The sequence below is a fragment of the Castor canadensis genome, chromosome 5 (genome assembly GCF_047511655.1).
Source record: "Castor canadensis chromosome 5, mCasCan1.hap1v2, whole genome shotgun sequence".
NCBI classification, from domain to species: domain Eukaryota; kingdom Metazoa; phylum Chordata; class Mammalia; order Rodentia; family Castoridae; genus Castor; species Castor canadensis.
In genome coordinates, this window is record NC_133390.1 from 29,035,158 (window position 1) to 29,179,336 (window position 144,179).

A 144,179-nucleotide genomic window follows, 5' to 3' on the forward strand; every position below is an offset into this window, starting at 1 on the left:
TGCTACAGAAATTTTTGTAGGTATAGGAGATAGTTTATTTCATGTTGATCATGACTGATTAGGTATAAAGAAACTTAGTCCCTAGTTGGGGCATCATTTAACTTTGTAGCATTCACTCTGATGATCAGGCAGAATAGAATCACCATCAATCACTTCAGCGAGTCTCAGGACAAACTACTTATCTGTGCTCACTGAATTTTCCTGGGTTAAGGGACAGAAACAAATGCTACACTTTAAAATATATTTCTTGAGCTTTCTACTGTAAAATATAATTTCAATGATTTGTATATTAATGCTCATTTTCACCAAAATCAAAACCAGTGTATCAACTGACTTTTTAAATGGTGTATAAATTAATGAGAAACACTCTCATTTCTTATGTAACTAACTTCACTAGTATGGGTGGAAATAGAGGTAAACTATGGACAATATAAAGGTCCTGAGATTTTACCAGACCACAGCAGCCACAACTGCTATTCCTTTAGTACTTTATGGTATTTTAGCTCAGTGTATGGGTCACTTCAACATATTCTAAGGTGTATTTAGCACTTACATATTTTTGACTAACTTCAAGTTTACATGACGTTTTTCCTGTTTTCCCACTGCCTGATACATTATTAAATTAGTGTATGAGAATGTGCAATAGTCTAATTTTGTTCTCAGATTCAAAGCTTCTTCTAGCATTTAAAGTACAATGTGTGTGCACATACATACGAATAGATTTTGAGAATGGAGGTTTAAAATTAGAAAATAAAACCCTGTGAGGCAAATAATTTCAATGATTTTTAATTCAACTATTGGGAAATTCAAGCATTGGGAAAACTGATAAAGTTACATAGACGTGTGACAGATACTAACAGTAAAATTACACACATTAACAATAAAGGTTAAGTTTCTAGTCTCTGATTGGTTCAAGTTGGGGGACTTGTTAAAGCTGGTATTGAGGAAATTTCTTGTCTGTGATGGAAGGAGTTTCAATGATGTTTTGTAATTCTGACATTTTAATACATATAATACTATTTCAGCATAATTTCTTTACATATATGCTGTTGATCTGAACTGGTGCTAAATATCATACATTAATGAAATATCATTTCATTTACTTGTTTACTATTAAGATATATATCTGTTAATTATAGCCTGCCAAACTGACTAGATATAAATCCTGACACTATGAACTAGTTTTCATTATAAGTGAGAAATAAAGTGACAACCTGACTTAAGTCATCTAGAAAGGGAATGATCGAAAAAGTAGGCCTGTGATGATTATCTTCCCTTTGGTATCACTATCATATATCTTTGTTTTATGAAATAAACCTGAAGGAGAGTAAGGCTCAGAAACAATATATTTAAGCATAAAAGATAATGTTAGTAACAAAGGGAACTAAAGCTTGTTTTTACCTACTCATTAGGAATAACATGCAACTCTTAAATATTTCTATTAGCTTCTTTCAGCAATTCATTGCTAAACTTCTAATCCCAGACTAGTTGAAGCATAGGTGACAATCTAAGGAGAGCATGGTGCCTTATCCTTAAGTATTTAATAGCTACTTTAATTAACAGTTTACTTTCACCCTCAGTAATAAAATTAAGTGACACAAAGTATATTTCTTGTTGACAATGGATCAAAAATGTCACGACAAATTAAAAAAGTAGTACATTACATTATTTTTAAAAGCTTTTACCAGTCAAGGCAAAAAGGAAAGAGTAAATCAGTAAGACATGTTTTTATGTATTTCAAAAAAGACAAGACAGCCAAGAAATTTGTCATTTGGTACAACATAATATTGTTTTGTTTGTTTTTTGTAAAGAGAACTAAACCCAGAGTGGATAAATTTTATTTGAAGGTAACACTAGTATCTTTTTTTCTTCTTACATTTCTGGAATTTTTGGTTATATTCGTTTCCCCTATCATTTTCTGTACTACTATCACTATCACTGTTTTGCTTTTGTCTCTTCCGTGTATTCATCTGATAAAGGTCAGAGTCACCTGGTTGTTGGTGAGTCCATTCATACGAACTGGGTCCAGCCTCCAAACCTGGGACATGATTTAGTGAGGAAGACCCAGCCGCGATGCTCGGGAGGGGAGCAGTCATCTCATAGTATGGGAGCTGTAGCACTGGATTTTGTACATACCACTGCTGTGACAAAAAGATATTCATCTACCAATACACATGCAAATGTTAAGCAGCAAAGTCAACAGTTTACATGCACAAACAGTCAAATGGAAGCCAAACTGCATTTTGGTATAAGACAATGCTTTTTCATGATAGGGGTGTGGGAGTTTCCTTGAATGGTTACATAATTAACATACAGGTTCAAGATAATGCTTGGGGCTTACTACAATATAGATTAGCACTGCCCAAAAGAAACTTAATGTGAACCACAAATATACTTGTAAATCTTCTAGTAGCCACAGTATAGAAGTAAAAAGAAAAAAGAAACAGGTAAAATTAAATGATACATGTAAATGTACCAATATAACCAAAATATTATCATTTTAATATGTTACCAATATGAAATTGTTAATGAGATATTTTACTTTTATTTTCCTATTAAGTTTTCAAAACTAAAGTTGCATTTTATACTCACAGTACATCCTACTTGGATGCTAAATTGTAAATACTTGATCTGAATTTAGATTACATAAAATTTACTGCTGAAAAATAACATATCCAAACTGTTTCAAACATATAGAAAAAGTTCCCAATGACCAAATCAAGTATTGATTTTAAAATTTAATAAAAACTAGTTGAAATTAAAATCTTTTTAGGTGTGCGTGTAGCTAATGGTTCCATGTTGTACAGCACAGTCATCATGATTAAGTTAGAGAGATGCTTCTGTTTTGAAAAACATATTAACACTAGGCCTGACATGGTGGCATATGCTTGTAATCCCAGCCACTCAGAAGGCAGAGATAGGAGGATTGTGACGCAAGGCAGTGCCAGATCAAAAGTGCTAAAAATAGCAAAAACATAAAAAGACTGGGAACTTGGCTTAAGTGGTAGAGTATCTTCCTTGCAAGCACTAGGCCCTAAGTTCAAACCCCAATACTGCCAGAAGACAAACAAACAACTCACCCCCCTAAAATGAACAAAGCCAAGTCTGTTCTAATTTCTAACTCTTCAAAGCAGAATGGAGCCTAACAGTGATAACATGAACTAGCTCCCTAACTCATCCCCACTCTATCGAAGACAGAAAGTGCTAGAAGACTTTGACAGTGTTTGATAAGAACTGGTTGTTGATTAATATTTATCTATAGTTAAGGAAGGGTTTTGTCCAAAAATTGGAGCATCATTTTATAGAAAACTTTGTTTACTAAATAAAAACTGTTATTTGAAAACTTCAGTGTCCATACATGTTAGGTACATGCAAAAAAAAACAGTCTGTGAATTAGAAGACCTGTATTAATCCCTCATCTGTCACTAATAGGTCTATAATCTTGGGTTTGATGATGAATATCATTAAACTTCCATTTCCTTACCAAAAAAATGAAGGGTTAAAAGGAAAAAGTATTCTAAAAATAAATGCATAATTCAGATTTCTAGTCTAGAACCAATTTTTGAGAGTCTTTGGAATGTATTTTACTGATTGAGAATCTTCATATAGTTTTTTCTTTAATTAAAAGAGATATTTATTTACTTTTTTTTTTCCACAGGCAGGGTCTCACTATATAGCCAAGTTGGCTTTGTACTTGCAATCTTCATTCCTCAGCCTCTTGAGTTCTGGGATTACAGGTGGGTGCTACCATGCCCAGCAACAAGTTTTTAAAAATCCATTTCAAAAGGCTGGGCAGGATGATACATGGATGTAATTCCAGCTATTCAAAGGTAGAGACTGGGAGGATCATGGTTCAAGGCCAGCCCAGGCAAGAAATCAGCACAACCCATTTCAACATGTAAACTGGGCATGTGCCTATAAACTCACAGCTACTTGAAGACATAGGTAGGAAGATCTCTGTCTGAGGCTTGCCCTGGGCAAAAATAAGAGACCCTATCCAAAAACCAACTAAAGCAAAAAAGGTCTGGGGTATATCTCAAGGGGTAGAGTGCCTGGTTAGCAAGGACAAGGTCCTGAATTCAAACTTCAATAGTGCCAAAAACAAATCCATTTCCAAGAACAATCTATGTGTGCTCAATGACATTACCTAAAAATACTTCACACTAAGAAATATTTAAAAGAACACCTTTCAAAATTGTGATTTAAATGAGAACTTGGTACTCAAATTTCACTGGGACAACTGTGTCATTACCACCATCCATCTAGCCCACTCCTGCTGAAGTATGATTATGGGATCTAAGATGACCTTAGGAGCAGAACAATGTTGGGGTAGCTCCATATTCATGCTAGGTTTAGGTCTGAGGAACAACTGTTATTAATAGTTTTCACCATTTTGTAGTTTGTGTACATATACCAAACCAAATGCATATCCAACTTACCATATTCTGAAAGAAAAAATATTCTTGAGGTAAAGAAGTATTATTGATTGGAAAAAAATGCACGGGAAAGGAAGATCTTCCCACCATTTCTTCATTCCTTGGGAGAAATAAAAGAAGTATGAAAATGTTAAAGTTTCTAGATACAAATGTCATTTTATCTTAAAAAAATGATAGCTTTACATAATTAGAAAAAAAGAGCTTCTCTGATAGCATTAAGACTAATTAGGCATACAAAAATATTCAGTTATTATTCTGATAATGCAGCAACATAGCAATATATTAATTACTTAATTATAAATAACTGAAATCTTAATATTTAGAGTCACATTTGGATTTCTGGTAAGAATGTGTTAATCATATTATATTTGTATAATGTCAAACCCAGATGAACCAGAAAGCTCTTTCTCTGGCCAAATGTATATATTCCCCCATGTTTTTGAGAGACAAGGAAGATTAGCTCTAGGACCTTTTCATCTGAATGGACACCCTTGCTCAAATCTTAGAGTGTGCATCACCACACTACAGCAGGAAAGGCTGATACAGCAGAGAGAGAAACAGGGCCTGTGAATATCAGTATAACCAGAACTCAGTTATATTTGTATCTTATCCTAAGTAGGCTAACCTATCCAATTATCTTTGCTCTTGCTTTTCAATGTGTCTTTCAAACTGTGTTTTAAATCAATTTGGTTTTGGAGTCTTTCTATTCTATGACCTCTGGGATAACCTGCCAGATAGTCTTCTTGGAAGTTATTGCATCAAGAAATCAGGCTACACAGAATTCTAGAATATTTCAAAATCAACATAGAGAGGTTGTAAAAAATAGTAAATAATCAAATGGCCTAATTTCAGAAAGATTAGTTTCAAGGCCAGCACTTTATCATCCTTATGACCTTGATAACTGGTCTGCTTTTGCATCTGCATTTACTAAAATATAAAATATGGATAACAGTATTTTACGATCCATCACAGCAAGACCTTATATTTTTAAGTGATTTATTAGGCATAAAAGCACAAAGGCAACTATAAAGAATACCACAAATGTAAATCTCTACCACTTGTTACTGAAAATATTAAGATTGAATTTTAATGAAATTATTTTCTGTCAATTTTCATGGATTTAGGAAATGAACTAAATTTTATCCTATGTCTAAATAATAAGGTTTTTCAATAGCCCAAAATACGTTAAAACTCTTGCTGGCTCATATTTAGCTACAATCTATATTTAATACATGTTATAAAGAATATGTTTACCTGTTTTACCTTTTGGAAAAATATATTTTTAATTACCTGTAGCTGTGTGAATTTATCTTAACACAGCTCTCAAAACTTTGGCTAGCTGGTTCAGAGGAGCGAGAACTCCCTTTAAAAGAAACAGAATAGATTAATTTATGGTATAATTATTTGGAGTTCTAACATTGAACCATAAAATAATCCAACATCTTAAAAACTGGGTGTGGTAGTGAAAACCTGTGATACTAGTATGTAAGAGGCTGAGGCAGGAGGATCAAGAGTTCAAGGCCAGTCTGGGCTATACAGTGAGACCCTGTCTCAAAAAACAAAAAAATCTAAACAAAAACAGAACCAAGAAACAAAACCCAGAATTCTTTAGGACATAGCATTGACTTAAAATTCCAAAGTAATGTAAGACACATGCACTTCTATCTTATCTCTTAAGTCACATTTATAGATTTCTTACATTATCATAAATGAATAATCAAATGTTGTCCCAAAGCAATGATCATGCTTAAGAATGACAATAACTTGGAACTGCATAACATACATGTTTTATTCTACATGACACTAAATTTAAAAAGGAAAAAAATCATTGTTGTTTGCTTACAGTATATAAGGCAGAAGTTCTCTAAACTGCCTCTAAAAGCCAATTCAACCTTACACAGGATGAGTGAGAACATAATATGCCTCGCTGAACCAGTTAAGCAGGCAGTGCCAAACAGCAATACAACTATACGTTAAAATAAATGAAGTGAAAAGCAAAAAGAACTATTTCTTTGCAAGAAGACATTGCTTTTGTTATTCTTACTTGTTTTTAGTAGAGCAAGGGAAATTTAAAAAGCCAAAAAATAAAGAAGTGATACATCAAGGAGCTTAAACCACTTATGGGAGGCAACATGAAGATTGCAAGACTTACCCCAGTGGCTTCTATCAGTCCCCTGAAACACCAAAGCGCTGGTGCAATAGTCTATCATCCTCTGGACATCTCATTATAGGTTACTAGTTTCTGACACGTTGCAGGAGAAGGCATCTGAGGCCACTCATGCTACGAAGCCTTCTACTAAGGTCACTCCACATCTACATTTGTCTAGTTTGCTCTTACAGGGACTTAATCCAGTCCCTGGAAATATGTTCAAAGTGGCTTCCCCAGAAAGACTAATTTGAAAGGGCTTATCTTCCAAAAGTAAGTATTTGATACCATACATGAATAGTGGTTAGAATAGCCAACACCCTTCTATATAAAACTTAGAGCTATGCTTTCTTAGTTCATGTGGATTTACTCAATTTATGAGTTAATAGTGACCATCACAGCTATTTCTGGACCAACTCTAAAACAGAACATTTTAAATTTTAAAACAAAGAAATGCTATAGGTTTCACAATGTAATTGGGAAGACTACTTAATTATATATATATTTTTTGAGAAAATTTAACAGCAACAAGATACTTTGTCTTATACTACATGGAAAACAAGATGCTTACATCTCTGAGACTGACAGCAAGCAGGAAACACACTTTGAAGATTCACCAGTTAGAGAGCAGGACTTACCAAATCGATACTGCACATTAATTGGTCTTCCATATAAACGAATTCCATTCAGCAAAGCTATGGCATAAGATACTGATTCTGGGTGCTTAAAGCAAACAAATCCAAAAGACTTCGGCTTTCCTTCTCTGTCTTTGCATATAGTCACTTTGGTTAGTGGCCCAGCCTACAAGAAACTTAAAAATTATTTTCTCATAAATCCAAAGATTTTTTTAAACTCAGATAAATCAAGTAAATTCAGCTCTGAGTAAAATGAAAATCTGTTAGAAATAGCTTTATAGCTCTGCTAATAATGTATCATCCTAAAAAACATCATCATTCCTCAATACTGTCTTTGTATTTTCTGATTTATCAAAGCAACATTCATGGGAAAGAAAATTTTAATAGTTTCAAATATTGTTTTTAGGTTTTACAGACTAATTTAAAGAGCATTTGACTCTAAGACTAAAATTCTACTTTGTCTTCAAATACACTTGTAGTAGTCAACTAAAAACCAAATTAAGGTGGGGCGCCAGTGGCTCATGCCTGTAATCCTAGCTACTCAGAAGGCAGACTATCAGGAGTATCACAGTTCAAAGCCAGCCCGGGCAAATAGTGCACGAGACCCTATCTTGATGAACCCTTCACAAACATAGGGCTCAAGGTGAAGGCCCTGAGTTCAAGTCCCAGTACTGCAGGAAAAAAAAAAACTGCAATGACAAGTTCAATATTAGTTAAGTCATTGTTTAAAAAAAAAGGGCAATATAGGCTAGGTATGATGTTCCACACCTGTAATTCTCACACTTTGGAGGCAGAGGCAGGAACATCACAAGTTTCAGACCAATCTGGGCTATACAGTGAGACCCTGTCTCAAAAAAATTAACCAGCACCATAATATTAGTTGGACTGGGGGCTTACCTAATAAGTGCAAGACCCTGAGTTAAAAAAAAAAAAAAAGGTCTTTTTAAGAGAAACTAAATTTATCAAGTATTTTGATCTAGTAACACCAGTTGGTAAATATTCCCAAGGGAAAAATGCTTTTATATGTTTAAGACCTTTAATTATTGTGGGTGCATTATTTATAAGTGTGAAAAATGAGAAAGTCTAAATTGCAGATATTATGCTGTTATATTATTAAAAATGGAATAAAATACCCCAAATAAAAATTTTTAGATTATAGATTGAAAACCTCTGATAAGGAATGGAAAATACAAAGCAAAGTCAAATATTGTAGAGAAATGTTAATCACAACTCAGAAATTACCTCACCTCCATGATCTCCATTATAGGAGATGACCACACAGTCTTACTACAAAGAACTGATTTAGTGGTGAATGGTGCATGCTTTAATGATTATTTTTCTCTGTAGAGTTGAATAAATATATAAATTGTTCTTTTATTAATTTATAGAAAAATACTAATTACCATCCTCAAAATGGTGCAGTATCTTGGGATTCAGTCCTTCTCTTTGCACCTGTGTCCTCCCAGGGAAGAGCTCATCTTGCCTTTGCCATCAAGGAGATCCTCACCAATCAGCCTCTTTCTCCCACTCAAATTACTTTCACAGAGATAGCTTCCTAGAAACCACTTTGTGGCTATGCATCAAACTCAACATAGTTGTAGCTGAATTCATTGTTTTTCCCCCTAAATCTCTACTCTAATATTTCTTAATTAAAAGTACCATAATAAGTCTGATTTTCCCATTTTAAGAGATTTTCAGAAATTGGAAACTACTTTAAAGGATAACATAGTAATAAAAATAAAAGCAATTTTCTAGTTTAACAATTCTTACTTTTCCACTATTGATATTAATCATATGGAAGTATAAAGGAACAAAACATGCTTAAATAATTTCAAATTAATAAGTAAATTTAGATATGCCAAAGAATTTTAAATATAAAATGTAGCAAGAAGATTTACTCATAGCAGAGATCACATTTTATAGTCTTTTAAAACCAGAATGAAACATGTTTGTGTTATGTTCTGGGTTTTGACCACAATGCTCCACCAAAAAAAATCTTAGCTCTGATAAAGTTTCAGCAATGTAGCAGAATTCAAAATCAATGCAAAAGAATCAGTAGCTTTTATATGCGAGTAACAAACATATTGAAGAAAGAAATCATGAAAACAATGCTGTTCATAATAGCCTAAAAAACTACCTAGGAATAAATCTAATCAGAATAGTGAAAGAATGCTGTAACAAAAACTATTAGGACACTGAAGTCAGAAATTGAAGAGAGTTCTGGCATGGTGGTACATGCCTGAAATCTCAGTTACTTGGGAGACAGGAATAGGACGATCACAGTTTGAACCCAGCTCTGGTCAAAAGTTAGGGAGATCCTATCTCAAAAAATAAGCTGAACATGTTGACACACACCTGTAATCCCAGCTACTGAGGAAGGGGAAGTAGGAAATCATGGTCCAAGGATGGTAGAGATAGGAGGATCATGGTCCATGGGTGGCCCAGGTAAAAACTGGAGACCCTACATGAAAAATTAACTAAAAGCAAAAGGACCTGGGGCATGGCTCAAGTGGTAGAGTATCTGCCCATGGTGAGGCTCTGACTTCAATTCCCAGTATTAAATAATAATAATAATAATTATTATATTAATAAACTAAAGAAGACATTTGAGGATGGAAAGTCCTTCTATATTCATGCATCGGCAGAATTAAAACTGTGAAAATGGTTATTTTACTAAAGGCTATCTACAGATTCAATGTATTCCCTCCAAAATTCCAAAGACATTCTTTGCAGAAATAGAAAAAAATACAAAAAATCATATGGAAGATGATTCTGAAAAGTAAAAGCAATCATTAGTAAAAATAGCAATGATAGATCACAACATTGACTTCTAATTACAGAAACAAAAACAATATGGCACGGACAAATAAACAGACATGCACACAGAATAGAGGACCCAGAAATAAACCTGCAAGCTACAGCCCTCTGATTCTCCACAAAGGTCTGAAAAACATTCATTGGAGAAAAGGCAGCCTCTTTAACAAATGGAGATGGGAAAACTGGATATTCACATGTAGAAGAATGAAACTAGATTCGCATCTCTGTTTACAGAAAAATTAATTTAAAATGGATCAAAGACCAAATGTAATACCTGAAACTGAAACCACTAAAGGGAAAAACACATCAAAATCTAGGCACAGGCAATGACTTACTTAATAGGACTTCAGTAGTTGAGGAAATAAGAGCAAGAACTGACAAATGGGATTGCATGAAATTAAAAATCTCAGTACAGCAAAGAAACAAATTACCAGAGTGAAGAGACAACCTGAAGAGTGTGAGAAAATTTTTGTAAAATATTCATCTGACAATGGATTAATATCTGGGATGTAAAAAGAGTTCCAAAAATCACACACACACCCAAAGAACAAATAAACCAATTAATAAGTGGGCAAATAAACTGAGAACAGAGAGTTCCCAAAAGAAATACAAATGGCAAACTGTTCAACACCCTTAGCCATAAAATAAAAGCAAATACAAACTACAGAGTCAGCATCTCATTCTGATCAAAATAGCTATTAACGAAGAAACAAACAATAAATGCTAGTAAAGGTGCAAAGAAAAATGAACCCTTACACACTGTTAGTGGGAATGTAAATTAGTGTAGCTAGTATGGAAGTCAGCATGGAAGTTCCTGAAATAACTAAAAATATATCTATCATATGATTGTGCTGTATCTCACCTGGGTATATAACCAAAAGAATGTAAGTCAGTATACAAAAGAGATAATTGCATCTCATGTTCGTGTGGCAGTTTTCACAGTAGCCTAGTAATCAGCCTACGTGCCCATCAAGGGAAAAATGGATAAAGGAATCATGGTATATTTACACAATGGAGTATTATTCAACCATAAAGAAGAATGAGATTGTTATTTTCAGGAAAATGGATGGAAATGGATATTTTCATGTTAAATGAAATGGGCCAGAATCAGAAAGAAATACCAAATATTTTCTTTCATATACAGAAGCTAGATCTAAAAACAGACAAACAAACAAATACACAAACATAAAAGGAGGACATCTGGGGGAGACCAGTCAGGGTGATAATAGAGGGTGATGGGGGCAAACATGACCCAAGTACATAGTATACATGTATGAAAATGTCATAATGAAACCATTATTTTGTAAAAATAAAAAATATTCTTAAAAAAATACCACACTTTAACAAATTCTTCCTGGCCAAAAATAAAAATACATGCTTGTTGCCTGACCTATTCAGTAAGACATATTTTAATTAGATAGAAAAAGAAATTTAAAAAACTGAGAAGGTGACATATATTGCCTTATGAATTCACACAGTAGATATACACTCAGTCCATACTGGCTAGAAATTACCTGTGTGTATGGGGTATTGCAATTTCACCAACATCTCACTTCAGCCTCCTTTTTAGAGGCTCAACATGAAAGAAGCCTTCTGGAGCAAAATAACTGTTTACTTTTTTTCTTCTTTTCCATTTTAAAGAATGTTAAGTTTCAAATCATTTTGTGCAAAAAACAAAACCAGAAAAGATTAGAACTTTTCTTCTAAAAGCATCCTTTAAAAAGATAGCAAATTAAAAAGATGAGCATAAGTGTCTTAAAATTAACATTTTTCAAATCATAAAAAGTTTTATGTCTAGGAGAAGAAACTGCTGGTGGAGAAAACCTCTCTACCAAACTGTGAGTATATAAAAGTAACAGGAGAATACTGTTATATTTAGAGACAAAGGTCTTCTAAAAATACTTAAAAATTCCTTTAGCCTCTGGTAACACTTAACAGTATGGAAATTATCTCCATTGGAAGGTTCCCTCATTTTAATAGGTGGAAATCACTGTTGAGTTCTCTTGAGGCTGGCATTATTCCTAATAGCAATGGTAGTACTACTAGTAGCAGCTGCAACAAACAGTAAGTGTAGCTGTTTTACTAGGTTAGCTCATATTCCTCACAATCACATCATAGTATGGACACTTTCACTCCCATTTGACACTTGAGGACAGTGAGGCACTTAGATTTTCATTTACTGGTCCTAAGTCACATTGCTGACTACAGAGGTCACACTTTCAACCAATTTCTATCCTATGCACCCCTTTGTTCCATAGGTTATTCTAAATCATAATTGAAAAATTCTCCTTTTAGAAAGCCCAAGGGGTGGCTCTCAAACTTGTATACCCCACAACTGACTTCATATTTGCCTGACAATTCTCAATCATTAAGCCGTCAGATGAGTGACTGAATAAAGATTATCACTCTGGCAAGTGAGACTAGGTGGACACAACAGGTGAGTGGGTTTACAATATACTGGAGACTTAATCCTGGAAGTACCAGGTCTCAAAAAAAAAAAAGTTTCAGAAGGTCTCTTGGTATGAAATAAAGGGCCTTGGCCAGGGAATTTAATTGCTGCAGTCGTGGAAAACGGACTGCCCCATGATCACAAATCCCACTTATCACACCGGAATAAAAATGCTCTGGAGGTAATGAATGAATGATGCACACGGACATGTTTAGTTTCGCTCACTGGGCTGATTCCCTGGGGAAGACAGCGGCAGGGCTCGGTTCTGGGTCCGGTCCCATGGGGCATTTCCGAGGCCCAGGCAGCCTCGGGGACCCTGACTCAGGGCTGCAGTCTTGTGGGGGCGGGGAGGAGACCCAGTCACTGCCCAACACCCCGGGACTCTGCAGTGGGAACAGTAGGACATTACGTCACTTCCTCCCCCAGCTGCTGGGGCGACAGGTGAGCCCAGGTGAAGCCACATCAAAACCCAGGCCCTGGAGGGCGGGCGGGAAGGGGCCGGCGCCTGCGGTCCAGGTGCGCCCGCCTCTCCGGGGGCGCCTCCGCCGTCCGCCGCTCTTTCCCCGAGGATGGTACCTGAAGGAACAGCTCGTAAAGAATCTCCTCCCGCACCCGGGCCTCTAAATTTCCTACAAACACCGTCCTGTCGGCCTCGTCCTGTGCAGGGAACATCCCTCCTCAAATCTTCGCCCAAGGATGGAGGAGGCACCAAACCTCGCCCCTCCGCCCGGCTTTCCTGCGCCGCGCTGGCGAGGGAGGCGGGGCCGGCGACGGGAGCGCGCGCGCCGGCGGCGGGGCCACGCCCATCGCGTCCCCGCGGGGCCCCGCCCACCACGCTGACGCCCCGCCCCCATCGGCCCGGGAGGGTGGGTGAGAGGAGAGAGTAGGGCTCCAGGGACGTTCCAGTTTTCTTATGGGGATGCCCTCTATATTCTCAGGCACAATATTCACTGATTTTGGATTTATGCAACCAACATTTTCAATAAAACACTATAGAGATGATGTAAGGTTTAGTAGCTTCACTACAGAGGCTTCTAGGCCAATGAGAAAAATATTGGTCTCCAAAGAATAAATCACTAAGGTTTTAAAATCAGATTATTCCTAAGATAACTTTTGAAAGAACGAATGCATGCACGACTGGTGATACAATAGAGAACTAAAATTAAAGTTTATTTGCCAGGAAACGGTCACAATAGAAGTCTTTGAAAACGACAACAGAAATTTTAGGTGGGCCCTAAAAGGCAGCTGAACTTGGATCTTGGGAAATTACACAGGACCCTGCAATTCCTGTAAAATCCTGCAATAGTGAGGACTCGGGTGGGTCTTTAGCTTCGTGTCGTGGTGGGAAATCTCTTGAAGAAGGTATACCTTTGTAAAGGGTGATGGGCCAGAAAAATCATCTTTTCCAAGGAAAAGGACACATTTTAGGAAATCCTAATTTCTCATTTAGCTCTGATAATGCTGAGTTTTTTGTCCTTGGAAAAACAACTTCTTTTAGGAATTCTGGGTGTTTCTTAAGGAATGGACTAAATATAGTTACTTTGTTCAATAGTGCTTCTTGTTAGGCACTCCGTCTTTAGCCCTGGGAAACAAAGATAAATATAAAAATCGTCCCTGTGAGAAAAGCAGACTTCCTATATACACAAATACTAACGTCAGCTGACATTTCATGATTCTCAGTCCTGTCTCTGTCTTTTCCTCTTCCTTTCCGGTCTTCAGTATAATTGTAGTAGGGTAGGAGGACCTCGAGGAAACAAGTACATTGTAAGCAAATACCAAATGTATGTTGATCAAATGAATGAATACCTGCAGGTGTCTGTTACGCAAAGATCGCTTTACATATTTGTGTATTTACCTCAAAATTCTTATTCAATCCAAGGTATTTCTTCTTTTTGCCGTATTAGGGATTGAGCTCAGGGCCTCATTCATAGTAGGGATAGCTTGTAAGGATAGCATACACCAAGCTCTTTTGTTTGTATTTTTGTTCTTCAGATTGGGTCTTGCTAACTTTGTCTGGGCGGGCCTTGAACTTGTGATCCTCCTGTCTATTCTTCCAAGCAACCAAGGTTGTAGGTGTATGCCACCATACTTGACCCAACATGTCTTCTCTTTTACTTCCCTTCGCCCACGACTAATCTGGGAGTCATATTTTTAAGTTTCATTGTAAAAAGTATATATATATATATAATATATATAATACATATGTTATATATATAACTGATCATGCTATGAACCCTTGTATTTACTAATAATTAATGATCATATTATTAATCATATTATATTCTTATATTGATGTTTACCATTCTTTGTCTGAAAACGTAAATGACTTTGGTGCTCTTATCATGCTCTCTTCTCTTTCGTCCATAAGTTTGTAGTGCTTATACTTCTAGAGTATTTATTGAATGTTACAACCTCTGAAATTCAGCACATGCAGTTAGCTTGTTCATAATTTGATTTCTGTAGGTCATTTTCCTAATGTAAGTATATTGATTTCCTAACCCATATGAATGCTTCATGGTAATAGAACTATCTAAAAAATAATTCACTCTATGGAGTGTTTACTGAGTTATTAGTCACATATAAGGGTTTTGCCATTTTTCAGCCTGCCCCTTGAGCTCCCTACAATGATAATGGAGGGTTTCTACACCTATCTATCTTCATTATTAATCCACAGTATATGCATTATTAGACTAATCCTTCATTCTTAGATAATGTATATTTTTCATTTTTGGCTATTTTTAAAATGCTGAAGTGAATGTCGTTGTTCTTGTGTCTTTGTGCATATGTGGTCCATTATCACATGGTATAGCAAAGTACCTTGGATGTTTAATTTCTGAGTCAAAGAGTAAGAGTATTAAGTAATTTTGTCCTAAATTGAACTAAATTAAATACAATTTCTACCAAAATCAATTCTGGTAAACAATGACTCTCATCACACATTATTCAACTATAATAATCTTTAAAGTGCTCAGAAGCCTGACTGATGCAGAGAGTTTCTTCAGCCTTACAGGATCAAAATTACCATCAACATCACTTATACCTTTGTGCTATTGTTTATTGCTATTTGTATATGGGTTTTCAAGCTTCTTACAATCATTTTTATTTCTAAGTTGGACTAGATAAGTACACAAATGTCTTGCTAAAGTACTGGCATTTTGTATAATATTCTGTCACCTCCTGATATTTCCTATTTAATGCAATAAGCATCAATAAACCCAGTGTTCTCGTATTGACGATAAGTAAACTACATGATAATGAAGAAACGTAATGTTGTTTTGAAACTCTGCTAGGTACTGTACTATCTGAAATGCCAAGTTCTTAAGAACTCTTTAGAGTGATAAAAATAATATGTAAGAGTTATATTACAGTGCCATCTTAAAAGCACACAAAAGAAGAAAAATTATATGTTCAACAACACAACTTTTGATTTATTAAGTATGAATTTGTTAAAAATATGCTTTAAATGTGTGACCTATTAGCTTGTTTCTGCCTTCTGAAATGATGAACTTTATTTACATCTCTATTATGGAGTATAGTTACTATAGCCAAATGCTGTGGAAAGGCCTAGATTTTTTAGTGGTAACAAAAAGAAATCTATTGGTGGTGCCCTTCAAAAATAAGTCTTCACATAAACTCTCAGGGAGCAAACCAGTCAAATTAGTGATGAAATCTCATCAGCAGTTACATTTTCATGATTGTAAAACGAGTGTCTTTTTGTCTGTGCCCTTCTGACACATATCTCCAGACCTCAGATTAGTTTCTGCTAATCTATGATGTAAACTAAACAGTCTGTTTTTACTGTACTCTCAGAACTTTATAGAGACATGAAGTTTCTAAAAACAAATTTAGTTTTTGTACTTGTAATCTGTGTGCTTAGAACGTCTTAATTTTCTTTGTTGCTAATGTCCATTACTGGGAGGAAAATAAGAGAAGAATTAAGTAAGCATGTAAAGAGAAAATCTATAATAATTTAAAAATGGTGTTACATTACAAACAAAAGTAGTTTTATCTTCATTTTCCAATTTTAACATCATGAGACAGACTAGACTTTAAACTTTTAAAATATCCTCTGTGTTTTGTATGTAAAATGCCATACATATTAAAAGATTGTATTTTATACTGGACAGTTTCATGGGTATGGATTTCACATATTGATTTTATGGTGCATGAAGATAACTTAGTTTGTAATCAAAATGAACATAAAACACAACTTTTTTCTGACTCTTTCCATTTCTGGCATTTTCTAACAACACATTTTTTGTTCTAGGCTTTCCAAAAACATATTCTTCCAGACCACTTCTGAAATCCTGAGGCTAAAAGGAATAAAGAAACATATAATTAGCTTTTTCATTCCCTTAAATTCAACTTGTGCAGCTGAACATTTGTTCCTGACTTATTACAGAGTTGTTGACTTAAAAATCCTTCTCACGAGCCAAATGGGAGAAAACAAACTACCCTACTTATTTCAACAGAGGGAGGAGCAAAAATCATTTTTACAGTAAAACCTGCCGGACTGTGACAGTCCTATCAGAGAGAAACCTTAATGAATTACTGACTTTTTTTTTTTTGGTGAAAAAGTGCTGCTTTTACCGTTGTTGATTCCAAATGAGAATACACATTTTTCTGTGTTTGATGTTCTGGGTAAAATCTGGTAAGATACTTATTAATAATTTGTTTTTCAAAAATTGCATGTAAAATAATAGTGTCCTCTGTATTCTGAGATAAAGAGTGTTAAGATATCATAGTATGAGGAAATATACTGTGATTATACGTACTAATTAGAGCAAACCAGATTACTGTTAAGGTTTTGTGTATGCATGCATGTGTATATACTTATGTTTGTATATGGTAAATACAAGTTCTACAGTTTACTTATTTTTAAGGTAATTTGTGGCTAGAAAGTCTTTTAAAAGATGATGGGTAAAGGAGGTGAATGTGGTTGATGTGCTTTCTATACATGTATGAATGTGGAGCCTTGAAACCTGTTGAAGTCATTTTAAGAAGAGGAATGGGCTAGGAGGGAAAATAATGGAAGGGATGACCCAAACCGGGATATGATATATATAGATATGATGATTAGTATATAAGTAACATATACTAATAAAATGTTTACTTAAAAAGGTGTAAGTAGGAAATAAATAGAAACAAGATAAAGAATAAGTATCAGAGAAATTACTCAGTGTTTGAAAATCATGATGATACACATTTTGCTTCAATTTCTTTGTTCAAATTGCCTTAGTTTTGAGGAAAAATCATGAATAGGTAAATTATCAACTGCAAATCAAACAAACAATAGACTACAACTTTTTTTCTCATTTCACATAATAAAAAACAAAGCTGTTTTATAAGGAAGAACTATATTCTCCTGTCTTTTGACTTACAGCAATAATGCCTACTCATTTTGGTAATATCATCTGCTACTTTATAGTACATTAAAGTAGAACTAGTTGTTCTGCTGTAAAGTAGAACCATTATTGGTTATGGTAGAACAAGTAGCTCTATCAATGGTAATCAAAACAGTTAGCAAATTCAGAATTCAAGATTACTTTTATGTAGGGAAGTTGTAAAAACAGTTTACTTTCTTTAGCTTTTGAAGATCTTCCTAAAAAATTTTTTAATGTGAACACAACAACTTAAAATATTCACTAAAAATAAGCATGTCTTATAATTTCTATTGGATATTTAAGCTAATGATAACTTCTGGAAATGTTTTTATCTTATGTTCATATATAGAATCTAGTTGATAATAATTTGCAATTTATTTTTTTTACATTTTTGGAAGTTTTTAAATAGGAATTTTATATTCATATATTAGCACCTTGATTTGAAATCCAGAAAAAATTGAAGTCCTCACCCTTACCTATATGTCAGCTAATATCATACCACTTTATGATTTTCATATCATTGTTTATACTGTAAATTTTTGACAGGCTTTATGAAATTATTGTTTTAACTAGAGTTAGCTAGTTGCTTAAGTCTTCAATTATGAAAACTCAGATACTGCTACGTATGTTTCTGTCTCTGTTGGCAGTTTAATTCAAGTACAATAATGACTAAACTAGAAGAATTTTTAGATATTAACAACACCAAATAGAATGAAAAGAAATTAAAGATTTTGTTGATTCTCCAAATCATTTAAACTCGTGTAGACTCTTAATGATTTCCCTCATATCTCCACTTAATTAGGAAATTCTGTTTTATTTTCAGTTGAAACTTTTTATGTTTCATTCAACTTGTACATCCTCTTCCTGCTTCTATTGGAGATTCTGATATATACCACTCATATGGCAGGTCTCAATTTGTCAATTGAAAACCATTGATTTTTGTCTACCTTCTAACAAAGGAAAGAACTAGGCATAGTGGTACATGCCTGTAGTCTCAGCTATATGGGAGCCACAGATGAGAAAATCACATTTTGAAATCAGACCAGGGTAAAAAAGTTAGTAGGACCTTATATCAAAGAACAAGTCAAACAGGGTGCTTTATGCCTATAATATCAGTTATGTGGAAAGTGGAGGTAGGAAGATTATAGTCTGAGGTCAGACTCAGGCAAAAAATGAAAACCTACTTGAAAAACAAACTAAATTAAAAAAGGACGAGGGAGGTTGCTCAAGTGGTACAGAACTTGCCTAGCAAGTGCAATACCTTGAGTTCAAATCCCATTACCACCAAAAACTAAAAATAAAAAACTAGACAAAAAGGAAAAATATTCTGAAAAACTGGACTAGTCAAGTGTTTTTAAAAATTATAAATAGAATATAGTAGAAGTGGAGACATGGCTCAACAAACTGTGTATAATATGTCTCATACATCTACTAAAATAAAATGCACATTTATTCTTAGTGCAATTTTTAACTCATAGAACTTGCTTAAATTACACTTTTTGTTGTTGCTTTTTTCTTGTAACAGGTCAGCAAATGTTTCTATAAAGGGCCAGAGAGTAAATATTTTCTGTTTTATGGGTTGTGTAGTCTGTTGCATCTATTTATCTCTGTACCTAGAGTATGAAATCAGCCACACACTATGTATAAATGAATGAGTGTGGCTGTGTGGTCACAAAACTTTATTTGTGAACACCAATATTTGAATTAGTGGTAGTTTTCACATCTCACAAAGTATTACCACTTTGACTTTTTAATATCATTTATAAATGTAGATATTACTTTTTAGGTTTCTGAGCAGATTTATCTCATAGGACACAGTTTCCTAGCTTCTGTGTTTCAGTACACTAGCAGAAATGTTAAAGACATATTAATTCGGCTTTCTCATTTCACAGTTGGGAAAAGTGAAATATAGAAAATTGGATACACTTTTTCAAACATCAAAGAACTTGCATTATATACTATACTATACCTAGGGATCTTGTTAAAATGTAAATTCTTATTCATAGGCTGGAGATGAATCCCAAATTCTTCAATTATAATGCATTATCAGTTGATACCTGTGGATTCATGAACCACACTTTGAGTAGCAAGGGTATAGAAACTCATGCAATCTTAAAAACCTGCTTGTAAGGCTGAGATCTTTCCCAAACCCATGGGATTCTGTGTCTACTTCCTCAAAAAACTCATTACATTTCCCTAAATTGTACTAATATCTTTCTAGTATGGCCAGTTATTTATTTCTGTTGACTTACTAAAAGGTACCTAAGAAATAAGTTTATTTTATCATACCAAAGTCTCAAATAACAGAGTGATGTGAAAGAAAATAGGATTTGCAATTATAACACTCTGATTCATTTCCTAGTGGATTGTTATCTGGGCCAAGTTACTTACTCTCCATGAACCTCAGTTTCTCTATTTCTAAGTGGAAATAACAGTGCTATTTCACTGTCTCAAGAAGCTCAAAGGAGGTAGCATAAGGTGCTATCTGGTCAATGTAAAGCAATGTCAATCAGGTTAAAATCCATGTGCTGTTTTTCTTTCATTTTTTTAGATAATGTCCAGGTGTAGGTCTTTTCCATGCATTATTCATGGACATCAGTTCCTATAAAAAATGCAGATTACCTCCCAACTCAGAATCCCTTGAATTGTCCTACAAAACTACATTCTGAACAAATTTTCCCTATCATTTTTTCTACCCATATGTAAGCCCATGTTTAGGAATTCCTGGTTTAAACACTTGTCAGACACCTACTTTATTTTGCTTGTGTAGTCAGATTTATTGTAAACAACTCTCCAAATATTTTTGTGATTGACTATCTTGATCTCTTACTCTATGTTAAGGCAGCATATATTCTCTAAATGTGCTTTAATTGCTACAGAACTAGAGAGATAAAAATATTTTTGTCAGTAATTATGCCTTCTGCCATAGCTTCCCAAGATTTTAGAGTTCTACCTATAGTTTTCTATCTTTAGTTCTACCTATAGTTTTTAACTCTGTCTGTGACCAAATGGACGGACCTCTGTCTTGGTGGCAAGCATGTCAGTTGTTTTGTTTCTGCTCGCAGGAGTTTCTTTATTATTATTATTACACACAAGTGAAAAACTGAGACAATGAACTTCTGATAGGGCCTCATTTATGATTCTCAAACGTTTATGTAATAACTTGTGCCATAAGTATGCTGCTCATGCCTTTTGTGCTTCACCCTGAAATGTCCTGTTGTTTTGTACTATTTCATGACCATAGGTCACTTAATATCTGTAAACTTCATGTATTTTATGAGGGAAGGGATAGGAAATATAAAACAGCACAGGGCTTGATATGGAGTGATTCCTAAATAATTAAAAGTTGTTTTTCTTACTGCTGATGTTATTATTGTTAACAGGTCCATTCTGTTTTTAGAAATGAGGAGAGTTTCATGTAGACTTTTTTGGGATGGCAGTGAAGTTTAAAGAGATTATCAGAGGAAGATGGATTAAGTTTGTCTAGGTTGGGTATGAGGATCTATAGCCTCCTATGGCAAGGTCTTAACCCTGCATTCTTGGCTTCATCAAAACTGAAAGTTACAAGACAGCCTAACATCATGTCTGAGCACTTCACCAATCGTGAAAATGGTTTGCAATAAAAAGAATATTGTAGTAGCTGAGACCATTTGTCTCAACACCTTCTGTTTAAAGATGAGACCATTACGTTAAGTGAAATAAACTGGCATAGAAAGACAAATGCTGCAAGATCGCACTCACACATGACAGATACAAATTATGGTGGAGGTCAGCCAATGGGTCCAAAGTTACAATTACAAAGGGAGAATAAACTCTATTACATATAAATGTGTCAATATCTAACAATAACGTATTGTGCATTTCAAGATAGAAAGAAGAGATCTTGACTCTTACTATACAAAGAAGTAATGAATGTTTGAGGGAATGGATATGATTTTACAGTTTATACAATGTATACATGATTGGAACATTACACTGTACCACATACAATGTGTAATTATGATTTGTCAATTATAAAAAAAGAAGGTAGTAAAATAATTTTTAAATGAGGAAAATGAGACTCAGAGATGGGACATGAAAGAACTTTCTTAGTCATAAGGGAAGCTTGAGAGGGGCAAGAGGCACTTGGGTCTGTCCACGATGCAGGACTGTTTGGATTTTCCAGTTCTCATTTTCACAGCCATGGAAACTGTAACAGAATATAGTGCAAAGAAAACAGCTGCTGCTGAATAAATAAATAATAGTTACTTAATCTCATTTCCAGAACTTCAATTTGTTCATTTTTCAAACAGGATCGAAAAAGCAATATTTTTCCTCTTCTGATATATTCACGTTTCTGCTACTAACATTACTTTTTTGCTATTTTCATTTTAATTATATGGAGTCAATTTAAAGTATTTTCTTTATTATGCATCTAATAAATGAATATTTTAGAAAACTAAGAAAATATTCCAATACAAAACAGATAGAACACACAAACACCATAAGCAGAGAAAAAATGACTAATGTCACACCTTTGGAACTTACAAAGTTATGAGTCTACATCCTACTAGATCTGTTACAAGAAATGTGTATTTATGCATATCTACAAACAAATGTATATGTTTTAGCATATTATAGGTACACAAACACACACTCCATATCATACATAAATTAGGTCTCTATATGGGCTACAGATAGGTATATATTATCTATAGGGTTTATCTTATGTTTTCATTATCTTGATTTTTTTTATTATTCATTTATTCACATGTGCATACATTGTTTGGGTCATTTCTCCCTCCTGCCCCCGCCCCCACCCTCTACCCCCTTCCCCTCTCCCTTCCAGGCAGAACCATTTCTGCACTTTTCTCCAGTTTTATTGAAGAGTAGAAATAAGCAATAATAGGAAAGACATAGCATTTTTGCTAGTTGAGATAAGGACAGCTATACAGAGAGAGTCCTAGCATTGCTTTCATGTACAAATGTGTTACAACCCAGGAATTTTACATAGTAAATATTTTCTAATGTTATTCCTAATTTTTCAAAATTTGATTTCCTTAATGCTAGAAAGTACTCATTTTATGGATTCATCATAATCTTTCTTTCCGGTCTCATTCTCATACATTTAATCAATTCCAAAATACTGTGTTCACTATTAAAATATTAGAAGATACATTTGTTAGTGTTAATAATCAATGGGTATGATGATAAAAATAATATAGTAATATTTTAATTCACATTTATTGATTTTTAAGATGATTAAGCAGATTTTAATGTTTATGAGTTATTTATTTGAAAATACCTGTTTATATTCTTCATTTGGTGTTCAATTGTGGTATCCTTTCTTTTATCCCCTATTTTATAGCTCTTCATATATGAATATATTATCTTTTTTCTATCTTAAATTGCAAATATTTCCATAGTATATATATATATATTTTTTTTTAACTTTGAGCTAGTATATAGTGTTTGATACAGAAAATTTAAATTTATTTGTTACAAAATCTGTCAGTCTCATATCTTTTGGTTTTGTTTATTCCTTCTTTATGCTAAAAAGTAATTTCTCGATCTGTGATCATGTACATATTAACTATGTTCTTCTAGTCCACATAATTTTACTTTTATATGGAATAATTAATATAACTAGAATCAAATAATTGTCTTAACATTGTTTATTTAAAAATCCCTTAGCTTTGACTGTTTTTCATGTTGCATGACACAAAAAAGAATAACGGCTGCGTTCTTGTGATTATATCATGTTTCTTTTTTAATCTTATTGCTAATTTATAATGTTAAAAAACTAATTGATAGGCTTGGGGCATGGCTCAAGTGGTAGTTGCCTGCCTAGCAAGCACAACGCCCTGGGTTCAAACCCTATTGCCACCAAGAAAAAAAATCATAATATGGCAGAAGATATCTTTATATTTATACTTTCTTAGTTTCAATAGAAATATAGTATAAGTGGTTTCACATTAATACAAGTATTCTAGCATGAAGAGGACAGGATTTTATCAATTTGATAAACTATACTGCTATTTTAGCTTATATAAAATATTATAATTTAAATTGTTTCCTCTTGACCATGTTTCATGCTCTGCATTTTGTGAGTATATTATTTGGGAATTTTGATTTTAGATTGTTTCATGATTTACAATGATCTAGAACTCATGTATCTCTCTGTGACTATGTGTACATGTATGTGTTTGTCCTGTTTTTATATTTGATATTAGGATTATTCTAGCTTCTTTCTTTCTTTCCATCCTTCCTTTCTTCCTTCCTTCCTTCCTTCCTTCCTTCCTTCCTTCCTTCCTTCCTTCCCTCTTTCTTTCTTTCATCATTTTTACATTTGCTTACATGTATATACATTGTTTGGGCCACCTCCCCACTCCTTCCCACCACCTCCCTGCTTCAGGGCAGAACCTGTTCCTCCCTCTTGTTCTCTGATTTTGTTGAAGAGAAAACATAAGAGATAATAAGAAAGACATAGAGTTTTTGCTAGTTTGAGATAAAGACAGCTATATGAAGAGATTCCTAGTGTTGCTTCCATGCACTTGTGTATTGCAACCCACATTGGTTCATCTCTGCCAGACTTCTTCACTACTTCCTAGTCGCCTTCACTACTTCCTAATCACCTTCCCATAGTGGCCTCTGCTAGTTTAAGATTACTATATTCTCTGCTGTACATTGAGCACATCAACCACATTCAAGTTTTAGGTTTCCTTCCCTTTCCCTATTCCTCTCCTGCATGTTCTTCTCTTAGTGTGTGACCCATGTCCAATTATATTACTACATTTGTTTTAGATCTATGGCCATAAAGGAAATGCAAATCAAAACCACACTAAGATTCCATCTCGCCCCTGTTAGAATGACTAGCATGAAGAACACCACCAACAACAAATATTGGTGAGCATGCAGGGGCAAAAAGGAACCATCATACACTGGTAGGGATGTAAGCTACTACAAGCAATTTGGAAAACAATATGGAGGCATCTCAAGAAACTAAACCTTGATCTGCTATATGATCCAGCAATACCACTCCTAGGGGTATACCTGAAGGAATGCGACTCAGGTTATCACAAAGGCATCTGCACACCCATGTTTATTGCAGCACAATGGAATTACACTCAGCCACAAAGAAGAATGAAATTTTGTCATTCACAAGTAAATGGATGGAACTGGAGATCATCTTAAGTGAGGTTAGCCAGGCTCAGAAGCCCAAAAATCACATATTCTCCCTCATATGTGGATTATTCTATCTTTTAAAAGTTATTTAACACTGGGCATGATGTTGTGTGCCTTTAACAATCAGCACTCGAGAGGCTGAGCTGAAAGCTCACTTGAGTCAAGGAGTTCAAGACCTGCTTGGACAACACAGTGAGACCTTATCTTAAAATAGCAAAATGATATAAAGCTTCATATGTTTTGTATTATTTGCAAAATATTAGACCATTAGTATGCTATAAATTAAAAAAAATACCTTTATAAAAGTATTGTCTAAATACAATAATACTTTGTGCACTTTGATGAGTTTTGAAAAAAGTTATATACTACATCTTATGTGACTTATAAAACCACATTAAGTAACCACATAGAACCATGTTAATCACCCATAATAATTAATTCCCGAGCCCCAAATCACCTCTTTACAATTAATTACCTTACCACCTCTGATTTCATATAATCTAGGCCTCTTTTCTGGCATTTGATTATACTTTCTAGAATTTCATATGAGTGAAATTTCTAGTTTTGTTTCTAAAGTCTCTGCTTAGCAAAATGTTTTCTTGTGATTCATCACAATTGTTCATGTATGAACATTTTATTTCTGGGTATTATATAGATAACCACAATTTGTTTACTCAGACATTTCTTGATCGTTGTATGGGTTCTTTCAAATTCAGAATCTTTTAAAAAAATACTGCTATAAACTTGAAAAAGTTGTAATGAGGACATGTTTTCATTTCTAAATGGTTAACACCTAAATGATATAAGTACACATTTAATATTGTGAGAAACTATCAACTTGTTTTCTTCCAGCAACGTACAATGGTTTCAGTTGATTTACAGCCTCAGTAACATTTGTTTTTTATTGTTTTTAATTTTAGCCATTTAGTGGGTGTATAATAGTACATAGTTTTGATTTCAACTTATGTTTTTTGGGTGACTAATGATGTTGAGAAGTTTCGCTTCACAAACATTATACCAATTGTTTGTGAAATGTCTTCAGTTCTATTATCAAGTTTGACAAATTGTTTTGTCTTTTTATTACATGTATTCCACACATGCATCTTACATACACATATGCACATAGTTTGAACACAAGTACTTTTCAGATAAGCATACCACAAGCCTGTATATTCAATGGACACATGCTATTTGAGGACCAGACGTGTTTCATTATGATAAAATATAATCACTTTTTTCGTTTTTGTTTCATGTTTACTGTGACTTATCTGAGAAATACTAGATAAGTATCTTAAAATTGTTTATATTTTCTAAATCTTCCCCTCTACCATTCTGCCATTCGAATTCCAGTTGCCTCTTTGTCTCCAATTTGGCAAGATCACCATGACTGGCTTCACCCTTCCTGAACTGTATTCTAGATACAACCTCCAAGCTGAAAGGTTGTATTAGATTGTATGTAGGGTTCAAAATACCATTTCCTCCTCTTCAGAGGGAAATGCTTCTTGTACAACATCTAAACTTTTTTTTGGTATATTTTATTTAGTGTTATAGTTGTTTACAGAAGTAAGGCAAGTCTGGGATATTCATCATGGCAAGAATTGGATTCTGTAAATTTTGTTTTTGTTTTTATTGTGATAAAACATACATAAAATTTTACCATTTTAGTCATTTAAGCGCACAGTTTGATTCCCTTCTCATTTCCATTCGTAGATATTATACAGAAATTTTTAATGGCATTAAGTACCTTGATATTTTCAAAAAACTGTCACCAACAGAACCTTCTTACCTTCCCAAACTGAAATTTTGTACTCATTAATGAGTTTCCTATTCTCTCTTTTCCCCTAGTCCCTGGAAACCACCATTCTACTTTATGTATCCACTTTTGGTCTAGGTAGATTGCATATGTAGAATCATACAATGTTTGTCCTTTTGTGGCTGACTTATCTTCATTTAGCATAAAATAGTCAATATATTCTATGTTGTGGCATGTGTCAGAATTTCCTTCCTTTTCAATGCTGAATAATATTTAATTATGTAGATGAGATTTTGTTTATCCATTCATTATACTTGGGTTGCTTTCATCCTCCAGCCATTGTAAATACTACTGCTATGAACATAGGTGTACAAATATGTATTTGAACTCTTGCCTTCAATTCTTTTGGGTGTGTATTCACAAATCGAATTGCTAGATCGTGTGGTGATCCTATCTTAAGTTTTTGAGGAACCATTATAGTGTTTTCCACAGAACTGCACCCCTGTACATCCCCGTGAAGGATGCACAAAAGTTCTCAGTTTCTGTATATTCTCATTAAAAGACATTAATTTCTGATTTTTTTAAAAAACATAGTAACAATCTTAAGGAGTTGGAAGTGGTGTTTCACTATGATTTTAATTTACATTTTCTTAATGAGTAGTGATGTTGAGCACATCTTCATGAGCTTATTGGTGATTTATATATTCTTATTGGTACATTTATTTCAGTCCTTTGCCCACTTTAAAAAAAATTAGGTTGCTTGATTTTTAGTTGTTAAGTTATAAAAGTTCTTTATTTATTGTGGATATTAATCCCTAATCAGAGATATGATTTGTCAATATTTTCCCCATTGTTTGAGTTGCCTTCTCACTTGGTTGATAATGTTCTCTGATGCACAAATGTTTTAAATTTAATGAAGTCCAATTTATCTATATTTTACTTTTGTAATGTTCAAAAAATCATAGCTAAATCCAATAAAATAAAGCTTTTCATTTCTGCTTCCTTCTGAGTTTTAATTGTTTCCGTTCCATAGTTTATTTCTGTCTCCTGAAACAGGTTTTTGCTTAAAGTTCATTTGTTTGATAGTAGTGTTAGTATTTACGCTGTCGTTTGCATTACCATTTTTTATCTTTAAACTTTCAGCCTATACATCTCTTTAGATCCAAAATGAGTTGCTTATAGATAACATGTGGTTAGACCGTGTTTTTTATCCACTCTGCCAATCTGACTTTTGATTGTGGGTTAAAATGATACTAACTTAACTTCAATTGCATAACAAATCTTTTTCTTTACAGCTCCACTCTGCCTTTATGTTAGAGGGATAAAAAATAACATATTTATATATTATGTGCCCTGTAACATAGTGTTATAATTATTTTATGCATTTATATGCATTGGAAGATATAAAAGTTATAAACCAAAATTGCAATAATGTTGTTTTCTATATTAGTAAGGGAGTTGTTTTTACCAGAGAACTTTATAATTTCATATGATTTCAAGTTACTAATTAGTGTACTTTTGTTTTAAGCTGGAAGACTCTTGCTAGTTTTCATACAGGGGAAGAGGGTTGGCAATGAATTTTATCTTTTGTTTAAGGATGTTTTAATTTCTCCCTTATATTGGAAGGATAATTTTGCAAGGACTCCTGTATATTCAGAATATTATTTTTCTTTTTACTCCTAAAATCTAGCAGTATTGAATTAATTTGGTCTTCATTAAGAGTCTGACAATACATTAGTTTAAACTTTTTGTGTTATGTGATAACTTTCATTTTATTCTCTTTACTTTCTAATAATATTACCAATGAAATCAATCACAAAACATTTCAAGTAATGCAAAAATAAAGTTTAAACCATTAGTGGCATTTGAACTGAAGCCATTATTGCTTCCACTTCTGGATCCATATGGGGAATTGGTTGAGAAGCACTGTTCTTTTAGGTTGGATTCACCAGTATGCCTGGCCCTTGGTGGGCTGTCAGTCAGCTGGGCTGAAAAGTGACTAGCACAGCTTAACTTCTTTAAATCTGTATCTCCTATTCTATTAGGTCAAGCCATGAACGTTTTCATGGTGATGACAGATGTGCAGGAGACCTAGTCCCCAGCTACAAAACCATTTCAAGCCTGTGCTTGTTTCAAATCTCCTGAAGTCCTATTTGCCAAAGCAAGCCCTATTTTTGTGCCCATGTTAAAGAGTGGGGCAAGTCATCCCCCTCAAGATGGGAGAATCTCAGAGTTATAGGCAGGTAACAAGGACTCAGGATAAGGTAATGATTTAGGGCCATCATTCCAGTATAACACACAACTTGCATTCCTTTTATTTTATTTTGTTAAAGAATACACTTACCTCTCCATTTTGATGACTTTCTATTTCTATTTAAAATACCTTACTATTAATTTTTTTTAACAAAAGCTGAAAGTCTTTGTTTTTGATAACCAGGGTTTTTACAATTATGAAATATTTATATAAAATATATTTTTATCTATTGTAGTTTTGTCATCTTTCTTTGTTTTCTACTTTCTACATTCCCATTTTCAATTTAGTTATCATATACATATGATATATATATGACATATATATATATCTATGTAAATATATGTTAGACTTTTATGGTTTCTTACTGTGTAAAAATTTATGTGTATTCTTTTACATTGTTTAGCAGTTTCAATATTGTTTTAAACCTCCAATATTTGTATTTGGAGTTAAAAGATTGAAATCTTTTGAATCCTTCAATTGAAGGTGTTTTGCATCATGCTTCCTTATTGTATACTTTTAAGTTATATTCCTCTTATTAATATTAGTTGGACATAGAAGAATGACTTTTGCTGTTGCCTGTTTTACCCAGTTTTATGACATTTAAGCTAGAATTTATATTTAACTTATTTCCACAACCACTTTCAATCTTTTTTGTTTTGTTTTGTTTTGTTTGCAGTACTAGAGTTTGAACTGAGGGCTAATACCTTGAGCCACTCCACCAGCCCTTTTTTTGTGTGTGTGTGTTAGGTATTTTCGAGATAGGATCTCACAAACTATTTGCCTTGGTTGGCTTTGAACCATAATCTTCCTCATCTCTGCCTCCTTAGTAGTTAAAATTACAGGTGTGAGCCACTGGCACCCAGATAACTTTCAATCTTTTTATACTGTGAGTTTATATGGATCTTATCTCAAAAATCTAACATTTTATTTTAAGAATCACAATGTCAGGAAATGTGCCACATCATTTGTGACTAGTGTGTTTCAGGAAAAGTATAAGTTATTAGGCTTCAAACTTTTCCCTTTACTCATTATACTTTTATCTGCCTGATGTGCTATCTTATCAGAAAAATATGAAGTCACCATTGTTTCATTCCTATGTAACCTGGATTTTCTGCCTTGATATTTTTAGGATATTTTAATCTTTCATCGAAATCCAAACCAGTTTCTAAGAAGTCTGTTGGTGAGTCTGATCAACTCATTTTCTGTACATTGTGCCAAGCCAGTTCAGTTTGCAAACTCTGCTATGAAATCATTTCCTTAATTACTGTAAGTTGCTACCTTCTCCTTTCCCCCACAAGTTACAATGCCCCCAAGGAAAGCAATTATTCTTAATTTGAATAATCAGTTTGGCCTCTATGTTTCCCTTCCTAATTTAAAATCTTTTTTCTTCATTTCTTATGATGAGTTCTCCATGTTTGTCTGTCAGTGCTTACAGTGTGTATGTTTATTCTGCAATTGCATTTTTACTTTTTCTGAATTGGAGCATTTCATCATTTTGTTCTTCATCTGGTCTGGTCAATTTTCCTACTTAAATTTTTTCTTAATTGCTTCCTGCTTCTGGTTTTGAAATAAGATTTTTCTTTCATTCTAATGATGTTGCTATAGAGTGTTCTGCTGCTTCTTCTATATCTTATAATAGATAATAGATTTCTCTGCTGGTGTTTTTAGTATGATTTCTTTCCCTTATTTTTATCACAGAGGTCCTACTGTTAATTTCTTATTACTCATTCTAGGGTCAGGTAAAATCTACTTAGGCTTGGAATGGACCAGCAATTTGGATTTATTAATTATATTTGGGCCTTGTCCACAGTCCAGTTGATAAGATAAGGTGGATGTATGTGATTTCTCACAAAATCTGCAGTGTAGCAAGCATTCATAGCTTCCATGATTCAAAGTATTCCTCTTCCTCACTTTGTTCTCTAGTACTTAGATTAGAAGCAGTATCAAGGTTTTAAGTCTTCCAAGTATATCTTAGTTATTAACCTAGGGATAGGATGCAGTTCTACTTCATTGCCTTCCTCTTTTTTCTTCTTCTAAGTAATTACAACAATATTGCAAATATATGCTTTCAAATTAGAACTATTAAAATGATGTATATTGTATCCAGTATTAAAATAATATTTTAGCTCATTTTTGTGTTTTTCTTATGACAAATTTTTAAAAGTAGAATTACTGAAAGGAAATATACTAACACTTTTGTGAGTTTTAATATGAATTGACAATTTTTATCAGAAATATTCATTCCAAATTAAAATTTCAAAAGCAGTATAAGCATATGCTCTCATAAAAATCATTTGGAAAAATAATTTGAGATTATATGGTTATTATGAAAAAGTACAGGTCTGACAAACTATGAAAATAAAACAAATTGCCTAATGTTACACTGCCTAGCAATGAATATTGCTATTAATATTTCTTAGTTATTGCATTTTCTGCCCTAGAATTTGCTAGGATAGATAGGTGGATGGATGGATATATTGATAAATAGATAGATGGATATGGATTTTAGGATAGATAGTAGATGATGATGATGGATAGAATGCAAACATGGACCTAAATATTATAATGATAAGATTTAAGGTATTTTACTTTTTGTGCCATTATACACATTAATATTTTATAACCTGACTCTTACAAGGAAATAAAGGACAAGGAAATTTTAAGATTATGTGTATGTCATACACACACTACATAAATAATTGAAAACAATGTTTCATTTTATACTCTCAGCATTCATGTATGTGAATATTATATTTATCCTTATTAGTTTTATTAAAAGGATTTTTCTTCTATTTTATTTGAGACAAAGGCTTGCTATATAGCCTAGGCTGACCTTGAACTCACAGTCCCTCTGCTTCAGCCTCCTGAGTGCTGAGAATACAGGTTTTCACTAGAAGGATTTTTTTACTTTTTTAATTTGATAGGGAAAAATGATAACTTATTGTTTGATTTGTATGCCTTTGAGAAATGATGACTTAAATATGTATTTCTAATGCTTACCATATATAAATGTTTATTATCCAATAAGAATGCTTTTGTAAAAATTCATTACCAATTATTTCCTTCTGTTGGTCTGCTTACTACTTTGTTTAAATAATATTAATGATTTCAGTCATACACATTGCCATTTCTATTTTGTATAGACACAACAGTTCTTAATTTTTAACCAATCACATTTATTTACATTTTTAATAAATTTTTTATCTCTTCTCATTCAGAAAATCCTTTTGCCTAATCAATATATTGCTTTAAACGTTGTTCAGTGAATTATGAGAAATTGGTATTGAAATGAAATCCTGTCAACTGCTGAGTTCAATTCTGTTCTTTTAATAGCAACAAGAATTTAATATTGTCCAAGTGCTCACTTAACTGACTTTTTCTTTTAATTTCAGAGAATAAAAGACCATGCCTTGAATTCTCCAACCTAAATATAAAAGATTCCTTAAGAGATTTGTTTGTTCCCAAAGTAAAGACAATTCTGATGATGTACACAAGGAATAACCTAAACTGTGCTCAACCACTGTTTGAGCACAATAACTCACTTAATATTAATTTCAACACACAAAAGAAAACAGTCTGGATTATTCATGGATATAGACCAATGGGTGCTACCCCATCATGGCTTCCAAAGTTTCTGAGGATTTTGTTGAATGAAGAAGATATGAACGTAATTATAGTAGACTGGAACTATGGCGCTACAACTTTTATTTACAATAGGGCAGTTAAAAACACCAAAAAGGTTGCTGAGAGTTTGAGCAGGTCCATTCTAAATATTTTGGTAAGTGTGGAAATTTTATTAATTATACATGCTATACAATATACAGTGTATCATGTAGTACCACAAAATGGTAGTAAAATTAATACTTTTTTCAATAAGCATTTAGACTTACTTCTTTGATATATTAATTTGTTCAGCCATATTTTCTTTGTCTGCTACAAAGGATAATAACTCTATGCTGTCTTATTTTTAAAAGTGGCTAAGAGTCAGACTGGAGAGGTTTAGAGCTCAAGTCCATCACTTGTCATCTTTGTGACTTTAAGAAATTTCTTAACCTCTCTATGCCGTATTTTATTATTTGTATATTTGTGAAAGCAAAATCTTATACTAATATTTGAACATTATATGAATATAAAATATATAAATATTTGTGTGCATGTGTTTGCATGTTTATACTGGGTGACATTTAGCAATCATTAAATAAAATCAATTTTATTATTATCTTCATATCTCCAAATATGGAGCAAACCATACCATTCCTATAGAGACAGAGAAGATAATCAACTCACCCATTCTTATTAATAGTTTATAAAATTACACAATTTATTTCTCTGAGTATAGTTGTCTGCAGTAAATATGCATTTCAAGTGTGGAAAGTGAGAGTTAAGTAGAGAAACTTAAGAAAAAATTGTAGCAGTAGATAAATTTCTAACACTGCCCTTGCTTGGAAAGGATTTTTACTAAGGAGAAGGGTTAAAAGATCATTAGCTCTGAAGTTTAAAAAAATACTCCTTCCAGTTGTGGAGCATTTCTCTGAGACATTAGAGAAACCTTAGTACTTTGTGGTAGAAAAACCTGTGTCTAGATTTCCAACAATAGCAAATGTCCTACATCATTCCGTAGGCCTCAGATATGTCACTATGTAGACTGGACCAAGATTCCTTCACTGATCTCCCCTTAGCAACCTGAGAATGTGGTAGAAAAACTATGCCCTCATGTGAATTGCTAGTTTAAGGCTCTTCAGGCTCACAGGTGTTTAAAATGTAACCTTAGAAGATTGAATACAATCACTTTCCAGCTTGTGATGGGGGAAATCCTGTAAAATCCATCAACCTCATTTCATCAACTCTGAAGTGAGAACAGTTTATTACACTTTTACCAGTTCTCCTAGGGTTTTGATACAACCTGATCATAAAGAACAGAGGCAGATTAGCACAAATTTTGGAATCTAACTGATCTGGACTTGTGTCTTATTTTACTGGAGCTGGTATAACAAAATACTACAGACTGGCCTCAGAAATAGCAAATTATTTTTCACACAGTTTTGTAGGCTGGGAATTCCAAAGTCAAGGTCCTGAAGGATTCTGGGTCTGGTGACAGTCCTCTTCCTGATTCATAGCTGGTGTCTTTCACAAAGTTCTCATGTGGTAGAAGTGTCAAAAGAGTTTCTCAGGTCTTTTTTTACCAGGGCTCTGATCCCATTCATGAATGTCCAACCTCATAATATAATCTCCCTCCCTCGGGCCCCCACCTCTGAATACCATCACTTTAGGCATTAGTATTTCAACATATTAATTTTGGGGAACACAAACATTCATTCAGACCATAGCGATTTGAAATCCATCTCCTTCCATAAAAAATATATATATCTCTGGGCAAGTCTTTAAACTCTGATCTGGTTTCCTTTGTACAATGAAAATTTGCTTAATGTTATTTAGTTGGTATTTAATAGATGTCAGGCACAATTTTAGGCAATAGGATAAAAATAAATAAGTCATGTGGGCATATGATTATTATTAAATCTGAGACTTATAATGCATGATTCAAAGTAGCTAGCAAAATATGAACACCTAATTATTAGTATCATAAAGGACTTTGATAATTAAATGATATTTAACATATACTACTCTACATAAATAGTTGACAAAAATTTTAAAACTTTTAATAAAAGTTTATTATATTAATAAAAATGAGTAGAGAAAAATCAGATTATTTTATGTCACAAGTTGAACAAAGAAGTACTTGGTTCATAACTATAAAATCATCTTTATCTCCCAGAAATGGATGAAACCAGAAAATAATGAATTTTAGAATATTGATGTATGAAGCATAATTTGTGATTAGCCAAAATGAAAATTATTACACTACATTTTCAATTACAGAAGCATGGAGCATCTCTTGACAATTTTCATTTCATAGGTATGAGCTTAGGGGCTCATATTAGTGGCTTTGTTGGGAAGATATTTCATGGTCAACTTGGAAGAATAACAGGTAAAACTTTTTTTTTTAATAAAATTTCTGTTTTAGTACACTTTTTATTAGGTTATTTTATTTAAAATTTAACAGGTACAACAAATAAGCTACAGAAATTTTGTATAAAAATTTAATTTTTCTATATTATATCCAAACATTTGTCTCTATTTTTGCTGTTTAGTTTTTTGGGTTCTAGTGAGGTTTGATCTCAGGGCCTAGAGCTTGCTAAACACATGCTCTGCTTCTTGAATCACACTTTTATTTTTGGTAGACTCTAAATTATGTCCAACTTTAAGTCTTTGTTTTAGCTAAAGTCTAAAGTCTAGTTTAGTTCTGAACAAAGCACAGGTTACTCAGAGGAAAAAATGTATTTCTGCAGCACTATCTAAAGTTTAAGAACACATTATTATAAGAATAGATAGGAAAATCTAGCTCATTAAATTTTAAAAATACATTTAAAAATAACAACTAGGACCATACCTATGAAATTAATGTTCACAATTTTGATGTATTTCAATTCTTTTAAACATTTTGCTTGAGTGATAGAAACAGGAGTTTGTATCCAAGTTGAAGGGCTTATCTCTCAACTTCCTTCATATTCCTACAACAAAGTTACCACATCCAGAAAACTCAGTAACCAAATAATGATGACATGGATTTTCATTGTACCCTCTAGAATTGGTAGGTTTTAGAAGTTGAATAGTAATATCTTACTTCAAACATTTTGGTTTTTTTTTTTGTTTAGCAATTCTTGATATCTTTGTCCATGGAAGATTTATAATAATTTCAAATATTAATGAAAGATAAAAAGTCTTAGTTAAATTTCAATAAAAAGGGAAAGGACGGAGCTAACAGAGTAGGTCAAGTGATAGAACACCTGCCTAGCAAACATGAGTTCAAACCCCAGTACTTCCCCTCACCCAAGAAAAATAAAGAGAGAAAGGAAAGGTAAAATAACTTGTATATAGAGATGTGTTTACTGATCTGTTTGTCCAAATAAATGGCTCGATGTGCCAGGCAACCATTAGGATTTAAAAGGCTAACAAATGTGGAGGAACTATATCAGAATAATTTACAGGAAGAGAGAAGTGGACTATTCAATCAAATGGGCTAAATAAAAGAGGGATAAAAAGGGCATGAGATGAACAGTGTTCAATGTTTTATTTTATTTTATAGTTTGTTTTTACATTTTTATTAGCATATTTAGTTGTAGGGGGGTTTCAGTGTGACACTTACATATGTATTTAAAACTTATCTTAATATGATTCACCCTCTCCATCACGCTCCCTCATGTTTTTAATATGATCAATTCTTCCACTGTATACATGTTCTTTTTTTGATCCTCTTGAGAAAGTTATGAATTTAGACTACTCCAGAATTAGTTCATCCTCCACAGAATTTTTAGTATATTTTTATTTTCTTAGAAATATATGGGGGGGGCTGGCAGTGTGGCTCAAGTGGTAGAGTGCCTGTCTAAGGAAGCATGAAGCCCTGAGTTCAAACCCCAGTACTGCAAAAAAAAAAAAAAAAAAAAGAAATATATGGGGAAGTCTTGTGAGAAATGAGTGATAATAAAATAGTAGTAATGATATTCTATCCCACAACTCAGATAGTGTTTGGCACTATTTTAGACCTATAGATCTGTTTTAGACCTATAGATCTTAAAAGAATGAGCTAGCAAAGCATAGAGTTCAAGAGGAACAGATGATATTCATTATCCTTTTATTCTTCAGGAGAAGTCAGAGCTATTATTAAATATAAGGTTACAATGGCTTACTCCCAATTACAAATTAAAAATTCTAAAAATATCTTACAGCATTTTGTTGAGATTTCTTTAGTATGATGTAATTTGGCAACCTTGAAAGTTGGCAATAAGTATTAAATAATGAAAATACTCCCTAGATATTAAATTTAATTTATCTTTAGATATGCTTTGCAAAATTTTTGTTTACAAGGCAATATTAATGAAAGGATTCATTATAATGAGCATTGTAGTAAGACTTAATTAGATTGGTAATTTCTTTTTTTCCATTTCAGGTCTTGATCCTGCTGGACCAAAATTTTCTGGAAAACCACCAAACAGAAGATTAGATTATAGTGATGCACAGTTTGTGGATGTCATTCATTCTGATATCAATGGTAACAAAGCAGGATGTGTGGCTTAATTATTTAAAAGTGAAAAAAATGAAAAGTAGAATTTGGGGATATGGGAATTAAAAGAAGTGGAAGTTGTGGATAAATTTCTGGGGGTTAATGATGTCTTCTTGCATTGTGAAACAGCACAGTTTGCCTTCAGTTTTTTTCTTCAAGTTTCAATAGGTGTCATATAATCTTAAAAACTAAATTCATAAAATATAGTTAACCCTGTTCATGGCATTAACAGTCATTGGCTGTCACATTTTCCTCCTATGCTTGATATTCCTGATGTATTTACTGTTTTATACTCATTTTCTCATTGATAAAGTGATGTGTACCAACTAGAACTGAGCATAGCATTTCAGCCATACATAAAGAATGTTTTTCTTTCAAGGTAGGGAAATACTTTTTCTACAGTTTTTAATTATCTTTATGAAATATCTACCAGAGTATTGGTAGTATTGGTCAAACTACATTGGACAGATACTATCAAAGAAAATTTTAGTCTGCATCGATGCAGACTGGCAATGCTAACATTTGTTGAGTACTTTGCATACATCAGGCAGTGATCCCAGTGCTTTATATGAATTAATTCTTGAATTCTCCCAACTCCTCATGAGATAATTGTTATCATTCCCCTTTTACAGATTGGGGAACTATGGTCAAGGTCACAAGACCAATAATCAGTAGAGTCAGCATTTGAAATATCTTCCATTCCAGAGTCTTCTCCAATATGTTATTCTGATGACCTGAGAATTGGGATGCCTTGCAGATGTGAGCACTTAATATTATCTGGCATTGTAGTTATAATTGTGTATTATGTTCTTCTTTCACTGGAAGGTGTTTTTTTAGTACAAGGATTTTTTTTGAACTGACTCACTCATCCCAAAGAGAATTGTGAATGAACCACCATAAACTGGTGCCTGGTTCATATTACATTAATGGAATATAATTTCCATGAAGAATTAATTTAAAAGCTAATATAAGGAAAGCTCATTTAAAAACATCAACTTTTATTTTATTCTTAATTCAAAATTTTAAACTGTAATTTTCAATGGATTTTATAGGAGATTTTGTCTTATGTATTATTGACCTGGTTATATATTCTTTGTGATTCTTGTGGGGTTTTTTTCTAAGGTTTAGGCATTCAAGAGCCATTGGGACATATAGATTTTTATCCAAATGGAGGAAAACAACAACCTGGCTGTCCTAAATCAATTTTTTCAGGTATACTGATAGCATTTTCAAATGAATTATACATGATTAAGAATAATGAAAGAAAATAATTTACTTTTTTCTTTCTTAATCTGTGGGCAAATTTTGATTAATGATCATTGCCCACAATCCAGAAAGTTATTGATCAAAAATAGTTTGATTTGACCTTGCTTAATTAATAAAGTAGACATACCATTTGGCCATGGATGAGAACTATTATGGTTTCAACAATTTTGTTTATCATTTTAAATATTAGGAGATGTTTTAAGTCATTAAGGAAGCACAAGTTTGATAGGTAACCTATAACCCAAGTTCAATCTCAAGATTTAAGGTGTAACGTTCACCGTTACCATATTACCATACAGACACAAATTTACAAACCACTGATACTTGGTTGTCCTATACATAGAGAGCTGAAAATTGCTTCCAGTGTGGAATTTAGCCCACTTTACAACACGTAGTCAGAGGGCACGGCAGCTAGAGAAGTTTGGTGAAAGAGATGAGGCTGTTAGAGGCTGGGGAAAGGGGAAAGAGGTAATAACCCTTTTATGCTACCCACTCCCATAGTCATTTCTGATAATGGGTCAAAATTTAAAGGGATTAGAAGAGTGGGATATGTACACTGGTTATTAAATATATCAGCACTATGTTTATATAGCCTGTTATGTTATTGGAATTAAACTTTGCTGTGTTGCTTATTACTTTATAAAATGTGTTGCTAATCTCATATAAAAGACATGATAAGTTTAAGTTTTTCATAGTACTATTTGGTGGCTTAACATATAATTTTGTATTGTAGTCAGCACTTTAATATTTATAAATTTCAAAGAATTTAGTAAAATTTAATCTCCAATTTTTATCTAATTCTGTTGAATTTGGTTTAATGCAGCTATAGTTATTTTGCTTGTTTTCTCACCCCGAAGGAATCGAATATATTAAGTGCAACCATCAGAGAGCAGTTCACTTGTTCATAGCATCTTTGGAAACAAACTGCAATTTTGTTTCATTTCCTTGTGATTCATACAAAGATTACAAGAGTAGTTTATGTGTGGACTGTGGCAGCTTTATGAAAGATTCATGTCCTAGGCTAGGTAAGAGAGATTGTTACAATTACAACTTTTTTGAAAATGAATATCATTTATGTTAGTATTTTATGATGGGAGATAAACTATGCTTCAAATGTTAATATGTATTGCTAATTTATTAATATGTTAACATTTTATGGGTAATTGTTGAGATCTGGCACACTCAAAATACATATTTCATTGCCTACTAAATGTTTTTAACCTATTGGATGAGAAAAATTTGATCAATTACTTTTTCCTGTCCTCAGTATAATAGGCAAATTCCAATGACCTCATGATGATCCTTGCTCTTTCTTAAAATTTTTGTTAGCATACTAGAGTTATACAGGATACACTGTGACATTTACATATGTGTTTACAATGTATCTTAATTAGATTCAACCCTCCATCTTTCACCCAGATCCTTATTATTGATAAACAAAAGAATTTATCATCCCACTATATTCCCAATTAAAAAAAACTTGCATATTCTTTGAAGCACTTAGTTTAATTTTTTAATGGGAAATCTTAAGAGCAAGTTGAATGGGGTGAACCATAGCTAACTTTTCATTTGCTATCAGCAAATAGTCATGAGTCATACATGATTCTCACCTTCTAAATGCATAAAGCTTGGTAAGAGCAGTTAAGCATTGCAACTTCTAAAAATTAAAACTTGCCAGTAGGAGGTTACAAAGAAAAAGGAATCCACATAAAAACAGAATGTTAGAACTAGAAAGAATCTCAAAAATTGTTCAGTGTTTCCCAAAGAGAATACAAGGCCCTAGCATGTTATGAGTATGTCAACATTTGGTCTGTATCAAGGAAGGATCTTCCAGAAATGTTTCGAAAGCCAAAGGAACTCTAGGAATGGGTAATGATTAAAAAGGCTGAATTGAACCATGTGCAACCAGTTTACTTCAGGAGGACTAATTATACATGGAGAATCTCTAGATGAGGAATGCACTACGGAGGCTTTGCCAAATTTATATTTTCATTGAGCTCTTCTCTCCACAAGACATCATTTAGGACTCATTGTCTTCAGACTACATTTGGGGATTGTTTTTCTGGTCCTATCTCTTTTTCATATATGACCCAGACTGGATATATGGATTGCTTAAGAGCATTAAGTGAAAAGCACAGTTAAACCTCTGAGTTTACCTTGAGTATATTTTCTGGTATATTTAAATCCTAAACTTTAGTGGTAGTAATGTTGCAACAAGGAAGCATTTGAAATATACATATATATTTAATAACTCAATTCTATAAATATATAAATATATGTAATACATTTCCCATATTCACATATGTACATATATGTAATATATTTTATATATAATACATAGTGTATGTAAATGCTCTTTTTTACTACTTTTATGTATATTTTATAAATGATATATGCATATACATAGCATATCTATATTAGTATATATGTACATATGTATGGGGAAATTGAGGTCTGTACTTGTGGAGCTAAATTATATGTTTCAATTTGTGAAGTCAATTTATTCTGCCAAAATTGCCAAAAAGAGTTACAAGTAAAATTCTGAATTCCTAATAAGTAGTAAGAGCAGATATGAGTAGAGTATAGTCATGGAATATGCTAACCCTGATAAGACTTTGAGGTTGTGGGTTTACTCATGAACCCTAAATTTAAGAATTATTCTTGTAATTAAAATAAATAGAATGCTACATTTTTTTGTAAAATGCTTTATGTATTATAAAAATCAATAATAATGCTGATGTGCACTGATCTTTTAATTACTTCATAATTTGAAATTTGTAAGCTATTTGATAGAAGTTCCACTTCCAGTGTTCTCTTTCTCAACTCTCAGGTTATCAAGCAAAGTCATGGAAGGGTGCTTTAAAAGAAAGAAGAAAAGGATGGCCTCTTAGAACCCTTGCTTTTTTGGATACCAGTGGCAAAAATCCATACTGTAGTAAGTTAACAATTTTATCAAATGAACACATTACTAATTTTTTCATACTCATTTCCATTTTATACAAAATATTCCTTGTATCCTTTCTAATTCCATCATGCTTTTTAAAATTCATTTGGCCTACTTGGATAATTCAAAAGAACTTGAAGCTTTAGACAAAAGCTCAAAAATTTATCAAAACCTTGAGTATGAGATGAAATGAACAGATGCTTCTGCAACATTTTCCCATGGAAAGATAAAGGCCTCCTCCAAATAAACATAATTATCCTTCCTATTGCTAGTGCTATTTTGTTGTTTACTGTGTTAGGAAGCCTAAGATGTCTATATATACACTTATTCTTTTGGAAGTACTTGGGTTTGAACTCAGGGCTTCATGCTCTCTAGGAAGGTGTTCTACTGCTTGAGTTATGCCTATGGATCTTCCCTCCCCAACTATGACTATTATTTTTGAGATAGGGTCTTGCTTTTTGCCCTAGACTGGCCTAGAACTGTGGTCCCCCCAATCTTTTCCTCCCTCATAGCTGAGATGACAGGAATGAGCCACCATGCCAGCTCATCTATCTACACTCTAAACACCCATTTGAGAACTTAAAACAGTTTATAAACAAAATAAAACAAGCAAGTAATAATCCTCTCAACACATTTAGAATTAGCAAGAGGAGAAAGTAGAACAGGAATCTCATATAATTGTATTAGATAATTAATTTTAAGAGGAGATAGTAAAGAAAACAAGGTTATCCTGTTAGATGAAAAGATAGAAGTGTTTTAAAAGAGAAGTGACTCCTATTACATGATGAATCTTTTTTCTTATGGTACTAGAGATTGAACCCAAGGCCTGGTGCTTAAGTGCTCTGTCACTTGAGCTGTGCCTTAACTCCTTCATTAAAAAAAATTGTTTTTGATAGACTCTCCCCAATTTTTGCCCAGACTGGCCTCGAACTCATAATCCTTCCTCCACCTGTCAAGTAGCTGGGATTATAGACAGGAATCACAATACCATGCTTATGTGAAGAATCTTAGAAGTTTTTAGTTCCTGGAACTGGCCTTGATAATGTAAATAAATGCTTAAAATACATTCCCAAATTAAAATACTTTATTTCATTCATCATTAATGTTGGAAAATTAGGTTCAAAATATTAAAAATTTTAAGAATTAATTATATGTACTATCATATAAGATTGAGTCTAATTATTAAATTAAAATTTTTATTGAGTTAATTTTAGATTTACCTGCAGGTCTAAGAAATAATACAGAGATGTCTTATACTCTTCAAATATTTTTATGGTCATACCTAATTATACAAAGGGTTTCATTGTGATATGTCTAAACCTGTGTATAATATACTTTGATGAAGTCCACTTGTTCTATTACCCACCTGTTCTGTTATCCATCCACCCTTCTTATTCCCTGCTGCTTTTTTCTTTTATAACTTTAGTGGGTTTCATTATGCCATTTTCAGAAATTTATATAAGGTACTTTGATCATATTCACCCCTCATCACCCTCTACTTTTCCCCTCCCCTCTTCACTGGTTGTCCACCCCAAATAGTCCCCCTTTTACATTTATGCTATTTTATTATGATCATCATTTTTTTAGTCTAGATTACATGTATGAACAAAAACGTGATATTTTCTTTCTCAGTTTGGCTTATCTTGTTCAATATTTGATCTCTCATTCTATCCAGTTTCTTGAAAATGACTTAATTCTGCTCCTCTTATTGGTTGTATCATACTCCATTGTGTATGTGCCACATTTTCTTTGTTTATTCATTGGTTGATGGGCACCTAGGCTGATTCCATAGCTTGGTTATTGTGAATAGTGCTGGCAATAAACGTAAGTGTTCAGGTATATCTATTGTATGCTGACTTGCATTCCTTCAGATATATGCCCAAGAGTTGTATAGCAGGATCATATGGTAGCTCTGCTTTTAGTTTTTGAGGAAACTTTATACTGAATTCCATAGTGGCTGTTCTAATTTTCTTTTGTACCAATAGTGTATAAGGTTTCCTTTTTCAGGGGGGCATGATGGTTATTCTGACTGTTGAGATAGAACCTCAGTGTTGTTTTGATTTGCACTTCCTTTATGGCTAAGGAAGTTAAACATTTTTTTTCCATTTATTTGCCATTTATAGTTCTTTTGAGAACCATCTCATTAATTTTCCTGTTTATTAATTGAGTTATTCTTTTATTGTTTAATTTTAAGCTCTTTATATATAATGGATATTGATACTTTGATGAATAGCTGGCAAAGATTTTTCCCATTCTGTGGGTTGTCTCTTCATATTATGGTCATTCCTTTCCCTTCCCCTCCCTTCTTTCTTTCCCCTCCTTTTTTCCTTTTCCTCCCTTTCTTCCTTTCCCCTGCCTTTCCCTTCTTTTCCCCTTCTCTTCCTTCTTTCTTTTTTGTTTTTTTCTTTCTGATTCTCAGCACCAGTCAGATAGAGGAAACTGGTTGGAGTTTATTGGGGCTCCTCTTGTATACGCTGGGGCTAGTGTGGGCTGAGGGCAGGGCCTGTCATAGGCCCATTGACTACCTCTGTGTGCTTTTGCTTTAGAAGCTTCCTTTCTTTGTGTGCTAGAAGCTACTGCTGGCTACAAGGAGCTGTGCAGCCTGTGGTCTGAGGAGGTTCCAACCTGCTCCACAATACCCAGTTTGTGTCTCCAGGAATAGCCAGCATCAAAGTCTAGGAGTGTCCCCTAAATGCACTAGTGAGTAGTGGATGCAAACAGATCACTGAGTTCTTCCTGATGTGGGGTACTAAGGAATTGAGACACACTAGCTGTCAGACACAATGCTTTCAGACATTGGCCAGTAGATCTATATCCTCAGGGTAGGAGGAGGCTGAGAGCCTTCAGTCCCACCTGGCAGCAAACACACACAGTTGGATGTAATTCCTGGAGGAGGCTGGTCTCTGTGCTTTCAGATCCTGCCCAGGATTTTCCTAGGATTTGGAGGAGATTGGGGAAACACATGATTCTTAGACCCAACTGGCAACAAGCACATTCAGTGGAGTCAGGAGCTCTGAGAGGCTGAGCCCTCTACCAACCATGGACTAGGTGCTCTGTTTCCACAGTGTTCCTGGCTTCAGGAAACACTCATCACCAGGGAGGGTGGGGCAGCCTGCCACTGTACCCTTTAGTTTGCTCTTGCCCCCTATTGCTTAAACTTCACAATGGGGCCATGTCAGACATTCTCCTTTTACAGGGCTTCTTCTCATGTATTCCCCTCTCTAATTACTGTGGTAGAGTTTCCCAGGTCGCTTCAAACCATCATTGTCTTTTGTTTTTCCCCAGTCTCAAACAATATGGTACATCATGATCGCTCTCTAAGACAAGGGGAGCTATAAGATGTGTTTCTTCTCCAAAGCTAGTCTGCCATGCAGAAGCATTAACTGTCACATCAAATCACAATACTGGGTTTAAGGCTTGTAGGAAATATGAGAATATCTTGCAGCTAGAATTACCAGTCTGTCACCAGGGCCATTTGTATTAACTTTTCTTTGTGTCTTTGGCTTTCCCTCCCCATTGGGAAGCCTGAGTTGCAGACTTTCTACTTTGTGTCTTTGGCTTTCCCTCCCCATTGGGGAGCCTGAGTTGCAGACTTTCTACTTTTCTCTCGTGACTTTCTGTTTCTCTGTTACTTTCAGCTGCCTCTCACCTTTCTTGATTCCTTATCATCTCCCTTTCTTTGTGGTTCAAAATGTAGTTTGTCTTTGAACAAAAGGGTTTGTTATCCTAACCCTTCTCATTCACAGAGTTGAACAGAAGATGCTTCTAATTCACTACCTTGTCTCCCAAATCATGTGAGATATTATATACTCTTTATCCAGTTTCCTTCAATGGCATAACATTTTGCAAAGTTATACAATAATATAATGTCACTAGCAAGATACTGACACTGAAACAATCCATCTATTTATGTATATTTTCCCACACACTTGTGTATTTAGAGCTATACAAATTAGGGTTAGGTCTCTATCACCACAATGAAGAGACAACAGTATATCACCATGAGAATTTCTTATGTTGTGCTTTTATAACCATATAAATGCTTTTATAACCATATGACATCTAGATGTCATATCTAGATGGCTGTTTCTAACCTCTGACAAGAGTTATTACATTTCTAACACTTTGTCCTTTCAAAACTTTATATTAAGGAAATCATTTAGTGACCTTTTAATTAGCTTTTTTTCACTCAGCATAATTCCTTGGAGGTTCATTCATGTTGTAGCATGTATTAAAGACTAATTCCTTTCTATTACTTAGTAGCATTCCATAGTATGTAGGCACTACAGCCTGACAATTCACTCACTGAAGAGCATCTTGGATGATTTTAGTTTTGGTTATTAAAAATAACACTTTTATAAATATTTTGTAAAAAGCTTTATGTGAATATGTTTTCTTTTCTCTGCTGTAAAGACCCAAGGGTGCAATTGGTAGGCCTTTTTAAATTCTCATTTACAACTAGCATGCACAATTTTTGTTCCCACAGGAAACTTTGTGCATTCCATGTTGTTTGGTATTACACACACACAGCATACACCCATACAAATGTGCATATGTTGCCTTCTAGTAGCAGGTACATAAGCTCAAGACTTGGGATAAGTGGTACAGGGTGAGAGCTTTATGTATAGCCTTGACAAAACTGAGTATCTGGGTGGGTTTAGTAACTTTGCTTCTGAAAAGTATGCTACACATGGAAAATAAGAATTACTTTGAACTTAACCATGTATTAGGCTATTTAATTTCATAGTCATTCCTCAGTAACTAATGAAATTGGGAATTAAGTTCATCAAGCAAATTTAGCCAGGTCTATTAATCAGATAATTGAGGAACCTTATATTTCCCTTGTATATGTTATTGAAAAAGTTATTTAACTGGCCTAAATTCTGAAATGATTTTGATTTGCAAACTAGTTTAGAGGTCAGTAGCTATGTGACCAATTTGTCAACATACCCTGACTAACAATCATGGTTTTTATTCCTTATTCTTTTTGGGGGTGGGGGCACTGGCATTTGAACTCAGAGCTTCACACTTGCAAAGCAGGCACACTGCTGCTTGAGTCACAACTCCAGTCTACTTTGTTCTAGTTGTTTATTTATTTATTTTTTGGTGGTACTGGGGTTTGAACTTGGCCTCATGCTTGCTAGGCAAGTTCTTTACTGCTTGAGACTTTCCACCAGCTCTTATTCCTCATTTTTAAGACCAATCAATGATTGATAAATGAAAAGCAAAACACATTGCCAATTGACCAAAAGAGTACCTCTGAATAACATTACTTGCATATATAATACAGGACTAGATTACATATGTGTGTATATTTGCATATGTACCAAAACAAGGATTAAAAAATAATGTGAGTGGCATTCTGCACTTTTGTTTTGTAGCCTATTATTTTGTTATCAGTATAATTGCTTTGGATGAAACTATGAATGGTGGCTCTATTTCATTTAAGTTACTAAACCAGCTTGGAGTGTTTGAAAAGCCAAAGATCTATAAGTAAGTACCATTTAGCATTTTCTTCTTTCATAAATTAAAGTTTTGCTTTCTTGAGCATCCAGTTCACTTGATAATCCAGAAAGTATTACAACATTAAATAAATCATCTCATGTATCATATACTAATTCATTCTACAGAGGAAGATACTCAATATGAAATTCACCAAATAGTTTTTCATGTTATACATCTGGTGCCTAAAAAAGTTAGTAGAATAAAGGAAATTTTTTCTCTGTGCGTTTTGCTCTCAATTCCATTAATCTCAGTGTTATCCTTAACTATTTTTTAAGGCAACATCATTTTCACAGTGATGTAAATAAAGGTCTGGCCACATTGGTCATAAGAGAGTGACACAATTTTAGTATTTCAGAGAACAACTCCCAGTCACAAAGCTCCCAAATTCTATCAAGAAAGAATTTTTTGTATATGTGTAGTTGTATATAAATATTTTAAGGTGATCTAATCATCTCAAAGCCTGTTATTAGCTTAAGGTTTTGAATTATCTGTTTGCATGTTCAAGTAGGCAATCACATTTCTCTTAAACAAATGATAAAAATGTTCATGCTACCATTAAAATTATACTTGTCGATATACTGTGTTAGACTTTAGGAAGTCACTAAGAAATATAACTACTTTCCAAAGGGTTTGCTTTGGCATGATTGGATTTGCAAGAATTTGGTTTAAATTTTTCTGTTTCTGATGACATCAGAGTTTCAGGAGATGGAGTTGATATCTCTTACATTTACTCCTGTTGAAGTTTAAGTACTTGAATTAGCAAATCGAGGAACTGAGCTCACAATGAATAGAGATTTATTAAAATATTAACTGTGCACAAGGAAAAAGTCCCTGCTGCTTATTTATTTGCACAATGGCAGCAACGTCTTTAATTTTAGAACATTATTAACACTTAGTTAAAACCCCAAAACAACATCAAAATATAAAAACTAGCTATAGCTCATAGCAGATGTGATTTGTTTAAATAGATAAAATATTGTGAACCTTGGAATCCACAGAAAAAATAGAATGAAAAGTTCATGTTGGGAAAATACTGAGAACCTCCTTTACTGAAGCAAAATACCTTCCATCATGGGTACTATGGTCATCCTTAGAAATAATATCCTGGGTTAAAATCAACCAGTTTAAAATTTTTTAAATAAATATATACTCCTTAAGTATAAACAAAGTTAGTAAAGGCATTGCAGATAATTTAGTGGTGGAATGAAAGTAATAATATGTGATATTATGTGAGTACAGTTCTTGTTCTATTCTTTTCCTTAATATTCTTGCAGTTACCCAAAGAAGATGAAAGAAATCAAATCAGAATTCCAATCCACATTCTTCACTTTCATCAAGACCCATCTTTCATTAATAGAAATTTTAAGCCCTTTTCATTTAATTTTGGACACCAATTTAAGGTGTTACAATAGCAAATATTATTCATTGCAATTCATCATCTTAAATTCCTTAAATGTGTGCATAATTGTACATCATGTATGCATATATATACATATAAAATTGATTATTTTATTCCTAGCAAAATTACGATTTGTTAGCTTTGAAATAATTCACTTATCCTGCATGTTACTTATAACTACACTTATTCGTTGTTTTCCAAAATACTGGCTTAATAGAAATAAACAGTGTTACTGTTGTCAAGAAGGTCACACAATACTGGTAATTATATCTCTGTTTATAAATTTTATGATAGACTATCACTGAATGTACTGTCAGAGCATAAAGGAGAGGCACAGAGGCATTTGAAAATTAGGCAATGTTGTCAGAAAACACAGAGAAGTTACATTCAAAGGCATAGAGGTAGAAAAGCTCCTAAACTCATGAATTGCATACAAATCAGTTACTTCATATTTTGAGAAGGAGGCACAGAAAGTATGTCCCAATTTACTTTGCAGATATATGGTGCACCATGAATTAGTGATGCATTTTATTCATACTTGAATCTGTACATTTTTCATGATGGAATATAAAATATGAAACATGCCCTTAATATAATTGATTTACCTAATACTGGCTAATAGTTTTATTATTTTTCTTAAAAGTTATTTGGTATTTGAACTATCTACTATATTCTAGAGGAGTCAAAAATTTTAAGTAACCTTTTTATTTCCTTTTCAAAAACTGAAAGAGGAATATTTTCTCATTATATAAATTATAAGTTGTATAATTATTCAGTGGCAAATGAGAATCATCTATAATCATAGCATCCAAGAATGGTTTATACTCATTCTTCCTCATCCTCTTCATTTTTTTTTTTGCCTCTTCTTTTCATATTTATCCTACTCCTCCTTCTCCTTCTACATGATGCTGGGCACACACACAATATTTTTAATTTAACAAACTTAGTACCTGATTGAAAATTTGTTCTGTGCAGAGATTTTTATACTTATTTCCACAGTGTACTCATTTCCTTTTGTCACTAAAATCACTTAGACATTATAATATGATATTAATATTAGAAAAAGTATATTGATACATTAGTATAGGAGCTATCAATATCAAATGCTCAGGTAAAATTGATTTCTTAGATAGAGAAGTAATGGGGAGATTAAAGGGAGCTAAACCAGAGATAAGAGTTTTCAGAGGTGGCTACTGTTACATCATATGAAAGTCAGTGGAAGTCTGGACCAAATCAGTTATATGAACAAGGAGGGTGAGATAGATTCTAGAAGCTTCAAGACTTTAAAATAGATGTGTGATATGCTTTTGTGATTAATGGAGTATATGAAATTGAAGAAAAGGAACCAATTTACACTGACATCAAGGTTCAAGCATGGTGGCTCTTTAAAAAAATTATCAGGTTATTGTAATATTGTAAACCTATATACATGGACATAAATGGAGACAATCCAATTTGATCATTGAATAAAAGCTTTTGAGAATTTCCATAGGCCAGGAACAGTGTTAAGAATTGGAGATAAATTTCTTTTCAAATCAGATCTCTGTTCTTACATAATTTCAGTCCAGTGTAGTAAAGTTTGAATTAATAATAAAAAATGATGATATCTTTCACCCCTCTAGTCAAACAACTTTAATGATTACCTATATTGAGCCAGGCCAGATGCTAAGGGTTAGGAATAATGTAATGGGTAAAACAGACAACTTCCTATCCTCCTCAAGCTTATGGTATAATGAGGGATATGAGTATAATCATATGATTATAAAGTTATACAAATAAAATCTATAATTGGAAAAATATCTTGAAGCAAATTATAGTGTCAATGGAAACTTACATGAGGCAATGTGATTTAGTGGGGCCACTAAATTTTCTCTATGGACATTTTAAATTAGTTGGAATGTAAATGATGGATAGGAATCATTGCTCCTTGCATTGCAGGCTGAGGGACCAACTGTAATGAAACAGAAGCCAGAGGGCATAACCCAATCAGGAGCTGACAGAAGGTTATGTTTAAATTAGAGGCAAGGGAAACAAGAGAGAAAGGAGAGAAAATGTAGGTACTATAGGACTAACAACAGACAAGCTGTGTTCCAGAATTTACAATTTATTCACTGGACACATGGAAACCACTGAAGTATTTTAGTTAAGCAAGTCTGGTTTGGGCCAAGACTGATTTTTATTTTGGAAAACCAATTTGATCACAGTGGGTTAGAGAGGGAGATGGAGAGTGTTTTGATTCTGTTGAAGGTTTATAGGCAAGAAACAATGGTGTCCTGTGCTAAGGGGTTTACAATAGAGATAGAAAAATAAGGATGGATTCAAAGAGATTAGAGATATGTCTTAGGTAAAGTCAGTAAAAATTTATGACTGGTTGAATATAGGGATTGAAAGAGAAAATAGCATTAAGGGTGAATTCCAATTGTTTAGGTTGAGTAATAGAGATTGGTGTAATTTCATGCCATTAGGAAATTTGTGTTTTCACTTTTTTTCTTTTTCTCTCTTTTTTTTTTTTTTTGAAGTCAAAGGAGGGCATTGGATAAAATATGTAATTTAGACTTGAACTTACTGAGTTTTGGGTAAATGACATGGTGAAAACGAGTAGATATTTGTTTCAGTAGACAGTCCTTGGCTGGAGGTAGAGATGTGGTGAACATGAGCAAACTTGGCAACAGAAATCAGTAGGGAGGAGGTGAATTTGTGGTGAAAGGTAGCATGTTCCCATCTGGATGTGTTGAAGTATCTCTGAGAAATCTGGATAAGCTCTTGGAAAGGCATTTCAGATGAGCCTGATGGTTACATTCTGTGGAAGGGGAGGGAGCAGAGATGCACTTTGAAAGGAATGATGGCACCCTTTTTTAGGCCTAGCTGCTGTGAGGAATAAAAAGGATAGGAGGAAAAGGGACAATATGAGCTGTAGGGAGTGTTTTGGATGGCCTGCTTGCTTTTCTGCTGTCGCATATAGGGTTACCACATTTGCTTAACCAAGTAGTTGTTTCTTCAAAACAGAACTTGTTTCAGTTGACAAAAACCATTTTTCTCCCTTCTCTTCCACTCTTTCTTCTTCCTTTTGTTCCTTTTCTCCTCATTTCCTTCCACCCTTCCCCTTTTTTTTCCTCCTTCACCTCCTCCACCTCTTCCTACTTTCCTCTCTTTTGCCCTTTGAATTCTCTACTGAGAGAAAATGCAAGACTGCTGCTTCTTTTGGAATCAGGCAAGTCCATAGTGACAAAAATGACTTCATGAACCAACATTTCTGCCACATAGGGGTAAAAAATTGAGCAGAGTAGTAATAAACATCAATATTACAAATGTGTCATATTCGAAGTCATTTATATGCTCCGAAACTCAGTTTTCTCATCCATAAAATGTCAATACTCAAGTGTCATACAAAAGGAGTTGTTGAGATAGTTAAATAAGGTCAAGTATGGAAAGCATTATTACAATTCTGGGTATAGAGTGAGTGCACATAAAATTGTACTTATTAAATGCTACCTTTTTATCTTTTGAATCTCAGATTTTTAGAGATTTATATAAGTAAAAAAACTAATAAATTGTCACAGAACAACAGAATTATTTGAACTCTTAGTCTATTCAAGGAACTGTGACAAGTGAAGAAGGATCTAAAAAAAAAGAAATACAAGACACATGTACAATTGAGGTACTGACACAGAAAGACAAGGTATCTCACTATTTTCCCAAAAGTATTTCCAAAATATTTGTATATGGAAATGCATACATTGTTACTATCGTATTCTGGTATAAAGACTGTTCAAATTATTTCAATAAATATTTTGACAAACATTTCATTTGCCTTTTTAGTTGAGATTGTTTTCTGTATCCTGTCTCATTGGGATTATATTGATTTTAGAATAAAAGTATTTAAAATTGTTAATATGCTAAATGTGTAAAATTTTCTGTTTAGGAAAAGCAAGCCATTTGATAAACTTCAAGAAGTCAATATTCTTGCTCAGTTTTTAAATGATATTACAAATATTTCAAGCATCGTTATGGCGTATTTCCCTAGCTCCAATCTGCAATGTCCCTATTGCCAATACAGGATCCAGAGTCTCATGTTAAAATCACTTACATATCCAGAAAGGTAAGAAGACTAAACTTTGATATCAGAATGTTATCTTTACCCTGAAAATGGTATTTTGTTAAGTAATGGTTTAAGAAACCATGTATTTGAATATAGATTTATTCTTTATTTCAGCTTATATTATACATGGATATTAGAATATCAAAAAGGTATGAAATACACTTTTTTTGTTTAGATGAAATTTAGTTTGGAATCACATTACCCAGGCAAAGAGAAAACAAAATCATTTCATAAGATATAGCAGAAATGAAAAAGTGAGACAAGTATGTTCCTTAGAGGTTTATCAAGTATTTATTCTATATAATACATACTTCGGAGTGGTTGATATTAATTTTGTACAACCATTTGAATGTTGTCCAATGGCTGAAAATTTTAAAATGGCACCATGGTCACAAGAGATATAATTCATCATGACTTCTGGTGATCTTTCTTTCTCACAACTTTATTATTCTTTTGTTGGTGAAAGAAGAAATCTCACTTGCATCTGTTGTAGCTGAGATTCTACAGCTCACTGGAGATGCAACCCCAACAACACAAACACTGATGGCATCCTGCCTCTAGGATATATTGGATCACAGCATGAAGAGACGCTGAGTCTTTCACTTTATATTTTGTAGTCACCTGTCTTAGTTTGTAAGTTATAGTCCAAATATCTCCATTTATATTAAAATATTAAACATCTGAATTGTCTGGAGATCATTGTCTTGAAGCTGATTGGCTCTAGCAGCATTTTTACACCAATTTAATAAGCTATTTTAAAATACTGGTAAAGATGTTATACACTGTGAGAGTGTAAATTAGTCCAACTACTATGAATATCAGTTTGGACATTCCTCAAAACATTAAAGTAAGAACAACCATATGATTCACTACACCACTCCTTGGGTATAAAGCCAAATAATTCAAAGTCAGTATACACAAGAGATATCTGCCTGCATCATGGCAGAATTTAAAATTGCCAAGTTATGGAAGTGCCGGTATACAGATGAGTAGATAAAAAAAAATGCGGTTTATATACACAATGGAGTATTATTCAGCCATCAAGAAGAAAGAGATCATGTCATTTGCAGGAAATGGATGGAACTGGAGATCATGTTAAGACAGTAATTCAGACTCAGAAAGACAAGAGTCACATGTTTTCTCATATGTAAAATCAAGAAAAAAATATCCTGTCGAAGCAGGACTATCAGGGAAGAGGAATGAGGTGGGGGATAACTAAGGGTAATGGGGGTGAGTAAGATTAAAATACATTACATGCATACATGAAAATGTTACAATGAAACCCACTACTTTATACAATTAATACACGCACTAATAAAAATGTGACTCTGAGTTCCATATTATAAAAACCACAGAGGTTTTCCCAGTATCTTTGCCCTCATGGTATTGCTATACACATTTTCTTCAGATGAATTTCTATTTCTATGAACAACACTTCTGTGAAGCGTTAGAAAACACTAAAGATCCAGTCCATTTTGCTCTGGTTATTTTGAAGATAGAGTCTTGAAACTACTAGCCTGGACTGGCATAGAATTGTTATCCTCCTGATCTCAGCCTTCTAAGTAACTAGGATTATGTATTTATATTTCAAGGATGCAAATGCTCCACTCCACCAAAGTAGAAGTTACATTTGCAGTCCCCAAAAGCTAAGCATATAGTGCCATCATTTGCCCTTGTCTTCCCTACCCACACTTTTCTGAATGTAAAGGCAGTGAGTATGAACAGAGAAATTTTAGGGTACAGTTTTACACTTCTGTTTCTGGAATTTAAATTTAAAAGGTTCATACTGTCTGGGGGTAAAATCTTCTCCCTATGGTATTTTAAATGGAAAAAGAAATAAAGAATTTCCTACTCAGTCCAGAAGCAGCACACAAGTTAAATCTTGGCAAGACAGTAGAATTTTAGCCAGAATATATGCACACAAAATAGCATACAAGCTCAAGATAAAGGAAATTTAGTTCCATACATATGGACAGAAAAAGAAAACAAGCACAACCCAAGAATGATCTGAAAATACTCTGCTAGATATTGTCTTATCATTTAAGTTGAACTGACCAGGAATAACACAACATGACAATAATAACAAAATAGGACCTTCTTCTTCTAATTCACCATTAGAAACACAAGAAAGAAAAAAATTAAAAACCTTTTAGAAATCTGATTTACTTCTTAAATGTCTTATAAGAAATAGAAGGAAATTACATAAAATATTGCTCAATATTCTCAATCGTATTTAAAAAACAGAAATTCATGAATGGACAGGTGATGAGCGACATGGTGAGATGACCAATTGCAGATGAGAGAGCAGGATGAATTCAATAACTGAAATCAACATCAAACTTGGTTTCCATATTAAAAACAGTAAAGAGAAGTTTCAGTCAATAGTGTGGGCAATACACTTCATAATTACCTACTGATTAAGGGCATGTAAATGATAGAGAAGATTAGGTAAAAGATACACCAGAAAATAACTGATATGCAAAAGAAAAGACAGAACAACTCACTGCAGCTATAATAAAAGAAAATTTTCCCACTGAAAAACTAAAGAAAATATAGAACTTGAATGGAAACAATGATCTAAGGACCAGGAAATAAAGAGATCAACATTTAAACTCACACTTACAAATTTTATTTTAAAAATTTGATAACAAAGAGGATTCTGCAAATATTACAAAATCATCATAGCACAGAAGATTCAATGTTGCAGCAAATAGGAACTCTTATTCAATGCAGTTATAAACTTAACATGACTCCAAATGAAACTAAAGGTAATAACGCTTAACTCTTCCTAACTAATCTGGAATTCAAAATTCTAAGATGAACCAAAATTATTTCATTAATGAGTATAATGTTTATGATGTTAACTATGAAACACTAAATCATATCTAAAACAGAAATAAGTACCTGAAACCTGTAGAGGAATGTAAATGCAATTTAATGGAATTAATGGAAAATGCTCAATCAGAATTTTGTAGATGATAAGAACAGCACTAAATAATGACAGTACACTAAATGTTTGACAAGTGAAAAAGAGTTTGACATTTTTACTTCATATGTCAATATTAGTTCTAGATACGGCAAAGTTTGTTTGCATTTGCACCAAATGAAAGCTGAAACATAAAATTGAATGAAGAACATTAATCTGTTTGCTTACAATAAAATATAAAATCTAAAAGAGAAAGTCTTATTTGTCACAGATATCATTTACAAAAATAAGATAAACTGGGAAGAACTTTTGTAATATTTATAACATAAATAGCCTTAAACAACTTATGTATAAGTAATTTAAACAAAATAATTCCAGTAGAAACATAGAACTATTCTTCAAGTTGTTTAGGTAAAAAATTCTGAGTTCATCCATGTCATAGACTTGAGCCTTTGTATCACACTTCACATCCCAAAGTGAAATCCCTTGTCTTTAAATTCTAATCACAGCCAGAATTCAGCCATTCTCCCTGTCTATTGCTGTTACAAACTTGACTAATCTATACTGTCTCTGCTAACACTTTTTAATAGCCTCTTAACTATTCCCTTGCTTTTAGTTGTATGCCTTATAATTTATTTTTTATACAGTGTCCAAAGTTACCCTTTAAGAAGAGGTCATATCATGCTATACTTAGTCACTTAGTGCCAGTCTCACAGGACTCCTTTGAGGTTCTAGGACACCCCAGGTAAGATGTTCCTTCTTATCACTACACTCCTGTGTTAATGCACTGGATGTTTTCCCTGCCTGGGACTTTTCCCTTCTTGAAACAACCATAAATAACTTTCTCACCTCCAAGATTTTACTCAAACGTCTTTTTGTCGATGAAATCTATCTTTACTATCCTGTTTACAGTTGTGCCCAGCAGCCCTGCCACTCCCAACCTCTGTACCCTGCTTTTTATTCTTCCTCATAGAACTTATTATTTATAGTGTACTCTATAGTTATTATATTTGTTGTTTGTCATTTGTCTTTCCCCATGTAAAATATAAACATCTTGAGGTCAGTGGTTTTATCTGTTTTTTTTTCAAAGGAATTCTTTATATGTTTTTAGTTGTGTCTGCCACATACTGGTCACTAAATGTATAGTTATTGAATAAAGAAATGTGCAGGGTTGGCTAAGTGGCAGAGGATTTGCCCAAGTTCAAACCCCAGTACTGCCAGAAGAAAAAAAAAAAGAAACACAGAATTAAATAATTGACATAGAACAATTTTTAAAATTAGAGAACAAATTGTTAATAATCAAATTTTTAAATGTTTACTACCAATACTATTCATATAAGTTAAAATTAAGGCAATGAGATTTAACATATTTTTCCAAGTTGGGAAAACAAAGTCTGTTGTTTAAGTTGCACTGTAATTTCCAAGCTGTTTCACTGCTGGTAGGAAAGTAACTTGTCTATTATTCTGGAATGAATGTAGTAAAATATACCATGAGGCCCCTAAGGTTAAACGTGTGGCCCACTCTTTCCTGTTCTAGGATTTATTCTTCAGAGACACTACAGTAACTCATGTTTCAGAGTATCATCTCTAAAGCCAGTGTCTGGGTTTGAATTTCTGGTCCACTAAATTGTAACACTGGACAAATTAATTAATATTTCTTTGCCTCAGTTTCCTTATCTGAAAAACTGGAATAATAATAATCTTTGCAGAATTAAGAAGGTTCAATAATATACGTGAAATTTATGAAGGATACAATGCTTATAGAGAATGTAAAATGCTGCCTAGCATATAGTATAGTACGTTCTATGCAAATGTTTTTTAAAAGGAAAAGGGAAATATCAGGAACACACACACACACACACACACACACACACACACACACACACACACACACACACATTGGCAGTACTGAGTCTGTGTGTGCTAGGCAGGCACTCTACCACTTGAGCTACTCTACCAGCCTTTTCTTTGTTGGGTATTTTTGAGATAGGGTCCCACTTTTTGTCAGACTGTCCTTTGCTGAGATCCTCCTATTTCTGCTTCCCACTGTAGCTGGGATGACTGGTGTGCACCACCACACCCAGCTTTTTCCATTGATATGGGGTCTCACACTAAGAAGAGAACTATGGTAGAAAAATGGATAATGGTGGGGATGAACCAATCCAAAGTAGGAAATGTCACAATGAAACTCCCTGTATAGCCACCATAAACAAGCAAAAATGTCTTTTTTCTTTAAAAATGAAGGACAGGAAGGTTAAAAAAAAAAAGACCTGTTTGGGGGTTGGTACCAGTCGGGGTGGCTAGGATATAAGGAAAGAATGAAGGAGGGTGAATGTGGTGGAAATACTCATGTATGAGAATGGAACAATGATACCTGTTGAAACTGTTCTAAAAAAGGCAGAAGGGGAAAAATGAAAAGGGTGAATCTAATTAAGATATATTGTTAGCACTTTGGTAACTATCACAATGTAACCTCAGTACAACTATGATATTCTAATAAATAAATAAACAAAAAAATTAAATAGAAAAAGCATTAATATAAAATTGTCTCTTGTGTAGTTCTATGCATTTTGATAAATGTGGTCCTATAGCTACCACCATATAAAGATTCAGGGCATTTCTCTTAACCACAAAGCCTCTCTAGTACTGTACTTGAATTTAGACTCCTCTTCCTGCTCCACCAACTGGCAGCCACTGTGCCTGGTTTTTGGTGTTCCAAATATCATGTAAATGAATACATAACATGTGGCCCATTAACTATGGCTGCTTTCATTTAGCCACATACACTTAAAATTCATCCATATAATCACAGACCAGCTTGGGCTACATAGCAAAAACCCAGCCTTGAAAACAAATTCATTCATGTCATTGTTTATATCAATGGAATATTATTGATGAGTATTATTCCATTGTGTAGATATGCCACAGTTCACTTATCCCTTCACCAAAGAGAAGACTCACAGTTTGTTTAAAGTTTCTGTTGTCTATAAATAAAGCTTCTATCTTTGCATTTGGGTTTTTGTGTGAATTTAAATTTTCATTTCTCTTGGATAGATAACTAGAAGTAGGACTGCTGGGTCATATGGTAAGTGTGTATTTAACTATGAAAGGAATTGTCAGATGAATTTCCAAAGTGACTATACATTTTGATTTCTTACAACAATACATGACAGTTCATTGATCTTTTGCACCCAAACTGTACTGTTACCAGGTTTTTGTTGTTGTTGTTGTTTTTGTTTGCTTGCTTGGTTTTCCATTTTAGCTTTTCTAATGTGTATGAAGATATAGCTCATTAATTTTAATTTGTATTTCTTAAATGACAAATGGTATGATGATGACTTGTCATTTAATTGAAGGAACTTAACCATGTAGTTTGTGATTGCTGATGTGCCCAAGTTAATTCTGTGATCTTGCTATTTTTCTCATCATTTGCCTTCTTTTGGATAAATTAAATAATTTCATAATTCCATTTTCTCTCTTTTGTGGGTTAGTGAGCAATATATCATTGTTCTCACATTTTAGTGGTTTGTGTTGTAACTTTTGTTTATCACAGTGAATTTTATCACTTCACATATAATGTGAGAATCTTATAGTAAAATTCCTCCTTTCTTCCATCTAGCTTTTGTGTTATTGTTGGCAAACATTTTCCTCATACGAATGCTAACAAACTCCCAATATATTGCATCATGATTTTAAACAATCTATTGAAGAGATGTAAATAATTAGGAAGATTGTATTTGTTTAGCCAGAGAGTTATGTATCTGTTGTTCCTCAGATGCCTTTGTTGAGATGGTATAGTTTACCTTTTGAATTGAAATTGTTTCTTTAACATCTTTTTGTACTGTGGGTACACTGGTGCTAAATTCCAACTTTTAGGCATTTGAAAAGTACTTACAGTCCCTTCATTCTGAAAGATAATTTCTCTGTGAACAGAATTCTAGTTTGACAAATTTTCACTTTCAGTACTTTAATACATTTCTGTATTATCTGTTGCACTGATCCTAATGAGAAGTACAGTGCTATCTTTACCTTGTTCACCTGAAAATAACATGCTTATTTCCTCTGGTTAATTTTAAGGTTTTCTCTCTATCACTGATTTGGAGCAATTTGATTTTTTATTAGCATGTAATAGTTGTACAGGGGAATTTATTGTGATATTTACATAGGTGCTTATAATAATCTGTTAGATTTACTGCCCCCCATCATTTTCTCTCTTCCCCCTGTCCCTTCTTAGAACAATTTCAACAGCTTTCATTCTTCTGTTTTCATATATGAATACAAAATACATCCATCATATTCACTCTCATTTTCCCTTTCCTTATGGTTACCTCCATCCCACTGGTACTCACCCCCAAAAAAGACCTGCTTTGCCTTCCTGCTCTTTATGTTTTTTAATGACTATATTGCTAGTCCAAGGGTGTTTTACTTTGATATTTTAGGCCTGTATATATCACACTTTAATCAAATTAACCCCCTATTATTTATGATTTTCTGATTACTATGGTTCAACTGCTTACAGTGTATTACATCATATTATATTCATATATACATGAGTTGTTTCACTATTTTTCATTCTCTAATATTTCTTTCCCTTTCACACTTCCTCTTGTCCCCTCAGACAGACTCACTAATATAGTCTGGTTCTCTTTCACTATATATATATACTGTGTGTATATGTACACACACAATATAGTCTTATTCTCTCACTATATATGTACATACATACACACATATGATTATGTATGTACTCATATGTAGTTTAAACTTTTAGGTCTAGCTTCACATATGAGGGAAAACATACGATCTTTGACTTTTGGTTCTGGCTTACTTCGCTTAACATGATGTTCTCCAGTTCCATCCATTCACGTGCGAACAACATAATTTCATTCTTCTTTGTGGCTGAATAAAACTCCATTGTGTTTTCTTAATCCATCAGTTGTGAGGCATCTGCGCTGTTTTCAAAGCTTGGCTATTGTGAATAGCACTGCGATAAACACGGGTGTGTAAGTGGCTCTATAATATCCTGGAGCATATTCCTTCAGCTATATGCCCAGGAGTGGTATTGTTGGATCACATGGTTATTCTATTTTTAGTTTTCTGAAAGTCCTCCATATTGCTTTCCATAGTGTTTACACTAATTTACATTCCCACCAACAGTGTAGTAATGTTCTTTTTTCCCCACATCCTCACCCGCATTTGTTGTTTGTGTTATTGATGACAGCCATTTTGACTGAGGTGAGGTGGAATGCCAATGGAGTTTTGATTTGGATTTTCTTTATGGCCAAGGATCTTGGGCATTTCTTCATACATTTATTGGCCCTTTGTACTTCTTTTGAGAATTGTCTGCTCATTTCATTTGCCCATTTATTCAGTAGGTTCTTGATTTTCAGAGGTTAGTTTTGGTTATTGATCCCTTGTCATATATAGCTGGCAGATTTTTTTCCTATTCTGTAAGCTATCTCTTCAGTCTGGTGACCATTTCCCTTGCTTTGCAGAAGCTTTTTAGTTTCATGTAGTTCCATCAGTAAATCCTTTCTCTTAGTTTCTGTGCTGTTAGAGTTCTATTCATAAAATTGTTACGTATCCTATGTGGTTCAAAGTATTCCCTATATTTTGTTGGATTAATTTCACTGTTTTGTCGATTAAACTTTTTTTTTTGTTTTGCAGCACTGGGGTTTGAACTCAGGGCCTCACACGTGCTGGGCAGGTGCTCTACAAATTGAGCCAAATCCCCAGCCCAATTTCACTGTTGTGGATCTTACATTAAAATCTTTCATCTATTTTGAATTGATGCTGGTACAGTTGAGATACTGGAATCTAGTTTTAGTGTTCTGCAGGTGGAAATCCAGTTTTCCCCACACCATTTACTGTAGAGACTATCTTTTCTCCAGAGAATATTTTGGGCTCCTTTGTCAAAAATGAGATGATTGTAGTTGCATGGGTTTGTTTTGGGGTCTTCTATCTTTTCCATTGGTTTTCATGTGTGTTTTTGTGCCAGTTCCATGCTATTTGCTATTTTTATTACTATGAGTCTATAGTGTAGTTTGAAGTCAGGTATTGTGACACCTCTAGTGTTGCTCTTTTAACTCAGGATTATTTTGGCTATTCGAGGTCTTTATGATTCCATATGAACTTTAGAATTGACATTTCTATGTTGCTGAAGAATGTCACTACAGAATTTTGTTAGTAATTGCATTTGAACATATAAATTGCTTTCGGTAGTATAGTCATTTTCACAATATTGATTCTGCCAATCCATGAGCATGAGATGTCATTCCATCTTCTAATATCCTTGTTGATTTCTTTCTTTAGTGATTTGTAATTTTCATTGACTATAGGTGACCAATAGGTTGGTCACCTCCTTCATTAGATTTATTTTAATTTTTTGAAGCTATTGTGAATGGTACTGTCTTCCTGATTTCTTTCTCAGACTGGTCATTGTTTGTATATAGAAATGCTACTGATTTTTGTGCATTGATTTTGTTTCTGGCTACTTTGCTCCTAAAATATTCTAGAAAACCAGTATTACCCTAATACCAAAGCTAGGTAAGACATTCAAAGAAGGAAAGGTATAGGCCAATATCCCTGGTGAACATATATGTAAAAATCCTCAATAAAATACTTGCTAACAGACTCCAACAACACACTAAGATACTACACCATGATCAAGTAGGTTTCATTCCAGGGATGAAAGGATGGTATAACATAAACAAATCAATACAGGTAATACAACACATAAACAGAATCAAAATCAAAAACCACATTACCATCTCAAAAGATGCAGAAAGGGTCTTCAATAAAATGCAGCATCCTTTCATGACAAATGCTCTGAAGAAACTAGGAGTCAAAGGTACTTTCTTCAACATTATAAAGGCTATATATGAAAAACCTATAGCCAACATCATACTCAATGGGGAAAAACTGAACGTATTTCCTCTAAAATCAGGAACAAGGCAAGGGTATCTGCTTTCCCCAATCTTATTCAACATACTAGTGGAATTCCTAGCCAGAGCATTAAGAGAGGAGTAAGAAATACTTACTTCTATTTGCAGTTGATATGATCTTATACATGAAAGACCCTAAAAACTCAACCAAAAACTCTTTTCTTTTTTTTCTTTTTGCAGTGCTGGGGTTGAACCCAGGGCCTGGAGAATGCTAGGCAAGTGCTCTACACCTGAGCTACATCCCCAGCCTCAACCAAAAACTCTTAGATCTCATAAATACATGGAACAATTTGTTGTTGGTGTGCTGTGTGATTTTCTTCACGTTTCTTGTATTCTCCTTAGGAGTGACTCATGGTAGAAGACAGTACAACAACACCTTTAAAACACTGAAAGTAAATCTTGTCATGTATTCATATATAAATGGATTGAATTTTGGGCCCTTGTGTTTGAAGCTTACTTACCTGCCTGGACCTGTGGATTGATAGGTTTTCTTGTTAATCAAATTTCATCTAAGTTTTTGATCTTTTCCATACTGCATTTGCTAGCTAGGCAAGTGCTCTACCACTTGAATCACACATCCAATCCTTGCCACTATGACTTGAAATATGTTTTTTTCTGTTTCACTTCTCTACCTCTTTCTCTTCTCTGCAACTCCTATAGCAAGCTTAGTAAGCTTCCTAAAGTTGTCCCACAACTCTTGGATGCTCTGTTATTTTTTTCTCACTGTATTTTCTCTTTGCACTTTGTTTTGCTGTATCTTGAAGTTTAGCATTCTTATCCTCTGCTATGTCTAATCTGCTCTTAGTCATAGGCAGTGCTTCTTAATTTAGACACTCTTGTTCTCATCTCAGGTGTTTGATTTACATTTTTTATAACTCTCATTTGCACTTACATTTTTTAACATATGAGTTACAGGTATGCTTACTATATTAATGTGTTTGTGTATTGATTCTTCATCTGTGCTAAAGATGTAGGTTGGTTTCATTTAGTTGACTGATCTCCTCAAAATGGGTCCATTTTTATAATCTTTTTCTTTGCCAGTTGATTACTTACAAAAAATGAGAAAAAAGAAAATCAGTGACCACATATGTTTGGTAATCTGTTTATCTATCTATCATCTATCTGGCTATCTATCTATCTATCAACTAATCTATCTAATCTATGGAGATCAGCATCCAACCCAGGGTTTTGTACATGTTTGTCTACATTAGTGCTGTACCACTGACCTGTTTCCCCAGTTCTGGGTAATTCTTGAATTGTTTATTTTCTCATGATGAGTGCCTCCAGTTTTTGTATTCCTATAAGTATTCTTGAGGCTTCTCTTCAAGGTGCTGGTAGTTCCTTACAGATATGTGTGTTTTTCAAGTCTTGATTTTAAGATGTATTAGGCCTGGGGAAGTATTCAGTCCCACAACTGAGGCACAAACCTATGTTTTTGACCTTGGTGTTTTTCTTATCTAACTTTGTGTTAGTGCTTAGAATCTTATCCTAAGATTTTTTTGGGGGGATTTGAACATAGGGTCTCACTCTTGTTAGACAGGTGCTTTACCACTACCCCATCCCTTCTTCTGTGTTGGGTGTTTTTGAGATAGGGTCTCTCAAACTATTTGCTTAGGCTGACTTTGAACTGTGATCCACCTAATCTCTGCCTCTGGAGTAGCTAGGACTATAGACATAAGTCACCAATGCCCAGCCTTAAGTTTTTAAAAAAGAATATAGATGAATAGGTATGGTGATATGTTGTGCAAAAGCCCTAGAGAAATTTTTGAAATAAGGAAGTATGTAATTATTTCTTATACTTATATATATGGATTAAAATTAAAAACTAGATTGGATTTCTTCTATTATTTTTATTAATATTTATGCTTTGTTAAAGTGTTCATTTCTGTGAATTTCTGGTAAGCAAAGCATTAGAAATGCAACATTCAGCATGCTTTTAGAGATTGAAAAAGTAAACTTCTTTCTCACAAGTAGTTCAACATATAATCACACATTTTCTTCTAAATTATAGTGTTCATATTTTATTGTCAGGGAGAAGGAACTACTAATACACATGTCAAAATTAGAATCATAGAAATTAAATTAGATCCTTGTTAACAATGAAAAAAGAAAGAAAGTTATTTTTTCCCATATGTTTTGGTGAACTTTAACTTTGGTATGCATCACAAACCTGTTTAAAGTTTCTTTAATGCTTGCAATGACATTATAAAATGTGGACTCTAATAAAAATGGGTATTTATCACATTAATAATAGCGTATGCATCAATGCAATAAGGTTATGAGCATCCATTGCATTATAGAAAAGAAACAAAAACACATTTGCCTAAATGTTTCGTGCATATGTAATCAGGACAATTACTAAATGGCTGTGGTAGTTTACCCATTTATAAGTCTGGCACAGTTATTTTACTATGGCATGTTACAAATGGTATGAACCCAGGAAATTCAGTACATTAAAGGCATACTCAGTGTATGAAATGTAGCAGAGGTGGGCATGGATGGTGCCTGCCTGTGATCCCATCTACTAGTGGGGATACAGATCAGGAGAATTACTGTTTGAGGAGACCAGCCTGGGCAAAAAAGCCAACAAGACTCTATTTCAACAAATAGGACAGACCTTCTGTTTTGTGCCTGTGATCATAGCTATGTGGGAACCATGAATTGGTTAATTATGGCCTAAGACCAGCCTTAGGCAAAAACATGAGACCCTAGCTGAAACACAACTGAAAAAGAAAAAAGGGCTGGAGGCAAGACTCAACTGGTAGAGAACCTGCATAGCAAGCACAAGAAGCCTTTAGTTCAAACCAATACCATAAAAAAATGTACCAGAATAGATGAACAATTATAATTGTACATATTCTTGTTTGGGTAGTGGAAAAGTCATTCATGCTCTTATTTCTTAGTAGAGAAGGATGATATCTAGTTTTTCAATTGTATGTAATTATCCTAAACACAGATGTACAGATTTTGATTTCTAATAATGTATTAGAAAGCTATTCAGTATTATCAATTCATATCTATTGAAATGAAAATTCCAAACTGCCTTTACTAATTCAAATGGAAAACACTATAGTATCCTTTACCAACTTTCATAAAGATCAGGCCTGTATCTTATACATTTAAGCAGATGTTTAAAATATTCATTTAAATTTGAATGATTAAAACAAAGTTGTTCTTAGGTGGCTTTAAATGTGTTCAGATGCTGGGATCGGATCTATGGGTCTCTTGAGCAAGGTTGCTGCTGTCACCATCTTGCTCTTGACTTGGCTCCTTTCCTTGACTTAGCTTCTGTTGCTGTTAGAAAAAATTTTCATTCATTTCTACCATGTTTTCTTTTGCTCCCTTACTGAGATTTTACCACCCTTTTCTTATTTTACTTGATGTTTTTCAGCCATCTTCAATTGCTATATGCACAATCTCTGCAAGATAAACAATACTTTAGATGCTATTATTTCCATTTTACTAGGTGGCAAAACACAATTGATTAAAGAATTTAGGAAAAATTTTTCTGCACAATTTGTGCTCACTCTTAGTGGTGTTGCTCATGATGGAAGGAGTGGTTTGGCCATTTAAAAGTTGCATTCAGCTATTTCAGTTCCAAGTGTATCTCCTATATATATTCCTACAATGCTGTAGGTTCAGAAGTTGAAATAGAATTTTTTTCTTTTTCATAAGTATTATGAACATAGCTCATAATAAACGCAATGAATGAAGTGAGTAGAATTGATCCCATACATCTTTTGCAACTCTGCGTTTGGAGAACTAGTTAACTACAGCCATAGACTACCTTAATATATATACAAAAAGGCAATACAATTTGATGTTTTACTAATAGCTATTTTTTTTTCTGTTTTTCTCTTTCACAGACCACCACTTTGCAGGTATAATTTTGTGCTTAAAGAAAGACAGGAAATATTTCTTCAACCAGACACATGTACAACAGAGAATAATTAAATACCTTCTTCCATCAAATTGAAAGTTGTTTGTTAATAAAAGAACTTGTAAATAGGAATGCTGCAATCAGTCTTTTAGAATGTATTGTCCAATCTGGGATTCAGCTATATCTATTTCTTAAATAGATTTTTTGATAATCAAAATTAAGAAAGTAACTGGGTATGGTTGCATTCCTATAATCCCAGCACTTGGAAGGCTGAGGCAAGAGGATCATGAATTCTAAGTCAGCCTAGGCTACATAGTGGGTTCCAGGCCAAGCTGGGCTGTATAGTGACCTCTGGTTGAAAAATAAAAGCTAAGCAAAAGCAAACAGCCACAAAAATGATGAAAGAAAATAAAAATGAAAAATGAGCATTGTAAAGCATTCTAAATATATTCTAAAACTTGTTTATTTCTGTTTACCTTATCTGATTACTAAATCAAATGTCTACCATTGAAAGTTATCCCAGTTACCTATGTTAATATACACTAACAATTTATTTTCTAAAGGAAAAATAGGTAAGCTTAGTGTTTCACTATACTGTGTAATCAATATCAAAGTAAACCTCTGAGCATAGGTGTAAAAGGAATGAATTTTTTAATGTGCGAATTTGTCCTTTAGAGAAATAAGTTGGATTAATGTGAAGCTTGTAAATAAGAATCCTTGGTATTTTCATTAATGCTTTGTAAGTAAAGGCTTTGTTTCTATGGAGCCCAATAAATAAATAATTTATGAGTCTATGATGCTTAACATTAAATCCTGGATCCAACACTTACTAAAGATCAAATCTTGAGTTAATTTATTTCACCATGTCTCTCAGTCACCTAAAAATGTTTTGCTAAAATTGATTCAATAAAGTACTTTGAATATTATCTGTCAATAATAATAATAATAATATAAACAATAAGAATGCTAATACACCACTGTGTTCTTGAAACATGTTAATTCACTTAATCCTACAAAAGCTATAAAATTAGTCTTTTTATACCCATTGATAAAGAAACCAAGATGTAGAGATATAAACTACCTTGCCCAGGATCACCTGCAAAATCAGTATGCTAATGTGAGAAGTCTGAGTCCATAATCTTAATTGTTAGTTCATGTGTTTCTTGAAAGTTCAATAAGTGTATTAGGAACAAATTCAGCCATAAAAAAATGAAATGATGTCATTGTAGAAAAATGATGGAACTGGAGGTCATCATGTTGCATGAGATAAGCCAAGCTTGAGAAGTCAAATGAAATCTAGACCTAAAATGATTATGATGATAATAATTTGACATGAATGTAAAAGATGGACCCTCTAGGGAGTTAGTGGGAGGAGGAAAGGAAAGGATACTAAGGGCTGAAGAGAATCAAAGAATGTTACATATCTGTAAAAGAAGACAGCATAGTTTCTGTTTGATTCTTTTTTCTGAAGTTTTTCATATCTTTGATCACCTCCTGTTTTATATTTTTTTTATTTTTCATCTTTAATTCATTTATCTCTCCTTGTAAAGTGCCTTTTTTTCACTTTGGTGTTTCTTTAGGTTGTCTCTGAGTTCATTTATTTGTTTCTGTGTCTTCTCATGTTCTTTATTTTTGATGTCTTGAAATTTCTTGAGTGCATCTTGTACATTTGTTTTGGTTACCCATGTCTAGTATCTTCTCCATGAAATTCTCAGTGATTTCCTGCAATATTTCTTCTTTGAGGGTGTTTTTGTGGGCATCGCTGGGTTCCTTAGTGACATTTACCATTTTTTTTTGAGGTCAGGAACTGGGTATCCATTTTCTTCATTTCCCTCTGAGTCCTATAGTGAATTATTTCTTTGAGGAGAGTGGTTACCATCCCTTCTTCTTCTTCTTCCCATTGTTCCACTTTGTGCTGTGTAACTATGTTTTTGATAGGCTAGTTGGTGGTTTTAATTGCCTGTTTTCTTTCCCTTGATTTAATTTTTATTTGTGACTGTCTTGGTTGTTAGCTAGATTGGTGTGCTATTTCTGTCCCTGGCCTGGAGGTGTAATTTAGCAACTAATTCACAGGTTCAATGCCTGACCAGTTGTTTATGTATCATATAGAAGACCCCTTGGTGATATTATCTAAAAACAGTGGGAGTTGGGGGGGGGTAATGCTTGTTAGACTAGCTTAGAAATTTAGGGAATTGGTTAGGGTGGCACTAAAAGGGCAGGCAGGAAGCAGGCTGAGTGAATGGGGGAAGTGATATTGGAGCTACTGGGTTTTGTGGCCCTTGTGTGTGTTTGGGTGTATTTCTGTTGTTGTACTATAAGGTGCTTGTGTCAGGGATTGCTGGGGGTTGGGGTTGTGTAAAGTTGGTATGGTGGGTAGTCAGTAGGGGTGAGTGTGTAGGAGGGAGGGGTAGTGTGATGACAGGTTGGGGAGGATAGAAAGGGGGAGGTGAAAGGATAGGGAGAGAGTTTATGAGAAGGGGCAGAAAGAGTAGTTGTGAAGGAGAATAATGAATTTTAGCACAGGAGAAGGAGGGAGAGTGAAGGGGGTAAGAATAGGAATGAGAAGATAGTGATGGTGAATTAATAATACAGAAAGAAAAAAGATAATAGAAATGAAAATAAAATAAAAATCAAAAACCCACAATAATAAAGTAAAAAACAAAACAACAAAAAAAGACAAAACAAATCAAAACAGAAAAAACTACAATAAATAAACACCAGGTTCAGGAACAATAGAATTTCAGTCTTTGGTTTAAATTCTGGAGTTATCATAGGCATATAAGCAGAAGCTCTGATGTGGTCTCACCAGGTGACTGGCTTGTGATCAGTGTTTTGTTCTTTTGTCCACCAATTTAATTAAAATTATGTGGTGAGGTAAGTTTGCCAGATAATGTAGGGTGGTTGGAGCTGTTGTTTTCCCCAGCTGACAGCTGCATTATCCTTCAGCTGCAGCTATTTGGTCAGTTCCTTCCCCAGCAAGGTGGGGCAGTTCAATTTTGAATGTTGCCCTTTGGTTCAGAAGATCAGTTCTGCCATCCACTACCTGCCCTGCTTTAGGAGGTGGCTTGTTGCACACCCCTGCTCTCAGCCTTCACTGTCTTTCATGTGTTTATTTACTGAGAGTTGAGTTCTTTGCCCTGTCCCCTTTCTCCAGGGCAGGTTCAGCTTTCTACTTAACCCCTCTGCTGTCCATGTTTGATTACAGTTCACAATTTGTTTATCAGTTTTGCTGGGGGGAGATTAGACTGCCCAGGGGCTGCACTGGTTTATGTTCCCAGGGGATGGGTAGGGGAGTCCTGCATGGTGTGTGATGCTCACCTGTTTTTAATACCAGTAGATGTGCAGGCAGGTTTGGACCTGGCGCTGGAAGCAGGGAGAAATGGCACCAACTTTTCTCAGTGCAGTGCAGTGTGGGGAGGATTTGCACTGGCTAGGGGTTCAGGATGTAGTAGAGTTTGATTCTGGTTGGTGCTTGGTTTCTGCTTGGTGGAGGAGGGAGAAGAGAAAGAAAAAAAAAAGGAGAGAGAAACCATCATGTGGAAGAAGGGTTTCCTGGGACTGGACCTACCTTGCTGGCTGTGCTGTGGGTCACAGCTGTTAGGTGCAATTACAGGCTGACTTGCAGGTCAGTCTTTGAATTTTTTCCTGCACCTAATGTGATGGCAGTTATTATTTTGACTAGAAGCAGTCAGAATTACTCACGTGTGGCTTCAACCTCTCGGGGAGGTTTCTGGAGTCACAGAGCTTAGGCTTGCTGCTTCTGTACCCTAGTTGCCATCTTGGATCCTCTGAAGACAGCATAGTGAAAACCACTAAACTGCTAAAAATGCAGGGAGGAAGGAAAGGAGAAAGGGAATATAAGGGAGGGGATGAACTTTTATGAAGTACACTGCACACATCTATGGAATTATCACAATAAAACCCCTTAAGGCTATCAATGTATGCCAATTAAAAAGTAAAATAAAAATGAAAAAAATAATTTATAAACCTCCTTGATATTCTCTAACGTAGCCTATTAAGTCTAGCAATTCCTGAATGAGAGATCTCTCTCACTTGTATGTCAAATTCCCAAAAATGTTTTTATGTATTTCTGAAGTAGACTGTCAAATACAATAAGCAGCTATGCTCTTGATTGCCTCCTATATCTGTTTGTTAGTGTTGTCATAAAAAAAAAACATAGGCTGAATGGTTTATACAATAGAAATGTATTTTCTCACAATTCTGGTGTCTGGATGTCCAAGATCAAGCAATTGGAAGGTTTAGTTTCTTAGGAGGTCTCTTTCCTTAGCTCATAGATGGCCACCATCTTGCTGTGTCTTCATATGGGTTTTCCTCTGAGTTTATGTCTCCCAGGTGTCTCTGTTTCCAACTTTCCACTTGTTATAAGATTGCCAGTCAAATTGGATTGGGTCCCACCCCAATAGCTTCATTTTAATTAATCATCTCTTCAAAGGTCCTTTCTCTGAATCACACTTGGAGGGAGTGAGGACCCAAGATTTCAACATATGCATTATGAGGGTAGCACATGAGCATGTAACACCTGCCAGGGCCTGTTTGACCCATCATGGTGTCATTTCTTAATAGTCCATTTGAAGGTGAATTGGGGCTTTTGTTTTTGTTGTCCACCAAAAAATGTTGTATGAAGATCCTAGTGGTATTAAATATGTGTTATAGGCAGCAACAAAAAGACTCCTCACTTTTTAACCTAGGGATTTAAGAAGTACTGTCTGTACCTCCCGTACCTGACAGCCCTTTGTGCAAACAGCTACTTCTTTTTCTGTGGCCCTTCACTCCACAGGCCGCTGACTGTGATCCACAGAAACACCTCTCCTCTCTACCATCTTTGCTCATAAGCTCCCCATATTCTTAAATATAAACATCAAATTATTATGTGATTTCATTTTCCTAATGTCCCTTAATAAGTTTACCAGCTGTCCCTAGAAGCTCTTAAACCTCAATTTTGCATTAGTGAAATTTAAAATGAAGCAAAAATGCACGGTCAATATGCTATCAGGAACAGCAATCTATTTTAGTACTCCCAATTGCTTAGGGCCTTTGGATAAGAGAGAAAATAGTGGCCATTTTATCTTAAAGTATATTGGCCCCTTACCCTCATAATGAACCTCATAATGAGTACAGTCTTCCAAGGATAATGCAAAGATGCAGTTTATGAAATGTTTATAGGTTTTCATATTGTTATGTCTTGTCAGGTGTCTTAATTCCTTACACCTTTTGTCAAGGTAAAGGTTGACATGGACAGGGACACTTGGAGTTTGCATTTACAGATATAAGGGAAATAAACAAACTCCTGTGATGATCCTCAAGTTCCCCAAATTTATAGGAGAAAGGATCAAAAGTAGAAGGAGGGAAAATGCACTTTTTGAAGAACCATACACAAGTGTTTTATAGTAATTATCTGGGTCAATGAGAAGAACATATAGCCATTAGGTACAAATTGTTTTACACCAGGCTGTTAAATATGATATATGTATACAATGGAGCATTATTCAGTCATAAAGAATAATTAAATTCTGTTATCTGCAGGAAAATGGATGGAACTGTAGATAAATATATTAAATGAAATAAGCCAGACTCAGAGAAACGTGTTTCTCTCATATGTGCATGTTTTCTCTCATATGTAGAATCTGGATATTTAGAAATGGACATAAACATATAAGGGGAACTATTTGTGGGGTAGCTAGTGGAGGGTAGGGGGAAAAGGGAGAGTTATGGGGTGGTGAATAGGACTGAAGTATATTATATGTATGAAAATGTCACAATGAAATCCATTAAAATTGTGGGAAAAGGGTGGTGGAAAGAATGAAAAATAGTAATAGAGGACATGAATGTGATCAAATACTTTATATACATGTTTGGAAATGTCACAATGAAACCACTTATTTTATACTTAATATATGCTAATAAAATTATACAAATGAAATTATTTTTTAAGATGCCTACTTAGCAGAGGTCTTGGGCTCAGGCTGAACATTGCCTTCCAAAGTCCCTCAACGAAGAAATTTGGTTGTACTTAGATTATTTTTAATGTAAAATTATTTATCTAATTAAATAATTATTACCTATGCTATTGATGTGATTTCTTTGGGTTTCCAATTATAAATTCCATATTTTAAAAAATTATCAATGCAGTAACAAGTCATCTTTGTTGCTTGCAATGGTCAACCAAATAGTGAGTGGACACAATCAAAGGTCAACCTTTTTTATTTTTTGCAAAACAATATTTCAAAAAAATTAAACTCCATCATCCAGATGGGCTGTAATACCATTCCAGTTTATTGCCTAATTGTAGAAATGTCTGTGTGGCCAACATAGACAAGGAACAATTATATAGGTGTACTTACAATTAGTTATATTCATAGCAATTGTATTCATATGTAATATGAGTCATGATACATATTATGACTTTGTGTTAATCCTGATTTTTCATATCATTATATAATAAAAGTAAATAATTAGTATTTACTGTGTGCCAGTTTTCCATTGCTGTAACAAAATACTTGAGAAAATTGACTTAACAGGAGGAAAGACTTATTTTGGCTGATGGTTTCAGAGGTTTCAACTCATAGTCTTCACTGTTGCTTATGGACCTGTGGCAAGGCAGAGCATCATAGTAGGCACACAGGATAGAGGAAGTCTATCCAACTCATGGTGGCTGGGAGGCAAAGAGAGAGAGAACAAAGGAAGGAACTAGGGTCTCAGTATCCCCATAAAGGCATGCCCCCTCACACTGGGCTCTACCTCCTAAAGTTTTCATCATCTCCCTGTAGTGCATCAACTGAGGACCAAGCCTTTAACATATGAGTCTTGGGGGACATTTAAAAGTCCTTCAATAACACTTACTATGTGCCAATCATGTTTTGAGTCCTTCATTGGAATATATCCTGTACCCTCATAAATTACAGGTAATTTATTGTCTTTATAATTTACATATTTTATCATCCGCAGAGACTTAGAGCAGACAAAAAGAAAAAAAATACTTTAGACAATTGATAGTATTGGAAAGACTTGTTCTGTTGTGTTTTGATTGCTATCTACTGAGTAAATAATGAGCATTATGTAAATTTGTGAATGAATAACTGTGTATATGGACAAGAAGTCAAATCCTCTGCAAAAGAAGCATAGGATGATTAGGGGGAGCTTGACTCTGGTGAATTGATAATGTTGGTGCATGTGTGCCAAGTGACCTGTGATATGCTGAATGTGACCATCTCGGCAAGCTGACAGAAACACATGCTGTTCTCTGGGGTGTGCTTTTAGGATGGAGACACTGCTAAAAAGTTATCAAACATCTGAGTCCTGATCCAAGACAAATACATTGTTGGAGCATGTTAGTGGATAGTTTGGGAGTTATAAGATGTAGGGCTTCAAAGCACAAATAGCATTTTCATTCATATATATTTTTTTTTTGGTCTGTGAACATGTGGTACTTAGAAAAAGAAGAAAATCTAGGAGGTGAACAGCTGGTTTTACAGATGGTGTTGATGAACTGAATTTGGGTTTCTTTATCATGGCTTAAATTTCTGGAATGCTAGACTCTTGGCTCACAGAAGAATTTTATCTCACAGGAATATGGAAGAATGTATTTGCATGCAGGCTAGCAGTCATGATTAAAGTGTTAAATGGAATACAAATTTGCCGAAAGTGATTGAGGATCAAAGCAATCAAACATTCAACCAGATTCTCTAGGACCCTACTGAATAGTTTTCAAGGTTTCTTCATTTGACTCACATCAGCACAATTCAGTTCTGAACTCAGATTTGCCCTCATTACTTTCTTCCTATATGGGCCTCTTCTTGGCCTTTTCCATGGTTAATTTGTTATACATCCTATGCACACTCACACCACTGCCTTTGCCTGCTCCCCTGTTTACCAGAAGTGCTTTTCCATGTCTATGTCATGGTATAGGGAATTATGAATCACTGTTGCTTGTCTGTTCATGACCACAATATGAGCTTTTGACAATAGGGAAGTTTTGATTATTCATCTTTGTATTTCCAGGGAGGGTCTCAAAGAATTCCTGACTTTTATCAGAGGTATTATAAATGTATGTTAATGAAAAAGCCAATGCTAAATAAATAAAGCAATAAATTTGCTGTTTTTAAATTTAGTGGGGGAAGAGTGGGCAGAGACTAGTGTTTGCAGGCTGTTTAGAACAAAATGTTACAAGTGATTCTGGTTAGAGATCAAAGACCTCTCATGGTACAGCAAAGTTGAGATTATCTTATGTTTTAAGCACTTCTGAAAATGTAGCAAAACCAGATTTTAATAGTAGAAGATTTTAGTCAAGATAAAAAAAGTTATAAATTGAATTTATAACTTAATTAAAAAATTTCTCACATATTTGGCAATCTATTAAAGCATTCATTAACATTTAAATGCATATAGGAATGATAAATTTCAGGTCTTTCCTTAAAAATATTTTTAGGAAACGAAACCAGTTGAACCCAAGCAAATACTGCCTTTTGTCAATATAGATTCTGAAATCACTGGAACTTAATCAGTTAAGCTTGTCATAGTTTCCAAAATAATTTTTACTTTTTCAAACATAGCGGTGCTGTGTTGCTCTTCAAGACTTGACAGGAGAAATGCTTAATGGGAAAAATGTCCATGGAAAAGTCTTCAAGATGAGGGCTGTTGAAGTGAATGAAGAATGGAAACTGAGTTGCATGCCAGAAGCCTTGGGTTTTGAGCCCAGCAAAACAAGCACAAACACACATTCACACACATCCTCAATAAACAAATAAGAAAAGTAATAAAAACGAAAGTGGGATTATTATTAGCAGAATATCCTTTAAGTGAGATGATTGAGGAAGTGAAGGAGAAAAGTGAAAAGAATTTATTAAGCATACACTGTATCATGATAAAATCAAATGCATTTTAAGAACAGTGTGCTGCAAAACAATACATTGAGATTCCAATAAACTTATTATAAAAGAGATAATATGGTTTTACAAAACAGTGTTTTACTAGACATAGGGTTTGTCTTTTTTCAACATTATTTTCTCCCACCTGTGCCAAAAATAAAACTTGATTAATATTGGAACATTTGTATATAGATACAGATTTTTCATGTACAGTAAAGAAAAATTATTTAGAAGTCACATGAAGTTTATGATCATGCAAATTAACAGTGCTATATTCACTGTTACCTCCTGTTCCATTGAATGAGTCAAGAAAATACATAGAATCTAGATTAGAACATCTCTGCAATCCAGAAAAAGTTAATCACAATTTTCATTTTTTCCTTTTTTTTAATTCATTTATTCATATGTGCATACATTGTTTGGGCCATTTCTCCCCCTTACCCCCATTGCCTTTCCCCCCATCCCCCTCGCTTCCAGGCAGAATCTGTTCTGCCCTTTTCTCTAATTTTGTTGAAGAGAAAGTATAAGCAATAATAAGAAAGACAAAGCATTTTTGCTAGTTGAGTTAAGGATAGCTATACAGAAAGATTCCTAGCACTGCTTTCATGTACAAATGTGTTACATCCCAAGTTGATTCTTCTCTAACTGACCTTTTCACTAGTTCTTGATCCTCTTCCCATATTGACCTCTGATGCTTTAAGGTTTCTGTATTAGTTCCTCTGCAGTGGGACATCAAATACTGTTATGTTTTGGGTTTCATACGTATCCCGTATCTCCCGTGTGTGCTCTCCCCTTATGTGACCCAAGTCTAACCATATTGCTGTATTTGTCCTAAATCTAAAGTCTGCATATGAAGGAGAACATATGGTTTTTGGTCTTCTGAGCCTGGCTAACCTTGCTCAGAATTATGTTCTCCAGTTCCATCCATTTACTTGCAAATGATAAGATTTCATTCTTCTTCATGGCTGAGTAGAATTCCACTGTGTATAAATACCACATTTTCTTAATCCATTCGTCAGTAGTGGGGCATCTTGGTTGTTTCCATAAGCTGGCTATTGTGAATAGTGCTGCAATAAACATGGGTGTACAAGTGCCTCTGGAGTAACGTGTCGCTTTCCTTTGGGTATATCCCCAAGAGTGATAATACTGGATCATATGGCAGATCTATGTTTAAATTTTTATGAAGCCTTCAAACTTTTTTCCAGAGTGGTTACACTAGTTTGCATTCCCACCAGCAGTGTACAAGTGTGCCTTTTTCCCCACATCCTTGCCAACAACTGTTGTTAGTGGTGTTTTTAATGATGGCTATTCTAACAGGGGTGAGGTGGAATCTTAGTGTGGTTTTGATTTGCATTTCCTTTATGGCTAGAGATGGTGAGCATTTTTTTATGTATTTTTGGCCATTTGAAATTCTTCTTTTGAAACAGTTCTGTTTAGTTTAGTTGCCCATTTCTTTATTGGTTCATTGATTTTGGGAGAGTTTAGTTTTTTGAGTTCCCTTTATATTCTGGTTATCAGTCTTTTGTCTGATGTATAGCTGGCAAATATTTTCTCCCACTCTGTGGATGGCCTCTTCAGTTTAGAGACCATTTCTTTTGTTGTACAGAAGCTTTTTAGTTATATGAAGTCCCATTTGTACATTCTTTCTCTTAGTTGCTGAGCTGCTGGGGTTCTATTAAGGAAGACCTTCACTATACCTATTAGTTCCAGACTGTTCCCTGCTCTTTCCTGTACCAACTTTAGAGTTTCAGGTCTGATATTGAGGTCCTTGATCCATATTGAGTTGATACTAGTACAGGGCGATAAACATGGATCTAGTTTCAGATTTTTGCAGATGGATAACCACTTTTCCCAACAACATTTGTTGAAAAGGCTGTCTTTTCTCCATCATATATTTTTAGTGTCTTTGTCAATAGATTGGGCATAGTTGTGTGGATTCATATCCGGGTCCTCTATTCTGTTCCACTTGTCTTCATGTCTGTTTTTGTGCCAGTACCATGTTGTTTTTATTGCTATTGCTTTATAATATAGTTTGAAGTCGGGTATTGTGATACCTCCAGCATAGCTCTTTTTGCTGAGTATTGCCTTCACTACTCATGTCTCTTGTGTTTCTAAATGAATTTTAGGGTAGGTTTTTCAATCTCTGTGATGAATATCACTGGGAATTGCATTAATCATGTAGATTGCTTTTGGTAGTATAGCCATTTTTACTATGTTGATTCTATCAATCCATGAGCACAGGAGATCTCTCCAGCTTCTGTAGTCTTCCTTGATCTCTTTCTTCAGCGGTTTGTAGTTCTCTTTGTAGAGGTCATTCACTTCCTTTGTTAAGTTTATTCCTAGGTATTTGATTTTTTTGAGGCTATTGTAAATGGAATTGTTTCCATACATTCTTTCTCAATTTGTTCCTTGTTGGTGTATAGAAAAGCTAATGATTTTTGTAAGTTGATTTTGTATCCTGCCACCCTGCTGTAGCTATTTATGGTGCTTAGCAGTTTTGGGGGAGAGTTTTTTGGTTCTTTAAGGTATAGGATCATATCATCCACAAATAGGGATATTTTAACAGTTTCTTTACCTATTTGTATTCCCTTTATTTCTTCTTCTTGCTTAATTACTCTGGCTAGGAATTCCAGTACTATGTTGAATAGAAGTGGGGATAGTGGGTACCCTTGTCTCTTCCCTGATTTTAGGAAAATGATTTCAGTTTTTCACCATTAAATATGATGTTGGCTGTAGTTTTGTCATATATATCCTGTATAATGTTGAGGTACTTTTCTTCTATTTCTAGTTTTCTTAGAGCTTTTATCATGAAGTGGTGTTGGATTTTGTCAAAGGCTTTTTCTCCATCTATTGAGATGATCAAGTTGTTTTTGCCTTTGCTTCTATTAATGTGCTGTATTACATTTATTGATTTTCGTATTTTGAACCACCCCTGCATTCCTGGGATGAAGCCGACTTGGTTGTGGTGAACTATCTTTCTGATGTGTTGTTGGATTCAGTTTGCTATTGTTTTATTGAGGATTTTTGGATCAATGTTCATTAAGGAGATTGGACTAAAGTTCTCCTTTTTGGAGTTGTCTTTGTCTGGTTTTGGGATGAGTATAATCCCCAAATCCCTGGCTTCATAAAATGAGTTTGGCAGTTTTCTTTCCCTTTCTGTTTCGTGGAACAGTTTAAGGAGGGTTGGTATTAGTTCTTTAAAGGTCTGATAGAATTCAGCAGAAAATCCATCATGTCCTGGACTTTTCTTTTTTTGGAGACTCTTTATTGCTGCTTCAATTTCATTTTGTATTATAGATCTATTCAGGTGATTAATGTCCTCTTGGTTCAGTTATGGATGATCATAAGTATCTAGAAATCTGTCTATTTCTTCAAGATTTTCAAATTTATTTGAATACAGGTTCTCGAGTAGTCTCTGATGATTTCCTGGACTTCCATGGTGTTTGTTGTTATCTCCCCTTTTGCATTCCTGGTTCTACTAATTTGGGTTTTTTCTCTCCTCATTTTAGTCAGGTTTGCCAGGGGTCTGTCGATCTTATTTATTTTTTCAAAGAACCAACTTTTTGTTTCATTAATTCTTTGTATGGTTTTTTTTTTGTTTCTATTTCATTGATTTCAGCTCTTATTTTTATTATTTCTCTCCTGTTTGTTTTGGGATTTGGTTATTCTTGTTTTTCTAAGAGTTTGAAATGTAGCATTAGGTCATTGATTTGAGATCTTTCTGTTCTTTTAATATATGTACTCATGGCTATAAACTTTCCTCTTAGGACTGCCTTTGCTGTGTCCCATAGGTTCCAGTAATTTGTGTTTTCATTTTCATTAACTTCCAGGAAACTTTTAATTTCCTCTTTTACTTCATCAATGACCTATTGATCACTGAGCAATGTGTTTTCAGCTTCCAAATGTTTGCATGTTTTTTACTGTTGTTTTTGTTGTTGAGTTCTAATTTTAATGTATTGTGATCAGACAGAATGCATGGGATTATTTCTATTTTTCTTATATTTGCTGAGGCTTGCTTTGTGCCCTAAGATATCAATTTTGGAGAAGATTCTATGGGCTGCTGAGAAGAATGTATATTGTGCAGAAGTGTGATGAAATATTCTGTAGACATCAGCGAGGTCCATTTGATCTAGGATCAAATGATTTAGATCTAGGATTTCTTTCTTGATTTTTTGTTTGGATGACCTATCCCTTGGTGATAGGGGGATATTCAAGTCTCCCACTACCACTGTGCTGGAGTTTATATATGTTTTTAGTTTCTTTAGAGTATGCTTGATGAAATTGGGTGCATTGACATTGGGTGCATATAGGTTGAAAATTGTTATTTCCTGTTGGTGTATTTCTCCTTTTATTAGTGTAGACTTTCCTTCTTTATCTTGTTTGATCAATGTAGGTTTGAAGTCTAGTTTGCCTGAGATAAGTATTGCTACTCCTGCCTGTTTTCAGGGGCCAGTGGCTTGGTGAACCTTCTTCCAGCCTTTCACCCTAAGCCATATATTGTTTTAGCTTCTGCTTATCCTGGAAGACTTTTATTGTTCCATCTAGTTTGAAAAATAGTTTTGTTGGATACAGTATCCTAGGGTTGAAGTAATTTTTATTCAGTGACCAGAATACCTCATTCCATGTTGTTCTTGCTTTTAATGTTTCTGTTGAGAAATCTGCTGTGATTTTGATGGATTTTGTTTTGTATGTTATTTGTTTTTTCTCTTTTACAGCCTTCAATATTCTTTGTCTATTCTCTGTGCTTGTTGTTTTAATGATAATATGTCATGGGATGGTTCTATTTTGGTCAAATCTGTTTGGTGTCCTGGAGGCTTCCTGTACCTGAATTGGCATAGTTTTCTCTAGATTTGGGAAATTTTCTGTTATTATTTGTTGAATAGATTACATATTCCTTTTGCTTCCACCTCTTCTCCTTCTTCAATACCCATGATTCTCAGGTTTGGTCTTTTGATGGATTCAGAGATTTCTTGCATATTCCTTTCACAGGTTTTGAGTTGTTTGAGTAATTGTTCTTCAGTTTTTCCTTTAATTTCCATTTCATCTTGAAGTTCTGAGAGTCTGTCTTCTGCTTGTTCTAGTCTGCTGGAGTGGCCTTCCACTATGTTTTGTATCTCTGTTTCATCTTTTTTTCTGAGGTTTTCTATATTATGTGTCACTTTCTCTTTAATATTGTCAATTTTTGTCTTTAATTCACTTATCTCTCTATTTGTTGTGTTCTCTGTTTCACTTTGGTATTTATTTAAGGTTCCTATTACTTCACTTATTTATTTTTGTGTCTTCTCATATTCTTTATTTTTATTGTATTGGGATTTCTTGAGTATCTCCTGTTTGTTTTGGTTGACTTTGTCTAGTAACAGCTCCATGAAATTCTCAATGATTATTTGAAGGATTTCTTCATTCAGGGTGTTCTTGTGTGCTTTGTTGGGTTCCTTGGGATAGTATATCTTTGCTCTGTTTGGGTCTGAAACTGGGTATCCATTTTCTTCATTTCCCTCTGAATTTTGTAGTAATTTATCTTTGGGGAGAGAATGGTTTCCATCCCTTTTTCATCTTCCCATCATTCCACTTGTGCTGTTTCTGTCCCTGTTCTGTGATTTATTTAGCATTAGCTAACATATAATAGTAAAAGTAATGAAACCAAGGAAGAAAAGAAAGAAGAAAAAATAATGAACCAAAGAAATCAACAGAGGAAGATGGTGTACTAACCAACAGTGAAAAAGACAAGCACTTAGAGAGAAATAGAAAAAATAAAAATAAATTACAGGTTCAGGAACAATGAAGTTTCAGTCTTAGTAGTTCTGGTGTTACTCTTTTAGCATTCAGTCCTGGTGTTGGTATTTAAATAGTAGCTCTGTTGTCTCACTAGGTGGTTGGGTCAGGAGATAAATTTGAATCCCAATTTGCTTAATAATCAAACACAAAGAAGACAATGAGTTGGATAATGTAGACAGTAATGGAGGTGAAGAAAAAGGTGACCTACTATTCTCTTATTCCATTTTAGTTTCTAAGAAAGGAATATCAGCATGCATCTGAGAGCAAGATAATTTTCATGCTTCATCACATTCTATTTATTTTATTTTGTAGTTATTCAGAGCTGACAAACTCAGAGTAATTATACCACAAATAACCAATACAGACAGTTAGTGATAAAAGGCACATAACTAATAAATATAATGATAACATGTAGAGAGGCATGTTATGGTCAAGTATTTTAGAAATGGGCCTCAATTTAGTCAAACATCCTTGTAACCAGTTTTAAAAGAACCTGTTCAAGCTCTGACTTTGAGCTTGTGTTTTACCTTGATCACTGGCACAATAGAACATATCATGTGGGGCTGGGCACTGGTGCCTCAAGCTAGGAGGATCATGGTTTGAAACCAGTCTGGTGGAGGGATTCAAGGTGTATGCCCTGAGTTTAGACCCCAATACCACAAAATTTTTTAAAAAATATGATGCAAGGTAGGTCTTAAAAGTACTTACTGTTGGGAGCAGTCAACACTGATCAGGGTGACCCTAGACATAGACAGGCATGGTCAGCTCAGACCTCAAGAAGCACATGCTTCATCAAAATATCATAAACCACATTGTTTTACAACAATGCTTAAGATGGTTTCTTAAGAAACATTCTTTCTGAAATCAAATAAGTAGAGAATGTTTACTGGCAAGAAAAATCTTGTCCTACTTCTAGAAGGATATGTTATAAAATGTGTAAATTAAGGAACTCTACACAGGCATTCATTCATCAAAAATTCCTTGAATGTTTATCATGTGTTTGTTGTTTTTCTGGAGATATATTGATGAACAAAGAGAATTAAATCCTTGAAGTTATTGGGCTTACTTTTCAATAGACAAAGGAGAAAATAAAGTAAAACATATAATTTCAGTGAGTGACAAGGCAGTGAGAAAAATGCAGCAGTGACATAGTGATATGAGTTAGATGTGATGGTCAGGGAAGACTCTCTGAGAAGGTAATATGAGGGCAGAGGTGTGGAAGTCAAGATAGAAGCACTTACACAAAGATCTAGAGCATAACATTTAAGAAGAGGGTACAGCAAGTTTAAAGACCTAAGTAACAGAATATCTTGGGGAACAAGTTACAAGGTCAGTGAGCTGGAAGCTCAACAATGCAGACAGAGCTGTGGTAGTTGAGATTGGTGACATTGACAGATCAGGACTTCTAACATTTTGGCCAAATTAGCAGTTTATATTTTACCTTAAGTGTAATATAATAACATATATGAGATTCAAGCATGAGAATATCAGGGTCTGTATAATATTATGTTATTTGCAGATAAATGCATGGAACTGGAAATCAAAATGTTAAGTGAAGTAAAGCCAACTTCAAAGGACAACGATCACATGTTTCCCTTCATATGTGGAAACTATACATAAAACATAAACATAAAACCTATATATATATGAGAGAGAGAAAAAGAAAACATGATTGTAGCTGTGGGTCTGTCTGAGGACACTACAGGAAGGCAAGGAGGAAAAGAGAATGATAGAGAGTGAATAAGATTGAAATGCATTGCATCTGTGTATGAAGTTGCCATGACAAAATTCACTGAAGGCTGTTGAATAGTGGAGTAGTAATAGAGAAAGAGTAAGTAGTAGAGGGGGTAACTGATTAAGGTATGATATCTACATGTGTGAAATGCCAAGATTAAGCCCCATTGAACAATCAATATGCAGTTAAAAATTGAAAGGCAGGAAGGCAAAATAGGTCCTTTCTGGGGATGGGTAACAGTGGGAAGAGGGATGGAAAGGATGAAAAAGGAGGAAATATGGTTGATGTACTTTGTATACATGCATAAAAATAAAACATTGAAATTGTTCTAAAAAGGGGGTAGATGAATGAAGGAGAATGATGGGGGGCTGAATTTAATTAAGGTATACTGTAAGCACATACGTAAATGTCACAATTAACCCTCCCTAATATATGATAATAAAAAACAAAATAATAAAAGAATACTTTAGCCAGGTAAGGTTGAATAAATAAAAACAGAAAGACTAATTGATCATGTAGGCTTGAGCTATGGTAGTTTTGGTGGAAGTAGTGTTGGTAGTGCAGATAGAACTGTAACAATTTCAAATTAATAAACATTGAGTCTGAGGGAACATAATGAGAATGGCTCCTAACATTTTCATCTGAGCCAAATTGTTAATGGTGGCAACTTTAATTCTAAAGGGTAAATTGGAAAGCAGGCAAGTTTGGGTAGGAGATAGTAGTAGCATGAATTAGTAATTCAATTTTGGGAATATTATGATTTGAGAAGACATAAATATAGTGGATATGTCAAGTAATCTTTGGTGATAGCAGGTGTGAAATAAAAAGAGTTGGATTTAATGAGCAGGGTCTTCAGTTCTTCATATTTACATTAAAAAGTGTAAAATGTGTTTGACACAATGAACATTTGGCTATGCCCCTGACAACTTGAGATCAGGGACACAGTCTAAAGCAGTCAAACACTGAGGTTTAACAAGACCACTTACCTGGACAATCTGAAACAAGTACATTGGAGATTAAATATGGAAATGAAAACAAATCTAATGAGAGGTAAATATGTACTAAAACTGAGTTATGAAAGAGAAAAGTTTCCTAAGAGAATTTTATATATGAAATAGTTTTTACTATGAGAAGACAATAGTATTTTTAGAAAGCATGTGTACTGAGTTCTCAAAAAGAAGAACATGTGGAGTAAAGAAAAAGATGAGACCCAGAGTGGAGATCCAAGATGGCAGACAGCAGAGGGAAGCAGAAATCTTTGGCTCCATGATTTTAGAAAACACTTCAGAGTCATGGTAGGTACATTTGGGTAGTTCTGATGTCTTTCAGTCAACTACATTACCTCCAACACATAGGGTACACATAAAATTCAATGACTGACCCTTAAACAGCTTTAAATTGCATGTAACAGCTGAGGAAGTCCCAGCATATGCTGGAACTAACACAGCCACCAGTCTGCCTTAGGGAAAGCTGCAAGTCATTTCTTTCCTCTTCCCCCTTTTATTTTCTTGGAAAAAGCAGAGGACTGTGGATCAAACTGAACTGAATTCAGTTCAGATCAAACTGAACTGGACCCAAATCAAGTGGACACAGCCTACATACACCCCACTGGCCTGGATCCAATTCCCTCAGAGTGTATCTGCAACCCAACAGGTAAACACCACACACAACCCACTCTTGAGGGAGCCACATCATCCAGTGCTCATTGGTACATTGAGATCCATCCCCACCCCACAACAAAACTGAACACCATAGAAGGAGAACAGGTAATTCACCTCTGCCTATCAGGGATAGAACAGAACATGAACTGACCTCTAGAACAGGGACAGGCAAGGAGACAACCTCCCATGTTGGAAAATCTGGTAGTGAGCAACCACAGAGCTCAATCACAACTTGCCCTAAGGGCAGAAGGGACCAATGACTGATCATAAGCCAGCTTCCTGGTGAGACCACTTCAGAGATCCCAACTGCACCAGAGAGCAAATCACATCAAGGAAACATGGCTCAAAAACCTTTAGCCAACTTCCTCTTAAGCTGCCTACAAAGAAGGGTAATTTCCATCACCACACAGCCCAGCACAGCAACCTTGAGAAAAGACAGGGACACCAAGAAAGTCCCAATGAAAAGTGCCAGTACTTGGATTTGATGCCAATGGAATCTTTTTCCCTTTTTCATTCAGTATTTTTAATTTTGTTAAGACTATTTCTTATCTTTATTTTTACTCTCCTCATTTTCTCCCCTTTTCTTATGCTGCAAGCCATTGTTACCTATCTCCCTCTTCCTCTCTGTCCAAATAGCAACCTGCTTAGCCCTCTCTTGACCCACTTTTCCTTCTTTACACCAACTATTTTTTCTGCTCTTTTCTTCCATTCTCTCATCCTGTCTTCACCTTCCCCTCCTTATCGCTCTCTACCTTTCACCCCACTGCCCTTATCTTCACATTCACCACTCACTGAACAATCTTCTGTACCAACCCTACGCATTACACCCATCTGTCCTATCTGTCTGCAATCCCTGAAACAAGCACCCTCCCCCATAACAACTGGACTACACCTTAACACACATAAAGGCCCTAATACCTCATCACCCCCACACCACATACCTCTTCCCAACTCAACCCCTTTATCCCTTGTTGCTCCCTCTCTAGCACCATCTTTTTAATTACCTAAGCATCTATCTCTATTCAAACAACCATTAACCCCCCCACACACATTTTCCAAAGATATTTCCATAGACAATATCACCAAAGGATTCTCTATATACTATGTAAATAAATGGTCTGGCATTGAATCTGTGAATTTGTTATTGCTAATTTATACTTCTAATCAGGGAACAGAAATAGCACATCAAACTAGCCAATGACTAAGCCAGTTGCAGCACACTAATTAAGTCAAGGGAAAGATAGCAGGTGATTAAAAACCCCAACTAGCCAATCATTAACAGGAGCAAGGCACAAAATAGAAACTTGGGTAGAAGAAGGCTGCGGAATACAACCTCTCAAAAGACAAACAATTCAATAGAGAATTTAGTGGAAAATGAAGGAAATAAGTATTCACTCACTGATATCAGTAGAATAATGATAAGTGTGTCCAATGAACTCATGAGGTCAATAAAGAGATGCTCAAAAAGGAGTTCCAAAAGTTGTTCATAGGGGAAATCAGGGAGGAGCTTCAAGAGAAGCTTAAAGAGAACACACAAAAACAACTCAAAGTATATCAATAAAACACAAATAAAAACTAGAGAAGACAAAGAAAAAACTAAATGAACTCAAAGAGGACTTCAACAAACTCCAAAATGAAATGGAGATTACAAAAAAAAAGATATATGAATTAAAGAAGAAAGCACAAGATCTAAAAGAAGAATTTAATAAAGATATAGATGATCTCAGAATAAAAAATCAGGCAGAAATTCTGAAAATGAAAGTTCATTAAATCAAATAAAAAATACAGTGGAAAGCTACTCCAGAAGAGTAGAACAAGGGGGAGACAGAATTTCAGGGCTCAAAGATAAAATAATATTAAAGAAAAACCAGAAGAATTCTTAGACAAAAGACTCAAGAGATGTGAAAGGAATACATAAGAACTCAGCAATTCCATTAAAAGACCAAACCTGTGAATCATGGGCATTAAAGGACTATAGGAGCAAGCTGAAGGTATACATAATGTACTCAACAAAATAATAGCAGAAAATTTCCCAATTCTGGAGAAAGAAGTACCCATTCAGGTACAGGAAGCCTCCAGGACACCAAGCAGATGACAAAAATAGAACCTCTCCATGGAATATTATCATTAAAACAACTAATACAGAGAACGAGAAAAGATTATTGAACATTGTAAGAGGGAAAAATCAAATACCGCATAAAGGTAAACCCATCAAAATAACAGCATTTTTCTCAACAGAAGCCTTAAATATAGTATGGGCATTGTTTTTAAGCAATGAGATATTTTGAGCACTGAAAGAAAACAATTTCAGACCTAGGATACTTTAGCTAGCAAAACTATCATTCAAAATTGATGGAGGAATTAAAGTCTTCCATGAGAAACAGAAACCAAAACAACATTCAACTACCAAACCACCACTACAGAAGATTCTAAAAGGAACCTTACACATGGAAGATGAAAACAAGCATAACCATGAAAGGATAGAAAATATTGAACCTGAAAAGAAGAAATGACAAGTACTCAGAGAGTAGAATAGAATTGGCTGCACACACACAAATCCTTAAACAACAAAAACTAAATTGCAGGAATCACCACATACCTCTCAATATTAACACTGAATGTTAGTAGACTCAACTCCCCACTCAAAAGACACTGCCAAACTGGATTAAAAAGGAAGACCTGATAATCTATTGTTTACCAGAAACCCACCTTATTGACAGAAACAAACACTAACTTTGGGTGAAAGGGTAGAAGAGGATTTACCAAGCTAATGGCCCCCCAAAATAAGCAGGAGTAGCAATACATGTATAAGATAAAGTGGAATTCAAACTTAAATTAGTCAGAAGAGACAAAGAAGATCACTTCATACTAACAAAAGGAGCAATACATCAAGAGGAAATTATAGTTATTAACTTTTATGCACCCAATGTCAGTGCACCCAACTTCATTATACATACACTAATGGACTTAAGATCAAATAGACCCCAACACAGTGGTAGTGGGAGACTTTAATATTCCTCCATCTAATACATTGATTATGCAGACAAAAAAAATCAACAAAGAATATTAGAATTGAATGACACCATAGATCTAATGGAACTGACAGATGTCTACAGGGTATTCTATCCTGCAACAATACAATGTACATTTTTCTCAGCAGCTCACGGAACTTTCTCCAAAATAGACCATATCTTAGGGCACAAGGCAAGTCTCAACAAATTGAGAAAATTGAAATAATCCCCTGCATACTGCCTGACCACAATGCAATAAAACAAAAACTCAACAACAAAAGAAGCAACAGAAAATACTCAAACAATTGGAGGCCTAACAACACATTGCTCAATGATCACTGGGTCATAGAAGAAATAAGGGTGGAAATCAAAAAGTTCCTGGAATTTAATGAAAATGAAAACACAATCTATCAGAAACTACTGACTACAGCAAAGGCAGTCCTCTGAGGAAAGTTTATACCCATGAGTACATATATTAAAAGCACAGAAAGATCTCAAATAAATGATCTAATGCTGCATCACAAATTTCTAGCAAAACAAGAAAAAGTGAAACACCAAATAAGCAGAAGGAGAGAAATAATAAAAATAATGAATGGATCAAAATCTGGTTCTTTGAAAAAATAAACAAGATTTTTAAACCCCTAGAAAATCTGACTAAAATGAGGAGAGAAAAGTCTCAAATTAGTAAAAACAGAAATGAAAAGAGAGGGGATAAAAACAAACACCAAGGAAATCCAGAAAATCATCAGGGACTACTTTGAAAATCTATATTCAAGTAAATTGGAAAATCTAGAAGAAATGGACAAATTTCTAGATAGATATGACCATCCAAAATTGAATCAGTGAGATATTACAAATCTATAATATGCAATGAAATTGAAGCACCAATAAGAAGTGTCCCAAAAAAAGAAAAGCACAGGACCTGATGGATTTTCCTCTGAATTCTATCAGACCTTTAAAGAAGAACTAATACCAACACTCCTTAAACTTTTCCATGAAATAGAAAGGGAAAGAATACTGCCAAACTCATTCTATGCAGCCAGTAATATATCATTCTAAAACAGGACAAGGATACAACAAAAACAGAGAATTACAAACAAATTTCTTTAATGAACATAGATGCAAAAATCCTCAATAAAATAATAGCAAAACAAATTCAACAGTATATCAAAATGATCATACACCATGACCAAGTTGGCTTCATCTCAGTGATGAAGGAATGGTTCAACATATGCAAATCATTAAACATAATACAGCACATTAGCAGAAACAAAGACAAAAACCACTTGATCATCTCAATAGATGCAGAAAAAACCCTTCAATAAAATTCCAATTATGATAAAAGTTCTTATGAAACTAGAAATATAAGGAATGTACCTCAACATAATAAAGACTATATAAAACAAACATATAGCCACCATTTACTTAATGGGGAAAAACTGAAACCAGTTCCCCTAAAGTCAGGAATGAGACAAGGTTGCCCACTCTCTCTACTCCTGTCCAACATAGTCTTGGAATTCCTAACCAGAGCAAAAAGACAGGAAGACGAAATAAGAGGAATACAAATAGATAAGAAGAATTCAAACTATCCCTATTTGCAGATGACATGATCTTATACCTAAAGACCCAAAAATACTCTCCAAAATCTAGCCACCATAAGCAAATTTAGTAAAGTAGCAGGACACAAAATCAGTTTATAAAAATCAGTAGCCTTTCCATACACCAAAAATGAACAGATTGAGAAAGAATATAGGAAAACAATTCCACTTACAATAGCCTCAAAAAAATTCAAATACCTAGGAATAAACTTAACAAAGGATGTGAATGACCTCTACGAGGAAAACTATAAACCACTGAAGAAAGAAATCGAAGAAGGCTACAGAAGGTGGAAAGATCTCCCATGCTGATGGATTGGTGTAATGCCATTTACCGGCGGAACCTGGGTGACCGAAGCCAGAAGAGACGACAGAGGGACTACTGAGTCCTGCTCAATAGCCAATTTAACGAAGTATACATTGCTTTTTATAAACTCCTTTTACACAGAGAGCATTTGGTCAGAAAAAGCACGCCAAGTATTATGTGTCAAGGTTACATTAGCACAGGGAAGCACAGTTAAAATTAACTCTTTGTTATGTCTCCTTTAAAAGGGAACAGAGAAGCAGAAGCACATGGTCAACATAACTTTCTTATTTGCATCTGAAGGACACAAAGCCATCTGGGAACCTTGAATACGTTTTTCTGGACATCTGGCTTTCTCACAATGCCAGATACCAACTCACACAGGCACAGTCTGGTCTGAGACTTTTGCCCCAGTTCCTTGGAGCTTTCTCACAGGCCAGGTACAACTCACACAGGCAAGTTCCCATTGCTGGCTCCGACAGATTGGTAGAACGAACATAGTAAAAATGGCTATACTACTGAAAGCAATCAATATGTTCAATGCAATTCCCATCAAAATCCCAATCACATTCATCACAGAGACTGAAAAAATCAACCCTAAAGTTCATTTGGAAGCACAAAAGACCATGAATAGCCAAGGCAATATTGAGGAAAAAGACTAATGCTAGAGGTATAATAATACCTGGCTTCAAACTATTCTATAGAGACCTACCAATAAAAACAGCATGGTACTGGCATATAAACAGGTATGAAAACCAGTGGAACAGAATAGAAGACCTAGGTATGAACCCACACATCTATGCTCACCTAATGTTTGACAAAGGCACCAAAAACATATAATGCAGAAAAGATAACCACTTCAACAAATGATTCTGGGAAAAACTGGATATCTGCCTGAAGAAAGCTGAAATTAGATCCATGCTTGTCACCCTGTACAAGTAACTCAAAGTGGATTAATAGCCTTAAGATAAGACCTGAAACCTTGAAACTAGTATAGGAAAGAGCAGGGAATACACTGGAAGCAATAGGCCAGGCAATGACTTCCTCATTAGAACTCAATTGGCTCCACAACTGAGGCAGAGGATAAACTAATGGGACTACAAGAAATTAAAAAACATCTGCACATGGTCTCTAAATTAAAGAGGCTACCTACAAAATGGAAGAAAATCTTTGCCAGCTATATATCAGACAAGGGTCTGATAACCAGATATAGAGGGAGTTCAAAAAATTAAACTCCCCCAAAATCAATGACTCAATGAAGAAATGGGCAAATGAATTGAACAGAGTCTATTCAAAGGAAGAATTCCAAATGACTAAAAAACACATTAAAAATGCTCACCATTTCTGGCTATAAAAGAAATGCAAATCTAAACCACACTAAGATTCCACCTCTCTCCTTTTAGAATAGCTACTGTAAACAAGACAAATAATAACAAATGTTGGCAATGATGTGGAAAAAAGGAACCCTCATACACTGCTGGTAAGAATGTAAGTTAGTACAACTACTATGGAAAACAGTATGGAGGCTTCTCAAAAAACTAAAACTAGATCTGCCACATGACCCAGCAATACCACTCCTAGGGATATACTCAAAGGAATGTGAGTCAGTTTACAAGGCACCTGTATAGCCATGTTTGTTGCCCCGCTACTGATGAATGGATTAAGAAAATGTGATATCTATATACAATGGAATTTCACTCAGCCACAAGAAGAAAGAAATTGTGTCATTTGTAGGCAAATGAATGGAACTGTAGAACATTATCTTAAGTGAAGTTAGCTAGGTTCAGAAGGCCAAAGGTTCATGTTCTCCCTCATACGTGAACTATAGACCTAAACAAATGCAACAATATTATGAAACACTGGTCACACTATGGGAGGTAATGCACGGGTAAGAGGAGAAGGGAAACTAAGAACTTGAATATATGGTTGATATATTCTCTATATATCAGGGGTGGGGTTGGCACCAGTGGAAGGAGGGAAGTGGCTGGGAAAATGGGGTAGGAGGGTGAATACAGTGCAAACTGTTTACACATGTATGTAAATACAAAAGGATACCTGTTTAAACTATTCCAAGAATCCAGGGAAGGTGAGATAAAGGAGAGTGGTGTAGGGGATGAATGCAAATATGATATATTTGATACATTGTAAGAACCTTTGTAAATGCTCAATGTACCCCTAGCCAGCACAACAATAAAGAAAAAAAGTGAAAAAAGAAAAAAAAAAAGACTATCCAGGATAGAGAAAAAAAAAAAAGGATGAAATGGCATGGCAGTCTCTGTGAATCATTTCTATAATCCCAGCTACATGGGATGCAGATGTTAGAGCTTGGTTCAAGACCAGCCTGGGCAAAAAAGGTAGTTACAAAGACTCCACCTTAAAGAACAAGGCATGGGGCTACATATACCTAATCCCAGCTACATGGGAAGTATAGGTAGGAAGATCTTGGTCTTAGGCTGGCTAGAGCAAAAAGTACAGGACACTGAAAAATAAAGCAAAAAGTGTCGCTGGGAGTGTGGCTCAAGTGGTAGAAAGCTTGTCTAGCAAGAATGAGACTCTGAGGTGAAACCACCAGCATGAAAAAAAAAAAAAAGAAAAAAGAAAAGGATGGCGTAACAAGAGAAATGAGATAGATTAAATCATAATCTAAACAGGTGCTTTGTGATGAAGTAAATTATTAAATTTTAAGTAGTAAAACACGACTTAAACAGATGAAAAACTTAGGAAGTAATTTAAATATTTATTAAGATTTACCTCCAAACATCCTTTAATTTAGATTTGTTTCAAACACTCAAGAAAGAAAAAAGTCATATATTCCATGCAGTTCTAGAGTATGGTGTTTCATAGTTCATTTCTGTGAATCAAGGATAACTTATATCAAAGTCTAACAAAGTGAAAATTTCCATTGTAATAGATAATCTACATTTAAGAACGACTATCCAATGATCATTTCATTTCATTATATATATACATATACATATATATGTAAAATATATCCAATGAAATCTGTGTTAGTACGTTACAGCTGCTTCAACAAAATGCCGCAAATGGGACACATTTAAAGCCATGGGACTTTATTATCTCACAGTTCTGGTTTACCAAAGCCAGGTGTTGTCCTTGTCCAGGCTGATTCCTCCCAGTGGCACTGAGGCAGGGTCTGTTCTGCATCTCTGACCTGTGGTGGCTTCCAGGAGTCCACGGTGTTCCTTGGAGTTAGATGCTTCACCCTGATCTCTGCCTCTATAGTCACATGGTGTTCTTCTGGTGTGTTTCCCTCAGGGTGCACATGCTCCTTTTAAAAGAACCTGGCCTTGGATTTAGAATTCAAGCTAATTTTGTAACATTCCATTGTAATAAATTACATCAACAAATTACATCTACAAAGACCCCATTTCCAAATCGTGTCATAGTCTCAGATTTTGGTAGACACAGATTTTTCTTTGGGGTGGGGCAGACTCTATTCAACCTAGTAAAACTAAATTGAAAACTAATCAGATAAAATGGAAGGGCAAGATAAATCTCTATTAAGCTAAGGAATTAAAACTATATAAGGGTTGGAAGAGTGGCTTAGACTGTAAGAGTGCCTACCTAGAAAGCATGAGGCTTGAGTTCAAACCCCAGTGCTGCCCTCCCCTCCAAAAATCCTATTTAAGAGGATAAAATATATACCTTAAACCAAAAGCTTCTACCTAATCAAGAGTAAAACAGTCAAGTTATTCTTGTTGAAATTAGAATCAAGGAAGGAAGCCTACTATCACTGTGGTTAGTGATATTTATGTTAGAAATTTTGCCCCCCAGAATAAAATGTGAAATGACTACATTTAAGCTTACGTAAGTACATTACATCATATACTTTAATAATCTATTATACAAACATAACAGACAAACCCACTATTACAATCATGTCCTCTTTCTCCGTATCTATCGCTATCCTTCTCTATGATCATGCATATATTCTCTTTTAGGTCTCAATTTCTCTTATGAGGGAAAACATGAGACCTTTGTCCTTCTGAACTTAGCTTCCTTTGCGTTCATTCAAGGGAATAATTCTGGCGAGAAATCCACCTTGAATATGTCTGCCAATTTCCTTATTTGTTAATATTCTATATTCACTGTGTTCTGCGTGTTAGTCACTAAGGATGCATCTAGTTAGTGGCACATGTGAGCCTTGTTAAACAGAGTCAGAACATGGAGGGAGAGTGCTGGGTTTGGAATGTGGTACTTGACCATCTGTCCACACAAGTCACTGCAGGCCTTTCCTTAGACCGTTTTGCATGGTCTTTTGAGACCCCACCTGTTCTTTGCTGCTTTTTACTATATTTGGGATGCAAAACTTGCCCATGAGTCTGCCCATGACTCCTGCCTAGACACACCCTTGTAGCTACTTTTCTTGGATATTTGTGCCTTCTATAAAACTAGGAAACTGTGCATGAGTCCCTACTGGTCACTAAGAGACTTCTCTGTTTCCCCCCTAAACATGGGAAAAGTAGGGGGAAAGGCAATGGATTTTTTTGTAAAGTCTGGTGAAAATCCTTCTCTCTTTACATTTATATAGTGTTTATCCTTTCCACCTGTTCCAGAATTATTCGAATTCTCTCAAGGACTCACAATTTTGGAACACAAAAGCCAGAAAGTATTTCCATTATTATCTCTTTCCATCAAACCCTTCCTTCTTCTTCTATAAAGCAATAAGCCCAAAATAGCTTCTGGAGCTGGGAAAAGAGGCTCATGGAAATACTGGAAGAAACAATTTGAAAAAATTTGAAAAGTTAAGATTACAAAAACATTATGGTTACCATATTTTTTCTATGGAATGTACAAATGTAAAGAAAATACCAATTTTAAGAGAAACTGAATGAGAGAAAGTGCCCAGAATATTATAGCCCCACCATACAATCAATGCAGTTATGATTTCCACATTGCACTATTTCCTTAAAAAAAGGAACTAGGTATTTTTATTAATATATACACAGCAACTAATAATATCCCATGTATCTTATTCATCTAATAATATCCCATGTATCTTATTCAGATTTTAATAGTAGCTCCAATAATATATTCTTGTTGCCAATTTCACTGTTCTCCAAACACACAGTTTTCTTAAGTACTTTTCTTGCATATTTTCAGCTATGATATAAGCGCCTCTATTATAACATTGTGATTTTGCTTTGCCATTGTCTTTTCACATCATTTACTGTTTACATAGACCAAGAACTCTTTAAAGTCAGAGAACATGTATTATTTGCCATTCCATTAGAGATATTTGGTGATTAACTGATTCTTCAGTTTTAGAGTGACTTTTGTAGTTGTAGTAATATGGATGACAATCTAGGATATTAGTCTATGAAGTGTGCCATTGACATTTAATCTGCAGCTAATTTTATCATTTTTCTTTTATTGTTGTGCTGGGTGGAGGTAGGTACATCGTGGCATTTACAAAGGTTCTTACAATGTATCAAATATGTTATCCTTGAATTCATCCCCTGCAGCTGTCTCTTTTAACCCCCTTTCCCCAATTCTTGTAATAGTTTCAACAGGTATCATTATTGCATTTACATACATGTGCACGTATTATTTGTACCATGTTTACTCTCCTACCCCTTTTCCCCACTACCTTCCCCTCCCACTGGTGCCAACCCTCTCCCATAGGCAGGACATGATCTGCTCTCCTGTTCTCCAATTTTTCAGAAGAGAAAAGATAAAAAGAAAAACATGGCACTTTTTGTTTGTTTGAGATAAAGGTAGCTATACAGGGACCTTCCTTGTGGTACTTCCATGGGAGGGTTAGGATAAAAAAGGAAAACTAAGAACTTGAATATGGGTGATATACTCTCTAGGAATGAATATAGAAAATCTTAAACCTGCTGAAACCACCATCAGAAAGGGACTAAAGTAGAATGTAGATAATTAGAGAAGATAAACCAACTGGGGGTATAATTTTACTTTTTTAAGGATAGAGAAGTGAGTTTTGTATGTTTACAAATAATGTCTGTTAAACTAGTTAAATAATGAGATGAGTTGAGACCTTCAGATCCTTGAAAAAACTACTTTAAATGAAGTAATCATTATTCAAAGATGACACATAAACAAGTTCTTTTAAATCCAAAACTATGTTCAGGTTTCCTTTTATATGTTCTTGATAAGTTGGATTCTAGAATATACGTTCAGATCATTTCTTTCTAGTAAAACATACAACACTTTGTCACAAGGGGGCAGCCTTTTAACATAAATTGTTACTCAATTTATTGGCTTTTCTTGAAATTTTTAGACAATTACTTTAACCACAAACTGAATAAAAATAAAACAATACAAATTGCTTGAGCAAATACTTTGCATTTTGCATGTTATTTCTTTTAATTACCACTAATTGAAAGTATTAATGTATAAGAAAAGCAAAGGCCAAATTGTCTTATGCTTGGGTTTCTTTAGGTTATATCTTTTAAATGTCAATGGAGCAAGTCAGATTGTACCAACGGTTTCATATAACTTCCTGTGAATCCACCTCTGATAGTTCTAACCAGTCACAGACAGCTTGGCAATGTATGATTCTAGGGTAAATGAAGGTCACTGAGTTGTGTGTTTCTGATTTTCACTCTCTAAAATGTTCCAAATATGCAATGTTATTTGGGGATATTTGTAAAGAGCAAATTGCATGGTGTCTTGGTCTTGATTTGTAACACATACAGTCATGCTGCCAGGCTAGCAGCATCTAATCCTCTCTTCTTCACCAGTGATTGTCCCAGCCAAGCAGAGACATCTACAGAAGGTTAGGCTTATGTCCAGGAACAGACCACACTACTGCAACTCTCTTATTCTCACTTTGACCAAATTTGAATTTCTGTACTTACTGCATTGAAAAATTGCATAAGTTGTACCCAGCTGCCTTTATCTCAAGCTCTGTAGGTGATTCTAATGAGAGACAACAACTAGTAGCTGCAGGCAGAGGGAAACAGAGTATGATCTCCTCTGTGGTTTAGAGACACCCTTTGTTGTTTTTACCTTCAGCAGTTCTCAAATGGATTCATCTGTAGACAATCCTCTTCTTTAGATGTTCAGGATTAGTCCTGATGTAAGGCAGAAGGCATTAAAAGAGCAGTACTTAAAGACTCACTCTACATCATCTCTTATGGATTTATTATGGGTGTTTCTAGACCCACACTCTGTTTCTTTATAACTCTCTAACTTGAGATTACTTCTATCTATGGTAAATGAGCTTCTTCCCCAGTCAAAACTATCTGACTTTGTGTTTTGGTAATTGGCTTAGGACTCCAGTTATTCTTACTGCCTTGAATGCCCTAGAATGTATCCTTGTGTCTTGGCTTCTCCTGAGTTTCCAATCAAACACTCTCAGGACTTCCTAATGATAAACATAATATTAACTCACCAATTTTCATTCAAAAACATACATATTTTAATGCACTGTGAGTTTCATTAAACTTACTTTATGCCGAAGGAGAATTTTTTCATTGAAAGAAGTAAAAGCAAAAGTTTAAATTAGTATGATAATATAAAACAATATTGAAAAAATTCATGTGTACATAGTAAAACACATAATCTAATCACTACAGATTATTTAGGGCTCAATAAAAAATCCAATTAAAACCAATGGGACATAATATTAACAGCATTTAAAAAATACATAGGATATGTGATAATAAAAATGTCTGATTACCATTTCATGAATTGGATGTAATTATATAAATTTATTTATTCGTTTATGTCTGAAGGATTTTTAGCTAAGCAGAATCCAAAAGAAGTATTTGTGACATTGGTATTTTTGAAACTATTTATACTTTTATCTAAAAATTAAACCATTCCTGTATGATATGACATAGCCATCCCTTTCTATGTATTAACAAAATTTAGTTTTAATTGATATAAATAGTTGCAAGTTTTGTGGAGAAATGTAGTCCTATTATTGGGACTGTGAATTCCATTTGCTTCCAGGGTGAGTGTACTTCATGTCATGTCCTTAAACAAAGAACAAAATTGCATCTTGTTTGCCACTGTATTCATGGATTCATTGTTTTACTGAAAGGGTAATCATTGTTTAATACATATTAGTGGAACAAATGGGTACCTTGTACTCACCTAGTAATTAAGTTCTCAAGTTTATAGTCAAGCTGGCTTTCACATAGAAGTAGATAAAATTTGAAGAATCCAATATAGTGCATGAGATTGAATAAGCTACAAGCTCAAAAGCCTGAATGTATAGAATGACAAATTTACAACAAAGACTTAGAAGCTGACTGTCATTCTTGAAAATACTGATTCAGCCATGAGTTGCACACAAGTATTTTAAAATGAACAAGGAAATTGTGTTTGAAAAAGCACTGAATTAAATTATGAGGGAAAATAATGTGATAATAAATATTACAATTTACTTTGAGAAATTAAACTCAGTTGTTTAAAAAGTATACAATCTAATTTTTTTCCTGAGGATGCCCAAGATTTAGACCACAATGACAATATATGTTCCCTAAATATTCATACTATGTTTATAATGTATAAAATGAATGAATACAGATATCCTTTTCTTGTCCTAAATCTGTAGGTTTGAAACATTTTGGCTGTCAAGTTAAAATAATACTCTTTATAAATTCTACTGTGTATATTGCCTACAATTTTGTGGAAGTTTCTTTTTCTAGTTTACAGAGAGTTTTTTAATCAGCAATGCATGTTGAATTTTGCTATGTTCTTTTTCTGCATCAGAGTCTGTGTGTGTGTGTGTGTATATGTGTTACTATAACAGAATGACTGACACTGGATAATGTATGAAGAATAGAGTTTATTTGGCTCATGATTCTGGTAGCTGGGAAGTCCAAACAGCATGTGTCTTCCATGGTCCAATACACTATTGTTAGCTATTGGCATGATATTGTACAGGAGAGCTCTAGAAGTTATTGATCTTTGTGACTGCAGCTTTGTACTTGCTACATCTCAACTCTACATTTCAGCTTCCCACTCCCAGCTTCTGACAACAACATTCCATTGTCTGCTTTAAGACCATTGTTCTTGACAATGATTTCTTAGATATGACAGCAAAAAGCACGGACCACAGAAACAAAAATTGACATTTGGAACAATACAAATTTAAAAAGCTTCTGCATGGCAAAGAAAAAAATTAAGAGTGAAAAAGGCAAATGGCAGAAAATATTTTAAGTCATATATCTGAAAAATGTTAATATCCAAAATATAAAAGGAACTCCTTACAATTCAATAGCAAAAAATAACCTGATTAAAAACTAAGCAACTGAAAGTGGGGGTATAATGCATATATGCATGGAAACAACAGTAAGAATCTCTCTGTATAGCTATCTTTATCTCAAACTAGCTAAAACACTATGTCTTTCTTATTCTCTCATGTTTTGTTTTCAGCAAAATTAGAGAACAAGAGGGCAGAACGGGTTCTGCCCAGAAGTGTGGGTGGGGGGAGGGGGAGATGCAGAAAACAAAAGCAAAAAACGAAACAAAACAAAAAGTAGACAAATGACATGAATAGACAATTCTCTAAATAGGGTAAATAGCCAAACAGGTACATGAGAATATTCTCAGTATAATATGCAAATAAAGTACAAATCAAAACTACAAGAGATTAACTCACTACTGTTAGAATATTATATGTATATATAATTATCAGATATGTGCATATATATTTATCAAGATATGTTTCAGATAGAATGTAAAGAAAGTGAATACTTGTATATTGTAGGTAAGAATGTAAAATGGTACAGTGGCTGAAGGAAACAAGATGGAGTTTCTTCCAAAATTAAAATTAAAGCTGTAATATGATTGAGCAATCTTATATCTGGTTATGTAGTTAAGGAATTGAAAACAAAATTTAAAGAGATATCTGGAGTCCATAAGTTACTTGCAGCACTATTCATAATAGTCAAAAAGTGGAAATCAGCAAAATGTCCTTGGGCAGATGAGTAGATAACCAAAATGTAGCATGTACATTCCATGGAACATTATTCAACTATGAAAAAAGAAAGAAACCAGGCAATATGCAGCAACATGAATGAGTCTGGAGGACACTATGCTAAAGAAAAAAAGCTGGTCATTGAGGGAAAAAAGTGATTTCTCTTATAGAAGGTGTTACAATACACTAATGCAAAAGCAGAAAGAAGAATGGCAATATCTTTTAAAACTAAAATGAATATTTGCATTCCTAGGAACTGTTAGGTGTTAGTGTCAGGATAATTATGGATCCATAATACAAGTTTGCAATTATCCCTTTTATTTCTGAAGAATACAATTTCATTTCTCTTTTTCTCTTATATAGACAACAAACTTTAAAAATAAATCTCAGTAATAATGAACTACCAAGAGCTGATCATTATAATAAAAAGCACAAAAGGTAACAAGAGTTTGCTTTGTTTGTTTATGAAAATACAAAATTATTCCTATAATATACTGTCAACTCTTATCTGTATTTAAATCATCACTTTTATGGATTATCCATGGAAATTTTAAAGTAATAGATTGGCTTCTGCTTTATATTTAGACATACATCTGGATTATTTTTATCTTCCAGAAGATATGTTTTGAAGGAATGCCCAAAAAGTTGAACACTTGCTAAGTAAACACAATTAGGAAGACAAATTTGTACTTAGGAAATGTGTTCTAAAGTAATATATCATTTTGTATTACTGCTTTCCTTACATTCACAGATAACAATAAAAAAACCCCCAAAAATCCTGGCTTGAATATATTGGCATTCAAAGTAACTATATGCATAGAAAAGATATAGCTACAACAAAGAAGAAACATCCAAGAAAAAAGAAAGACCTTGCTTTTAAAAACTGGCTTTCTACCTTTGAATTGCAAATGAAACAAGTATTTAAGAAAAACTTCAGGCTAGTTTGCTAAAGTCTAACTCAGGAAGTTCTGAAATCCTGAGAATACAAGAGATAAATCAAGTTAAGTTTTAAAGGCCTTCAAGTACTAGGAAATGTGTGTTAACTCTACTTTGCACTGAAATGAATGCAGAAGTGGTACCACCAGATAAGGGCCAAGTTACTAACATATTACTCACCTGCCAGCCCTAATTTCTTCTGAAACTAACCTAGTTATCTACGTTTCATGAAATTTCCTGCATGGTGTTTGTGTTTCACAGAACCAAATATATTCATATTTTGGATAATTTTTGTTCTTAGTATTCATCAAATTAATTGTGTATAATGCACAAAGTATAAATGATTCCTTTACAGCAAAATTCTTGATATCTGGCATTCTCTGCTCACGAGGTGATACACAAGTTATATTTTATCTCTATTAAATATAGTGGCAAGATAATTAGGCCTTCTTACCTCATTCTTGGACTCTCAGAAATTGGTGAGATTTGCTTTATTGTGTAGGATAGAAATATTGTCTTAGTGTTCAGCAACTAAATACATTATTTGTTGAAACTTGACTCTGAATCCAATGGCTAGAATATAAACTGTAAAACTAAAAACATTACAAAATACATTGACTAATATTGGTGTCTCTAAAATACTCTGGTTTTACTCTCCATTAGCATAATACATTTGACAGTCACTCCTATTTAACAGTAGAATCAGAGGAGAGGTCTAGGGCAAGGTCCAAGTAAGGAGATTTTCCCACCTAAAACAAAGTATCTCTTAAAAGTTCATAGTAATTTATTTTGAAGTATGTGGTGAGTCTTTGTTGCATTGTAGTATTTATTATTTTAGTCATTTCCCTAACCCTCTGAGTAAAATCAGTGGGGCATGAAAATACAGTATTTTTATATTGCAAGGAATTAGTAGCCTGGGTCCAGTCCTACAATCCCTACCTTTTAATCTATATAGGGTTCTATACATTAATTTGGAAATCTTATAAGGGACTCTTTTTAAATTGGGTAGGTATTTTTATTATACTCCACTAAAATTTCTAGTTATTGAAAGTAGCATATATTTCTTAAAATACATTGACCAACTATAGTTAAAATTAACAAGTGAATATGAAATAAAAACAATTTCTCACAGTAACAAGTAATATAACTTCTAGGAGTTCTTCTAATGCCAGTTTTACAACTACATCTCTAAAACTTTATCTTGTTAAATATTGCAGCTTACCCAAAATTACATAGAGAAAAATATTATACCAACTAACATAGCTCAAAAGAAGTCATTAATAAAATACATGATCTCCAATGATCTAATGGACCTTTAAGAAAGTTAAACACAGGTATTGTTTGGGGTTATATTTAAAGATTTGGAGGAGGGAATTTGTACTTTTAGACCAGATACCATACTCAAAGCAGACAAAATGTTGATGCTTTCTTAAATCATGTTTTAGAACTGATTTACCAGTTTTATAATTTATGTTGTGTGGCATTAGTAATTAGGATATATTCAGCTTTAAAAGCACTAAAATTCTGTGTGTGAGCAACACAATCAATATCCTGAGTTTTGTGACAAACTCCTTATTTATATGTGAGATGGTTACTTGCCTTCAGTGGTAATGTCTCTCAACTGCTGTTCCTTAAGATTAATGCCAAAAAATTAGATTAGATTGTTTGTCTTATCATGCATTTCCTAAAAGTGAATATAATCATTACACAAATGTGAGCTCCAACTATCCATTGAAAAACCATACCAAGCTCTTCTGCAGTTAGCCATACTGAAGAATCTATATATTTGTTTAATACACTGTATACTATGTGCATATCTTTAAAATAATAACATTTCAAATTTGATAAGGCTGTATGGATCTTTCTTTCTACCTTGGTCCCTGAAGTCCCTTAAATGATGAAATAATGTTCATCAATGGTTCAATACCATATTCCTCTTCTTTAATACATTTTCCATCCCATGTAAACAATAGTAAAACATCTAGTATTCACACAATACCACTAACAAAGCTGCCAATATGAAATTTTGATCCTTTATTTTCTTTAAACCAAATTGTTGTCGTGATTGTTTTTGATGAAAAACTGTCACTAAACTATTGTGGACCCTATCATCATGGCTGCTGCTATCTGTAAAGTTGATTTGGAAACAGACTTTAAGGTGGTAGAAGTCATGTTGGTTAAAACCTCTGGTATTTCCATTATAGGGTCTAGAGACCTAAGACAGATGAGTGAGTATCCCATCCCCCATGGAGGGCAGCATCATTTCTTCATCCTGAGGAGATGGAGGCCTGCATTCCTGCATCTTAAAGGAGAGATACAGATCTGCTACAGGGCTGATGAGCAAAATGCTCAAGATTGTTTCCTTCCCCCAATAAAGGTGCTAACCAAACCAGTTCACCTGAGAAAGCCCTTGAAATGCAAGGCCAATGAGAAAACCCCCTAACCCAGAGTTAAAATGTCCACAAAAACAACCCCAGCCTTCACCTGTGCAGCAAGCCACAGGCTTCTGGGCGCCACTGCAGTTAGTTTCCTAGCTGTTGCCTTTCCTTTCTCTCTAATAAATCCTACTTTATATCCCGGCTTTGACTCATCATTCAGCTGCCTCACGAGCCAGTTCTCTGGCCTGTGAAGGCAAGGACCCTTCACAGGGTCCCTTACAAGGACACCAACATGTAACACCATCATTGGATTATGCTGCTGTGGGTTTCACAGTGGCCACTCTTGTATTGATTAAGACTGAGGGAGCTATAGCTGTTCGTGGTTTTGCAGTGTTGTTGGAAGATTCACTTGTATGATTGAAAGGGACATGTTGGATTTTCTCTGTTGAGTTAGCCCTGTGGTTAGGCAGAGCCACAGAATTCTCTACTTTTGCAGATACCCTCTAATTCTACTCCCTACAACACTAAAATATGCCATGCCCTGAGGGGGGCAAGGAGCAGCAAGGTTCAAGCACCTAGCCACTACTCCCTGCCCCTCTGAGTCTGTTACCAGGGCAAAATGTGTTGATCTTTTAGGTCCCCAATTGAGACAGCAGCAGCTGGCCCCTGTGTTTACTATGCTCTATCTCCCCTTCTGCCAGTATTGGCTCCCCTCGATTTAATTTTCTTAAATGTTTGAAAGAATTCACCAGAGAAACTATTGTTAGGGTACAAACGTTAGGGTACCTTTGAGGCTTGCAGCCCACTCAGCCTGAAACCGGCCATGGCTAACATGACCCAAGCCACCACTTACTGGAACTAAGGGGGTGGGACGGTTTCTGGGAACAGGGACTCTTTCTGGTTAATCTTGCTAAAACGGTATGTGAGTCAATGAGTTGAGACACCTGGTGTTTACCAAATTCCTGATAAATAATCTTCAAGTAATCTGGCCCCACCACCAGGATGTGGGAGATATCAGAAATATGTGACCCCAGGGACCATAAAAATTGCTGTGTGACCGTGACTAATGTCTAAAAAATATAAAAGCAGCCTGAGTTTTGTATTCGGGGTCCGTGTTGAAACCCACTGTGTCAGGCGGATACCCGGACCCCAGCTGGTTGGAAATAAACCTCGCTTTGTGGCTTACATTATCGTGAGTGTCTTTTTGTTCCTCTGAGGGGTGGTCAACTCTGGACCCCAACATCATCTGCATCTTGAATTTGTTTTATTTCCTTTATTGTAAGGTACTTACAATGAATTGAATTTCTGTAATAAATGTAGTGTAGTTCAGATGATGTACATTTATTCTTCTTATCTTTTTTAAAATTTTGCCAAGTTATTTTTCAAGGAATTTGACCATATTTCCCAAGTGATGAAAATTGGGTTAAAGCAACTCACAGAATTCAGTTATATTGTCTCCTTTTTTTCTATGAAGATATACACTCCTTAATCCCTGATATCTGTAATTAGTACTTTCTGTTTTTCAATAGACTTTTGGTCATGTCAAATTTCTCCCTTATGTCTGTTTTTTATTTCATTGAGTTTTAATGTTTTATTTCCTTTCTTCTACTCAGTGTAATCTTATTTTAGTTGTAAGGTAGAAAATTTATTCATTTTTATTTTATTTCAGTATTGGGTTTGAACTCAGGGCCTTGTGCTTGCTAGGCAGGTGCTCTACCACTTGAGCCACATGGTCATGTTTAAACTTCTTTTTACTATTATTGTTGTACTGGGGGTATATTGTGACATTTACAAAAGTTCTTACAATATATCGTAGCTGAATTCCTATTCTTTGTTTTAAAAAAATGATATTTTTGTTTGTTAGCTATACAGGGTGTTTCACTATGACCTTTCCATGTATATATGTATTATGCTCTGAAACTGGTTCATCCTCTTTATTTTTCTCCTTTCTACCTCAGTTCCCTTCTTGTAGTGATTTCAACAGGTTTAAAAATTCTATATTCATTCTTGTATAGGAAGTGCATCAACGATATTCACCTTCTTAACTTCCTTTTTTACTGTCCCTCTCATATGTGACCTCCACTTTTCATAATATTGCTATATTTGTATTAGGAATATATTCCACATATGAGAGAAAACATGTGGCCTTTGGATTTCTGAACCTGGCTAACTTCACTGAAGATGACATTCTCCATAAACTTTTTTTTTTAAATGTAAGAATATATACAAAATCTTACCCTAAATTCTGCTTGACTTTACCTTATACATTTTGGTATAGTATAGTTTTATTTTTATTCATCTCTAAATATTTTAAAACATTTCCTATGACTTCTTCTTTGAACTCTAGTCTACTTAAAGACATGTAGTTTAATCTTGCAAAATTGTAGGCTTTCCTAGATATGCAACTCATTTCTATTATGATCAGAAAGCACGGGTCTTACTCATTTGTGAAAGCCAATGAGGCAACCTTGTAGAAGAATGCAGTGGAACAGTGGTCACTAGAGAATGGGAATGGTAGAAGTGTGTGTGCGGGGGAAGGAGGTGTCAGAAATTAATTTAATGATAGGCACATAAAACAGATTGGAGGGAGGAAACTCTCTTGATTCTTCTTTAATAGGGCAACTACTTAGTGAAATAATCTATGATATATTTCAATAGAGAAGAGTATGAAATTCCTAACACATAAAAATGATTAATAGTTGAAGAGATGGGCATTCTCATTACTCTGATTTGATTAGTGTGTGTTTCATACAGGTATGGAATTACCATAATGTCCCCCATAAATATGTACAAAATTTTTAAAATGTGGTAAAATGCATACCCACTAAGATTTCAGACTTCTGAATCTTATTGAGATATTTTGTGGTCTTGTAGTATTTTTTTCTTGATAAATGTTTTATGAGTACTGTAACAGAAGAACATATTCTATAGTTTTTGTAAGTATTGATTATATCTAGGTGACTGTGTTGTTAAAATCAATTTATTCTATTTTATATATATTCTATTTTACAATTTATTCTATTTTAATGTTATTCTAGCAATAAACATTGCTAGTTATTTTTTACTTAGCAATGATCAATTGTTATATTTCTTGCTTATAGCTATGCTTTTTATATTAATATTTCTATAAAAGGTCTCTTGCTATTTTCATGACATATTTTAAAAATAATTTTACTTCTGAACTATTGCTGCCCAAACATTTTATATGCATGTCTTATAGGTACTTTTCTTATCTGGTCTGAACATATCAGTTTGGAATACTTATTTCATTTATATTTGAAGTAATTTTTGATATGATTTAAGTCTGTTGCTTTGCTCTTTCTGTTCTTTTGGTCCTGTTTCTTTCCTTTGATCTTTCTTTCATGCCTTTTTAAATGATAATTTTTAGCATTCCATTTAAATTCTTTTATTAGCATTTTAGCAGACTCTTTTCATAATAAGCACCCTTAGCTTATAACAGTCTACTTAAAGTTAGTAGTTAAAATTTTCATGTAACACAGAAGCAAAATTGTCCCATTTATCCTACCTATTGAGCTACTCATCTAGAATATTTTGTTCTACATTCAGTATCAAATACTCAGTACCTTGTATTTTATTTCAGTCATCAATATTTGCTATTAAAGGAAAAAAAAACCTATAGTTTTTTATTACTCTTATACCATTCAAGGTTTTTCTTCTCTCCTCTCCCCTCCCCTTCCTGTCTCTCTTCTCCCCTCCCCCTCCTGTCTTTCTCCTCCCCTCTCCTCTCTCTCTTTTGTGGTGCTGGTGATATTATCCTGGGTCTTCCTCATGCTATGCAAGCACTCTCTCACTGACTATACACCCTTCCCTCTCTTTGCTTTTGTAGATTAGAATTTTCTTGTTATTTTTCTTCAGCCTGAATAACTTGTTTTTGTATTTCTTGTATTTATGCCTGCCAATGACACATTCTCTAAGGTTTCTTTTATCTGAATAAATCTGATTTTACTAAAAAATATTTTATCTACTTATAGAATTTGGAGTTTACAGAAATTTTTTCTTTAAATTTTGAAGAGTTTGTTACACTGCTGTTGTATTCTCTTATTTCTTGTTTTGAAGTCAACTGCCATTTTATTTTTCCCATATATAATTAATTTTAATTCTCTCTTTAGCTCAATTCAAGATTTATTCTCCCCTTTAGCAAGTGGTTTGACTAAGATAAACCTAAATTTGATTTTCATCATTTTTATTCCTTGTAAAATTCTTTCAGTTTCTTAAATATGTGAGTTGATGTTTCAGTTTCTTAAATATGTGAGTCTGGGAAAATTTTGGTCTTTAAATTTTCAAATTTCTTTTCTATTTCATGTTCTCTTTTCCACTTTATTTCTGAGACTGTAACTATGTTATTGCTAAACTGAATCTAATTTTATTATTTCTTTCTCTGTATTTCTTATATTAACAAAATTAAAAATTTATCTGTCTTCAAGAATTTTGATTTTTTTTCTATCATCACTAATCTATGAATTTTAATGTCAGATATTTTTGTAAGGAAATATAGGCCCCAAAAGTGACCACGTGGAGAGGGTGATCTGGCCAAAAGATTCTTTATTGCTGGGTGGGAGAGGGAGAGAGTAGAGAGAGCGGGGGTGGGGGGGGAGAGAGAGAGAGAGAGAGAAAGGGAGAGAGGGGCAGGGGCTTAAATACCCCTCAGTGGGACTCAGCATGATCTGATTGGTTAGGATCTTATGGTTCATGCTGATTGGAGGTTGGGGCAGAAGGAGGATTCAAGCTAGACTTGAGGCAGGACTGTGACCCTGGAAAACAGAAGCTTAAGGGTGCAGTAAGAACTGAAACCTATCGGCGCCATTATTGCCAACATTTTTACTACTCGGTTCTGTAATTCGTTTCATTATTTCTACATAATTTTTATTTCTCTATGGGGAGATTCCATCATCACTTGATCATTTTTAGAATAGCTAAGTTACATTCATTGGATGCTAAGTCAAATGTGGGTCACTTCAACATATCCTTCTTCTGTTTACTTTTTTTCTTCCATGTCATGTTTTATATTTCTTTGTTTTTTTGTCTAGGCATTTCAAATAATATATTGGATTTTACTGTGGCAATTTTATGCAGTTTCCGAGTTCTGTTATTTTCCTTTGAAGAGTGACTCTTCTTCAACATTATTGACCAAACTTTTGTTCTTTTGCTGAATATAGTAGTTCAAATATGTGCCCTGTTCTACTCTTCCAGTTGCTGCTTTCTGCTGGAGTCTATGAAGTTTCTTATATTCACTTAGGGAACCACCCATATTCCAAATAGTGTTTGTATGCAGTTTTTAGATATTTATTCTGTGGTGTTCTTGTTAGGGTACAAATGTTAGGGTACCTTTGAGGCTTGCAGCCCACTCAGCCTGAAACTGGCCATGGCTAACATGACCCAAGCCACCACTTACTGGAGCTAAGGGAGGTGGGACAGTTTCTGGGAACAGGGACTGTTTCTGGTTAATCTTGCTAGAATGGTATGTGAGTCAATGAGTTGAGACACCTGGTGTTTACTAAATTCCTGATAAATAATATTCAAGTAATCCGGCCCCACCACCAGTGTGGGAGATATCAGAAATATGTGACCCCAGGGACCATAAAAATTGCTGTGTAACCGTGACTAATGTCTAAAAAATATAAAAGCAGCCTGAACTTTGTATTCGGGGTCCTCATTGAAACCCGCTGTGTCCGGCGGATACCCGGACCCCAGCTGGCTGGAAATAAACCTCGCTTTGTGGCTTACATTATCGTGAGTGTCTTTTGTTCCTCTGAGGGGTGGTCAACCTTGGACCCCAACATTCTCATTTGTCAATTTCACTTTTTATGGAATTCCTTCCCATTGCATTCAATTTCCCAGCTTTTCTGTTTGAATAGAATTCTGTAATATGTCATTTCAAGCAGTAAAACTTGCTTTGCTTTTAAATTGTAAAATTCTTAACAGATTAGAAAAGGTCTTCAGGTATAAAACTGTATCAATGCAAACTTAAACTAGTGCTAAATCTTTTCTTTAAGTGATCAAATACTCCATCAGTAGTCGGATACATTTTTGCCTATTTTCTGTTTTCCAGAACCATCAAATGTATTTTGACAATTTTAAAAATTTTATAATGCTTCTTCGCATTTGAGTTAATTAGATATTTGCTGTTATATTTTGTAATAGAAATTCTATCAACTGTTGAAAAATTTCTCTAGATTTAGAAAATCTCCCAAGTTCTAAATCCCTCTGCAAACATTATAATACGGAAATTCTTAATTTCCTTCATAGTCAGATGTACATATGAAAACTAGGCTCAGCTAAACAGGCATAGCTACACATTTGAAAGTAAGAAAAATGAGAAGGTACTGTATGCAGATACCATTCTAATTGATGGAAGCAAGAAAAAAGTAATTTTCACTGGTGAATTCTTTCTTCAGTGATTTCTTTCTTATAAGTAGTTAATTTTATAGGGCATAAATGCAGTAAGGGTGGTGGTAATGATGATCTGCTTTTGTCTTTTTATAAAAAAATGTAAACTTTCCTTTTTTTCTAGCCTTATGACCTATACAGTGTATCATCTCTCATATACAATTTGATTCTTGCTTTGTTGTACAGCTTTAACTGGATTTCAATGGGCAAAATTTTCACTTTTGAATAAAAGAAATTTTTTGGTTGCTGTTAGACAAATCACAATAAAGAGAAAAATAAGAAAATACATTTATTACCTTGTAGTAAGCATATTGCTGGAATTTTGAAAGTTTAAGAAGTCTCTTTTTAAAAAAATAGATCAATGTACTATTTTTTAATTTCTTCAAAGACATATCATTAAGTGAAAATTCTGCCTCATGAAGGGTTTCCAGAAACATGTAATATTTAATAAGATTCAGATCACTAGGCAGAAAATGGACAAAAACCTGAATGAGGTAAGCACTGCATGATAAACTATTTAGGACACAGCTGTGTCCATGGAGTTCCAAAACTTTCTACTATAGCATTTATAAAATAAAGCTAGATTCCTATGAGTTTGCTAATGAATATGACTTTCATAGACATTTCATTAACCTCAGTGGTTAGACTTCCTGTTGATAGACTGCATGCCTTCTCATCTTTAACCTTTCCATAATGCTCTGCAATTACAGATTTCATTGATTCTTAATGGCAAAAGAAGAGCAGTACTTTATAAGCTATATTTAATTTGTTTTTCCCTAGCATGTGAAGTGATTTTTGTCTTTTATTTAACCTCTAAAACTAATTATGTATTTTAGGTTAACAAAAAATCCTGATCATGCTATCATTGGTTTAAACTTAACAATGTGCTTATTATTGTCATTTATTACTAGTCATATTACAGCAATATGTAGCTAATGAATTCACAAAATATTTCTTGGGAGGTTAAAGAGCACCTCAAATAAATGCCAAAAGTAATTTATTAATCCGTATTTTCAATAAAAGTATTATTTTAACTTCAAAGGGGCACTAATGAAGTTAAGAAGTAAGTACTCATTGGTTAATGGAATTGCAAAAGTAAAAATGGATTATTTTTTCTTCCTCATATTGCAACGGTTGTATAATTTTTTTAAACAATTAAATATTTAACTTCTGAAACCTGCTAGTCTGTTCTATTCAGAGGAGTGAGTTCCTCAGGTTAGCTTGTTAATTGGAATTTGAACATTCTTTCTTCCTTACATTTAATGCTATTTTTGAACAGTCCAGGCATCCAGTTACCTGTACATGTAACATCATATACAGTAATTAGACACAAGACTGTGATAGATTTCAGTTGCAAACTTTGGACTTTTTACAGTCATATGTTGCTTAACAATGGGGTATATTCGTAGAAACACAACCCTTGGTTGTTTTCTCATTAAGTATATACTTACACAAATGTCTGTGGTGTAGCCTACTATACATAGGCTCTCTGGTTTGTAGCCTATTCTAAGCTTCAAATCTGTACAGCATGTATCGTACTGAACAGTGTAGGCAAGTGTACCAAAATATAGAAATGGTTAAATAAATATATATTTAAAAAGATAAAAAGTGGTATACTACCACAGGGCATTTATCATGAATGAAGTTTGAGGATAGGAAGTCACTCTGGGTGAGTCAATGAATGAGTCATGATTTGAAGGCCTAGGACATTACAGTCTATTACTATGTACTTGATGTCTATAAATATTGTATATTTAGGTTACACTAACATTATAAATAAAAATTTTCTTTCTTAGTTAACATGAGTTCCTTGTAATATTTTTATTTCATATACTTTTAAATTGTTTAACTGTTTTACTTGCAATAATACTTAAATTAAGACACAGATCCACTGTCCAATTGTACAAAGTTGTTTTATTTCTTTTAGTCTTATACTATAGGTGTTTTTCTTTTAAACTTTTTGTTAAAAATTAAGATATAAATACATATTAGCCTAGGCCTCTACAGTATCAGAATCAACAATATCTCTGTCTTTCTCATCCTCACCTTATACCACTGGAAGCCTTTAGGGACAAAAACATGCATACAACTGTCATCTCCTATGATAACAATGTCTTCTTCAGTAATACCTTCTGGAGCTGTTGGCAGTATGCTTTTTTTAGATATATAAATAGAACAAGTGTATCCTATAATAGAGATGAAAAGTATAGTGTAGAAATCACTTAAACCAGTAAACATAGTCTGTGTTATCATGATCAAGTAATAAGTACTATACATAACTGGATTGCTATATTTTTACATAGCAAAGCACATTAGGTTTGTTTATACCACAACCACCAGAAATATGTGAGCAAAATGCTTACTAGAATGTTGACTATGATGTCACTGGGCAAGAGGAATTATTCAGTTTCTTTATGATCTTGTGGAATCGTCCTCATGAAGGCATGCTGTCATTGACTGAAATATAACTATGTGGTGCATGACTGTATTTTAAATCCTATGCAACTGGAAATTAATTGCTTTAACTTGTAAATTGAAATATATACTGAAACAATTTATCCCAATAATAGTAAGAATTGTCTAATAGGTGAGTAGGACAAGATATCTGTGCATGAGATGAAGTTTTACAGAGATGCATGTTTTCCATATGTAATATCATTGCCTTGAAGCATTTGTATAAATATATAATGCTGCAGGGCAATGAGCAGGAGACACATGTAGGAAACGAAGGGTGAGGAATGAAAGAGAAAAATAAAGAATAAACAGAAACAGGCCTTTCAGTGGTAACGATTTTATAATAAAATTATCACATGGTGGTAACTTCAAAACATAACTTTGCCAGCTACCATTTTCTGAATGTACTTCAGATGAAGAGGAATCATGTGTTTATACAGATCATACCACTGAAATCTGCAACAAAAGCTATTTACTGAAGTACTGAAGATGGCTGAGATTTGATAAAATAATGCATTTGTGGTAAAAAGCAATAAACTTGACTTATATAGGGAGCATTGGTTTCCTAAAACATCTCCACAGATTTTCTCAGTGTGTTTAATTGTTCAAAGCACAGCTACAAACAGTTACTTCCACTTAGTAAACTTACAAATTATTTAGTGTTCTATTTTCAGAAAGATTCAATTTGTGATATCTTTACAGATTTGCAACATGAATGCTTATCAGGAGAAAATATTAAATCATGAAATTAATTGGATCTAGATCACGATAATTCTTCCTTCTTGATGAATGATTTTTTAATGTCCTTCATTAATGTTCTTATACAGGGAGCAACACTCTGGAGACTGTCTTTGAAACTCTTGGCCCTCAATATAACTGTGATGCATAACTAATTAGCCCAACAAGAGAGGCTGGTTAAATTTGAAGTAATTTCCTAATTGGCGTGTCCTGGAATAAAAAAGCCCTACTAACAACAGTATTTGTAAGAGAGTGCAAGTTTAAAAGAAGACACTTTTTGTCAATTTTATAAAATTTTATTAAAATTCAATTTTATGAGATGTAAAGATTATAGTAATGTCAAACTTTCTGTTGTGGTGTTTGATAGAGTGTAAATCAAATAGTGAATGTGCCAAAGGACACAAGTAAGTTTCTGGCAAAACTTTGGGACATGTCCAGGTCTAGGTTGAGTTGTAAAGGATTTGACTTTTGTTTTTAGAGTTCCTTTCCCTCCCTCAGAGGTGGCCCACATGTGAAAAGAAATGTGGTGGTGTGTAGAAAAAGTAAAATCACTATTGAGAAGTGAGCCACGGATAAACACACTGCTTATTCATTCAGAAAACTGAATTTCCAATTAGCCTCAAGGCTATAACTATAATCCTGCATATCATTGAATCTCCACACATTCTTGTACATAGCAAGACAAAGTAACATACACAGTTAATATGTGTCCAGATTACAAAATGTGTCTGAGCATATTCACCAAGAAACATATTATTCTCATTGTGGCATTCAGTTTATCAGCTATTAGTGTAGCAACAATCAAAGAATAATTAAAATATTACAACTCTGCTTTATTAAAGTTTGGGGTCAAACCCAATTTAAATATTTAGAGAACACAATTATAGACTAAGTCATTCAGGGGGACAAAACCATTATAAATACTCAGTGGTACTTTCTATACATTGAGCAGCCTGAACAGCAAAAGGGATAGCCCAGAAAAATCGATAGGTATAGAACTTTTGAAGAGGCTACATGACTCCTACACTTGGAATGTACTCAGAGTCAAGTTAAGCAGGAAATAAGGGAACCCACGTATCCTGCAGTAACCCTTCATCATTGACCTTTTATCTATGAACTCACTTATTTATTTTTATGTTAACTCATATATAAAAACATAAAAATTATGCATATTTATTGGGTGCTGTGTGTTGTATTGATATATAATTACCTTATGTAAATGTTTAAATGAGGTTAAATATATCTCTTCAATATTTTTCATTTTTTCATGGTGAAAACTTTTGATATCATTTCTTGTAGCTTTCTAAGATGTGCAATACATTTTCATTTTCTATAGTCATCCCACCGGAAACTCTCCTCCTATCTAACTGTAATTTACTACCTATCAGTCAACCTTCCCCATTCTACTCTTTCCAGTTTTTGGTAACCGAAACTTCATTTTCAACATCTATGATACAAGCTTTTTTATAATCCACATATAAGTGAGATCATGAAATACATGTCTTTCTATGCGTGGTTAATTTCACTCGATATAAGTATATCCAATCCCGTGTGTGTGGCAAATGACAGTATTTCATCATTTTTCATGGATGAGAACTTTTCCATTGCATATATGTACCACATTTTCTTTATCCATTTATTAGTTGATGTCCACTGAGATTATTCACATTTCTTGGTTATTGTGAATAGTGCTGTAAAAGACTTACAACTGCAAGTATCTCTAACATGCTTCGTTTGCTTTGGATATATACTCTGCAGAAATTTCTGGATCATATAATAGATTTATTTTTAATTTTGTGAAAAACATTCATACTATTTTCTTTAATGGTTATGCCAATTTACATTTCTACCAACAATGTGCAAGAGTCCCTTTTCTTGAAATTCTTACAGCACATGTTATCTTTAGTCATTTGATAATAGCTATCCTTATTGGAATGAAGTGATATTTCATTGTGGTGCTAATTTCCATTGTCCTAATGATTACATCTACCTATTGGTCATTTGTATATCTTCTTTTATTATTTTTTATGCATTGTTGTGCTGGGTCAGGATGACATTTACAAAAGTTCTTACAATATATCAAATATATCATACTTGAATTTACCCCTCCACCATTGTACTTTGCCCCTTCTCATTCCTGGAATAGTTTCAACAGGTATCATTTTCCCATTTACATGCATGTGTACACAGAATGTATACAATATTCACCCTCCCATGCCCTTTCCCCATCTCATTCTTCTCCCACTGGTACCAACCCCCCAGGCAGGACCTGCTTTGCCCTCCTGTTCTCTGATTTTGTAAGAGAAAAAAAATGACATTTTTGCTTATTTAAGATAGCTACACAGGGAGTTTCCTTATGGCACTTCCATGTATATATGCATTGTACCCTAATTTAGTTCATTTCCTTCATTTTTCTTCTTTCTACCTTAGTCCCTTTCTTGTGGTTTCAACTGATTTAAAAATTCTATATTCATTCTTGTATAGAAAGTACATCAACCATATTCACCTTTTTACCTTCCTTTTTTCACCCTTCTCTTCTCATATGTGACCTCCCTTAGCATGACCTGTTTTTCATATTGCTATATTTGTATTAGGTCTATATTCCACATATGAGAGAAAACATGTGGCCTTTGCTTTTCTGAACCAGGTAACTTCACTTAAAGTGATGTTCTCCAGTTCCATCCATTTACCTGCAAATGACAAAATATAATTCTTGTGGTTGAATAAAATTCCATTGTGTATAAATATATCTTCTTTACAGAAATGTCTATTTAGTTCTATTGCCCTTTTTCTTAATGACCTTATGTTTTTTTACTCTAGTTTTTTTAAGTTCCTTATATATTCTGTTTGCCAACCCCTTCCTGTCAGGGGTTAATAGTTTTCAAATACTTGCTCCCATTCTAAAAGTTTGTCTCTTCACACCATTGATTATTTCTTTTGTTCTACAGAAGATTTTTTTAGCTTGATGCAATCCTATTTTTCTATTTTTGCTTTTACTTCCTGTGCTTTGGGGATTTTTATTGAAAAAGTTCTTTCAATGTCTTGAAGCATTTTATTCTAGTGTGCAATTTTTATGCTTTCCTTTAATAGTTTAAGATAGTTTAAGATTTTACATTTTGATTGTTAGTCCAATTAGGTTGAGTCTTGCAACTAGTGAAGGGGACAGTTTCATTCTTCTACACGTGGATATCCAATCTTTCCAGAGCACTTATTGGAAACACTGTCTTTTCTCCAATATGTGTAGTTCATATTTTTACTGAAAATCTGTTGGCTATAGATGGTTGACTTAATTTTAGGCTCTGTTTTTGGTTTTATTACTCTGCATGTCTGTTCTTAAGTCAATAAAATATTGTTTTGATTACTACAGCTTTGCAGCATACTCTCAGGTAGTGCACTGCCTCCTACTTTGCATTTTTTGCTCAAGATGGTTTTGACTATTTGTTTTTCTTTGTGGTTGAATACAAACTTTATGATTTTTTTCTAGTTCTGTGAAGAATGACATTGCTATTTTTTTGGGGACTGCACTGAACTTGTAGATCTCATTGAGTAGTATAGACCATTCAAATGATACTGCTTCTTCCAATCCATGAATCTGTGTGTGTTCTCTTCAATTCCTTTCACTTTTTTGATTAAATTTGTTCACAGGCATTTTATTTTTTTTTTTGTTGCTATTATAAATGAAATAGGTTTCTGAGTTTCTATTTCAGACAATAAGCTTTTGGCACATAGCAATGATATTTATTATGTTGATTGTGTATCCTGGAATTTCATTGAGTTTATTAGTTCGAATAGCATTTATGATGTCTTATGAATTTTACATATTTAAGACTATGTCATCTGCTCCGTCAACTTGGCTTCTGCCTTTTCAGTTTTATTTCCTTCTTCTATGTGATTTCTCTGCCTAACTATTATACTACTACATTAAATAAAAGTGGTATTTGTGCTTCCACCTTTTCCCCAGTTGGTATAAGGTTAGCTGTTGACGCGTTATAAATCGACTTTATTATGCTGAGATATGTTCCTATTATATTTCATTTGCCCAGAACTTTTATCATGAAGGGATGTTGAATTTCATCAAATGCCTTTTCTGAATCTTTTGAGATAATAATATGCATAATAGGATTTTTCATTCTTCATTCTGTTGACCTAGTGTTTTATGTTTGTTGGTTTGTATATGTTGAACCTGGGATTAATCTCATTTGATCACGGTAAATAATCTTTAAAATGTGCCATTGTATTTTGTTTGCTAGTACTTTGTTGAGGAGTTTTGTATCTATGTTCATCAAGGATATTGGACTTGTGTCTGTTTTTCTTATTTAGGTAATGCTGACCTTGTAGAAGTTATTTGGAAAAATTTGTTCCTCTTCTATATTTTTAGAACATTTAAGAAGAATCAAAATAAGTTCTTATTTAAATGTTCAGTAGAGCTCATCAGTGAAGCCATTTGGTTGTAGGCTTTTCTTTGATAGGATACTTTAAAAAATATTTTTATTACCATGTATTAGTTGTGCAGGCAAGTTTCACTGTAATATTGATATATGTGCCTACAATGTATCTAGATTAGATTCACCCCCTCCATCATTCTCCCTCATCCTCCCTTCCCGCATCTTAAGACAATTTCAACAGGTTTCATTGTTCAGTTTTCTCACATGTATAAAGTACATTGACCACGCTTGTCCTCCTTCATACTCTCCTGTTTATCCTCTCCCTTCTCACTGGTTCCCTTCCCCAGAAAGGACCTGTTTTACCTTCCTGTCCTTTTTTAAAGTGCATATTGATTGCTCTGCCTTGCACATTTCTGTATGTGCTAATCTTGGATTGTGATTTTCTGTGTATTCATCATAAATGATATTTAGCTTGAGAGATTGTCTTTTAATATATAATGTGAATAGTTCATGATATTTTATTATTAATGTATATCCTTCAGGCATTTTAATGGTCAAGCACAGCTCAATCAAGAGACATTGTTAGAAGACTTCACTGACAGCGTGCACACATACGCACACATACACAACCATACACATGCACACACACACACAATGGGCAGCATGCAATATTACTGACGATAATTTCAAACTTGCTAAAACAATACAAATTCCTTGATCTTCCCTCCAGTGTTCTGGGCTGAGGAACTGTGTATATTTCCTTTTCATGTGCTCCTCCTAAGATCATCCTCATGTAGCCTTTTGATGGGCTTGTATTACTCCTCTACCTCTCCATAGAAGCACTGGTAACCTCCTCAAACTAATTTCTGCTTTTGAAATGATAAATTATGAATATTAACTGATTCAATAAATCATGACTCTTGCTTTTTTTTTGCTAAAGCTGTACGATTCTGATCATCAGTTACCAATCTTATGGTCCTTTGTTTTCTAGGTTTAGGTGCAGGATCAATGACTCTTCCTTATATTACATTCATGAGTTAGAAAGATTACAGCAAAGTGTCTTTTTTGTTTTCCTGGTGCAAGGAATTGAACTCTGGACCTCACATATTCTAGTCAATTGCACTACTAATGAACCATATTCTCAACCTCAAACTATTATTAGTTTATTTAGTAAAAAACTATTTAATTATTGAATTATTTATTAAAAACACATGCTCAAAAGATGTTACCAAAAACATGGCACTCTTTAAAAAATACAGTTTTTATGGAGTAACTGTAGGTCAATGTCTAATCATATTTTTGTTTCTAATATTTCATCATATTTAGTGGGTACAATGTTAAGTACAAGAGGTGTTATAGATGGGAATCAACTCAGGCAATCTTGGTAAACCAACCTAGCAAGTGTTAGCAGAAATTTCTGGTATAATAGTGAGAAGTCTACCAGTGAAGTATTATGCAGTTTTACAGACAACATAGTACATCTGTAAATCTAGGAGCAATATAAGTGGAGGTTAGTGAGGAGACCATCTATTTGATTTTAGGTTTTACTCAGGTTTTTAGTAAGAAAAGATATATAAAAGTCTAAAATACTTTTCTAGCTATTCTTTCTGAATATTTTGTGTGAACTGCTGCTTGCAACTGAATTATCCAAAATCTATAGGTCATATTCAACATTTATTTACCTTCATCCCCTAAAACAGGGTCTCTTTGATTCTCTTTGTAGCCTTCTCTCCCTCTTCTTTCATACTGTTTTCTCCAACCATAATGAGCTCACGTACTTCCTGGTATGTTCTCTTGTCTTCTCTCACATCCAAGCTCTCTTGACATAAAGATAGTTTATGTCTTTGCAGTCAAACTGTGCATCTTATTCCTGACTTTGTTTATTTTTTATCCTGATCACAGTTAGGAGACAAGAAGTTTCTTCTGATATTCCCACTCAGAATCACACACATCCTCATCAGCTTCCTTAGATGAAACTGGTCTGGACATTGCTTGCCTATCTCTATGTTAATCTGGATATTGAGTCCTTGTAGGCAGACAGTGGGATTTGTTTATTCTTATGCCCATAAAACCTGACACAGGGCCTATTGCCATATGCATATTGTAGGCTCACAATTACAGAGGGAGGACATAAACACCTTGAAGGGATCCATAAAAGCTTATAATCTGATAAATTAAGATCAATGAACTTGGCATTTCTATACAGATGAAAAACAAAGAAAGAAGAAATGATATATGTTATGTGAAAAGCTATATATAGTAACTATATCTATATCTATCTATCATCTATCTATATATACAGAAAAAGAGAGAGAGAGAGAGAGAGAGAGAGAGAGAGAGAGAGAGAGAGAGAGAGAAACATAGTAGAAAAGAAACAAACTAATTCCAAATGCTTACATGTGAATAAGTTATGGGGAAGCTAATTGAAGATATAGCTTGGGTAGTGGAGTGGATGGCAAGGACTACTCACCAATGTCAATGCTTCCAAGACAGTCAAAAAAATTCATTGAAGGTGACAAGGTTGTTATATGATAAACAGAATTTGTGATTAAATGGAAGACTAGGCAAGAGGCTGGTGACCCGTGGATGACAGAACAAAACATATACATAGGGCTAGATGCACATTCTTCAAAGAAGATTTTTTTTTTTTAAACTAAAGGAAGAATAAGTCCATAATGTGATTAAAAAATGAATAAGCAGCTACATCATACTATGACCTGCCTGAGGTAATATGTGTTGATGGTAACTTCACTGCTCACAGACAATTTAGATTCTTAGTAACTTGAGCATTACATTTTATAAATATTATTCCACTAGTCAAAATTATAGGGACAGAAAGTATAACTGCAGGGGCATGAATGGCTGCACATGTCTGTAATCCAAGTAACTTGGAAGATGGATTTTAGGAGGATTGTGGTTCAAGGCCATCCTGGGAAAAATGTTAGCAAGACCTCACCTTGAATAACAAGCTGGGCATGGTGGTATTAATCTGTAATCTCTGCTTCTCAGAAGCGTATATAGGAGGATCTTGGATTAAGGCTGGTTCCAAGGAAAATTGTGAGGCTTCATAACAAATATAACTAAAGCAAACAAAGGAATCAAGTGATAAGAGTAACTGCCCAGCAAAATGCCAGGCCCTGAATTCAAACCCCAGTATCACCAAAAAAAAAAAAAAATGAATGAAAGTATAATGGCAGATGGTAGAGAAAGGAGATTAAAATGTCATTCTTTAATAGGTATGGTTGTTTCTATAAGACAAAAAATAGTGATGGACTTGGATGATGGAGATCGCTGCACATTATGAATGTAGTTAATAATACTGAACTGGTTACTTAAAATGATTAAGATGGTAAATTATATGTTTGTGTATTTTGCTACAAATTTTTAAAAGCAGCATGCATCTGATACAATTGTCAGGTTCATCTGTTCAGCTGTGGACAAGTTGTCCTGATACCTCTGACAGGAAGTTAATGGCATTCATCAGAATGCAAAATTTGATCTCAATGGCCAACTGAAGTGGATGTCCTCAGATCAACTAGGCAATAAAGACATTATAATCATAATGGTGATTTACATTTAACACACTTTGCATTTATAACCCTTCTCAAACCACTATGTAGACATTATTACTTAATACCATTTTCCCCCTCACCATAATTGTCTCTCCTGTCTCTGCTGACTTCAGAAAATGTCTCATTCTTCAATCATCTTCCCTTTGTCAAAATATTTTTTTAAGTCTCAGAGTCTCTAAGAAAATATTCCAGACAGGCCTCATCAGTTTCCAGTCACTGATTCACCAATGTCCTTAGAGACCTTCCCTTCCCCTTCTCAATTCAACATAGCTTTCAAATACCTTTCCGGTAAAATGGAGTTGTTTATATGGTTTTGTATTTCCTCCTGTTGCTTATGAGCATTTATCCATATCGACATTGATTTTTATTTGGCCTTCAACTACTCAAGATGAAGAAAATGGTATACTGCTAATGTTCAGCAAAAGTCAGCTAACGTTCTAAGTTTCCTACAAGAATGAACTAGTTTAATGCTTACAAGCCTATGAAAGGACATGCATTTATACAGATATAAACTCAAGACACAGAGGTAAGAGAAATTTCCCCAAAATACACAGCTACTAAGGAGATGAACCAAGTTTAATTCAGGTTATTTACCCCAGAGACAATGCTTTCCTCCATCACTTTTCTGCTTCTTTAGATTATACTCTATAATACTGAGATATCATATTTCAACTATGCCACTAATTATCTTGGTGACAATTGTCCCTTAGTCTCTTTAAGACTCAGTTGCCTTGTCTGTACAAAGATAAAGTCAGCCCTTACACATTCATTGTAAGGATTGCATACAATGATGGATGTAAAAGCCTGAGGAAAAACCTGGAATAAATAATTTTACCAATAATTTATCAATGTTTTATGAATTGTTTATCAATATTGTGCCTGGTTGATGTTAAGTGAGTTTGGGCTCAATGAATAACTTAATTCTGTTTTTTTACTTCCTTTATTTGTATTTGCATACAATGATTGGGTCATTACTCCCTCCTTCCCCCTCCCTTTCCCCCTACCCCCTCCCTCTCGCCCCCACCCCCTCACTTCCAAGCAGAAACTGTTTTGCCCTTATCTCTAATTTTGTTGAAGAGAGAGTATAAACATTAATAAGGAGGACCAGGGGTTTTTGCTAGCTGAGGTGAGGATAGCTATACAGAGAGAGTCCTAGTTTTGCTTCCATGTACATATGTGTTACTTTCTAAATTGATTCTTCTCCAACTAACCTTTTCTCTAATTCCTAGTTCCCTTCTCCTATTAGCCTCTGTTGCTTTAAAGTTTCTGCATTAGTTCCTTTGCATTGAAGACATCAAATGCTATCTTTTTTGTTTTTGTTTTTGGGTTAACTACCTATCCTCATACCTCCCTTGTGTGCACTTGCCTTATCTTGTAATCAAAGTCCTATCCCCTTGTTGTGTTTGCCCTTGATCTAAAGTCTGCATATGATTTTTGGTCTTCTGGGCCTGGCTAACTTCACTCAGGATGATGTTCTCCAGTTCCATCCATTTGCTTGTGAATGATAAGATTTCCTTCTTCTTCATGGCTCCATAAAATTCCATTGTGTATAAATACCACATTTTCTTAATCCATTTGTCAGTAGTGGGGCATCTTGGCTGTTTCCATAATTTGGCTATTGTGAATAGTGCTGCAATAAACATGGCTGTACAAATATCACTGGAGTAATCTGTGTCCCATTCCTTTGGGTATATTCCCAAGAGTGGTATTGCTGGATCAAATGGCAGGTCTATGTTTAGATTTTTAAGAAGCCTCCAGATTTTTTTCCAGAGTGGTTGTACTAGTTTGCATTCCCACCAGCAGTGTATGAGGGTTCCTTTTTCTCTACATCCTTGCCAACACCTATTGTTGGTGGTGTTTCTAATGATGGCTGTTCTTACAGAGGTGAGGTGGAATCTTAGTGTGGTTTTGATTTGCATTTCCTTTATGGCTAGAGATGGTGAGCATTTTTTCATGCGTTTTTCTGCCATTTGAGTTTCTTCTTTTGAGAAAGTTCTGTTAAGTTTACTTGCCCATTTCTTTATTGGTTCGTTAATTTGGGGAGAATTTAGTTTTTTGAGTTCCTTATATATTCTGGTTATCAGTCCTTTGTCTGATGTGTAGCTGGCAAATATTTTCTCCCACTCTGTGGGTGGTCTCTTCAGTTTAGAGACCATTTCTTTTGTTGAGCAGAAGCTTTTTAGTTTTATAAGGTCCCATTTGTCTATGCTTTCTCTTAGTTGCTGAGCTGCTGGGGTTCCATTAAGGAAGTCTTTGCCTATTCCTATTATTTCCAAGGAATTTCCTACTCTTTCTTGTATCAACTTTAGAGTTGTGGTCTAATAGTAAGGTCTTTGATCCATTTTGAGTTAATACTAGTATAGGGTGATAAACATAGATCTAATTCAATGAATAACTTTATTCTTAATGCTTACTAGAGGGCTCAACATATTATTAATTAACATTAATAAATATAGTCGTTTAATTATTATATAATATTCATTTTGATTTTCAGTGTGTTTCTTTTCCAGTTTCTTAACTCAAGACATTTTAGGCCTCTTTAATCGTGTATGCATCTCTTAAATTTGGTAGACAGAATTTTATAGGAAACTTGTATCTTTTCTCCTTAGTAAAAACTAATTCTATGATGTAGGGCAAAAAATAATTTGTTGTTATTGGCACAATGGTTTGATACTATTTTTATTCCTTGTATAGTGGTTCTAATTTAATTGGCATTGAAAATAATTTTTGCTACTTATTATATGCTTTCATAATCAGAAAATTTGTGTTTAATTCCTTTTACACATATACTGCTTTAATTTTTTTACTTTACTTCCTTCATTTGCTGTTTCTTAATCATGGCATTTAAGATCTCATAAAATGTTATGTGGAGGTTTTCTGGGCATACCATCTACCTAGTGATGTCTCAAGTTTGCAGCATGTTTAAAGCTTAGTAAGAATTGGAAATCATAACAGAGTAATAAGCATTTCTCTGTAGGGTTTGCATTTGTTTTTGGTATGACTTCATTCCAAGAGGGTGGTTGAAAATATAGCATTATGAAAATGTAACATATGACTGTTACAAGGAAGAACAAGTAAAAATTCCTCTTAATTTAACACAGAATTCATTTGTTTGCCAAAATGTTGAACTTGTGAACTATTTATGTATCTTTAAAATGATGCAAACTGATGGGATTTTCAGGGCATTCTTGGCTAATAGAATGAATCCAAAAGAACATGGTTCATGATACATCTTTAGACAGTACCCTAGTCTACTCGGTATCATGCAGTGAATCTCTGGTGGTTGTAGGCCCTCTCTACCTCTTTCTATGGAAGTAGCCCTAGCTGGACAGCTAGAAAGTTTGATGGATATTTATGGTCTGCAAAGGAAGAGGATTTACTAGGATATGATAAATTTAATACAGAGAAATGTCAAATCGAAAAGCAATGAGCTTTCCTCTCAAGATGGCCTAAGTGCATTAGAATTTTATTAATGGTCACAAAATCTTCATTAGTGATATCAAAGTGACATTTGTGAGTCCAAGCACAAAGACACCAGATTTCCATTGGATATCACAAAAGTAATATTTGTGAGTAGTCACCGTTGTTTTTTATCTATAATGTTCACAAAAATTATGATTTAGAAACTAGATCTACTCAGATAAAAGCCACGTGTTAAGTTTCAAATATCTAAAAATCTCAGGGCTTGCATGCTTAAATAGGTTTACCTTTGATTCTGCATGAAAAACCAGGATTTTTGCCAAATTAGGGAAAGAATGCCATATTCCCTTTTCAAAGTAATGTAATTGGAAGTTTGGACGGTTTTTATCCTTTAATATATTATAAAATTTTGAAAATAAGCATAAAATATAAAAGGAATTTCAGCTAAATTTGAACAGAAGCTAATCAAAATAGTTTCTAAGATGAAAATATAAAGAATAGATCCCTGTATTTAGAATGAGGCTCTCAAAAGTGAATCAAACTATGCAACTGTGAGATTAGTTGTAGATTCATATTGCTATAAATGAAGTCATGAAATAAACACATTCCATTGAAAATTCTTCTAGGAGCACTTGCCTAACAAGTGCTGAGTTCCAAACCCTAGTACCACATTCTCCTCCAAAAGTCTTCTAGAATGGCATTGGAACCATGTAGGTGATTTGAAAGTCATGGAGAGACATGGTGATGCCAGAAACTCAAGTTGGACACTGTTGCCCAAGTTAATAAAGAAGCAATGGTGAATTCCAAAAATGCTGTATCAATGAGCTTTATATTGATCCTGAGAACAATTTCAGAAACATCCATTAAACAAATGTTTTGAGCACACTTAGCATAAAAAGCTGGCAGTAGCAATTCACCAAGAGCTGTTGTGCCATGTTTACATCTTTGGCATTGTTATCTGACGGATAGAGAAAGGTGGGGTCTAGATAGCAACAATATAGACATTTTCAGGCTAATGTATTTTGAGACTACAATTTTCCTAGTTACCTCTATCCAAATTTCCCCTTTAAGCAATTGCAAGGAAAGAATGTTTGGCTTTTGACCCTGAAATTTAAATGTTCTTTTAGATTGCTAGCTGCTCAGTTAGTTATGAATATAAACTTAGGATATATAGAAGGCCTAAACTGTATACATTATTAGAAAGTTTTTTGAATTCTGTTTAATATTCTTCAACAGAACTGTTATCTTATCTCACCAATTAGACCAACAATTTCTTGAAAATATGGTCTATATGTATATGTACACTATACATATACAAACATATACATATTTTTGTCTCAAAGTACATACTAAATGTCTTTCACATTATGGGACATTGGTATTTAATTATTCAATTGTTAATTAATAAGGTAGTGCCTATTATTCTAAAACACAGAAGCATGCTTGTCAACTCCCTAAGAGCCATTTTCTATGTCTTTAGTAATAAAACTTGCAGTTCATACAGGTTTTGGACATCTGTACACTTCATTTGGCCCTAGGAAAAATGGCGAAAAATTTAAGCCAATGTTTTTCAGCTCTATCTGATGAATGACTCTACTTCAGAATAAATTCTCAAATTGTCCTTTTACTACTATTCAAGGTTAGTGAAAACATAATGCTCGTATTCAAGTCATTTGAAAATCAAACATGTCACAATTAACACAAAGCTGACATAACACAAAATCAATGTATAGTCCAAAAAGTATGTAGTTAAGCTAGGGTATGTGCCTATTTCAATACAATTGAACAAAATGAAATTTTTATGTCTTTGCCCATATTTTGAAACATTATAAATAGAAAGCTACAAATATAGTGATGTGTATGAGTTTCATTGGAAAACCAAATGGCACTTATATTGTTGATATGACTGGTCTGGAGTGGCTAATATGATTGGTATCTTCTATATGTCCCCAGTTATACTTTACTTTGTTCCTGCTTTTGTCTAAGTAGATTGAATGCTTCAGTAGGCTTCCTTGCTTTTTGGTTTTCATGTGTATTCAAGAGATTGGAGGGAAATATAAGATGGAATCAGAGATTATTCCATTATTCCATAAGCTCTATCCCCACTAGTTCTCATAAGAAGGTACCAGTACTCACTTGTGGGGTCCTCACAACTGGCTATGTTGGTACTAACCCAGAGTTAAGATGGTGGTAGGGATTTCTACATGCTTCTCCTTCCCCCCTCACTTTTGTAAGCAATATTTTTGGAAATAAGCTTTTGTTAAATTATCTTCATTTGGCTATGCTGCTTTTTTCATTTTGAGACTGACAAAGAATAGCTTTTAACAAAGTCCAAATGATTTTCCTTGAAAATCCATGGTATAGTAAAACAAAGTGAATGTACATGGCACTTATATATTGGTTTAAGTTCCACTTGGACTCAGAAAATTAAAAAACAAATAAGTTATTTATTATATTAGGAAGTATTTCATAACACATAGTAATCTTTAATGGGATAGTTATCCCTACAGTACAGGATATTTAACTACCCTGTTTTTTTTTTTTTTAACCGTCTTGCCCCAAGTTCTAAAATGTCTCCACTTACTGTTTTATGTCATGGGATGTTGTCACATGAAATTGTAAGACTTGAGAACCATATGGCCATTTTGTAAATATGAGTAAAGAGATTAGATAATCATGGAGAATTGTATTAGCCATATTTGTTTAAAATTTGTTGAAAATTACTCTTTCTGTTCAATTAGTTGAGTATTCTGATACTTGAAATTAAATCATCTTAACCAATAACAATGCACCTTGATTTTTTTCTTTGTTAAAAGCTACAAATTTTAAACAATTTTATTAGCATATATTTGTACAATGGGATACATTGTGATATTTACATACGTGTTTAAAATATACCTTGGTTGGATTTAGCCCCTTCATCTTTTCCCCTTTTCCCCCTCCCAGAACAATTTCAACAGGTTTCATTCTTTTATTTTCATATGTGGATAGAAAATATACCCACCAAATATACCCTCATTTCCCCTTTTCTTGTACTCACCACCCTCTCACTGGTACCCACCCCTGGGAAAAGACTTATTTTCCCCCTGTCCTTCATTTTTTAATTGAGTGTATATTGGTTAACTCTCTCTCCCACATTACTTATTCTTTATCACCATGCTCCTCTAATATTCAACAGTCTACTTTACAGTGCAGTATGTGATATTCATATACAGATAGGTTGTTTCAATATTTTTCATTCTGTAATATTTTCTTTATCTCTCTCATCCCCCAAAGCCACCTCAGGTGAACTCACTTATACAATTTTGTTCTTTCTCTCACTGTGTATATGTATATGTATGTATACATATATATATATATGATTATATATTTCAATATATGCATTTAAATTATAGGTCAAGCTTCCATACATGAGAGAAAGCATGTGACCTTTTTTGGAGCCTGATTTACTTCGCTTAGCATGAAGTTCTCTAGTTCCATACATTTACCTGTAAATTTATTTATGGCCAAATAAAATTCCATTGTGTATATATACCACAATTTCTTAATCTGTTCATCAGTTGTGGGCCATCTGGACTGCTTCCAAAACTTGAATACTGTGAATGGTGCTGTAATAAACATTAGTGTACAAATGGTTCTATCATATCCTGGAGTACATTCCTTTGGATTTATACTTAGTCATAGTATCACTGGATTGTACTGTAGTTTTATTTTCAGTGTTTTGAGGGACCTCTATATTGCCTTCCATAGCTGTTGCAATAAATTACATTCTCACCAACAGTGTAGACATGTTCCTTTCCGCCACATCCACACCAGATTTGTTGTTTGTGTTATTGATGATAGCCATTTTGACTAAGATGTGCTGGAATTACAAAGTAGTTTTGATTTGCATTTTCTTTATGGTCAAAAATGTTGAAAATTTCTTTATTTATTTATTGGCTATTTGTACTTCTTTTGAGCATTGTCTCTTCAGTTTATTTGCCCATTTATTCAGTGGGTGGTTGATTCTTTCAGAGGTTAATTTTTTGAACTTCATATATTCTGGTTATTAATCCCTTGTTAGATGTATAGCTGGCCAAGATATTCTCTTCTTCTGTAGACTATCTCTTCAGACTTTTGACTATTTCCTTTGCTTTGCAGAAATTTTTTAGTTTCATGGAGTCCCATTTGTCAATACGTTCTCTTAATTGCTGAGCTATTGGAGTAGTAGTCATAAAGTTATTACCTATGCCTATGTGGTCCAGTGTGTTCCCTATTTTTTCCTAAATTAATTTTTTTTGCCATTTCATATCATACATAAAGATATTCAATACACTTTGAATTGAGACTAGTACAAGATGAGAGACTGGGATCTACTTTCAGTCTTCTGCAGGCAGAAATCCAGTTTTCCCAGCACCATTTGTTGAAGAGGCTGTTTTTTTTCTCCAGCACATATTTTGGGCACCTTTGTGGAAAATCTGATGACTGTATTTCTGTGGGTTTGTGTCAGGGTCATCTATTCTTTTATATTGGTCTTCATGTCTGCTTTTGTGCCAGTAAAAAGGTACAAATAATTTGTATGTGTAAAAATCATTGCTTATAATATTGCATATATTCAATATTCTATTATATAATTTTGATAATATAAATGTCATAAAAATCTATGATATTCCTTAGTGTTGATCATGATGCAAAACAAAATTATCTATAGTGCTCCTGTTTATTCTTAAGGTAGATTTAATTTCCTTTGAATTTTAATTCTTAATGTAAGGATTATTGAATCTCAAGAAGAAAATTAATTAGTGTCCAATTCTATCTCTAGAATCATGCTTTGATCACCCAGGTAATAATGTGTATTTATGTGCTTTTGGATTGCACAGATGCATAGTATAATACTGACCAATGTTGTTACTGGTGAATAATTTAGTAATGCCTTCATGAAATTATCAGTCTTATTAACCTAAGCATTTTCTTTTTCAGTCCTTCATTATTTCCCATTATAAAAAAGTCCCTTCTAGAAGAAGAAAAAATAGAAAAAAAAAACTAGAAAAGCATCAGAATCGAATTAGTTACTAGCTCTCCTATCTCCTGAGAATTTTTGTCTCTACATAGCTCTTGTTTTGTTCCTTTACAATCTGTATTTTTCTTCCCTTTCCAGCACCATACTTTCCTCTGTTTGTTTTGTCTACCTTTTTAAAGAGACACCTACAATAAGGAAGAAAAAAAAACTAGGATATGTTCAATGAAATTGCAAATTTTCACTGTTACAAAGGTTTGTCTGTTCGTAATGAAGAGAAAACAATAAAAATATGAAAGTAGAAAGCACAGAAGGTAGTACCACATTTAGATGTTTATCATGGAATCGTCTTTATAATCCATCTGTTGCAATTCCACAGAGAAAACTAGGAACATTTCTATCCATTTTATAATTTGCAATGAAGGCATACAGCACAAATTTTAGTGTTTTTTATTTATTTATTTTTGACATTTGAATTACCACTCAATTTGGTTATGTGGTCACTAAGTGGATGATTGGGCCTCATGGGACACGGTTCATTTTCCTACAGCTTTGATGATGTAGCTATTATAGTACCTTTTCATTCACTTATTATGTAAAAATCACATTTTCATTAAAAAGCATTACATCAACAATCAAAAAATTTAAAAGATAAAAGAAAATATTTTCTCTTAAGAGGTTCTTATGTAAAATTAGTTATCATTCTCAATAATTTTTAAATGTCTTTATCTCCTTTAGATATAGTCTAGTTTTCTCCCAGATATGACCCTAATGATAGCACAAAATTTCAACCTAAGGAAGAAAACAATCTATATTGGGAAGTCCCTATACCTTAGCTTTTATAGATGCCAAATGTCTTGCTTTAGTCACTAATATGGCAGCAAATCAGTGCTTCGGGAACTCCAGCCTCAGATGTGGTCTTGGTAATAATCCAAGTTGGCTCTGATAAGGACTCAGTTAATTTCATTACTGGACAGTTAGGCTTAAGGCTGACCTGCTTAATAGTTGTCTTGAGGTATAACCAGGCAATGAGAGAGGTAGGTTGGAAAAAATACTAAGAATTTTGAGCAATTTTGAGGGTTGTTTTGAATAGGGGCTTCCAACACCAATCAGGTACCCTGAAACTAAGAAATGAAGGATTTTGAATGGAGTTCTTAATTTTTTTTGGCTTGGTAGTTAGGTTAGAGTAGTGTTTCAATAAAAAATTAGTTCTCTCACTAACTCAGGGGAAATCTGGATCACGGGCTCAATGATAAAGAGGGCTGAAATCAATTAGTAGTATCTTGCCTGAGCACAGAGGGCACTTGCTCTAACCAGCAAATGCTTCTTTCCCCTTTGAAATAATAGAGTACAGTTTCTTCTGTCTGTCCCTCCATGATAAGTAATGGGGAGAGAACAGTTGATTACAAGTGAATATGGAAAGATTCTAGCGGAAGTGCAAAATGAATTGAGTGCCACAAAAATGACCCTCTATGGACCACAGCAGAGGTCTGGGGAAGACAAAAGAAGAGCAGTCAAGTGGCCAGATTACCTTCATTGCTTTCTGGATCTTGTGAGAATGAAGCTGTCAGAAACACTTGTCCATAATTGATTAGAGGCTTTTTAGAGAGTAAGACTTCTAATAGAGCCCTCCCATAGCAGAAGTCCACTTCAGTACTACACATGACCTGCACAGATTTTAGTCATAATTAATTATTCATTTATTAAACAAGTAAGTATTAAATATAAGGCATAGTCCTACATTGTGTAAGAGATTAAAAGAAGAAAGAACTGAAGGGCACTTCCTCTGCTTCACTGGATGCTAAGATTCTAGATGGCAACTAAGATAACTAGAGAACACATAGCATGTGCTGGGCTCCAGTTATAGTTGAGACTGTGTTTCTGATGTGTTCACTGTACTTGTTCTGGTAGACGTATCGTTTGGTTCACTGTCTATACATGCCATACCTCACCCACCTGTTATAGGTGGATTTCCTCACTATACTATCTACCAAGACCTTTGGTTGGTTCTTTTCCAATGTCTAGGCTGCCATAGGATATTGTGTGACCATAAGACTGAGGTTAGGAATTCACTCAAGTTGCTTGACTCTAAGAATGCTAATAGTCAAACTCCTTTGAAGCTTTAATTCTCTCTCACACATATCTGGGTATGAATATATTATTCAATTTTCACATCAATGACATTTTAAGAGATGCTCATGCAAATTCTGGTAGAGGTTTATTATCTTACTCCAATAATAGTAATGCATTTCTTAAATTTAGTGTACGTATCAATTGCATTTAGTATATGAAATTATCTTCATGAGTTGCTGTTATAGAGTATGCCAGATTGTGTGGATTTTAAGATAATCTAGGTCACTTTCCAGAATTTTAACTTTTTGGGACTGGGAGTATATCTCACTGGAAGAGAACTTGCCTAGTATGCCCAAAGCCTGAGGGTCAATCCTTAACATAGCAAAGCAATAAAAAAGTTATTTACAATTTCAAAGAAAGTTATCTTTCATGCCAATTTATAGAACTTTAAAACTGATAATTACCATTTGCTAGTTAGATACAAACTTAATTGAAATTTGTAAATTTATTTTTTATTTCTAAATAATGCCTTTTTGAAGCTCTTTTAAATGAAAAATCAATGACATTTTAAAAATGGAAGAGAAGTGATAACTTAAAAGCTTGAATCATATGCTTTGAAAGACTATGTATTCCTTTCCACATGTCCATAATGAACTCATTTCTCTTTTTTTGCAGTAGCTTATCAACATTGAAAAGTGATGATTTTCACTTTACTGTTTTATAAAGTGCATTAGGCAGTGAAAGAGCATATGTCATCATCTGTAATTTTCCAGAAAGTACCAATCACCAAAATCCCTATAAAGCCTTAACCGTGGAAAAGTTCTGCAGCTGCCAAAAAAGTAATCCCAAATTTTGAGTGGGAGCAAGAGACCATTTGGTACATATTCATCCAAAATGACAGATCTACATAGCATTTGAACTGTTTAATGTTAAATCTAGGATCCAAGAGAGTTGGATAAGTTCTGATTTCTCACAATCATGCTTAATTTCTAAGATATTTAAAAGTGAACTTGAAACCTGAATTAAGAAGTTAAGTCTCCAGGGGATTTTTAACACTACCTATCCAAATGAAAGTTTCTCCAGAAAGTCAAACATTTCAAACCCTAGATAATGTCCTCCAAATTGTTCTCTAGTGATAATTGGTAAACATATGACCTAAATACATAAGAGTTCCCATAACTTTCTGAGTAAAAATTTACTGTAATAAGATGGTTATAAAGGGGCATTTACTGATTAGAATTTTTAGTACCAAAGGTCTTCTTGCTATTAGGTTATCAAGGTATCCTATAACAATACTCTGAACCCATGATCAATGTCTGTTTTTCTTTTTTTTTAATCTTGAAAATGCTTTTCTGCTTAGATATTTGGTGCTTTTACTCACACATGTGACACAATTATAAATAGATAGCCAAATCATGCATGCATTTTATTTGTCAAAATTGGTGCCCAAATATATAACCAATAAATATTAAAATGTTTATTTTTGTGTCCCTTGAAAATTCTCTCAATCCATATGTTCAATTTACCCCTTAGATAATAGTACTAACTATGATAATCATTCCTGCTAGGTAAAAACATTGATATGGTTAATACTTTAAAGTGTGTTGTAAATGAAAATATGCTTGAGGAAAAATAGCATTGTGCAAATATTGCCCTAATTAGAACTGCTGATGTTTTTCAAAGACTGAAGATTCCTAAATCTGTCTTTATCTCTTTACTTTGGTTCATAGAAAGATCTCATTATAATGAGTCAAAGGCTTATTTGATCAAGAAGGTCATTTTAACACTTCCAAATAACTACTTATGACACAGCTAATTTGCAATATGATTTAAGTGCAAATTACATATTTCTGTTTAAATAGAGTAAATAATGGATGCTATCAATTCACACTCCATACATACAACTAACTGAAATTTGTCCCTATAAACAAGGCTTAATTTTGTTGGTCTCACCTATATAATCAGGTCTTAATAAGTTATATCTTTATTCTTGCTTTCAAGTACTTTCCTATCCATTGTGATACAATACTACACTTTGTGTGAGGAAGAAAACATAGACCACATTGATAAATAGCTCCTCATGGAGATCATTATACCTTCAGTTATATTCACAGTGTTTGTGTTTTCACAGTAAGGACAGAAATTCATAAGTGTTTGTTAAATTATGCTGCCTTCCTCTCAGATGTCTCTAAATTACATTTTCCTCATTATACACTAGTTTTCATGCATTCCCAAATGAAACACGTTATCACTATTAAAGCAAAAATACAATACATCTATAAAGTTTAGAACATAAATAGTTTACTTTGGAAAGACTGTGCTGAATGAATTATCAAATCAATTTTATTGGTTCCCAGATATACCATATAAGAAATAAAACATCCTTATGAAAACTTCCCAGCACTAAGTCCATTTAAGGTCTATTTTACATGACCTTAAGTTCTTGAAATGTTATTGCCAGTCAAAAATAGAGCACCTTATAATAAAACCATTATTTTCTTCTCATATTCTTCTTTCCCTCCTTATGCATTCATGAAATACTGTTTCTGTCCCTTGGAACATTGTCTGTAAGCCTCCTTAGAGATTGTGAGGAAGTGGAGGAAAGAAAATGTTTAATTTCACTTCTGATCATTGTGATCAATAACTTAAGATCAGTCAACAAACTTTCCATTCATACCAATGTCTTCTAATTGACAGCTGTGTCAATTTAGATTTACGTATTATATAAGAAGAAAGCTAACATCTGTTAGAACTGACTCTATTCCAAATTCTATTGATACCATATTTTAAAATTATTATACCTATTTTCCAATTAATTTTCTAACTTCTAGTTTGGAAAATGTTGGCAGAGAGGCTTTGGAATATTTACTAGCTGTAGATTTCTTGGCTTGCAAGAAGAAACCACAGTGGAAGATGGATCAGTCTTATTCCAAATTCATGTGTTGTTGTATTTCCATGTTGAATCAAAAATGGAGATAAACTGTGTTCTATTGCAATCAGAAAAACACAATTTTCATGAGAAAAAAATGAATTATTTTCAAGCTTTTAAGTTAAAATGTATATCAAAACCTCAAGAGTATATTTGTAAGGAATGACATGGGTTCAAGGACATATGTGTACTGACATGGTGACATAGAGCTGCTATGAATATCTGACCAAAAATCTCCCTCACAATTCTCAAATCAGATGCATAATGGCATTTGATGATAGTGCCATGAATCATTCACATCAGTCTCTAAAAACAGAATTATCAAAGGAAGGTTAACATTTTCAACAGGTAAGATATTGTCTAAATAGTAAGAAAATTATATTAAACACAATATTCCATTACCCATGTAGTCTGGTTAATAATTCAGCTTGTTCAATGTTATAAAGTATGACAACTAAAAATTGTAGAAGTTCTTTTTTTTTTTTTTTGTGTTAGCTGACACATCTCTATGGCAGACACTTTCTTAATATACTAACATTTCAAACGTTCATATGCTTTGACTTAGCAATTCTCCTCTTAGGAATTTATCCTAAAGAATTGAAAGAAAGTGTGTGCACAAGGATATAGCTTTGTATCTTTATTGTCCTACTAGCACAAACTGGAAGGAACCCAAATGGAGGACTGACTAAATAAATGATGGTATATTTGCACGATGGAATGATATGTAGTCATAAAAACAATAAGGTAGCTTTAAATCACAGTGAAACAATCTCCAACGTATTTTGTTAAGTGAAAAAAGATATTATCATTTGTATATTTTTAAAGTACCTATACTCAGTTGCTCTATTGTTCTAGACGGTCTAAAAGGAAATCAACAGTCAATACTAGTTGCTGCGTCTAGGAGAGGACTTTGATGGCTTGAAGTCAGGAGTGAGAAGGACAATTACTTTCACTACATACCCTTTTTTTTTTTTTAAAAACATCTGTTGTAAAATATTTTATTATTTTTATTTATTTATTTTTTTCTTTTATTATTCATATGTGCATACAAGGCTTGGTTCATTTCTCCCCCCTGCCCCCACCCCCTCCCTTACCACCCACTCCAGCCCCCTCCCTCTCCCCCCCACCCCCTCAATACCCAGCAGAAACTATTTTGCCCTTATCTCTAATTTTGTTGTAGAGAGAGTATAAGCAATAATAGGAAGGAACAAGGGGTTTTGCTGGTTGAGATAAGGATAGCTATACAGGGAGTTAACTCACATTAATTTCCTGTGCGTGTGTGTTACCTTCTAGGTTAATTCTTTTTGATCTAACCTTTTCTCTACTTCCTGGTCCCCTTTTCTTATTGGCCTCAGTTGCTTTTAAGGTATCTGCTTTAGTTTCTCTGCGTTAAGGGCAACAAATGCTAGCTAGTTTTTTAGGTGTCTTACCTATCCTCACCCCTCCCTTGTATGCTCTTGCTTTTATCATGTGCTCAAAGTCCAATCTCATTGTTGTGTTTGCCCTTGATCTAATGTCCACATATGAGGGAGAACATACGATTTTTGGTCTTTTGGGCCAGGCTAACCTCACTCAGAACGATGTTCTCCAATTCCATCCATTTACCAGCGAATGATAACATTTCATTCTTCTTCATGGCTGCATAAAATTCCATTGTGTATAGATACCACATTTTCTTAATCCATTTGTCAGAATTCCATTCTGACATTGAATCTACTTGGAGTTAACATCAGATCTTACAAGTGAAGAGTTCAGTCCCACAGACTGCTTCTTGCTTCAGAAGCCAGTCCCAGGTCTCCTTTTGATCAACTGGCTATCAGTCAGGCATCCCTATGGTTCCTTCCCTAGGTTCTATAATTTGCTACATGGTTCACAGAATTTAAGGATGCACTTTATTTATATTTAATAGCTTATTATAAAGGATATAGTACAGGAACAATCAAATCAAAGAGATGCACAGGCTAAGGTATGGGGAAAAGGTTTACAGACACCTATGCCCTCTCTACATAGGTTCATCAACCTAGAGCTTCCCCAACCCTATAATTTAGTGAGTTTAATAAAGAATTTATTACATGGGCATTTTGATAAAAGAATTGGCCATTAGTGACTAACTTAATCTACAGTTCTTCTCCCCTGCTCTGAAAATGAAGTATTTACATGGAAGACACTGACAGTTCTACTTTTCTAAGTAAGCCTCTATAGATTGACCTGCAACCAACCCAAGCCTGCTTAGGGGGCACTAATGTCATTAGCATAAACTCAGGCATGGTTGAAAGGATTCATTATGAATAGCAAAAGATATTTCCTTCACCTCTGTTATTCAGGAAATAGAAGAAATTTTAGGAGCTCTGTGTCATGGACTGGAAGGAAGAGTCTATATATATATATATATATATATATATATATATATAAAATACACATATCATACCACCTTACCTTGGCCACTTGCTCCTTTAGGACACACACTAGACCAGAAATTCTAACTACCAAGTGCATTAAAATTATCTGAAACTATGGCAAAATAAGAGATTGTTGTGTTCTTCTCTTGAAGCTTCTGATTAGATAGATACAGAGTAGAATCTCAGAAGATGCAGTTTTAACATATTCCCAATTAGTTCTGAGGCTGCAATGCAAGATCATAATTTTGTAATGTCTTGTCAAGACACTGTCATTACTTATAACAGTAACTTACAAATTTACCACCCAATTTTCTTGTGTGCATTCAACTTCCCTGATACTCTTTAATTTTATTGAATTGGTTTGATTATTTCCAATCAATTCTGAACAGATCATCATCTGCACTTACTCTTTTTCCATGTCCATTTTTTTTTATTCATATGTGCATACAATGTTTGGGTCATTTCTCCCCCCTTCCCCCTGCCCACTCTCTTCTCCCCCTTCCTCTCCCCCCGCCCCCTTCGCTACCAGGCAGAAACAATTTTGCCCTTATCTCTGATTTTGTTGAAGAGAGAGTATAAGCAATAATAAGAAGGACCAAGGGTTTTTGCTAGTTGAGATAAGGATAGCTATACAAGGAAACTGGGTGCATGGAAAAAAAATTGCAAAACTGCACTGTTTTTACCACTTTGAATTTATAACTGAGACTCTTCTGCCTCTCAATTATACTGCATGTGCCTCAATCTATTCACTCTCTATAGCACCTAGATAATGGTTTTTGCATGTTTTCCCATTTCTTAAACCTCCAAAAATCTGCTCAGAAATCCTCAATTTTTAGCATGGTACGTTGGCACACTCTTCTAACTCCACCTACTCAGGAGAGAGAGGAAGGAAGGTGGCCAGTTTGAAGTCAACACAGGCAAAAGTAGGGAAGTCCTGTATCAAACAACAACAACAACAACAATAAAAAGGGCCCAACTACGGCATCGCCGTAGGTTCAATTCTAAGTACTGCAAGGAAACAAAACAAAGAAATCTTCACTTTCCTTTTGGCTCCTACTTCTCTGAGAACACTGTATCAAACATAAAAGAACTATCATAGACACCTAAAGCCACTTACACCCATTTTCCCCTCTCTCTACACATACAATCAGCCTTCTCACTTATTATGAGCATTTTCTGTATGTAATGTCTGTGTGTATTCTCTAGGAATATTTATCTTATAGATAAAGAAAATGAGAATGGGTTAAAGTTATTTTCATTATTTTGATTTAAATCCATGAAGTCTGTTCCAGACCTAGGCTTCAAAATCACTGTATTCTGAAGTCTAGTAGACCAGGGCTGGAATGATCCTGGAAGAAGATGCTGATTGAGTTAATTGGACACTTTACTACTAGCTTATTCTCTGACTAGGAGTTGGAATTTTAAGGGTCCATGAGCAAATATCTTTATTCAGCAAGTAGAGATGAAGACTTAACATGTATCTTATCTTTAAGAAATTTAACTTAAAATACATTTCATTGATCAAATGCAACTGTAGTAATTGACTGCTATTAGATTATTTCCCTTATGTGTGAGTGGGAAAAGTTGAAAAACCCATATTCTTAGATGCCTGAAGTTAGTGAAAATTTTATGATCAACTTAGGGAAGAAAAATCCCCAGAAAGAAGTTTGAAGACAGAAAATAAACTTCAAAGATTTTAATTTTGTGGCAAAATGTCAATTTCATGTAAAAACAATGATGATTGTGTGAAAATAACTTGTCCTTCACATATGTCAATGTGCTCATCAATACTTAATTTAATTTGTAAATTCCTTTTTAACAGTTATTTGTTAATAAAAGTTCATGTCCTGGTGAATTTATTCATCAAACTATAAACATTCTGAAAGTACTAAACTTGTCCGTGTAAACATTAAGCTAAACAATTTCACAAATAAATAAGCTTGTACAATGTTGTATGCCCTGCCACAATTGGCTATTGGCTAGTGGTTTGATTTTATTTCACCTTATATTGACTCTAAAATGTGCCTTAATAAGTGTGTCAAAAAAATAATTATGTATGTGATCCAATCTTTATAAAACCTCTTCCCCAGTTGTTCCTTGAAATACCACATGGGCTCTGACTTTGGTTATGCCTTGAATAGTGCTCAGATTTATGTGGAGCTAATATAAGCAGAGTCTCAGGTCCACTCTGTTTTTACAGATCTTTGGTGTAATTGCTACAAAATATTTACTAAAAATGGATTAACGAAAATTGGAAAATTTGAATTTTATGTACTAAATATTAGTTTATATTATCAACACTTGAAAAGAGGTGCATATAGTAGAAATAGCATTAATTTTGCATTATAATATATTTCATGGTCTTCAGCTACAGAATTTTAATGACAGACATGATGACAAACACATGTAATCCCATTTACTTAGGTGTGCCTCCTGTAATCAGCTTGAGGTCAGTACAGGAAAAAAAATTAGTGAGACCTCATCTCAACCAATAATCTGGGGTGGTGTGTGTGCCTGTGATCCCAACTATAAGGTAGGTTGGCCCCAGGGGTGGGGGCAGAAGTGGGCAAGAGAAATCTGAGTTCTCCACTATGATATATTGTAAGAACTTCAGTCAATATCACAATGTACCCTAGTACAATAATAATAAAAGATGCTTAAAAAAAAAAAAGAACCCAGACAGACCAATAAAAAAATAGCTAAAGCAAAAGTAGTGGCTGTGTGGTTAAAGTGATAGAGTGCTCTTTTAAAGCAAGTGCACAGTCTTGAGTTCAAATCCTAGTTATTTTATGTAGGTTATCTACCTTTAGCTGACCAGCATTTCTTTCCCACCTCCACTAATTCAATTCTCAATGACATTTCCCCAGTAGATGTCTTCCGATAGTGGTGCCTTCTTATTGGCTTTATTTTTCCTTCCATTTGCTTATGACTGCCATCCAATATTTTTTGGCTTTATCAGAGATTTTCACTTTGTTGTTTGTCACTTCTTTTTTTCTAGCTTTTCATAGTTTACTGCAGTGCTATCTTCCTACGCTTAGTTCCCCTACAGATTTGTTTTTGAGATTTCAAACCCTTTCATTTTATTTTTAGATCAAGATACTCGCAAAAGTCTGTACCCTTTTGATTTTCACTTGCTTCATAGTCACATTCTTGTGTTTTGTTTTTATTTCAAAATACCAGAAAGTAAAATGTCTCAGCAGCTTGGCGAGCAGAATAGTTTATTTATAATTCAAAAAAAAATCTTACTTTTTGTGAGCTATCCACTTATAAGTTAAAATTTTATGTATAAATTCCTTAAAAAAAGTTCTTTAATTTCTGGGTGACTAACTGAGATCTTTTATTATGCTATACAACCATTGGGGAAAATTCTTATTTTTCTGTTCAATGGAAATAGTTAATACATGTTTGTTATGAGAAACATTCAATTATACATTATTAAACCACTGTTAAATTTGTCTATATATAGAAAATCATAAAATAAAAGATACACCTTTTTTATTCATATCAGGTATCATTTGTTTCTGAAAACAAAGATTAACTAATGAAGTGCTGACAAACTGACCAGAAGAAGGCATATGTAAGAAGGAAAAAGTTATGATTTACAGGAAGTATTCATTTCTAGTGGGACTACACCCACAAGGATCAATTTCAAGCTACCAGAAATTTAACAATAAAATCACAGATTTTCTGAAAATGTAAAATAATCAGCTCTCACAGGCTGGTTCAGGATACCACAAACCAGCTCCATCATAAAAATGGTGTTAAATCTTTATTAGGCTTAGATATCCTTGAACATATGTTCAAATGTATTACTCTTGCAAAAACAAACCATATGTACTGACTTTGGGAGAAAGTCAGTAGTTTGACTTCCACTCATGGATCCTCTTTTGGGAAAAAGTCAGTAGTTTGCAGTTCCAGTCATGGATCCTCTTCCTAAGTGTAATTTAAATTGAAAAGGTTCAGATTTTATGATTCATAATTGGCCATTCATTATTAAATTTCAACACTTCAGCCTTTATAATCTAAGAGCCAGCAACATTAACAGAATCTTCTCAGAACTGATGTATTTATCCTGGGAAATGTTCCTTTGTTTCCAATGATCTTCTTACTGAACACACCATGTATCAAGATACATTGGTTTCAGAGATCATATGTGATTTTCCTAATTTTGATTACTAGCAATCTTCTTTTCAAACTTGAGGGAGACAACACTTTCCCTCTACTCCCTGAGGGTTTGATAACTGAGCCTATGAAATACACTGTTCCCAGACAAATTAATTAGATATGTGCATGGGGTCATCATCAGAGAAGAAAAGACCTTAGAAGCCCTGTGAGATTTAGGGGCTCACATAACCTCTCTCTCTCTCTCTCTCTCTCTCTCTCTCTCTCTCTCTCTCTCTGTGTGTGTGTGTGTTACTGGGCAAGCAATCTACCACTTGAGCTGTTCTCCCGAGCCCTTTTATTTCTATCTTATCCTTGAGATAAGATCTTACCACTTGGGCTGGACTCCAACTCCAATTTGTGATCCTCCTGTCTCTACCTCCTTAGTAGCTGAGATTACAGTCACATGCCATGGTGACTGGCTTCATATACTCTCATTATCAGGACAAGGAAGTGGATGTCAGCAACTCAGCATACAGTAAATGATTTGGGGGAAAGACTGGTTATTTCTGAAAAGATGAGGTGACAGTTTGGGACAAAGTCTGTTGGCTTCTAGTTTTCTCTCCTATCATATGAGTCAATCTTTCCTGGTTGACTAAACTCTTGGGTCAGGGACTGATAAGAAATAAAATTGAGATCTGTCTTTTGTCAGATAAGGGGACTTTGGAGAACGTTACTCTTTGCATTTTCTGTAATTCAAATGTCTTCATTTATAAGGAATTAGTGTATCAAAGTGGCATATTTTGGGGTGTCATTTCTTGAACTCCTTTAGAACTCTTTTTGATTCTCTGCTGTTTCTATCACATAATATGAATGAAGAAAAACTTTTACTTATCATTTATTTAAACATTGGGAAAGTGAAGTTTTTCTTTTCATAATTTGCCAATTTTCAAAAGTACAAAGTCAAAAGTTAAATGAAGTGAATATCTGAAATTTTCTGGTCTGTTTTGATAAAAATAATCTCTAGAATTTGACTTTGTAAGAATAGTATATAAAGAAAAAGATAATTCTTGATTGCTGCTTCAATGATTCCTTGCCCAAAAGTATAATTAATTAAATAGAAAATCATTTAAGTTTTGTATGCATCAATCACCTGATTAGAAAGTAAATCCTCTAGCCCATGTAATCTGGTGCCAAAAAACTTGGGAAAAAATCACTTTAATTTCACTGCTGATAAGTTTGCAAATTTAAATCTTAGCTTACTGTGATGAATTTATTTATTTTGTGCTGACAAGACAGTATCTTGCAGCATTGTTTTCCACTGGGTTCTAAATCTGTAGTTTATCAAAGTCTCCTCATTATGCATTGTATGTTATGATAGATAAATGGTATCTTCACAAAGATACATTCATTCTGGTATTGAAAGTGCCTACTTAAAATTCAGCATGAATAGTTTTATTGAAAAAATATGTAGACAAGCCATTAATTATACACAGTGACTTGGAACAAATTCTTATAAAAGGCATTGCATGCCTTCCATTAAATGTACACATTTATACAAAGTTACTGAAAGTCTTCCCGAGGTTAAACAATAAATCTTAGAAATTTAACTATAGTGCTCTCCCAAAGGTAATTTTTTTCTGTGACAAACACATAGGGCATACACTCAGATCTTACCCAAATTAGAAAAACTTGAGAGTAATTTTAATGCATTTTTCCTGTTTGTTAAAAAATCTAGTTGCTGAGAATAAGTTGCTCAATTATCTTCCTCAATTTTGCCTTATTTTGTAATTATTATCCTATTTTTGGTTCGCCTTTAGAACTGTGAAGTATGTTGAATCAGAATATGCTGAGAATATTTAAGTGGATGAGAATGTACCTTGCCATAAAACTAGGTCCACAAAGTGCTTTGTTGTAGATTATACCTTGAACTTGCAGCACCATTTTATTCAAAGCACATGAAACATTTTCCAGCTCACATATTTCACAAGAGAACAGCATTTATTGTTCTTGTGTTTGAAAGGAGATACAGCAGATAAATGATCACTTTATTTCTTATGGTTTTGACTCTGATATTCTAAACTTGTAAAGTTTATATAAATAAATGAAGACTCTGCATGTTGTATTCCCCATTCTTTCTTATCTGGTAAAAGAGTACAAACAAATAGTTATTACACATGCAAAAATAGGCAAAGAAAATGAAAAAATGTTGGCAAATAAATCTCTAAATATTCCCTAAAATTTATAATATAAATGGCCAATGTGGATTGAAAACAAATATTTCTGGGGTAAAAATGACTAAAAGTCTAAAATATATGAAATAAATTCCTCATAGAATTCCTAGCATGGCATTCCAGTAAGTGCTAAATTTTTCTGAAAAAATAATTTTCTTGGATGGTAGAATATAAAGAGTTCCCTCTGCAAATGCACTTGTGTAACTGGTATGAGAAAATTGTCTTCTTCACTTATTACTGGATTCAAATGAAAAAAACAAAAACCTATATTTCTTTTAAGAAGGCACATAAACCTTGCATGGTATTATTTTAGATTTAGACTATAATATATACATATATATTATATTATATTATACCAAAATGTTTTCATGCTCTGTGTTGAGTGCACAGAGATAGATAATAAAATGGTAGTTTCAGGGACTGGTGTGGGGCAGGTGGAGTGGGGTGATATGAGTCAAAAGATGCAAAGTGGCAGATACGTAGGAGGAGCAAGTGCAGATATCTAATGTACAAAAGAAGGACTGTAGTTAATAATATTGTATATGGCATTTCATTAAAAGAGGAGTGTTCAAGTAATCTGGCCACAAAAATAAAAGGGGTAACTATGTGAGATGATGGATATGTTAATTTGCTTGACTAGATTAATAATTTCACTATGTACACATAAACCAAAATTCATAATTACAGGCTGTGGACTTGGCTCAAGTGGTAGATCACTTGCCTAGCAAGTGTAAGGCCCTGAGTTTAAGCCCCAGTGCTGGCAAAATAAGTCAAGCTATCTGTCTTAAACATATACAATAAAAAGAATAACAACTTTTTAATGAGCTATCACTTTAGAACTGCTCATTTGACCATTTTACTCTGCCACTAAATAAGAAAAGGTATAGAGCTGTATTAATCACTCACTTTATTCTAGCTATTATGACATATATTGGGGAGTTGCCATTTAAAAAATGAGAAATCCACCATCATTGACATAGGTTACTTAAAATTGATCTTATGGACCCTGTAGCTAAATTTACAGTAATTCAGAAAATGGTCCCAACTGGTATAGACATTGTGCCTTCCAACAAGTCAACAGTACCAGCCTTGAAATGTTTGCCTAACTTTTGATCCTGTCTCTATTCATTTACAAACTCAAATTTCTATTTTGTTTTTAAGAAAACATATGAACTTGACCACTTTGTTTAAATTCACTCTTGTTTAAGCTTCTGTAACATGTGCTTATTTGACTTATCTACCCCTCTAAGGTCACAATGCCACTCTTCTTTTCAGGCTTCTCTTCTTTCATCTACTCTTAAGTTTTTCAAGGAAATGGCCCTAGAATCCCATACTCTATGCATTCTATTTGAGTGATTTTATTTACTATTATGGTTTCTGGAATAATTGTAATTATATTCTGTAATTTTATGGTTCTTTAATCAGTATATATATTTTCAGCATTTCTTTTCAGCTAGTGACCCACATGGGATGTCCCAAAATATTCACTAACTCAACATACTTGTTTCCAATCTTTTTCCTCCATGTCTCTTATCCTCTCTCCTCCATTTTGTCATTTTTCCTTCTTGTATACCATTTGTTGAGATACCTACCATATACTTGACCATCAAAGTAAGACACTTTAGCTCCACCTTCACTTCCTGTCTATTGATCTCTCCCTCTTCCCAAGTGCATTCATTGTCACCAAGTTCTCGGATCTGTTTCTCCTCTGTATATCCTCCTGTTTCCTGATATTGGAACTTTTACCATCACCTCTCACCTGGGCTACTACCTATGCTTCTAACTGGTTTCTTTTCTCCCTTTCCATTTTTATTCCTCTCTTGACAATGTTATATCTCAAATCTGCAGGAAAAAACTAAGGCTCGTATTCTTAAAATTAGGCTCTTTAGAATTGAGAGACAGTAGCTATCTTCTTTTTGCTTAGCATACAAAACACCTGAGAATTTTTTTTTTAAATCATAGGCTCCCAAGCTGCACTATTTAAAATATGTGTACATGAAAGCAATGCTAGGAATATTTCTGTATAGCTATCCTCATCTCAACTAGCAAAAATGCTTTGTCTTCCTTATTAGGCTTGTATCTTTTCTTCAACAAAATTAGTGATAAAGGCAGAAAAGGACCTACCTGGAACTGAGGTGGAGGTAAGGG

General features: G+C 34.1%; 2 protein-coding genes across 11 annotated transcripts; one reads left to right on the top strand and one right to left on the bottom strand.

Annotated features, from left to right (window-relative positions):
• Positions 1-770: 770 nt before the first annotated feature.
• Positions 771-13,258, bottom strand: Rbm11 (RNA binding motif protein 11). 9 transcript variants are annotated; one of them, XM_074072894.1, is made up of 6 exons: positions 13,060-13,197; positions 11,549-11,748; positions 7,221-7,393; positions 5,727-5,799; positions 4,440-4,536; positions 771-2,141 (listed from the first exon to the last, which is right to left on the bottom strand). In XM_074072894.1, the coding sequence occupies exons 5-6, from the start codon at positions 4,524-4,526 to the stop codon at positions 1,854-1,856; spliced, it is 375 nt and encodes a 124-aa protein (XP_073928995.1). In that variant the 5' UTR covers positions 4,527-4,536; positions 5,727-5,799; positions 7,221-7,393; positions 11,549-11,748; positions 13,060-13,197; the 3' UTR covers positions 771-1,853. The 9 variants fall into 9 exon arrangements, with proteins under 9 accessions (XP_073928995.1, XP_073928994.1, XP_073928993.1 ...); XM_074072893.1 differs by having other exon boundaries at positions 7,221-7,383; positions 11,549-11,659; positions 13,060-13,195; XM_074072892.1 differs by having other exon boundaries at positions 11,549-11,659; positions 13,060-13,195.
• A 3,729-nt stretch (positions 13,259-16,987) lies between these two features.
• Lipi (lipase I) lies at positions 16,988-66,915 on the top strand. Of its 2 annotated transcripts, none has more exons than XM_074072355.1 (11): positions 16,988-17,134; positions 30,168-30,218; positions 32,431-32,816; positions 34,919-35,027; positions 37,047-37,148; positions 38,283-38,372; positions 39,284-39,451; positions 41,257-41,361; positions 46,752-46,863; positions 52,197-52,373; positions 66,110-66,915. In XM_074072355.1, the coding sequence occupies exons 1-11, from the start codon at positions 17,089-17,091 to the stop codon at positions 66,195-66,197; spliced, it is 1,434 nt and encodes a 477-aa protein (XP_073928456.1). In that variant the 5' UTR covers positions 16,988-17,088; the 3' UTR covers positions 66,198-66,915. The 2 variants fall into 2 exon arrangements, with proteins under 2 accessions (XP_073928456.1, XP_073928457.1); XM_074072356.1 differs by lacking the exon at positions 66,110-66,915 and adding an exon at positions 52,488-53,096.
• The last annotated feature ends 77,264 nt before the right edge of the window (positions 66,916-144,179 follow it).

What these genes read in the sequence shown, in the direction of transcription:
- Rbm11 (XM_020183882.2), bottom strand. Translation starts at nt 13,155, where the DNA reads ATGTTCCCTGCACAGGACGAGGCCGACAGGACGGTGTTTGTAGGAAAT. An exon ending in TAATGTGCAGTATCGATTTG is followed by an intron (nt 5,800 to 7,220) that starts GTAAGTCCTGCT and finishes TTTCTTTTAAAG; the next exon opens with GGAGTTCTCGCTCCTCTGAA. An exon ending in ATAAATTCACACAGCTACAG is followed by an intron (nt 4,537 to 5,726) that starts GTAATTAAAAAT and finishes ATTTCTCCCAAG; the next exon opens with GAATGAAGAAATGGTGGGAA.
- Lipi (XM_074072355.1), top strand. Translation starts at nt 17,089, where the DNA reads ATGAGAATACACATTTTTCTGTGTTTGATGTTCTGGGTAAAATCTG. An exon ending in TGGCAAAAATCCATACTGTA is followed by an intron (nt 41,362 to 46,751) that starts GTAAGTTAACAA and finishes TTTGTTTTGTAG; the next exon opens with CCTATTATTTTGTTATCAGT. An exon ending in GAAAAGCCAAAGATCTATAA is followed by an intron (nt 46,864 to 52,196) that starts GTAAGTACCATT and finishes TTTTCTGTTTAG; the next exon opens with GAAAAGCAAGCCATTTGATA.